The following is a 144,179-nucleotide window of genomic DNA, read 5'->3' as shown; positions in this document are numbered from 1 at the left end:
ATGTGCCCTTGGCCTCCCAACTAGTACTCTGCTCCTGAGTGTAGACCTCAGGATGGGTGCATTTATTTGTTTGTTTCGTTTTCATTCATTTAAAAATGAAACAGTTCAGGATCCACGAAAATGGCCCAGTGACTAAGGCACTCTGCCACCGAGCTTTGGGTTCCATGAGTGGAAGGAAAGAATCAACACTCCCAAGTTGTCTTCTGACCGTAACATGGGAACTCTGTGTGTGTGTGTGTGTGTGTGTGTGAACACATGCACACGCACACACACAGTGAACCACAAAACAAATTTATAAATGAAACACGATTTTCAAAGTCAAACGGCTGGAGAACATCTCCCTAGCGCCCACTTTATGTAGATGCTGTTGGATGTCTCCTAGGGTACTGTGATGTGTCCTAGCCAGATTCCATGTCAACAAAACACACATGGTCATAAAGCTGCCGCAATATGGGGGAGCTGCTGGGAGAACTTGCTTGGCAGTGCCAAGGCGGCCTGGGAAGCATCTGTGAGAAAGGGATAGTGGGGCTGACCTTGGAGAAGAGAGCAGGTGCATCAGCCATGTAGAGGAGCAAGAGGAAAAGCTTGAGGAAATGAGAGAAGCTTGTACAAAGGCCCTGTGGCGATGGAGTGTGACTTGTGAGAATGCAAAGTGGCCAGTGTGGCCAGAGCGGGTGGGACCAGAGGGTGCAGGCTAGGCCTTCGGAAGAGATCCGGTTTCCCAGTGTGCCCCGTGGTACTCAGAAACACACAGGCTGTAGAACTGCTTCCTGTCTGACTCCATTACAGGTGTCCCCCGGCAGTTGTTAGTTGGTCTCCCAGGTCTGAGCGGCTAATAGGGAGGATGCTCAGGGTTGGTGAGATTCATGCTCCAGTGGTCTGGATCCTCCTTCTCCTCAACACACAAAGAGCCTTTTGGGCTGGAAGCCGGTGCTCGCTGCCTGCAGATCTGAGTGTCTTTACCCGGAACGACCTGACAGGGAAGCCTGGTTTCAATGTTAATAGAACACGGGCCACCCAACCAGCTGGCATAATCTCTCTCCTGAAAGGTAATGCATGCCTTGTGTGTGCCAAGGCTTCAAAATATAAACACTCTTGACTCGATGTATAAAACTAATGATACAATATATCACAATAGCTTTTCATAGTCTAGGTATTCAACATTTGTCAGTTTAAAAGATCTGGAAAGGAATTCTTTTTGGTTCAAGCTTTTTCAGTGCCTAGCATGACGGCATGGAGGTCATCCTTGACAGGGCAAAACACATCATTGTATGCGAAGCAACATGCTTAGCATCCACAAAAGAGTGGGTGCCAGGGCAATGAGGACAGACACAGGTCAGGAGGTGTCACAAAGATAGCTCCATGGGTGAAGTGCTTGCTGTGAAAATATGAGAACCTGAACTCAGATCCATAGCATCCATGTAAAAACTGGGTATGGTGGTGTGAATATCCCCCATGCTGGCAGGGCAGAGGCAGGTTGATCCCAGGCCCTCACCAGCCAGACAGCCTGACGGAAATGATGAGTCCCAGGTTGAGCGAGAGACTATCTTTTACAAACACGAGATGGAGAATCATAGAGAAAGATAATTGATATTGACCTCTGGCCTCCACAAGTGCAGCCGCAGGTGAGCACACATGCGTGCAGTGCACACACGCATGCACACACGTGTGCACACACATACATACGCACAGGTACACACATACAAATACACACAAATAGGGAAGGACTCCAAATGCTGACGGCCATGTAAATGGTAACTGCCACAAAGGAAGGCCCTCAGCTTCGGTGTCACTCATGTTGTGGGTCAGGTCGCGTTGTGCTTCAGGAGATGTTTGAAACACCCCTGAGCTCTACCCTCAGGTGCTATCGCTATCCCAAGCTGCGACAACCCCAAATCTTTCCACAGCTTGTCACGTGTTTACTGGGGGAGGCAGAATTCCCCCACTGTTAGGAATTTTTCCTAACATGAGCTCTCTGCCAATGCAAAATCCCAATCAACCCAAATCAAAACAAGCCAAATTAAAAAATATCCAGGTTTAATGTGAGTCCTGCGCTCTCGGGTGGCCCCAAGGGGAAACCGGGAGGCCGCTAACGTGACCACCAGGAGGAAGGAAAAGGGACCACGTGTTCCTCTTTTGGGAGTTCATTTAAATACCCTGTGGGAGTGGCACCCTGGGATTTGGAGTCCAGACCAATACAACTCTCAGGCCTGGGTGCTGGAATTAAAGAGAGGGGCTGGGGTCTAGGCTCCCAACTTAACACCCACTTCTGAGTCACTGTTAACAGAGACTCCGTAATTAATACAAACCTGTCGTGGGAAATTTTACAAAATGAAAAATAGTTATTATCGGTAACCTGTGTACATGTGTTCACACGTTTGTGCAGATGCATGTGTGTATACAAAGTGCACAGCATGGACAGGCGTATGAGCTTGCATTTGCTTGTGGAGGCTGGAGGCTGCTCTTCTGCCTAGTTTTGGAGACATGGTCCCTTATGTTTTCATGGAGCTTGCAGATTTGGTGAGGATGGCTGGCTCTGAGCCCCAGGGAGCTGCCTGTCTCCGTTCTCCCTCAGACTACCAGCATGTACCACCACACCCTACTTTCTTTTCTTTCTTTTTTTTTTTTTTTTTTTAACATAGATTCTGGGCACCAAACTTAGGTCCTCATGCTTATGAGGCAAATGTTTACCCACCAAGCATCCTGCAGGGCTGTTTTAAATTAGATCCCCCACCCCGCCCCATGGAACATGGTCAGAAATGTTAACCTGAGATCCACCTTCCTTCTCAAACTCTTCAGACACGGAGCATGTGAATGTAGGTGGCTGCCTCCCCCTAGCCTGCTTCTCACAGATCCCTCTCTGTTTATTGAGGAAATTTGAGCTCAAGACTCCACGGGTCAGCATTTTAATTTAAACTTTGAGAAAAAAAAAGAACGAAAAAAAAAAAAAAGCCCAGAAATTGAAATTGCTTCATTCACAGAGAAACAAGAAAGGAAATGGTTGGCTGTTTTCTCTAGAGACTTTACATATTTCTCCCACCATGATTTGGTGGGAGACGGAAGGGTATTAAAAGCTGTAATGGAATCATTTGGATGCTTAACTGTGGTGTGGAGGAATTGGAAAGGCACTGTAAAATTTCCCAAGAGAGTGAGGCTCTCTGACAGGGGTCAGCTGCCCAGCATCTTCCACTCGGACAGGAATCACTGCCCAGGCGGTGCCGTGCGTGCCGATTGGAGGTGATTGGCTTTCTACCTCTTTACCATGCTGCCTGTGTGTGACCTTGAAAAATGGCAAATCTCTCCGGATCTCCACTGTCCTTTTTCTGAAAATAAAGCTAAAAGCAGTGGCTGAGTGCCTCCCCAGCATGTGTGGAGTTTAACAAGACTGTGGTTGTGAGATGTAGGCTGAGGGGCCTTGCTTTTTCACCTTGAGCCCACAGGGCCTTTCCTAGGATACTGACGACTTCTTTTGTTACGTGGCTGAAATAGGCAGGTGATTCCTTGCATATGTAAAGGTGCAGGACTGAGAAGTGTCCCACAAGCAAGGATCGCCACCATACATTTACAGTTGGTGTGCTGGGACGAGGTATAGGTGAACACATTAGATAGATGATAGACAGATAGTTGGATACACGATAGATGATATAGATAGATAGATAGATAGATAGATAGATAGATAGATAGATAGATAGATAGATGATCTAGATATGGCAGGTAGAGATAGGCAATAGGTCCATACATTGATACACATAGATGACAATTGCAGTGGTTTAAATGAAAATGCCCCCCACAGGCATACAGGGAGTGGTACTATTTGGAGATGTGTCCTTGTTGGAATAGGTGTGGTCTTGTTGGAGGAAATGTGTCATTGGGGGTGGACTTTGAGGTCTCAAATGCTCAAATTAGGCCTATTATGATTTTCTCTTCCTTCTGTGTAAGTGGAGTTTTCCTATCCTCGGCATACCCCCAAACAACCACTTGGAAACTTAATTGTAAATGCTCCACCAATAGCTTAGGCTTATTACTAGCTAATTCTTACATTTAAATTAACCCATATTTCTTATCTATGCTTTGCCATGTAGCTTATGGCTTATGACCTCATTTTCTACACATCCTGCTTTCTCTGCATTGAAATTTTTTTTTAAAAAAAGGCTGTGTGTGAGAGAAGAAAACACCATGAGACAGAGCACACATGGAGGGGTTTTTATTAGGGGAAAGGGGGTGTAAAAAGAGGGAAGGGAGTGGGGAGACTGGCCTCTGGGGACAGGAGCAACAGAAGAGAAGAGAGGGGCAGAGAGAGAGAAGGGGGAGAGACAGACAGAGAAAGAGAGAGAGATGGGAGGTGGGAAGGGCCCTTTTAAAAGGGAACATAGTAAATGTATACAGGAGGGGCTCTTAGTAGCCACAGCTGAGGATGCATACCCAAGGTCAGGCCAGTACAGATGCTTGAATACTCTCACCCTGGCTCTGCCCTTCTTTCTTCCCAGTCCTTAGTTTGGTTGTCCCATCATTACCAAACAATCAACTTTATATTAACAATGGGAGCAAAACATTTTCACGGTCTATAGGGTTATTCCACAGCACTGCTGCCTGCGATCCAGGTGTAGAATTCTCAGCTAACCTCTCTAGCACCATGTCTGCCTACCTGCATGCTTCCCTCCATGACAATAAAAGACCTCTGTATCTGTAAACTATCCCCAATTAAATGTTTTTCCTTTATAAAAATTGCTGTGGGCATGGTGCCTCTTCACCACAATAGAAACTCAAAGACAATAACAATATATAACTATTATATATATATATATATATATATCCTATGTACAATAGACAAATCTTTCAGTAGATTCACTACATGAATAATAAAGTATCACCTAAAATTATCAATCATGCCATGACTTTTGTCACTTGCAAAAGCTTTTCCATTGGATTAGAAGGTATAAGTAATATCTACTTTGATCAGCTCGGCAACTACAACTTTATACCCCAGATAGGGTGGTATAAACAGAATACCGGGAGTCCCAGGTTCAAGTGTCTGCATAGTTGGTGTCTACTGAACCCACTTTCTGGTTCCTAGAAGGCGCCTTCGCAGTATATCCTCATAGGGTGGAAGGGTGGGGAGAGCTCTTTGAGTCTCTTCCTAAGGCCAGTAACGTGGTTCCTGAGGGCTCTGCCCACAGAATCAGATCACCTCCCAACACTCTCAGCCTCGCGGCAGCACACACACACAACAGCCTCTAGGAAAACACAAAAGGTGTTAGGAAGCCTGGATGGCCCTGAATATAAGCTATAGCGCCAACAGGCAGTCAGCCAGCTCGCATATCAGTCTATCCTTAGGAGAAGAATTTATCTACATCCCCTGAAGGGGAATCTGAGAGACAATGCTTTTCTGTTGTGCTCAGTGACTCTCTGCTAGTCACATCACAGTAAGCTTAGGCAGGAAAGTGTGGGTTTACATTAGGGCTAAAAACTGATCCCTGACTAATGCTGAAATTAGCCGTCTAAAACTGGGTTTAGTACAAGAGGCAAATTTTTTTTTTTAAAGAAATCTTTTAAACTTGAGTGTGGTTCTAGAATGTTCCAGTAGCAGGGGTATGAGATACATGTCTCACGGAAGAGGGTAGAAGAGTTGTGTGCCTGAATATTAAGACTTTCATCTCGGTCCAGGAATGACACTACAAACCCCGTGAATTTGTGTCTCTCACAAAGCACCTCCTTGAAGTGATCCGCAAGGCAATCCTGAAAGTGGCTGCTGTCATTTGCAATGGATAAAGCCGGCTTAGAAGGTCAAGACGTCTGAGAGCCTTTGATTAATAATTGGTGGAGTCCGGGCTCAAATCAATCTATTCTATACACCAAGGCACTTATTGGGGGAGGGGACATGGAGAGATGGAGGAGACAAGAGAGTTTTTTTTAAAGATACCCCATACAATAAAACTTGACTGAACTGATGATTCCAAGATGGAGTTGGCTAGGGAGCAATAGTGTTTCTAGCCCGGCATGTTTGCTTCGTGTATTCCCAGCACTCCGGAAAGGAGGGTGGGAGATAGAGAGTTCGAAATGGGGTCAGGGAGTAAAAGAGGGACCCTGAGTTTAATTGTAGGAACACACATGAAAGAACCACCTGTGGGTGTGTGTGTCTGTAGTCCCAGCATGCCTATGAGAAAGAGGGAGCCAGAAAGAAGCTCATGGGCTGGCCTGGACTACACGGTGAAACAGAAATGCAAGAGAGACCCTGCCTCAAAAGCAAGCTGGGAAGCCAGGAGTGGTGCACACCCCTTTAATCCTGTTGAGAAGCCTCACTGGTCAGAAGTTGCAGTCTGTCATGGCCTGCGGAAGTGGTGGCACCCCTCTAATCCTGTTGGGAGGCCCTGAGGGTCAGAGGTTGCAGTCTATCGTGGCCTGGCAACTCTCCAACAGAAGGGATTCTCTCCCCTGTGAGACTTCCTGCTTTCTACCTGCCCTTATCTGGAGAATGTCTCTAGGCCCAGAGAACTGACCTTATTTGAAAGCTGTCTCTAAGCCTGGATGCCTGATTTATCTCTAGCGTGACTCTTGGAATAGTTCCCTGCTAAAAGCTTCCCCCTGTTGCCCTCATGGTAACTAAGACTTGTACTGGGAGCTGGGCTCTAGGACATACAAAACTTTGTGATAGGGGCTTGCGTGTGATGCAAATTAGGCGATGCCCCGGCCACTGTCCTCAGCCTTCATATTCCCTTTTCTTTCTGGTATAAACTTGAGTCGTCTCACTGACATCATATCCTGGAGTAATGCGCAAAACAATCCCATACTAGTTAGTAATTAAAGGGGCATTTATTTTGGCCTTAAAACTCACAAAGCACCAACCTTCAGGAAAGGAGCCTAGTCACCGGAGCAGGAGCAGGAACCAAGCTCCAGAATCAAGAGAGCGGCCAAGGCTTGTCACTCTTTTTTAAAGATAAATAGACCACGCCCCAGTGGGCTGGTATCTTAGCAGCTATTGGCTGAAGGAGCGGAAGATCCTCCCGCAACACTGGAGGACTATCTCTGTTGTGTCCACAGCCATCTGAACCCTGTTGCGCGCTTCTGCTCCCTCCACCTGCATGGACCAGCGGCTGACAATCCTGAGGAAGAAGGAGAACAACATAATCCCAGCACTCAGGAGGCAGAGACAAGCAAGTCCCTGAATTGGAGGCCAGCCTGGTCTACACAGTGAGTTCTAGTTCAGCCAGGACTACACAAAGAAATTCCGTCTTGAAAAACCACACAGCACAGCATTGTGGAATAAGAGAACCGAGTCTGGGAAGTTGCCCTCCGACTTCCACATGTACCCAGGGGCACATGTACATCCCTGCTCACACATGCACAAGCACACATATGAATAATGTAGTAGTCATACATTTTTATTTTTCTTTTTCTTTTTTTTTTTTTTTTTTTTTTTTTTTTTTTTATTTTTTTTTTTTATTTTTTATTCTTTTTTAATTAAAATTTCCACCTGCTCCCCGTTTCCCATTTCCCTCCCCTCCTCCCAAATATTGCCCCCTCCCCCCACTCCCCTCCCCCTATCCCCACTCCTCTTCTCCTCCCCCCACACCATTCCCCCTCCCTCTCGATACTGAAGAGCAGTCCAAATTCTCTGCCCTGCGGGAAGACGAAGGTCTTCTATCTACGTCCAGGAAGGTGAGCTTCTAAACAGGCTAAGCTCCCACAAAGCCAGTTCATGTATTAGGATTGAAACCTAGTGCCATTGTCCTTGGCTTCTCATCAGTCTTCGTTGACCGCCATGCTCAGAGAGTCCGGAATCAACCCATGCTTATTCAGTCCCAGACCAGCTGGCCTTGGTGGGCTCCTAATAAATCAGTTCCACTGTCACAGTGGGTGGGTGCATCCCTCGTGGTCCTGATTTTTTGCTCTTGTTCTCCCTCCTTCTGCTCCTCATTTGGACCTTAAGAGCTCAGACCGTTGCTCCAAATTGAGACTCTGTCTCTACCTTGATCCATCACCAGATGAAGGTTCTAAGGTGATATGCAAGATATTCATCAGTATAGGATAGGGTCATTTCAGGTTCCCTCTCCTTAGTTGCCCAAGGTACCAGCTGGGGACATATTCCTGGACACCTGCGAACCCCTCTAGAGTCAAGTCTCTTGCCAACCCTAAGATGGCTCCCTTAGATAGGATATATACTTCGCTGCTCCCGTATCCATCCTTCCTATATCCCAACCATCCCAATCCCCCGAGCTCCTCCCATCCTCCCCTTCTCATATTTCTCATCCCATTTCCCCTTTGCCCCATGCCACCTCACCCGCAAGTTCCCATTTTTTGCCCTGCAATCTTGTCTACTTCCCCCTCTCCATGCGGATGACTATATGATTTTCTTTGGGTTCACTTTCTTATTTAACTTCTATAGGATCGCACATTATATGCTTAATGTCTTTTACTTATGGCTAGAAACCGATTATGAGTGAGTACATCCCATGTTCCTCTTTTTGGGTCTGGGATACCTCACTCAGGATAGTGTTTTCTATTTCCATCCATTTGCACGCAAAATTCGAGAAGTCATTGTTTTTTACTGCTGAGTAGTACTCTAATATGTATATATTCCACACTTTCTTCATCCATTCCTCCATTGAAGGGCATCTAGGTTGTTTCCAGGTTTTGGCTATTACAAACAATGCTGCTATGAACATAGTTGAACAGATACTTTTGTCATTTGATGTGGCATCTCTTGGGTATATTCCCAATAGTGGTATTACTGGATCTTGGGGTAGGTTGATCCCTAATTTCCTGAGAAATCGCCACACTGATTTCCAAAGTGGTTGCACAAGTTTGCATTCCCACCAGCAATGAATGAGTGTGCCTCTTTCTCCACAACCTCTCCAGCAAAGGCTATCATTGGTGTTTTTGATTTTAGCCATTCTGACAGGTGTAAGATGGTATCTCAAAGTTGTTTTAATTTGCATTTCCCTTATCGCTAAGGAGGTTGAGCATGACCTTAGGTGTCTTTTGGCCATTTGAATTTCTTCTGTTGAGAATTCTCTGTTCAGATCAGTGCCCCATTTTTTTATTGGGTTCATTAGCATTTTAAAGTTTAGTTTCTTGAGTTCTTTATATATTTTGGTGATCAGACCTTTGTCTGTTGCAGGGTTGGTGAAGATCTTCTCCCAGTCAGTGGGTTGCCTTTTTGTCTTAGTGACAGTGTCCTTTGCTTTACAGAAGCTACTCAGTTTCAGGAGGTCCCATTTATTCAATGTTGCCCTTAATGTCTGTGCTGCTGGGGATAAACGTAGGAAGTGATCTCCTGTACCCATATGTTGTAGAGTACTTCCAACTTTTTCTTCTATCAGGTTCAGTGTGTTCAGACTAATATTGAGGTCTTTAATCCATTTGGACTTGAGTTTTGTGCATGGTGATAGATATGGATCTATTTTCATTCTTCTACACGTTGACAACCAGTTCTGCCAGCACCATTTGTTGAAGATGCTCTCTTTTTTCCATTGAATACTTTTAGCTCCTTTATCAAAAATTAGGTGTTCATAAGTTTGTGGGTTAAAATCAGGGTCTTCTACTCGGTTCCATTGATCGACTTCTCTGTTTTTATGCCAATACCAAGCTGTTTTCAATACTGAGGCTCTGTAATAGAGTTTGAGGTCAGGGATGGTAATGCCTCCAGACGATCCTTTATTATATAAGATTGTTTTGGCTATCCTGGGTTTTTTGTTTCTCCATATAAAGTTGATTATTGTCCTCTCAAGATCTGTGAAGAATTTTGATGGGATTTTAATGGGGATTGCATTGAATCTATAAATTGCCCTTGGTAGAATTGCCATTTTTACTATGTTGATCCTCCCTATCCAAGAGCAAGGGAGATCCTTCCATTTTCTGGTATCCTCCTCAATTTCTTTCTTCATTGACTTAAAGTTCTTGTCAAATAGATCCTTTACTTCCTTGGTTAGGGTTACCCCAAGATATTTTATGCTATTTGTGGCTATCGTGAAGGGTGATGCTTCTCTGATTTCCATCTCTGCTTCCTTATCCTTTGTGTATAGGAGGGCAACTGATTTTTTGGAATTGATCTTGTATCCTGCAACGCTACTAAAGGTGTTTATCAGCTGAAGGAGTTCTTTGCTGGAGTTTTTGGGGTCGCTTATGTACACTATCATATCGTCTGCAAATAATGAAAGTTTAACTTCTTCCTTTCCGATTTGAATCCCTTTGATCCCCTTATGTTGTCTTATTGCTATTGCTAGAATTTCAAGCACTATATTAAAGAGGTATGGAGAGAGTGGACAACCTTGTCGTGTTCCTGATTTTAGTGGAATAGCTTTGAGTTTCTCTCCATTTAATTTGATGTTAGCTGACGGCTTGCTATAAATAGCTTTTATTATATTTAGGAACGACCCTTGTATTCCTAATCTCTCTAAGACCTTTATCATAAAGGGATGTTGAATTTTGTCAAATGCTTTTTCCGCATCTAATGAAATGATCATATGGTTTTTTTCTTTCAGATTATTTATATGATGGATTACATTGATAGATTTTCGTATGTTGAACCAGCCCTGCATCTCTGGGATGAAGCCTACTTGATCATAATGGATAATTTTTCTAATGTGTTCTTGGATTCGGTTTGCCAGTATTTTATTGAGTATTTTTGCGTCGATGTTCATGAGTGAGATTGGCCTGTAGTTCTCTTTCTTGGTTGTGTCTTTGTGTGGTTTTGGTATCAGAGTAACTTCAGCTTCATAAAAGGAATTTGGCAATGACTTCTCTGTTTCAATATTGTGAAATACATTAAGGAGTATAGGTATTAGGTCTTCTTGGAAGTTCTGGTAGAATTCTGCATTAAAGCCGTCTGGACCTGGGCTTTTTTTGGTGGGAAGGTTTTTTATAACAACTTCTAATTCTTCGCGACTAACGGGTCTATTTAGATTGTTCACCTGGTCCTGGTTTAACTTTGGTATATGGTACTTATCTAAAAAAGTGTCCATTTCTTTTACATTTTCCAATTTTGTGGCATACAGGTTTTTGTAGTAAGATCTAATGATTCTCTGAATTTCGTCTGTGTCTGTGGTTATGTCTCCCTTTTCGTTTCTGATTTTGTTAATTTGCGTATTCTCTCTCCGCCGTTTGATTAGTTTGGATAGGGGTTTATCAATCTTATTGATTTTCTCCAAGAACCAGCTTTTTGTTTCATTGATTCTTTGGATTGTTTTCTGTGTTTCTATTTTGTTGATTTCAGCCCTCAATTTGATTATTTCCAGTCTTCTACTTCTCCTAGGTGAGTCTGCTTCTTTTCTTTCTAAAGCTTTAAGGTGGGCTATTAGGTCTCCAATGTGTGCTTTCTCCGTTTTCTTTATGTGGGCACTTAATGCTATGAACTTTCCTCTTAGCACTGCTTTCATAGTGTCCCATAGGTTTGAGTATGATGAGTCTTCGTTTTCATTGAATTCAAGAAAGACTTTAATTTCTTTCTTTATTTCTTCCTTGATCCAGGTGTGGTTCAGTAGTTGACTGTCCAATTTCCATGAGTTCATAGGCTTTCTGGGGATAGCATTGTTGTTGAATTCTAACTTTAATCCATGGTGATCTGATAAGACACAGGTGGTTACCGATATTTTTTTGTAACTGTGTAAGTTTGCTTTGTTACCGAGTATGTGGTCTATTTTCGAGAAGGTTCCATGAGCTGCAGAGAAGAAGGTATATTCTTTCTTATTTGAGTGGAATGTTCTATAGATGTCTGTTAAGTCCATTTGATTCATTACCTCCCTTAATCCTCTTATTTCTCTGTTAGGTTTCTGTCTGATTGACCTGTCCATTGGTGAGAGAGGAGTGTTGAAATCTCCTACTATTAGTGTGTGTGGTTTGATGACTGCCTTGAGTTTTAGTAACGTTTCTTTTACATAAGTGGGTGCTTTTATATTAGGGGCATAGATATTCAGGATTGAGACTTCATCCTGGTGAATTGTTCCTGTTATGAGTAAAAAATGTCCATCTCCATCTCTTTTGATTGATTTTAGTTTGAAGTCAACTTTCTTAGAAATTAGTATGGCCACACCTGCTTGTTTCTTAGGTCCGTTTGCTTGATAAACCTTTTCCCAGCCCTTTACTCTGAGTAGATGTCTGTCTTTGTGGTTGAGGTGTGTTTCTTGTAAGCAGCAGAATGTTGGATCCTGTTTTCGTATCCAATCTCTTAGCCTGTGCCTCTTTATAGGTGAGTTGAGTCCATTGATATTAAGTGATATTAATGACCAGTGGTTGTTAACTCCAGTCATTTTTCCTTTCTTTCCTTCTTTCCTTTGGTAGTAGAGTTTGTGTGTTTCCCTTCTTCAAGTTGTGCTGGTGAAGGGTCATTAGATGTCTGAGTTATTGTGGGCATTGTTGGACTCCTTGGTTTGTGATTTTCCTTCAATTACTTTCTGAAGGGCTGGATTTGTGGCTACGTATTGTTTAAATTTGTTTTTATCCTGGAAAATTTTGTTTTCTCCATTTATAGTGAACGAAAGCTTGGCTGGGTATAGAAGTCTGGGCTTGCATCCATGGTCTCGTAGTTTCTGCAGTATATCTATCCAGGACCTTCTGGCTTTCATGGTTTCCATAGAGAAATCAGGTGTAAGTCTGATAGGTTTACCTTTATAGGTAACTTGACCTTTTTCCTTTGCAGCTCTTAATATTCTTTCTTTATTCTGTATGTTTTGTGTTTTGATTATTATATGACGAGGAGATGTTTTTTTTTGATCCAGTCGATTTGGTGTTCTGTATGCTTCTTGGACCTTCAAAGGAATATCTTTCTTAAGGTTGGGAAAGTTTTCTTCTATAATTTTATTAAATATATTTTCTGGACCATTGAGCTGTAGATCTTCTCCTTCTTCTATCCCTATTATTCTTAGGTTTGGTCTTTTTATTGTGTCCCAGATTTCCTGAATGTTTTGTGATGAGAATTTGTTGGTTATGCTGTTTTCTTTGATGAGAGTGTTTATTTTCTCTATGGTATCTTCAGTGTCTGAGATTCTTTCTTCTATCTCTTGTAATCTGTTGGTGGTACTTGTCTCTGTAGTTCCTGTTCGTTTATTCAAATTTTCCATCTCCATCCTTCCCTCGGTTTGTGTTTTCTTTATTACTTCCACTTCATTCTTCAAGTCTTGAACCGTTTCCCTTACCTGTTTGATTACTTTTTCTTGTTTCTCTTGGTTTTCTTGGGTATCTTTGAGAGATTTATTCATTTCCTCTACCTTTTTGTTTGTAATCTCTAATTGGTTGTGGCAGTTTTTCACCTCCTGTTTAAGGTCCTCTATTATTTTCATAAAATTCACTTTTGAGTCGAATTCTTCTAATTCTTCTGGATTAGGGTGTACACTTCTCATTTCGGGATTCCTGGATCCTGGTGATGTCACGTTGCCTTTCAAGTTGTTGGGGGAATTCTTGCATTGGCGCCTGCCCATCTTTTCCTTCAAATGGAGCCAGGAGAGGCCTGATGTCTTGGACCAGTCTTTGCTGTGACTAACTCTCTAGGTGTATCTCCTCAGTGTAGGGGCAGGAACCGTTCTCTTCCAGGTGAACTCCTCAAACCAAAACATGGATGCGTGGTATTCCAATGACCCGCGTAAAGAAGGCCGAATGCAAGGGGTCGGGCGGGGTCAAGTAGAACACAGGCGACACTGCAGTACAAGCTGGAGGTGCCTGCGCTCCCTTTCGGGGGTTGCTGAGGCCTGCCCGCTAGGCAGGCACTCACTGCTCTGGTTGGGTATCCTTAGTGTAGGGGCGTTTGTGCTCTCTACCGGGACCGTCCGCCCCAGGATAGTACACACTCACCCGTCCCGATGAAACTTCTGGCACCTACACAGGAACTCCTGGATGCCCCAATGAGCCAGGGACTAAGGGAAGTAGGGCGCAGGCAGAGCAGGTCCAGGAGATCACAGCAGAGACTGCAGCCCCAGCAGCAGGGGCCCGCTTTCCCTGGCGGGGACCTTGAGGCCTGCCCTCTAGTCAGGCACTCACTGGTCTGGGCTGGTAGCCTTAGTGAAAGGGCAGGAAACTGTTCCACAGCTAAGGACCTTGCAGACAAGGCAGGCTTGGGGGTGGGGGTGGGGGCGGGTGTGTAGGAGAGAAAGCCTTGCAGCAGGAGCTGGGGGAGGGGTGTTTGTGCTCTCTACCGGGACCGTCTGCCCCAGGATAGCACACACTCACCCGTCCCGATGAAACTTCTCGGCACCTACACAGGAACTCCTGGATGCCCCAATGAGCCAGGGACAAAGGGAAGTAGGGCGCAGGCAGAGCAGGTCCAGGAGATCACAGCGGAGACTGCAGCCCCAGCAGCGGGGGCCCGCTTTCCCTGGCGGGGACCTTGAGGCCTGCCCTCTAGTCAGGCCCTCACTACTCTGGGTTGGTAGCCTCAGTGAAAGGGCAGGAAACTGTTCCACAGTAAAGGGCCTTGCAGACAAGGCAGGCTTGGGGGTGGGGGTGGGGGGCGGGTGTGTAGGAAAGAAAGCCTTGCAGCAGGAGCTGGGGGGGGGGGGGCGTTTGTGCTCCCTACCGGGACAGTGCGCCCCAGGATAGCACACACTCACCCATCCAGATGGGACTTCTCAGCTCCTATGCAGGGATTCCTGGTGGCCCCAATGAGCCAGGGACCAAGGGAAATAGGGGGCAGGGAGAGCAGGTCCAGGAGATCACAAGCAGAGACTGCAACCCCAGCAGCAGGGGCCTGCTTCCCCTGGCGGGGACCTTGAGGCCTGCCCTCTAGTCAGGCACTCACTGGTCTGGGCTGGTAGCCTTAGTGAAAGGGCAGGAAACTGTTCCACAGCTAAGGACCTTGCAGACAAGGCAGGCTTGGGGGTGGGGGTGGGGGCGGGTGTGTAGGAGAGAAAGCTTTGCAGCAGGAGCTGGGGGAGGGGCGTTTGTGCTCTCTACCGGGACCGTCTGCCCCAGGATAGCACACACTCACCCGTCCCGATGAAACTTCTCGGCACCTACACAGGAACTCCTGGATGCCCCAATGAGCCAGGGACAAAGGGAAGTAGGGCGCAGGCAGAGCAGGTCCAGGAGATCACAGCAGAGACTGCAGCCCCAGCAGCAGGGGCCCGCTTTCCCTGGCGGGGACCTTGAGGCCTGCCCTCTAGTCAGGCCCTCACTACTCTGGGTTGGTAGCCTCAGTGAAAGGGCAGGAAACTGTTCCACAGTAAAGGACCTTGCAGACAAGGCAGGCTTGGGGGTGGGGGTGGGGGCGGGTGTGTAGGAGAGAAAGCTTTGCAGCAGGAGCTGGGGGAGGGGCGTTTGTGCTCTCTACCGGGACCGTCTGCCCCAGGATAGCACACACTCACCCGCCCGATGAAACTTCTCGGCACCTACACAGGAACTCCTGGATGCCCCAATGAGCCAGGGACAAAGGGAAGTAGGGCGCAGGCAGAGCAGGTCCAGGAGATCACAGCAGAGACTGCAGCCCCAGCAGCGGGGGCCCGCTTTCCCTGGCGGGGACCTTGAGGCCTGCCCTCTAGTCAGGCCCTCACTACTCTGGGTTGGTAGCCTCAGTGAAAGGGCAGGAAACTGTTCCACAGTAAAGGACCTTGCAGACAAGGCAGGCTTGGGGGTGGGGGTGGGGGCGGGTGTGTAGGAGAGAAAGCTTTGCAGCAGGAGCTGGGGGAGGGGCGTTTGTGCTCTCTACCGGGACCGTCTGCCCCAGGATAGCACACACTCACCCGTCCCGATTAAACTTCTCGGCACCTACACAGGAACTCCTGGATGCCCCAATGAGCCAGGGACAAAGGGAAGTAGGGCGCAGGCAGAGCAGGTCCAGGAGATCACAGCAGAGACTGCAGCCCCAGCAGCGGGAGCCCGCTTTCCCTGGCGGGGACCTTGAGGCCTGCCCTCTAGTCAGGCCCTCACTACTCTGGGTTGGTAGCCTCAGTGAAAGGGCAGGAAACTGTTCCACAGTAAAGGACCTTGCAGACAAGGCAGGCTTGGGGGTGGGGGTGGGGGGCGGGTGTGTAGGAAAGAAAGCCTTGCAGCAGGAGCTGGGGGGGGGGGGGGGGCGTTTGTGCTCCCTACCGGGACAGTGCGCCCCAGGATAGCACACACTCACCCATCCAGATGGGACTTCTCAGCACCTATGCAGGGATTCCTGGTGGCCCCAATGAGCCAGGGACCAAGGGAAATAGGGGGCAGGGAGAGCAGGTCCAGGAGATCACAAGCAGAGACTGCAACCCCAGCAGCAGGGGCCTGCTTCCCCTGGCGGGGACCTTGAGGCCTGCCCTCTAGTCAGGCACTCACTGGTCTGGGCTGGTAGCCTTAGTGAAAGGGCAGGAAACTGTTCCACAGCTAAGGACCTTGCAGACAAGGCAGCGTCATACATTTTTAAAGAGTTCAGGGTCATCCTTTGCTATGTGGACTGTTCAAGGCCGGACCTTGTCTCAACAACAACAACAAAATGTTTTGTTTGTTTAAAATGTTTCACCCCTTACCGCTCTTCTTTTGTTTTAGATTTTCATTCCCCGGTGGTGGTTGTAGTAGAAGGTCATCTTTCATTCTGGAAAGAAAGGAACCCTCTCTCCCTTTTGACTGCTGCTTGCTCCCACCCTGTACTTCTGCAAGTTACTCGGCCAAACCTCAGCCGTGGGTTGTGTGGCTTGTGTCTCCCAGTGACATATACCTGGCTAAAAGCAAATCACAGCTTTGCTTACCTGGTATCCCCACAGCTGGTGTGTGCATTCCAGTTTCCTAGTTTTAAGATGCAGTGAGCAAAAGTCGGCTGCTGTACCTGACCAAAAGGATGGAGCCCATGCCGGCTGCAGCCTCCTGCTGAGCAGCCGTCCCAAGACAGACCCCTCTCTCTGATCCAGTAGGTGCCTCTGTCGCTTGTTGTTATAATTTACTAAGTTTTGTTCTCCGTTGGTTTAGAAGACACATTTATACTTTCCAGAGAAATGTTGAAGCGGCTTGTTAAAGGTATGTTGTTTGAGTTTTTAGTTTTTGGGACAGGGTAGCGCTATATATGTATATATGTAGCCAGGGATGATCTTAAGCACGAGGAAACCCTCCCACCTCAAGCTCCCACGTGCCGGGATTGTGGACGTGTACTGTGTCCTGGGTCACACCATCAACAGGGCATGGAGACTACAGTTTTAGGAACTCAGAATGTGATAAAACACAAGTGAGCGCATGCTGGTTGCTCACGGTTTGCCATTCAGCCTCAGCGGTTCTGCTTTATATAATACTGTCATTGACATTCTTGATTTAACATACTTCCTAGCTCTGATCTTGAAGGCAGCGTGTTTTCAGAATGTGTTCTGCTCTGTCTTCTTCTCACAGTGCTCACCCCCGTGATTTCTGATAGTAGCCCATTTATGCATCTGCTTACCCACTTAGCTAATGCGTCTTCTGTCATCTAGCTCTCCAAACACGACCTGCTCAAGCTGGAAGGTGCCCAAATGTATCCCCGAAGTATTCACTAGCCCCCAGAGAGTTTCCTCTGCCGTACAACCTCAGTTTGGGCACAGGGGATTTCCTACTCCAAGAGAGACTCTGACTGTCCTTCCCCAAGCCTCTTGGCCACTTACAGAATCTTTCTACTTCCTCTCCACTTCACTCAGATTTGAGAGAGTTAATTATTTAATATGTTGGCAAAGCACATTGGGTTCCCTGGAGAAAGTGTGCCACATAAATATATATAAATGAATAATTAATTAAAGTTTAAGCAGATTACTTGCTTCTTCCTTAACTGCCCCATTTTCCTAATGAGGTGTTTGAAGTTATATTCTTGTTTCGGTTCTCCTTCCTCTCCCTTCCGGCATCATCATCATCTTCCCGTCCTTTCATTCCCGTCTGTTTAACCCTTCATTCCTACTTCAGTTCCATTGGTACCCACCCTACTTTGGGCACTGTCAATCACAGGGACTCAGCCCCAGATCTACAGGCAAAAGCCTTCATTAACTTCTATGGGCACCATCAGCTCAGAAGAGCTCTAGGGTGAGATTAATAATTAGGTAATGATTCTAACACACTGTGCAAACGAGAAGCCAGGCTCAGGAAATCGGAACACATTGTGGTTATGGGTATCCAAAGAAACTCGATTTTCCCACCTCATCTCCCTGACACAAGAGACCCCATCTTGTCTAAAAGTGATTACCGACCCAGTCAAGTCTCCCCATAGCCTCAATGATCTCGTCTCTTAGGCAGAAAGCTATGGGGATGGGGGTGGAGGGGTGATTGCTATCTCAGTGAGTGTTTGAGGTCTGGTGGATTCTCCTGGAGTGCCCTGCCCTGACTTAGCTGAATTCTGAAGGAGCAGAGACGTAACTGCTCATTGAATGTTGATGTCCAGACCCTAGTTATTCCTTTAAAATGGAGAGGAATGAAGAGAACAGGTCACGTGTACCTCGCTAAACCTGACCTAGTTTATTTACACTCTAATCTTACTTCAGAGCATGAGAGGTAAAAGGAGATGCTCTTATCAATTAATAGCTGAAGAGAATTTAGATTTCAAGTTCAACTAAAGAGATGTTTATTCCAAAGCAACAGAAAAACCGAAGAGGGGCTCCCGGTAGGGTGGGGTGGGGCAGGGGCAGAAGTGCTGCAGAGAATTGTTTTTTCTTTCCCTCTTAAGATTTGGACTGACTGTGAAATCTTGGATTTTCTGGTGACCTGTGTTAAAGCCCCGGGGCAAAAGCAGACCCATAATGGATCTATTTCTGAACTGTTCAGCAATATTGGAGTTTCAAACATCAGTAGCGATACCCACATATAATGAGGCCAGTGACTCCTTCTGTATCCAGAAGGGCATCGGTCGCAGCTTTCATGGCCTTTCAAAGCACATAGGGGAGAGAGATCTTCCTTGGCCCACTTCCAGAATGCTCCAAGGAGCCAGTCTTATATTGAACTATCACAGAAGTTTCTTTAGGCCTCTAAGATAAAGGTGAGTGAAGGACCCCATCCTGGATCTCTCTTCCAAAGACCCCAGACTGGGGAGGAAATTGCTTTTGCCGGTCACGCAAAACTTAGTATTTATTTGTGTTGTGTTTACTTACTAGTAAACACACGAATAAGCAGAGAGGGATGTTCAGGCCCACTGACACCCTTCCGCTGGAAGCAGGACCCCTTTAACCTCACTTTACAGGGCTGTAAAACCAGGGCCTGGCTTTGCCGTCCAAGGTAGCTTCAAACCAGAGACTAATAAAAATCAGACATTGGTGATGGGCTGGGGTGTGTGGGTGACACCGGAGAGCCCAAGGTATACGATGGAATAAGTAGTCACAAGCTAACTTGCTTGCTTTGTATTACTTAGCCTTGGGTTTGGGTTCCAGAGTTTAGCACCAAGCCCAATATAAATATCCAATAATACTGGATTAAAAACTGGGACATTAACAGCAAACTTAGCTGTGTATTACTTTTCTAGATTTTCTGAAGTAAAGGGCCTTACGCTGGAACAATAGGAATTTGGGGCTTTGGGGGCTGGGTTGTGGCTCAGTTGGTAGAGCATCATGAGTCTTTTTTTTTTTTTTTTGAGACATTAACAGCCCTGGCTGTCCCCAAACTCACTTAGTAGACCAGGCTGACCTTGAACTCACAGATATCCAACTGCCTTGAGCCTTGGATTCAATCCCCAGCACTGCATAAACTAATAGGTATGATGGAATATGCACATAATCTCAGCACTGGAGAGTTAAAAGCAGGAAGGTCAAGAGTTCAAGGTCATTTCCAGCTACACGTAGAGTTGGAGACCAACCTTGGATACAGGAGACCTTGTCTCAAAAATAAAACCACAGAAAAATATATCCTCACAGTTCAGGGAAATGGGACTCCTACCCCAGGTCCCTAGTAAATCTGTGTGCGGGTGCACTCCCTCCCAGACCTCCACAGGGGACCCTTCTTTACCTCTGCAGGGTCTGCCATGCCTCAGAACTCTGACCTTGCTCCCACCTTCCCATGGTTGTCCCCTCCGTATCTTTTTGTCACTCTCCTGTCCACACATGGCTAACTGTCCCTCCTCTTGGGAAGCCACCGGTCACTGAATTAGGGCCCACCCTGTGACCTCATTTACCTTCACAATTCGCAGAGCCCCATTTCTAAACTCAGCCACACCACAGGTGTGATGGGGAAGTGCCACACCGTGTGTCTTTTTAAGCCCTATGATTCATCCACAGAACCCACCTCAAAGACTTGTTGAAGAATGAAACAAAACACAGATGCAACTCTCTTGAGATGGGGCAAGTGTTTATGCGAACTCAGGGCCAGGAACTCACTGGGGCTTGAGGTGAATGGGTTGAGAAAACAAGACTGAAGCAAAGACAATCCTGTTACCTTCTAAGAGTCAGGTTCTGGTTGGGTTCCAAGGGGGAAGAGTGACCGTCTGGGCATCTAAGAACAACACACACAGAGGCAAGGGTGCTCATCACCAGAGCGGCGGTGGGGAGAATCCAAACCGCACGGGTGTCAGCTGTCGTTCTCTTAAACTCCATGCTGTTAACCTCTCTGACCTCAAAGGTCACTCCATGAAGAACAACAGCTTTAAGAGGTGCCAGGAACTTCCCCAAGGATCATCACACAGGGAAGACCCAAGGACACCAGACAAGAGTTTATGTTTTTCTCCTTTCTCCTTTTTTTGGGTTAATACCAGAAAGAGGTACATTCTAATTGATTACAAAGCTCAGGTATAAATTCCAGTGTTGGGCTGAACAGTCGTTTCTCCTCGGGCTCTGAATAAATCACCCAATCTGCTTCAGTTTCCTCTAGCTTCAGCATTTCCATTTCTGTCATTAATTCTGCCTGCTTAGGACCCTGAAGTCACTGAGCCTGCTTGTGACTTAATTTGGGATGAGTCTGAAGCGGGAGGCATAAGCAATGCTGAAAACCAAGGAAGAGGGAGAAAGGCTTGAGCTGATCTGCCGGAGTCACCCAGACATGGGGACAGTTCCTTCTTTGTGAGAACGGGGATTATTTTATTTTGGTCTGCCCTAGCAGGGCAGGTTACAGAATCTGCAGGAGTGGGCTGTATGTAATTCTGGTAAACATAGCAGAGGCCATGTAATGGAAGTGGTTTTAATTTTTCATTTTGCTTTGACTACAAGGAAATGGATTGACTCTATATTCACATAGATTATAGTACTACAAGGTAACAGATACAGGAAATCCATTCTGCTGTTTTTGCTTTGCTTGATAGGAAGCTCTGAACTAAATACATTTTAGTTAACAATACTAAATATTAGCCCAGGATCCTGTTTCATTTATATTTTGCTTAGAAAAAAATGCCTCTAAAATGAGTGACTCAGAGCAAAAATTTATTTTTTTATGTTTAGTGCTTCAACAGATTGACAAGACCTTGCTAAGTAGTTTGCCTGGGGACTTGGGTATTAGAGATGGTGTGTTCATTAACCACAGAAAAATATATCCTCACAGGCACCTGAGCTGGGGTAGCCAGGCTGCCTGGACACTGGCTGTGTGTCACTCTTTCCCTCCATGTGGCTAGCTCAGGCTTTCTCACCGAGGGTGACAGTCACAGCAGCTCTCATACCGTAGCTGGCATCTCCCAGAGGACAGGCTTCCCACTGCGTTACAAAGTGCTGTAGTTCATGCATGACATCACCTTTGGAGATCAGTGGCATTTATACATCTTCGTCTATTTTCTTGGGAATCGTGCATCTTCTCTGAGCCTTTAGGAGAAGTTGGTGAGCGCACCCAAGCCATGCTTTCCTCTTGTCTAGGGCCTGTCGGTGTGCCATGTGCTATGTATCCATGGTGCTACCTCACCTGCCTTCCCAGTACCATGTAAGTGGGCACACCAGCCACATTGTTCCTGGTCTTACAGACTGGGGGTTGGGGTTCGACGATGATTAGAGCCTAAACAAGGTAACCCAGCCAGGCAGTGGTCAGTGGGGCCTTGGAAAAGTGTGACTACCATGGCAACCCATGTTCCCCAGCAGCTGATGAAGCAGTGACAGAGATCTGAGTCTGAAATCCAGGTGGGACCTCTCACCCCAAGCAGAGCCTGGCTGCCTCTTTACTAGTTCCTCACAGCATGAGTCTGACATGCCGGGGGCGGGGGGGGGGGAAGCCTTGAATAAAACGGCATTGAGTGAAACTGGGGTGCTGCTTGGTGGTGGTACGATTGCTGGGCACACGCAGCACCCAGAGCTCAACCCCCAGGACCACAGTGATGTCACTAGCTAATAAATAAGTAAGTGTCAGAATTCAAAGGAGCTCTGCCACCTTTCGGCTGTGGGCCTGGGACTTTGATGTAACTTAATTTCCTCATCTGTGAAATAAGATTGATGGTTCCGACGGTGCCTGCTTCAGGGGCTTCTCGTGGGGATGCGGTGACTGAGCATAGCAAAGGGACATTTGATAAGAACACGGAAGACTCGCCTTAGTGGGAAGAAGTAGAGAAAGCAGCCACCAAGAGGACCCGGGTCTTGTTGGCACCTTCTTCGATTTTCATGATTGGATGTGGAACTTATTAACCAGTGTCTGTCTAGCTGTTATTGTCGCTGCTTCTGTTTCTTTTCTGGCTTGATACAGAACAGTCTCAACAAATCAGAAGCCCCAAATCCATGCTAATGTCTGCTGGAGGACTGTAGGGTCAGTTACGAAACACAGCTGTGACTTATAGGCACATCCTGCGTTCCCAGGGCCTCTCGGGTACCCTTAGTCTCTTCTTGATGATTTAACTGATACTTTGTCTCCTGGGTGCAGACCACTTTCCCCTTTCACTCTGTCTCAACAGCACCTGTGTGTTCCTGCTCACTCTCTCTCCACTGAAATCCTCTTTTTTTTCAACTTACTTCCCCAAAGATGCCCCTACGCCTACAGACACAGACCCTTGGCTTCCTGTATCCTGGGTACCTTCCCCAGATGCTGGTGTTGCTGTGCTTTCTCTGAGCCTGCAGTGCCCCCATCTTATCCCAAGTTCCCATGAGGATGGCTGAAGAATTGGAAAACATGCTTACCGGGGGCAGGAAGCATGATGAGGGTATGGGCACCCGCATCTGCCTGCCTAGGGACCCTGCCTAGGCACCTTCAGTCCACAAAACTCTTTGATGCTCCAAGAAGGCCAGAGAAGGTGTCTCCCCTTAGCCCATCTGTACTCTGCCCAAAGACCTCTTGCGCAGTCCAGAAAACTGCTGTTGTGAGCTGTTGATGGCGCAGGTGCTCCTGACCCAGGAAAGGCTTGGCTAAAGGAAGCTGCCTGTTTCCCCCAGCTCAGGGCGAGGGAAGAATTGAGCTGAACGCGCACCTATGCAGAAGGGCAAAGAGCCAAAAATAACTAGGAGCAACGACATTTCATTTGACAGGCCCAGAAATAGAGCTCATTCCGGAGCACACCAGAGATCCAGCCAGAATGATTCCGAGACATTCCGCAACCCCTAGAAACAACCAGGACAGCAGCCCTTCAGTCCCTCCTCGTTGCTCTTCTCACAGAGGTGGGGAGGAAAGGGAAATGGGGGGAAAGCAAACAAAGGAGAGAAGGAGTCAGTGAATGGCCAGGCTCTGCGGCCTCGGGAAGCACCGGCTGATCATAGCACCGGGTTCAGAAGATGGTGCTGAGGATGAGGAGATAACAAGGTGATCTGATGCGGTGATCCAAGGACAGAACACGCAGGGAGTGGTAAGAAGCGTGGCATCTGAAACAAGGAATGTGGGGGACACACTCTAGGAATCAGCAGAGAGTGGAAACGTCAAATAGGAAAAGAGACCTGCAGGGGACAGCTGGACCCCAGAGGTCCGTGGCAGAGAGGAAAAGCCATGGTTTTCCTCCTGGGATGGAGCCCTGCTGATGACAAACTTCCCTTCTCTGTTGATGGGAAAGACAAATGGTGCCGTTCATCCAACACCCTTTGAATAACCGAAACTGCAGGAAAGAGAAGGGGCCCACGTGTGGAAACAGACTGGGAGATTATATGATTGCGAGAGGGGAAGAGGCAGGGAGGGAAGGAGAATGGGAGGGAGGGGGCAAGCAAACGAGAAGGACGCAGTGAACGGCCACCACATAAGACGTGTGGTAGGCAGACAGCAGTGCTCAGGAAACATGCCCTGTTTCCAACACCTTCTGTTTTATTTAGGAGAATAAGCTACCAGCCAAGCGCAGTCTTAGAGAGAAGTGACCAGTGGATATGAGAGAACTGGCCAACTGTCCTTTGAACTGAGCGGGGAGAATGTGTGCTGGCTGGTTTTATACCAACCCAACACGAGCTGGAGTCCCTGGGAAGGAGGGAGCCCCAGTGGAGAAAATGATTCCACTTTCTGAACGTCCAAGATCTGGACATAGCTGTAGAGCATTTTCTTAGTGATTGATGGGGGAGGGCACAGCCCACTTGGGGTGGGGCCACCCCTGAGCTGGTGGCCATGGGTCTATAGGAAAGTAAGCCAAATAAGCCATGTGGAACAAGCCAATAAGCAGCGTCCCTCCATGGCCTCCACATCAGCTCCTGCCTCCAGGTTCCTTGTCTGAGTTTCTGCCCTGACTTCCTTTGATAATGAAGTACAAGCCAAACAAGCCTTTCCTCCTCAAGTTACACTGGTCCTGGTGTTTCATAGCAACAATAGTAACACGAATTAGGACAGAAGGTTTCCTAGAGTCAGTAGCCTTTGCCTGGGCCCTGGGGGTTTATACAGGAGGGAATCAGGGAAAATGGACACGCTACAGTCTACAGAGTGCCTTCCCACCTCTTAAAACCCAGGGGTCATGTGCCTTTGTGGGACAGATCTCTTTATGCCAGGTATGCCCTTTGCCTGGGGCATGGTTTCCAAGGGCCCATATGGACCATGCCAGGTCAGAGGTGAGTTCCTAGAAAGTCAAGTAGTGAGTTCTTCACAAATTACATTCCATCTGAAGATGGATCTATCTATCTATCTATCTATCTATCTATCTATCTATCTATCTATCTATCTATCTATTGTCTATCTATGTGGTATATGTGTGTATATTTATGGTATGTGTATGTGTGTGTGTGTCTATCTATTTATCTGTTGTCTATCTATGTGGTATATGTGTGTGTGTTTATGGTGTGTGTGTGTGTGCAATATACATGTGTGCTCACCTATGTATGCAGGTGTGGAGGCCAGGAGTCAACACGGGACATCTTTGATTACTTCTCCATCATTCAGTGAACCTGGAACTCCCTGTTTTAGCTAGACTGGCTGGCCAGCACAGTCCAAAGACCCTCCTGTCTCTGTTCCCCAGTGGTTGGGTTACAGCCTGGCTTTCCTGTGGGTGCTATGGTTCTAAGCTCAGGTCCTCATGTTCACCCGTGGAGCTGGAGCCGTCTCCCCACTCCAGGACTCTCTATTGTGAGCTGAAATGATCTGTTATTACAGTGTTGGATGCTTCCCAATTAAAACAGATGTTTACTACATTTATCTATTTATTGGGGGAGGGCATGCGTCATAATTTGTGTGCAGAGGTCAGAGGATGGCTAGGAATTGGTTCTCTTCTTCCTCCGCGTAGGTCCTGAGGAGTGCACTCGGGTTGGCAGGCTTGGTCTTATGTTTCCTATCCTGGGCTTTAGTTCTTGATCCCCTTGCCTCAGTTTCTCAAGTGCTAACTTGACAGGTGTGCACTGCCTTCCCTCTCCACCTCCCCAGTTCTTTGATTCATATAAAAAGCCTTGTCCTTTTTTGTTTGTTTGTTTGTTTTTGTTTGTTTTTCGAGACAGGGTTTCTCTGTAGCTTTGTAGCCCGTCCTGGAACTAGCTCTTGTAGACCAGGCTGGCCTCGAACTCACAGAGATCTGCCTGCCTCTGCCTCCCGAGTGCTGGGATTAAAGGCGTGCGCCACCACCGCCCGGTTAAGCCTTGTCCTTTTGATAAAATGATGTTGACAGAATACAATGTATTTTAGATCTTTTTCTAAATATCTTTCTTCAGCATGCTTCCAGCTGGCCAATCGCATTCCCTAAGATTTTGCTGACCTGAAAGTGCCTCAGAGTTTGAGAACAACTGGATGAGGAGTAGTCCCTGCAGATCCCAGAGATGAGCAGGGTTTTTTCAAAGTGGGGCTATCTTCTTACTCCTCAGGGTTCTAGATCTTGGCTTCCTCTCCCACAAGGTCACTTAAACTCCCTTGACTGCCTTAGTCTCTGTCAGGGTTGGGTATGGATTTGCTCTTCTCTCCCTCTCTCCTTAATGGGGAGATGATAAACTATCTCACACTGAGGAAGGCACAAGGGAGGCCAGATTCAAACAGTGTCCTCCTGGGGGCCTTTGGATTTTAGTGGAGTATAAAAACTTAATCCAAACCAAAGAATTCTGATGATGGAATTTCAAGCTCTTCCGCAAGGCAATGGGGAAAATACATTTGTTCCCAAACAAAGGGCTTTCTTCTGAATGTCACACCCTTCAAATAATCTACTAGAACAGAGGCAAGGGTAATAAGAGATTGTGTCTTCTGGACCAAAAGGTCACTGTGAGACTTCCTGACCTTTCTCCGCCTCTTTCCAATATAGTAGTCATCAGGCAAACCATTCTCATTCCCCGGGCAACAAAGTCACTAAGTGATATTTTAGGTGAGCAAACTGTCCAAACTGTGTTTAGGTTAGTTCTCTGAAGCTTGTCCATTGCCCCTGATGAAAATGGAAGACCCCGCCCACCTCTGAATTCCTAAAAAGTAGGCTCCCACTCAGTGCTACAGAAGACAAAGGAACGCACAGCTGGACACTGAGGGCTACACTGAGTGCCACCTAGCTCCAGTGGGCACCCCTGTGTGGAACACACTTGGGGAAATGCAGCTGCTTAAAGTTCACAAAGCTTTGGAAAATGTGCCCCTAACTGCGAGCCACATGGGAGACTATTCAGTTCCCTAAGGATAGGAGTCTGGGCCCACGAGGAAGGACAGAAACTGGAGGAATGCCCGGGAAGACAGGTGGACACCCACAGACTCTGTCTTGCCTCTGACACCCCCTTCTCTTACACAAGCCAACATTTCCCCATGCATATATATTAGCAGTGCCATGTGGTGGTCCCTGCCTGCAGTCCCTGCCTTCAGGAGGCTGAGGCTGGAGGATCTCAAGCTCCAGGCCAGTGTGGGTACATAGAATCATGACCTTGTCTCAAAAAAGAAAAGAGAGAGAGGCAGAAAAAAAAATCTGTGGAGTATGTTTTCTTTTGATGGAAAAAATACAGATGGGATCTGGGACAAAGCCACCCCATCTTTTGTTCCCTTGGACACTAAATGGAATAAATAGTTTCCTGCATCACAGAGAATTTTAAGTGCTTTGTTTCTGTGGAAGTGGGACAGGGATCCTGGCAACATCTGTCAAAGCTCCCAAGTGCTTCATTGTGCTTGCAGCTGGCTGGGCAGGCAGAGTCCTGCCTTTAAGCCCATGGCTCAGAATGTGAGGCCTCCCTGATTGGGCACTGTCACCCACCTGGAAATTCATGCACTTGGAGCCTTCTCAACCCTATCCAGGACCCGCTTAGACAGATCTCAGGGCCACTCCACCATCTAGCTGCTTTGTCTCCAGGTGCCTTTGACCAAACTAATATCTGAGAGCCTTCCAGCTGTGATCAGGGTGTCAGGGGCCTTACACACGCCCACAAACTCATAGATGACTTAAGAAACAAAAAACGAACAAGGGAGACCCGACTATCTGCTGATATCCCCAGTCAGCGTCGCCAGGGCCAGGATAACCAACTCTGGGGCTTCTTATCCTCACCCTTACTCAACCTCACAAGCCTGGCCAACAGTAGCTACAGCTCCTCAGAGAAAGGGCAGTGTTCCGTGACTCCCAATCAATTAAATACTTCCCATCCACACAAATCCACACCAATGCCAAAGGGGCAAACTTTCCAAGATGGCCTAACTATCTCACAGCACTAGCCGTTGTCTCCCCGCGCCCAATATTTTCTCAGCAGCAAGACAGCCAAGCAGTTCCCGGAACTACAAGGTACACCATGCCCTCAGCTGTTCGCCTTGTCCCCATGACCGTCTCACCTATGACTGGCTACAGAATCCGGATCTACTAACAGTCCCACTCTGCCTCCACAAAGTCTAGGATTTGTCCTGATTTGTTTTTTTTTAAAGCTGTTTGTGCACTTCAAGGGCCTCACCCCCTTTCATACTGGACTTGAGTACAATTGGACTGGCCTAATTAATTCGTTTTCTTCTCGGTCCAAGTGGGAGCTGGAGCTCGAGGATGCAAATCAAATACAAACCCGCTCTGGGCGCCAATACTCCGGACAATTAAAACAAAGAGCTCCGTGGCAGCAGCGGCGGCACCGCGCAAAACCCTGAGGAAACATCCAGAACGTGTCGCCAATCAGGTGGCAGGGTGGGGCACAGCCTGGGCTCTAAACAGCAAGCAAGAAAGCGGCCCCAAGCCCTGCAGGTGGACAGGTGGAGGTTGGCAGGGGTCAAAATCCATCCCAAAGGTTTAGAAGCCAAGCGGTTGTGTGGCTCAACTCTAAGGAAGCACCCTCAGCCCCCGCCCTGAGGGAATGGCGCCCTGGCTACAACCCCCTCTCCACACCACACACACACCGGTCCCCCAAGCTACCAAACAAACCCCACTGCTCAGTGCCCGGGCGCGAAGTGGCAATGAGCGGCATGCAGCAGGGTGGGCACGGGCGGGAGATACCGGAGGGAGCGATGGTTAAGGAGGGGAGTTCGGGAGAAAGGACGCGAAGGAAAGGGAGAAAGTGGAGAGAAGAGGGGGTGGGTGGGGGGGATCGTGGACTGCAAGGGCGCGGAAGGGGCGGAGGAGGAAGCAAGAGAAAGGGATAGGGGCGGCCGAGAGCCCCGCGGACCCGGCGGCAAACAGCGGCGCGGGTGTGGGGGGGGGACCACGCGGTCCCCACCTGCGTGGGCGCCCACGGCCCCTAGGGGTGGACGCCGGGGGCTGGGAGGGAGCGACCGGGGAGGCTGGCTGGGCAGAGAGGCCGAAGGAGGGAGGGAACGGTACTGCGAGCGGGGAGGAGCCGCGCTCGGCTGGGGCTGCGGGGGCGGCGGCGGGAGCGGCGGTGGTGGCGGCGGTGGGTCCGGTGGCGGTGGCGGGTGGCCCCGCGCACGGCGGGCCGCCGGCCGGGGGCGGGCGGGAAGGTGGCGCCTCGGGCGGGGGCTGGTCCCTGCACCAGGTGACCTGTTCCGGCCCGGATCCGGGCGGCCTCGCCACGCAGTGGCGCGACGAGGGGCTTTGGTGGCCACGGCGGCGGCAGCAGCAGCAGCCCCCGCCGCCCGCGCTCGGTCCCCGAGCCTCAGCCATGGTCCCCCCGAGCGGCGGTGTCCCCCCGGGCCTCGGTGGCCGCCCTGCAGGCGCGCTGCTCCTTCTCTGCTACCTGGTGAGCACCAGACCCTACTCGGGTCCTTCCTTTTGCCCGGGCCCTGGGGACAGGCGGGTGGGGTGACCGCGGACCCCAACAGCAGGAGATGGGCACGACAACTCGAGTTTTCTCTCTTCCTTGTCAATGCGCCCTGGGCGCTCCCAGCAGCTGGGATAAGTACCCGGGTGCGCGGACTGGACTTGCGGGCTACTCTCATTGGAGTCCATTCCTCTTCCTCACGACCTCGCTGAAGACCAGAGCCAGGTTCCCCTTCAAGTCCTCAGTGACACTGGACCCTCCCTATCATGTATTCGTCTCCAGCCCCTCGGAGCGTAACTCCCCACCCTGTCCCCACCCATGCTTGGCTTTTCATTCACCTTCTTGAAGCTTCCTTCCTTCTTGTCCCCAACTTCTTCTCCCCTGCCACCCACCCCGTCTCTCCTTTGACTTTTTCACTGGGTCCTCCCGACCCGGACGGTTCTGTGCCACCGCACCTTGCGTTTCCAGAGGCTCTTCAACTCCTTGGTCACTCCAGCCAAGTTGCAGCTGCCAGAACAAAATCTACTTCTTTGTACCACGCTTACCGCCAGAGTGGTGACTTTAGCTGTGTCTTGAAACGTTGTCATTTCAGAGCTGCGTTTGGCTTATGCACGTCAGTTTGCAATTTGTACACTACTTGCCTTCTGTTAGACTTACGAACTAGATGGCAGTAACCTATTTTAAATACCAGAGTAGTTGAGACCCAGATATTTCCCAGCTCTTTGGATGACTCGCTTTCTCCCATTTGTTCCTGAGTTCTGAGCAGTAGTATATTTACAGAAGGCTACACCCTTGCTGCCCAGACTACCTTATGTTCCAGGATCCTGCCGAAAGCTTGGGTTATCTCACCGTATATTACTGTAAATAAATGAAAAGGAAAATGCTGAATCATGAAACTGATGTAATAGGAAATTCACAGAATGCTTAAAAAACGAGCAATGCCCTTGTCCAGAACCCCGTTACATGTGACTCCGGCAGTATTTGGAGTCTGGTCTTCTCGAAAGCTCAACTGCTTGGAGATGCTGACAGGAACTGAAATTTGGATTTGAGGAAATTTTGTCACCTAACCCCAGTTTGCTGTTCTTTTAAACACTCTTTGCTTCCTGGCGTCTCATCTTTTGAATCAAGACAGTGTAAAAATGATAATAATAGTAATTGTGCCCCTCTACCTGTTGAGCAATGTTTGCTTATCCGTGTGTTCTAGAATTTCGCCAATACCAATTTTCGTGGTTGGGCTTACTTCCTATTGTTATAAGAAGTTGCCAGGTAATGGGAATGATTTTCTTTTTTGCCCGAGGGATGTTATTATTTAATATTTATGCCATAGGGTTACAGTACACAGACTCATAAATAAAGCTGCCATGACAAATGACAGGGTTTTCATTTAAACAGATGATCCTGCATACAGGGCACTGCTGGTTCGTGTAGAAACAGAATTTATGTAGTTGAACAGTTCATGAAAGATGTCCATGCAGGTAATCTGGAAAGTTCCACGTGTGAATCTCAAGGCCTTGCCAGGGGGCGGGGATGACTTTTTTTTTTTTTTTTTGTCAGCTGATGAAATCAGAGTAACAAGTGTAAAACCCAATGGCTATCTTGGTAGGGACAGAAGGTGGATCAAGTATAGATGTTCTGCTCTCACCAAGGGGGGTTAGAGGAACAGACCCAAAGGGAGACAGGATAGGGGAGTCGTCAGTAGGAGCCACAAAGGGAAGTGGTGAGGTAGAACTGTCCCTTAGGGAGCAGAGCATGGATGAATGACTTGGTAGTTGTTGAAGGGGTGGTTATGAGGACATGATGAGGAAGAGGGCAACTGCACCATCCCTGCTTCCTTCTGGGGGACTTATAACATCCTGCTAACAGACGTGAGTGAGCAAGAGAGCTGTGCAGCACTGCCTGAGAGGGGTTTGCCCACCTGAGGAAGATGAAGCTGGGTTCCAGAGGAGGCCTTCGTGCTTCGTTAGGAGGGCCCAGCCTTATGCTGATGGTTGTGCTCTCCTGGGGTGGACTCTCCTGAGATGTTTGCCAAAGGTGGAGCCTCTAGATCTTGGAGGAGCTTGGGGTGTGATCTAGGGGAAATGTAAACATCTCTCTCTCTCTCTCTCTCTCTCTCTCTCTCACACACACACACACACACACACAGGGAGGGAGGGAGGGAGGGAGGGAGGGAGGGAGGGAGGGGGAGGGAGGAGACCCGGAAGCAATGAAGATGCGCTATCATTTGGGTTCTCCTGGAGTGCTTACTGGAGGAGCTGACTGGTTGGGAGCTAGAGGCAGGCAGGTGGAGCAGAATGTCTAGCCAGGAGCTGGTGGTGAAAGCCATTCCAGAATTGAGAAGCCCTAACAGCTTCCATTGTGCTAACTCACATGTGGTCACTGCCTAGTGTTAATCTCAGAAATACCCTTTGTGAGGCAGGAGCTGTGAGGATCGCCTCTCTGAGGACAGCAGTCTCAGAGAGGTTAGCAAGCTGCTGCAGGCCACACAGACAACCTGAGATGAAGCTCAAGCGCCTCCTCTCCAGAGCCCTCGCTTTGACCTACGCTAGCCCGTTGGCTTCTGGATGTTGCTTCTTATGGCCCATTCCCCTCTTGCATAAATGTACAGTCCATTAGCAGAGCTCCAGCAATTAGCAGCTATGGTGCAACTGTCCAGGATGTGAGGTCATGTCTCAAGTAACCTAAAATATACAGAGCAGGAAGGATAGACCACAGAATAGAAGCAGGATATTAAAGAGGAAGAAAAAAAAAGTAAACTCAGAAACTATTTGCCATTGGTAAGGGTGAGGCAAAAACGGAGGTGCAGCCTCTGAGCGTGTATCATTGTATCCCAAGCAGATGGTGACCAAGCGGTAGGCTGCACTACAGTGCCAAATCACGGATGCCTTGGGGTTCGTTCCTATTTTATAGCAGCCTGCCCACAGGCTGGGATGCAAGCAGCTTGATGAACACTCCTTTCCGGGGAGACTGTCCCCTGGAGTTGGGGTTCTGAGGAAGGCACCTCCCTTCTTCATCAGCTGGGACAAAGTCACAGGAGTGCTGTGGCTGTAGCTAGGATACTGCCAGAGCATAAATAATTGTTGAGGCCTGAAAGACAAGTCATGAGGCCATGTCAGGCAGATTTCTGAAAAAAACAATGTCTGGTTCCAGTGACTACCAGAAAATCCTGAGGTCACCGAAGGGCAAGATGCAGACAGCCTCCAGGGAGAGTGAGGGCCTTCAAAGCATAAGGATGTATTGCTTCTGCTGAAGTCACTGCTGCAGAGAAGTCCCCACACAGGGCTATGCCCCACAGAGTGACCTCTTGCTGTGTCCAGACACCATCAATGCTTCCCCTCCTCACCTTACCTTGCCCTGCCCTTGACACTGTCTCTCTGAACTCTAGTCTCAAATGAATAATTTTTTTGCCTTAAGTGAGAAAGTAAATCTCACTGTAGGCAATATTGATGTCAGCAGTATAGCTGAAGTATTCAGCGTGGACATTTGGGCTTGTCAGACAACTAGGGACAACGGAATAAAGGGACATTAGCATCACAGATAGATGGAGAGGTCGTTAGCAGACGGCGGCTATGATAGTCTTGTACCGGAACCCCTGTAAGTGCGTCCATCCCATCCATTACCCATCTGGGAATATCCATTATCCTTTCACGTTGTGCAACACAGGATATAAAAAGTTTAAGAAAACAAAAATGTCAGGGACCGTCAGCTTGGGGAACTGTGGTTATGGATATTTGAAATTCAGAGGTAACCTTCAAATATCAGATCATTGTCTTGACTCTGCCATGCTGTGGCCCCCGTCTTTTGCCCCCTGCTTTCCCTGACTGCCAACAGTGCAGGAACCATAGGAAATGTGTAAGAGAAGAAATAAAGAACCCAAGCAATTCTCTGCGATGATGGATAGACTGAGCAAACCATAAATAGCCCAGAGTGAATTCAGTTACTCTGTCTATTGGCTTGTCCTGTCCCTCAGAGGGAGGAACTGAAGGAAGAGGTTGAGGAATTGCTGACGAGCTTCTGCCTTGGCAGCTCCTGCCTCCTGTCCTACCTGGAGAATGGCTTACTCATGCTGACGTGTACACCCAGGCCCACGTGTCACTGTGTGACAGACTATCTTGTCCCCCCAAGATTGACCAGAGGGAGACTTGGTCCTTCCCACTTCTAAGATGAGATACAGAGGTCTCCAGTTCTCCTGACCTTAAGTCGAAGGGTAGAGACAGGAAGTCAAGTGAGCTGAGGGTATCATTTGGGTGTTTCTGGAAGGCAAGAGACACAAGGCTAGGAAGTGAGTGAAGAAAGAAAAGGAAAAGATTGACTGCACCTGCCACAGTAGTCAGCACACAGTAGGCCCCAGGGAAGCAAAACCAACCCTGTTTGCCCTTACAGGGTCTGAGTCAGAATGGAAGAGCAGGCTAACTAGTAATAGGGGTTTCTCTTACACAAGTAGAAATATTGATTGTTGTTGGGATGGTGCATCTCTGGACGGCTCTGTCTGGGAATGGACGACGCTTGACGGGAAATGTCTCCCCAGACAGATCTTGATGGTGAAGGCCATGTTGACATCATTGCCCGTTCTGTGTAATGGCCTGCTTTGTGGATAGCAAGAGAATTTTTTGCTTATTTAGTCAGCAGAAATTGGACAAAATGGGACTTTAAAGCCAATACAATTGCTTTTTTGACCTATGAAAGTTTGATTGAGGCAGTTTGGAAAGAAAGAGTTCTGAGCCAAGGACTTCTTAGGTGATGGATGGAATGAGCGGGCAGGAACGAGAAAAACAGACGTGATTATTGTTTGCATATCTGATCTTCTCCCACACACGGGTAAGTGTAAATGAACTTCCTGTGGTGAGAGTGAATGATTTTAGATTTCCCCATCCCTGTTCGTTCCTTCAATACCTAGTGGACCATGTAGAGAAGAAAGCCAGTTTCCCAGCTCTGTGGAACAGGGCTATTTGAACAAAGCAACTCCTTATTGATTTGCTTAAAGGAATCAAACGCACTCATCCTAAAAGAAATTTAGCCCATGTGGACACTTTTGTTTCTTTGCTCAGAGAATATATGGACTCATCTGTCCTTGATGCCCAGGCTGAATCAATGAGTTCAGGTTTCAAACCAGTTCCAACCGGTTCTGACCAGTTTAAACCGGTTCAGTCTGGTCCCCACGGGGTTCCAACTGGCTCAAACCGGTTCCGACCAGTTCAGACCGCCCCGACCGGTTTAAACCAGTTTGGGCCGGTTCAGACCGGTTTAAACAGGTTCAGACCTGGGTCTGCCAGGTTTAAACCGGTTCAGACTGGTTCCAATCGGTTCAAACTGGCTCACACCGGTTCAGATGGACTCAGACCGGTCTGGACTGATCAGACTGGCTTAAACCAGCTCAGACGGGTTCTGACTGGTTTAAACCAGTTCCGACTGGTTGAAACCGGCTCGGACCGGTTCGATCCAGCTTAAACCGGTTCAGACCAGCTCAAACCGTTTCCAGCTGGTTCATGCAAGTTCCAACCAGTTGAAATTGGCTCAGACCTGTTCAAGCTGGCCCAGACCGGTTCAAACTGGCTCAGACCGGTTCAGACCCATTCAAACCAGCTCAGACGGCTCTCGACCGGTTCAGACCAGTCCAAACTAGTTTAAACCGGCTCAAACTGGCTTGGAATGGTTGAACTGGCTCAGACCGGCTTAAACTGGTTCAGACTGGTTTGAACTGGCTCAAACTGGCTCCGACCGGTTGAAACCATTTTGGACCTGCTCCGACTGGTTGAAGCTGGCTCAGACCGGTTCAGCCCGGCTCAAACCAGTTCAGACCGGCTCCGACTGGTTTCAACCAGTTTATACTGGTTCTGGCCAGTTGAAACCGGCTCAGACTGGTTCAAACCGGTTCAGACTGGTTTGGACCCGCTCAAATTGGTTTCCGACCATTTCAACCCTGTTTGGGCTGGTTGAAACTGGCTCTGACCGGTTCAGACTGGCCCAGACCGGTTCCAACCAGTTCAAATTGGCTCAGACTGGTTGAAACTGGCTCAGGCTGGTTCAGACCAGCTTAGACGGTTGAAACCTGCTCAGACGGGTTTCGACCAGTTCAGACTGGTTTAAACCAGTTCAGGCCGGTTCAGACTGGTTCAAGCCGCTCAGACCAGTTCCGGCCAGTCCAGACCGGTTCCGACCAGTTCTGACCGGTTCAGACTGGCTCAAGCTGGTTCCGACCTGCTTGAACCAGGTTCAACTGGTTCGAAACGGTTCCAACCGGTTTGAACTGGTTCAGACAGGTTTTAGCCGGTTCAGACTGGTTCAAGCTGGTTCAGACCAGTTCAATCCAGTTCCAACCGTTGTTCCTTGCTAAGAAGAGAGGACCTCTATTCACAGAGAAGCCTGACATCTCACAGAAACCTGAAATCACCATACTTATGTAAAGTCTCTTTATGTATATTGCTCAGAAACCTAGTCTATGAGCCTATCTATAAATAATATTAAACTTATAATCATTTATGTGTGAAATAGCTTGTACACTTTGAAATCCACTGAGCATGGGGCTTAGGAAATGTTTTGACAATGCTTTGATAAAGAAATTAAATATTTTACTTAAAATTAAGTATTTTGCAATGAAATTGTTATCAAATATGTATTATCAGATTGTTGAAATTAATATTTTCTTGGTACATTATAGAGATGCTTTCTGACTAGCAGAATAACAACCTGTAAGAAATGAGTTCCTTTGGAGGGGGCACCTGAAACATGAGGGTTACTATCTCACAAATGGTATTATGCCTTTATAGAAGGGTTTCATATTGGGACTCAAAAGATGGTTCAGTGGTTAAGATCACTGGATGCTACTCTAGAGGACAACATTTCAATTCCCTGCATCCACATGGCAGTCCACAGCAGTTTGTTCCTCCAGTTCCAGGGAACCTGGTGTTTCTCTTCAGGCCTCCATGAGCACCAGGCACATGTATGTGTGTAGTGCAGACATAGATGTACAGGCTGTACACAGCCTTGACCACTTCAGTCCCAGACTTCATTTTCACAGCTCCTATCATGAACACGCATTAACTAATCTATTTCATTTTATAAAAATGTTACAGTACACAGTTACAAAGGCAAAAAGGTTTCTGTTTTCTGACTGTGCGTGGTATTCTCAAATCTGACTTTTATTGGGGCTCCCGCCTGCCGGAACCTGTTATCTGAGGACTCTGGAGTCTCTTCCCAGCCCCGAGTGTGCAGAGTGGTTCTTTAGCTTCTGGAGTGGAACATTGGTATGGTCGCTTACACAGCATGATATGAAGGGGCCAGGAGTGCCCCCTTCCCACCCTGAATGCCTTGCTTAGAGCCACAGAGCATTTGAGCTGTGTGCGGTTTTGCCTTTTGTTTTTCTCTTTTCTTTTACGGCATCATCCCACAAGGCTGGAACCCAAGTGTGGGGATATGGTTCTATTATATTATCATATTAACATGGATGAACACACCAGAGGAACCAGGATCCAGCATGAATGAGGTGGAGGGGGGGTGGGAAATTTCTTAATTCAAGAAGTAGGTTTTAAAATTTTGTGGAGGCATGGGAAAGTTCCAGGTCATAGAGTCGTTGTCTGAAAGGTCAGGAGGAGTGAGTGAGCTGTGAGAGTCTACCCCAAATGGTCCAGTTGATGGTACTTCCGTGACCTCTCAGGTTCCTGGCAATGCTGATGTCAGGAGCTCTGCAGAGGAGACCAAGGAGGCTGAGTGAGGGGTGGGCTGGCGATATCACTTATGAGAGAACATGGGACAGCGAGGAAGGACAGTTCGGATCAGATATTTTGATGTCTAGGTACCTGCCAGGGCCGTGAAGCTGTAGCAGGAGATTGACCACCAAAACACCTGGCAGGTGCTCTTTCCCACCTGCTTTTTTTTTTTTTTTTTTTTTTTTTTTTCAGGAAACACACAATTCCTACTGTATGCCAAGTTCTCTTTTAGAATCTGGAGATGTAACAAGGATATAGACTCTGGCTTAGGAGTCTCTGGACTAGGGAAAGTGCAGGCAGGTTTTTTAGTTTATGTTAATATGCCCTGGCACAGAAAAATACCTATGAAGCCTGGACACGTGTCAGGCCTGAAGCTGGGACTCTTCGAGTTAATTGCTTTATTTTCCTGGCAGGAAGCAGCTGACAACCACACACATGACTTGAGCCAGGAAATCAGCTTTGGCTTAATCAATATTTAGAGTGTGATGTGTTACTAATCGGTGTTGGTTTTGTACATAGCAGAGGTAGCCACAGCTCATGGTGGAGCAGCTGCTCTCTGGGTCTTCTCCAGCCCGGAAGAGGCCAGCTTCCTTCACTGCAAAGATGTCCCAAAGACGGAGATCCTCAGGGTTCTCAAAGGATGTGGGCCAATGTTCCGCACGTAACACATAGAGTGATTGTTGGATCCTCTCTGGGGCTAGCATACCCCTACTATTACAGACATGGCCTCATCCTAAAGTCCCTCTTACACACCAACTGCCAACGCCCTTCTCCCTCTTCTCAAACTATCTCTCTGCACAGCCTAGCGTCAGGGTCGCATCCAATTCGAATCTTTTCTGAAAGAAGTCATAGCAGGATGTCAACACCTCTCACCTGGGAGCCTTAAAAAAATGCATAGTCAAGCTTCATTGGGTCATCGTGCCAAGTTGAGTCTTTCCATCCCTTCTCTCCCACAGTAACTCCATTCAGGGCTCAGCTTCTATCACTCAGAGCTTCAGAACTCTGTCTAGGAAGAAAGCTCGGTGTTGTAGAGCAGTGGCTGACAAACCACAGGCCAACCCAGCCAGTGTGCCTGTTTGTGAACAAAAGTAGTGTGGGACAGCAATTTCCTTCGGTTATATGTCATCCTGTTGGCTCCTTTCCTGCCACAGTGATCGCATGTGAGTCAGTTTTCATATCCCATGGCTTTCAAGTCCCTGGGATTGGACCAATCAAGGGTCAAAACTGTTTGACAAACAATTGCATCTGTACTGGACATGTACAGGTATTATTGTTGTTATTTTCTGAAACAGTATAATACAGGAAATATGCACAAAGCATTTATACAGCTTAGACATAAATCACTTAGAGACCATTTGCAATATACAGCAAGGGAGTGGGGAAGATGGCTTGACCAGTAAAATGTTTGCCTCATAAGTACAAGAACCTGAGTTCTATCTCCAGAACACATGTAAAAACAAGTTGAGTATTGACCAGGCATGGGAGTACATAACTTTATTTCCAACACTCAGGAAACAAAGGCAGGCAGATCTCTCCGAGTTCAAGACTAGCCTGGTCTTAATGAGTTCAAGACTAGCCTGGTCTACATAATGAGTTCAAGACTAGCCTGATCTTAATGAGTTCAAGACTAGCCAGGGTAACATAGTTAGACTTTACCTCTAAAACCTGTAAATGATCAAACAAAGCCAAATGTATATGATGAGGTGTATTTTTATTCCCAGTCCTGGGGAAGTGGAGACAGGAGAATACCAGGGGCTTGTTAGCCAGCTGGCTGAGCTTATTTTGCAAGTTCCAAGCCAATGAGAGAGCCTGTCTGAGAAAAACAAAACAAACAAACAACAACAAACCCAACACCCCTCACCTACATAAAAAAACAAAAACAAAAACAAAAACGCAACCAACCAAACAAAACTAAGATGAATGGTGCTTGTGGAACAATAGCTAAGGTTGACCTCTGGCTATCACATCCGTATGCGTGGACACACAGCTGCATGCATGTGCCCCTGTACACACAGATGAGAATCTATTCGTCAGAGTTACCCTGTACTGTGTAAGGTCCCTGAACATCCACAGATGTTCATATTATTGGGGCCTGGGAACCAGTGCCTCTCAGAAACTGAGGATGACTGGTTTTTATCATGTGGTAATTTTTTTTTAAATAGAAAAAGCCAAATGATCTCCAATCTAGAATAACACCATCTGTAGACAATTCCAGCCACATCTATAATTTTATGTTTAGTAGTCGCCACATTGGAAAAAGTAAACAAGAACAGGTATGATTCATTTTGATATATTTTATTTAATTTGTTATATCCAAGTATTATAATTTTCACATGCAACCAGTGTAAAATCATTAATAAAACCCTTCACAGCCTTTTGTTAAATAGCAAGGCTTTGGAATTCAGGGTCTGTTTTGTTCTCCCAGCCTGTCACAGTGGCTGTCCTGCCTCCTGCCTCTCATGCTGGAGAACATATGTCTAGGATCTGCACCCTTTTTTGTTTGCTTTTGCTGACACAAGACTTAGAACCAGATGAAAATACATTCATCTGCATGCGAATATTCAGACATTTTCTTTGAAACAGAATTTGGAAGGAAAGCCCTGGAGAGGTGGAGGGTAAGGTGTGACTCCACCTCCCTCAGCCACAGTGTGACGAGTGTAGCACTCCAGGCAAACCGTGGCACGCTGCCCTTATTAATGCAGAAAAGTGTGATGAGCGCATTTTCAAGCAATCAGATGTAAAATAATGAACTGGGTTATTAGGAACCACACTTTTCAGGGAGAACCGAATGGCTTTCCTCCCGCATTTCTGTTTAAAAGAGAGTTCTCTGCTTTTAACGTTGAAAAAATGTGCTACGGAAAAAAAAAATAGCAAGAAAACAGGACCTGGTGAGTTTTTCAGAGAGGCACGGAAAGACTGAGATTGGGAGTCGTTCTTTGGAAGAGAACACGCTATGGTGTGCACTGTACCAAGGCAGGCTCCGGACACTGGGCCTTGTCTGGCTTCACAAAGTGAGCAGCTCCTTGCACGGATGTCCGTGGGGAAATATCTGGGGCACCACTTGAGCATAAGATGCGCTGTCCACCTGTCTGCTGTTCTTCTAACCTAGTTCCACAGGCACCAAGGACTGTTGGCGCAGCACGAGTTCTAATTGGTCTTAATAAATGAAAACCCAAAGTCAGATATTAGGGGGTGACAGCTGAGAGATCAGAGAAGCCGTGCAACCAGCCACTAAAGAGATCTTTTACCTCTACCAATGCTCAGATTGAAGGAGCAATCCTGTCTCTGCTATTCCTCAGACTGCATCCTCAGACTGCATTTGAGTTCCTGTCTCTTCCTGCCTTATATTTCGTTCTCTGCCCAGTCATACCCCCTTCCTATCTCCACCTCCCTAGTACTGGGATTAAAGATGTGAGTCACCGTCTCCCGGCTCTGTTTCTCTTTTATACTAGATCAGTTTTGTGTAGCCCAGGGTGGCTTTGAGCTCACAAAGATTTATTTACCTCTGCCTCCCAAGAGTTGAGATTAAAGGTGTGTGCCACCACTGCCTGGCCTCTGTGGCTGACTAGTGGCTCAGCTCTGCCCTCTGATCTTCAGGCGAGCTTTATTTGTTAGATTACAAACAAAATATCACTGCAGTTGGCTCTTGGGAAATTCTTTTGGGTGTTAAATGAATGCATTCTTCCTATGGACCAACACTGGCTCGTCTATTTGTGCAAAAGGAATAGGTTGCAGCCCAGAGTTCGCAGGCAACGGTGGATCTGTCTTTCCATGATGTGGCTTGAGGTAGGCATTGTGTTGGTGGGTGGGTGGGGGTGAAGAAAGAGCCAGATTACTGGCTGAGCCCTGCTAGTCCACTCTAGTGGGGTGATGAGAGATGCAGCAGTATGCTTGCTGTCTCATCTTCTGCACAGTGAAGGACAGGACCAGCCATCACCAAGGGCTCACAGTGAAGGACAGGACCAGCCATCACCAAGGGCTTTCCTGTTCCACTTCCAGCTACAAGATTATTTTTATGGGTGTTTTCTCCCTGTAATTTAGCCACTGTAAGTAGTGCAGGAAACAAGCCTCTCCCAGAGGGGTTGGGCAGTTTGAACTGTCCTCACTCCTTCCAGATTTCTTCCCCCAGGTTTCCCATGATGAATGCAAAGGAACAGCCAGCCCTTCCTTTCCTTTTCGGCCATTTGTGGACCCTCACTAAGAATGCAAAAGCTAATGAGATAGCAACACCTCTCTCTCTCTCTCTCTCTCTCTCTCTCTCTCTCTCTCTCTCTCTCTCTCTCTGTTTTCTGGCCACTTCGTCCTTCCATGTTCCATGGGAGAAATGGATGCTATGTGTATTCAAGTGATTCTTTTTTTTTTTTTATACCATGTATGGGTTTGTGTGCTCTGTAACCCACTTTATGAACCCACTTAAAAATGACAAGAGCAACCAGAGTTCCAAACCCAAAGTACCCTTCAGAGACAGTCCCCTCCTCTGTGTGTGAAGATCTTGAGTCTCTTCATGGCTACAGAGAGCTCCAGGGTTGGAAGTACTTCGTTTACATAAGCAATGGACATCTGCACCTTTTCTCTTCTGCTGAGATGGAGAGTGCTGACATAATCTGTACTTACACCCTTTCCCACAGAGCTAGTGTATCTGTAGGATAAATTCCTACAAGTGGGGTTGTTGGGCCAGCGGGTGACTGCACTTACCTTTTCGGTAGGTATTGCGCGATTGCCTTGTAGAAATGACTGCCACCAGCCACACACTGCTGTTCCTCCTCACCCCCCTGCAGCCAGGGGAAGACGAAATCTGACCTTGATCTTGAGGGTCTAATAGGTCAAAAATGCTACCTCTGCGTGACTTTACTTTGCTATTCTGTTCCGTGAGTGGGGCCTTACTCATCACTGAGTTAGGACTAGCTCCTCATATGTCTGCTTGACAGTCACTCTCACCCGTGTGCGTGGAGTCCAAAAGAAAACCGCACCCCTTCCACAGAAGCCTGCATGCTGAGGGAAGAGTTCTTGCCCTGGGCTGCCACTCACTGTTTCCCAGAACAAATGCTCTCTATCGTCTCAGGTTCCCATGGCTGCTTGCACCTCTGCCATTATTCTGTTCTGTGGCCAAGCCAAGCTGCTTTCTCCTGAACCCTTGGGTTCTTCGCCGCTTGCTCCGATTGTGCCATTAATGCCACTGTCAGCCTCTCCCTTGCACTGTCCCCAGAACTTCTCCTCACCCCTCAAAGCCCAAATGGAATCTTATTTCTTCCCTAAGCTGATCTAGACCCCAGTCAGTCATGCATCTGGTGCTGACTGCACTGGGCGTGTTCCTTGTTTGGTTGGCATACTGCTATGTTTTGCTTTGCTTTGTTTTCTTGTTTTGTTTTGGTTTTGACTGCTATTGACAGGTGTGTTTCCCTGGTGCAAGAATTCGGTTCTCTTCCCCCTTTGCTTCTCTATGGCTTTAAGCCAGAACAAAGAAAAGAGCCCCTTCTCTTTCTTTGTAAGACCAAAGTAGTTTTAAATTCTTAAGAATTATATTTATTATTGTGTGTGTGTGTGTGTGTGTGTGTGTGTGTGTGTGTGTGCGTGTGTACTATGGCATATGCCTGGTAGTCAGAGAGAATTCTGTGAGTCTGTTCTTTCCTTCCACCACGTAGGTTCTGGGATTGAACTCAGGTCATGAAGCCTGGCAACAAGTGCCTCTGCCTACTGAACCATCTTGCCACCCCCTTTCCCCATTTTTAAGGCAAGTTCTCATTTTGTAACCCTGGATGGCTTGGAGCTCATTAGGTATACCACACTAGTATCAAACTTGCAGGATCTTCCCACCTCTGCCCCCAGAGTGCTGGGATTAGAGACATGCATCATCACAGCTGGCAAATGAAATGGCTTTTCCTCTCAAATTGTGATACAGTATTTATAAAGCTTGCTGTTTGAAAGCGTGGAGTTCTGTGGTGTTAAGTAAGCTCACATTCTGCACAGCCACCACCTCTCTCTGCCTCCAGCACGTTCTCATCACCTTGCAATGAAACTCTAACATGAACCACCCATCCCCTGCCCCTAGACCTTGGCAGTCCCTTTTCCATTTTGCCCCCACGAGGCTGACTCCTCTACCTTCTCCTTAAGTGCCTCATACAGTACTTCTGTTTTATGTTTGGCTTATCTTACTAAACATATCTTTGAAGTTCATCCATCTTATGTAGGCTAGCGAATCCCATTCCGTTGTAGTGCACTTAGACGGCTCTTCCCATCATGGATGAACACTTGAGCTGCTTTTAGCTGTTGGGGAGAGTGTGGCTATGGGTGTCAGCATATAGCTACGTCCTCACGTTCTTGCTTTCAACTTTGTGGGTATATTTGGAAGAGGACTCATGGGATCAGATCACATAGTTCTTTTTTTCCCCTGAAAAACAGAAGTGGCTTTAGTTTTACCTTAGGATCTGCGCCATTTTATATCTCCACCTGCAGTGCCCAGGGATTCCAGTTTCTCCACACCATCACCCATGCTTGCCTTTTAGGACTTTCTTTTTTCTTGCAGTTCTAACCATCAACATGGGTGTGAAGTGGTCACAGTGACCTTGTTTGCTCTGGACACCTGAGTCACAAAATCATGTCAAGAAGGGCTCAGCTAGCCGTAGTTCATGACCTCAGTCTCGCAACTTGCCGGCATTTTGTAACCAAGCTCCTCAGATTTCTGGAAGACAATCACACAGGGAGGGGAGGACTTGGGCACTTATAAAGAAGCCACCAAGTGGGCATCCTGCTAGAATTTTTCTGTCACATCAGGTATAGTGAAACAACAGGGCTGTGGTCCAAGCTTGCCAGTGTGGAGCAGCAGAGACCACCAGCCACGCCACCAGCCTGGCAGGCTTGTCCTGGCTCCACACTTACAAGAGATACGTACACCAGGCTGGCCTTCTTTTTATGTTCCCTGGTGATGCTTTTTCAGCTTTCCTCCAGCCCTTTGATTGGCAGTGTCTGGCCCCCATTTGAAGTAGCTTGTGCATGTCTGAAGTTGGCTTGCCTCTTTCATTCTAAGGACCCTTTCGCTCTTACCTTTGCCAGGGACCAGCCTTGTCCATCAGAAAGCCAGCTCAGGACTGGCTGCCACATAGCTTTGAAAGCCAGATTTTGATCAGCAGATGTTCCTGAGCCTAGGAGAGAGGCCAGTGTGATCCGGTCTTCATTTGCATATGTGTGTTGATTTTTTTCCCAGTCTAATAGCCGTGCTTTTGACATCTCTCACTGCCCAGATTCATCGCCTTTACATAGACCTATAGTTTTTAATGTCAAGAAAATAACAATCTCTGAATGTGCTAATAGGATAATATTTTAAAGCATTCTGTATTGCTTTCTCTCTCCTTTTCAGAATTTTGTGCCATCTCTGGGCAGGCAGACTTCCCTGACGACGTCGGTGCTGCCCAGTGCTGAGCAGGGTGCAACGTACGCAGACTTTATTTATTTTACTGCCTTTGAAGGGAGCGTGCGCAATGTCTCTGAAGTCTCCGTGGAGTATTTATGCTCTCAGCCTTGTGTTGTCCATTTGGAAGCAGTCGTCTCGTCCGAGTTCAGAAGTAGCATTCCCGTGTACAAGAAGAGGTGGAGGAACGAGAAACATCTTCACACCAGCAGGACACAAATTGTGCACGTGAAGTTCCCAAGCATTATGGTGTACAGAGATGATTACTTCATCAGACACCCCATCTCTGTGTCCACGGTGATCCTACGTGCCTGGATAACTCATAGGCACAGTGGCAGGGGCTTGAATGTCCGAGGGGAGGAGAATTTGCTGCATGCAGTCGCAAAGAATTACACCCTGCTGCAGACGGTCCCACCTTTTGAACGGCCTTTCAAAGACCATCAAGTGTGCCTGGAGTGGAACGTGGACTATATTTGGAGCCTCTGGGCCAACAGGATCCCACAGTGTCCTCTGGAAAGTGGTAGGTCACTTGCCTCCTGGCAGAGCACAATTCTTGTGTTTTCAGATGGCCAGTGCCATCAAATGACAGCAGGTGTGAATTTTTTTTCATAAATTACGTGTGTGTATGAGTATATTTGTGTGTAAGAGTATGTGTGTGAGTGAGTTTGTGTGTATGTGTGTGAGTTTGTGTGTATGTGTGTGAGTGTGTATGTGAGTGTGTGTGCATGAGTGTGAGTGTGTACGTACATGAGTATGTATGTACGAGTATGTGTGAGTGTGTATGTGTAAGTGCTTCTGAGTGTGCATGTGTGAATGTGTGTGTAAGTGTGTGCGCACGTGTGTGTGAGTATGTGTGCATGAGTATGTGTGAATATGAGTGTGTATGCGTGCATGTGTGTGAATGTGTGTGCATGAGTGTGTGTATGTGTGAGTGTGTGTGTGCGTGAGCATGTGTGTGCGAGTGTGTGTGCGTGTGTGTGCCATAGACATCAGAGCACAGTTTTGCATGAGTCATTTCTTTTTCTACCATGTGGGTCTGAGGGATTGAACTCAAGTCGTTAGGCTTGGCAGCCACCACCTTTACCCACTGAGCTATCATGCCGGGTCCTGAAAGCAAATTCTTTAAGTTAGCATTAATAAGACAAGGAAAGTGAAGAGGTCCATTGTATCTGTCATTTTGAATTTGGGGACAAAAGCGAGCGAATAAAAAAAATGAAAGAGAGGAGAAAGATTAAGGGAGAATAGGGAGGAAGATGAAAGACAGAAAGGAATCAAGGGGCCATGGAAGGAGAGAAGGGAACCTTCGAGAGCTTCTGAGCTGCTTCTAAGCAATAATGTCACTGAAACAAAGACTGGCTCCCCAGCAAGCCCCACAGCTTTCATTATTTATAAGAAAAAACATTCTATCCTGGAGGAGATGAGAGAGACCCCCAAAAGTAATCCTTGTACCAGATAGGGAGGTTGTACCTCAGGGTGGCAGCTTGTGGCTGGGGCCTGCCACTTCTGAGTGTGTAGGCAGAACTTGCCTAGCCTCTGTTTCCTGACCTATAAAACAGGCTAACGGATCCTCCCCTCAGAATCAAGCGATGTCTACTGAGTCCATTGCCAGTCCTCAGCACCAAGCCGCCACACTGATGGGCGAGTCTCAGTTCTGCATTTTATCCTAAATGCCATGTGTAACAGCCCATACAGAATCCATCCAGAGGCTCCTGGGTCGTTCCTCAGCACCCCCTCCACCTCAGGAAGGGAGGCCTATGATGTTCCTCGTCTGCCTAGGACTGGGGATGGAGCAGACTCAGCATTAGAAATAGATTCTGATGCACCCACAAATTTCAATCTCTGGGCTAGGGAGTGGGACTGCACTGAGGACTTTGATCTTGTTTTGACTGTGGCCCAACCCCCCAGGCTGGCTTGGCAGGTGCACGAATTCCACAGCCCATGACAACAGACTTTCCACAGTCCATTCCTCATGCCTAGTCTTTTCCAGATCTGCTATGGGGGAAGGTGACTGAAGGACATGATTCTGTGTTCTTCCTCTAGTGACATGCTTTTTCTCACCTTTGAGATGGGACTTTTGGATGAACAGTGGCTGGGGTAGTTTCTTGGTAAGGCTCCAAAGTGACTTTATATAGAATAAAAACGTGTGTGTGTGTGTAGGTCCTCAGTTCTTGCTGAATGCATTAAAGAGCTGGCATCTTGAAAACTCTTTTTTACTCTAATTGTAGAGTCACGAGAAACTGTACAAATGGTAGAGAAAGTCCTTTGTGCCACAGCCCAGCTTCTCCCGTTGCTACTGTGTTTTTAATCACAGCACAGTATCAAAACTAGGGAACCAGTGCCATTGAATATTGTTAACTGTAGACTGAATTCAGGTTTAATCATGTTTGCATCTCTCTCTCTCTCTCTCTCTCTCTCTCTCTCTCTCTCTCTCTCTCTCTCTCTCTGTGTGTGTGTGTGTGTGTGCGTGCATTGTGGGAAGAGCTGGGTCATTAGACATCTGGAATATGGGAGCTCTGTGCCCCTTGCTAATGGGTGCCACCCTCCTCCAGGCAGAGCCCTTCGCCAGTGCCTATCTGGACTGCCTTCCACAGGGATTCCTAATTTGTCAAGCAGAAGGGAGTACAGGGCATACACAGCCCCGGTTTTGCTTTGCCTCTGCCTTCATCAGGGCTTAATGATTCCATTTCATGTTTTGCAAATGTATATATTTCTCATTGAAAAATGACCAAATTGCAAGCAGGACGTCTTGAAATGAAGTCATTTATAAACTGGCTCATTCTCAGGGCGCCCTGAAAATGGGAGCTGCCTTTTCTTCTGTTGTTCCCTGCCCTGCTTGCAAGGCCCAGCAATGGCACAGTGGCACGCATTTTCCACCCGCCTTCTTTAGAACATTACTTTTGGTGTGAGAACCAATCTAATCAAATCATAGCACAGAGGAAAACCTTTCTTAGGAGTTAAAAACCTCTGCAAATGGAGGCGGGAGTTCCTTGCCCTCTCAAACCAGCTCTGCACCTGTAGCTATGATTTGTTTACAAAAATGAGTCCATTTTACCTCTCCCCTTAAAAAAGAAGTCACCTGAGTGAAAAGCAGCCGGCTGTGGGAGTTGCTTCGACCTTTGTTCTGGAAGAGGCTGTGGGCTGGGGCGGGGCTCTGGGTGGGGCCTAGAGGCGAGGCCAGGCAGGGGTGGGGGGGCCTTGTTCTTAGCGACGTGGGGGGGGGACTTCTCACTTGCTTTACAGCCCCACAAGGGTCAATTGAAACACAAGACAGTATCAGGAGACCCCATCTGAGCTTCACCTGTTAAGTCTGGGCCTCTTTATAAACCGCAGTCCCCTTGATTCAGGGCTTGGGAAGCGGTTTCTGAGTCAGGCATCTCATGTCCTATATGGTCTTGCCTCTGAACTTTGGCACCCCTATCTGGGTTCATCTTTTTTGTTGTTTGTGAAAAGATTCGAACTCCCCTGTGCCTGGGTTTTCCAGGAGAATGGCTGAAGTCCCCGCTGCTGCCAGCTTAGCCTGTGCTAAGTCTGAGTACCCCCAGACTCTCCTTTTTGCCAGGTCCAGGCTGGGGTACTGGTTGCACTTTTGGTGGACAACTGGCAGGTTTTCATCTGGCCCTGCTGAGCAAGCCCAACCCAGATCAAAAGTTAACAGCCTTCAGGTGTGTTGTGCCAAGGCCTGGCCACGTCCTTCTACATACCTGTCCCTGCTATGTTCTGGCCATAGAGCATAGGTGGTTGGACAAGAACTTACTGTTGTCTGTTTCCTTGGGGAAAGGACTGGGTATTATCCCTTATGTCCCCTGTGTGTCTGACTCATTCCTGAACTCACTGAAACAATCAACCACCTGGCGGTGGGGTGGGGTGGAAGGTTAACATTCAGGCTAACCTGGGCCACCCTCAGAACACCTCTCTGTCACACCCTAAGGGAAGAGCCCTTCCAGGGCCGCTGGCTACAGTTTCAGCTGTATATGACCTGTGTCCAATCTCTCCTTGCCACGTATACTCTTGGCACTGTGGTCTAAGTCCCCACCCTCCTGGACTCTGGCCACAGCCTAGTGGTGGCTTTCCAACTTCACCCTTGCCCCCTCTCTCTCCAGGCCGCCTGTGCAGTACAGGCTGCCCACCTCATGCCCCCTTTAAGGCCCTCATTCTGCTGCTCGGGATCAAACCACCCTGTCATGTGGCGTTTGCTGACTTGATCTCCTGGCATGCTTTTGTCCAGCCACGTGAGCCTGCTTGCTTCTCCCTAAACAGACCATGTTCAGCCCCACTTTGGGACATTTGAGTGACAGTTGCCACCTAATATGCTCCTTCCCCAAGTCTCTTTCCAGCTTGCTTTCTTGCCTCTTTTATGCCTTTGCTCAAATGCCCACTTCCCTGACCACCTGGTCTGAGCTGGTGTTCTTGCCTGGCATTAATTCCTCAGTCTCCTCTACAGCCTACGTTCACTGGACCCTGTAATTAAATACCTATATTTTCTGGTTTCCCATAGACCACTGATGCTATATTCCAGGGAGGACCATTCTGTGGAAATACCCTGATACCCTAACCCCTGTGGAGGGCGAGGAGGTGCAGAGCTGGCCCTGAATCTTCCTTTGGCTCCCTGCAGACAGGCCCACAGGCTGCAGCTTCCCAGATGGCCTCTGAGAGCCACACTTGCTAAGGCTGCAGACTCACAGTCGTTCCTCACATGCCTCAGCTCCGCCTTAGTAGGCTGAGGCTGACATTCCCACTTTTATGTCTTCCTAATTCATTTCCTTTGACCTAGAAGAGCCTGTTTCCCTACAGCGTCCCAGCTAGCCCCGCCAACGCCGTCAGCATGCAGCCTTACCTTCGGTCACCCTGCCCACGTTTCCCTCCGGACATCCTCCCTAAACTTTGACAGCCAGTTCAAATCACCACTTCCCTTTGTCCCAACCCCAAATATCCATGTATGTTCATGAGCGTGTTTCATTCCCACAATCAGAAATTGCCTCTGTGACATCTATCTGGCTTTCCAAGCCCTCGCTTGACGAGTACCTCTCCCGTGACGTGCATTGTGTTCAGTTAAAAGAAACAAAGGCTGGACGGGGCTCTAGGGACCAGTTTCTTCCCCTAAGCTGGAAACTCTGGATGGAGACCTAGTCCCTCCCTTGAAAGTGGCTGTGTGGGAGACAAACACAGCTATGGCACAGTCACAGCCACTTTCCAAGTCCTTGTCATGTGCCAGACGCTGTGGGAAGAATCCAAGTGCTCTTCCCAACACTCTGCCTTCAGACTTGCTGATGAGGAAGTGGGCTGGAGTAAGCCCAACGACCCATCTCAGGTCGTACAGCTATTAACTATAGGGCTGCTCTAGAAGGCTGGATCCTTTGCCTCTCAAACTTCATATTTAACCCTGGGTTATACATCTGGCTGGGGTTATGAAGCTGTTTATTTATTATTTATTTATCCCATGTCAGTCACCTTGGACAAAGCCCCTGTGTGTTTATTAGGCGCTCTGCTGGGGTTTTCCACAGGGCAGGTGACATTGGACAGGGACCCGATGGACAAGCACAGCTTCCACAGTCAGAGGACTAGAGGGGAGGCCATGGGGCGGAAAAGGACAAGGGGAAGCTATAGCACTGGGTGGGGGAGGGGATTGTATGACACAGCCTCATTCCTCCATGGGGGTGGCAGGCTGGTTTCCCCCGCCTTCCTAAAGCAGAGGTCAAGAGGGCTCTGAGGCTGAGTCTGCCCCGGTGAGAAGGATCATGTCAGCTGACTGCCGGCATCTGCCCTGGGATGAAGGTGCCCACTAGCGGCTGAAGTGTGTTTGAAGTGCTTACTTGAACTTGAAGGCAGAATCTCAGGTGTGAGGGAGGTTAGGACCGGGCTCTGAAGATTTTCAAGTACCACACTAACAGCACGAAGCCTTCTGCCCTGGGTTCTCCCTTCATGGCAGTTCTTGCGGTCTCTGATAAACTCTGGGGAATGATGGAGGCTCATTCACCTTTCAATAAAAGGCCATTCTCACATTTAGTTTCAGTGGATCTGAAGTATGATATTTTGATTATATTTGTTTATTTATTTGGGGTGGGGAGGGGGCATGTACATGCCATGATGTATGTGTGTGTGGAGGTCAAAAGACAACGTGGAGGGGAGGTTGGTTCTCTCCTTCACCGTGTGGATTCCACGGTTCAAACTCAGGTCATCAGGCTTGGCAGCAAGCACCTTTACCTGCTGAGCCATCTCGCCCCTTGGTTCCTTACAACGAAATCCCATTACAACAAAATTGTTGAAATTTAAGTCCGATTGGAGCCAGACTTGGCTTGTCTTTGTGGGGAGAGAAACAAAACAAACTCCCAAACAAACTGCATATGCATCGGGATTATTCAAGCCAGTGACGTGATGATCCATTTTTAATTATAAGCTATATATTTGGACTTTTTAAAACAAAACCTATAGACTCAGTCCCCCCGTCCCCAGTTAATCACAGTAGTCTGAGTTTCCCAGTAATAACACTAATTAGTGCCTCTCCTCTGCGTTGCCCTTTACAATGTACAAAATACTTTTTTCCAGGCACTTTGTCTCATTTAATCCTTGTAACAGCCTCATGGGAAAGACGGTATTATTCTCATCCTCTTCTTAATGAAGGGGAAAAACAGAGGCTCGGAGAGATTATTTAACTGGAGTCCAAACCTCCATCCTTTCGACTTTGCTATGCCGCCTCTCTGAGATATGCTAATATAGCCCTAGCCCAGGTTCTAAATTAGAAGGAAGACTTTTTTTTTTCCAGTTGAATTTTTATCGATGTGAATCATGTTGCCTTCACCCACTGGACTTCGTCTCTTTGAAGCGATTGGGCTGAGCCGAACAGCCTCAGAGGCCCGGGTTGGGGAGGCCGGTGGAATGCAGCTGCCTTCTTCTCTCTGCCTGCATGGAAATCTTCAGGGCCTTTGTTCTCGCCTTCCTTAGCTGCAAAGGTGGTACATGTACCTGGTAAAAAATTCAAATCGTGGAAAAGGGTTTAGCGGGAAGACGTTCCGCCCACCGCAGTCTTCTTTCTGGTCCTTTTCCCAGAAGCAAACTCGGTACAAGCATTTCTTGCTTCTCCTTTCAGAATAATCCCCTGCACATAGAAGCATTAAGCTTAGCTCCTTGTCTCCACAAGCAAATGATAGCCCGGGAGCAGCGCTGCCTTACGCTCATTAGCAACACAGCAGAGATTTTTCTCCATCAGGCCCTGTTACTTGGCCCTGTTCTTTTTGACAGATCCTTAGCATTCCATTGTCTGATAGTCTATCACTTGTTTAACCTGTCTACTTGGATGGCCTTGCAGGCAAAGTGTGTGTGCCGGAGGGTGTTTTATGTGTGTTTGCGTTCACGTATGTTGGGATGCATATACCAGCGTGTGCACATAAAGAGGCCCGAGGTCATTATTAGAGGTCTATTACTCTTGTGAGCCTTTTGATTTGGCTAGATGTGCTGGCCTAGCAAGCTTCTAGCATCCTCCATATCCATCTCCCATCTCCCGGTAATGGGTGATGCCATACCTAGCTTTTCTTTCCTTTTTTTTTTTTTTCTGCATAGGCGTGGAAAGCTGAACTTGGGTTCTCATGCTTTTGGAGCAAGGGGTTTACTCACTGAGCCGCCCCAACCTCCACACGGGGCTTTTCTTTTCTTTCTATTTGTTTTTTAAAACAATCTTTTCTCATTTTGCATACCAACCCCAGTTCCCTCTCCTTCCCCTCCTTTTGCTCCCCCCACCTTCCCCCCACCCCACCCACCATCCACTTCTCAGAGAGGGTAAGGCCTCCCATAGGGAGTCAACAAAGTCTGGAACTTCCCTTACTTTGAGGCAGGACCAAGGCCCTCCCCCATATATCTAGGCTGAGCAAGGAATCTCTCCAAAGAGAATGGGCTCCAAAAAGGGCTTTTCTTTCTTTTGCTTCCCTGAGCATCCTTACAGGAATCTTCGTGTACCTGTGAGTGTGTTCAAAGGACTCAAACCTGTATTCTCCAGACTCCTAAGAGTGGATTTTCCACAGATGTCCAAAGGAACCCAGTCCGTTACCCAGATACCTTTGGGGGTCATTTATGATTTAAATCATCCATACTGATTTGATTTTCAGGCTTGACTTTAAGGGCAACAGTGCACCCAGTAACTGCTACCATTTTAGGGACCTCTGTTTAAAAAGTCCTTCTGAGGATTGAAAAACCGTACCTTTTTTTCCCCTCGGTTCTGCCAGCAGATGTTAGCCCCAGAGATTCTCTGCAGGGAGATGCCTCCCTGTGCAGGCTGGAGGTCTTTCTCAATGGGTCCTCCTGCTAGGTCTGAAGCTCATCCTGAGAAAGGCCTTGTTGCATGGAGACAGGACCTTCCCCAGAGTTAGGCTTCCATGTCAGGGTCCCAGTCCTCTGATGGGACTAGACAGTGGGTTACAAGATCCTCCTAGTTCTGACCCACCCAAGGATGAGATTAAAATATTCAACAGGGACCAGGAAGAACGATGTCAAAAAGGCATGAGGACCTACGTTTAATTCCCAGAACCCATGTAAAATGCTGGGCGCTGTGGCATTGCACATGTAACATAGTGCTAGGCAAGGAGAGACCAGAGGGTTCTTGATTTTACGGACCCACCAGTCTAGCTGAATTGGTGAACCCCAGGTTCAGTGAGAGACCCTGTCTCAAAAATGTGAGATAGAGAGAAATAAGGAAGACTCCAGATGTGGATCATTGACTCTTCCTGCACATGTCGCACAATTACATACACACAAACTCTCGTGTGCACACACGCATGCACACACACACACACACACTACAATAACCAGGGAGAGACAAGGACCCCCGTCTACCTCATGGGTGTAATATGAGCCTTTGTGATGAAGCAGGATGGTGCTGGAGGACCCCTGCCCTCACCCCGGCTATGTCGAGCCAGTCCCTAACCTGAAGGGGAAGCAGAGAAGGTGGCAGGGCCTTGAGAACTCAAGGTGGCATTGCTTAGCTAACCCAATATCAAAACATTTTAGTGTTTCAGCAGCCAGTAGGCACAGCAGATGTACATCTGTTCTCTCAGAGCACTTGTAAGATGTAGTTTGGTTAATAAAAACCTCCCCGGTGTGTATGGGGAACTCCAGTTTGAGTCAGAGCTGGGCCCCTTACTAGCTACACAATTATCACCAGGACAGTGACATTTTTCTTGTCTCTAAATGAAGGGGTTTGTACCATTTAGGAGCCAATGCCTCTTGTTGTTCTAAAATTTAAAGAAACAAAGCAAAAGCGGTTCAGGAAGTATTCCAAACATGTATTGCCTTTATGATGTGTGTGTGTGTTTGTGTGCGTGCGTGCGGGTGTATATGTTCATGCTGTCTCCTCCTCCAACCTCATCTCATACAAGAGTCAAAGAAATGGGATTTGAATGGATTGTTTGCGTTTGGTAGAGTGGTGCATATTCTAGAGTTGTAGAAAGTGTTGGAAAAGAGAGACGGGTTTGAATTCTAACTTGTCTATAGTTACATGTGTTCATTCATTCATCAAGCACTGGGCACTGTTCTAGGCTCTGAGAACAGAAGTGAATGAAGGTGGTCCCTGTTTTCATGGACCCTGCAGAGACAACTGGATAAGTCTCTAGATCTCTTTGGACCTACTTACCTATAAATGTTGTGATGGCGAATGGTATTGTCACTCCCTAACCTGCTCTGGTAATAGACATCACTAGTCAACTGCAGATGATTCTTGGCTTTTTCAACTTGTGTGTATGTGTGTGTGTGTGGTGTATATGTATATGCAAATGGACGCACCTGTGTGTGCATGCACGTGGAAGATTGGGTGTCCTTTTTTTTTTTTTTTTTGAGATTGGGCCTCTCCTTGAACCTAGAGTTTGAATTTTTGGGTTAGGCTGGTGGTCCGCAAACTCCAGTGATTACAAGTGCTGGGGTTCTAGGCATGCACAAGACCATGATTGGCTTATTACATTGTTACCTCTATGTGACTCCAGGTCCTCCTGGTGGCCTAGAGAGGACTCTTAACTACTAAGCCAGCCATTCAGACTTGATTTTTCTACTTTTGACGGTGAAAAATCATTCCTCCGCCACCACTGAGGTTTTCCCTGTTAGTAGAATTTTAGTGAGTCAAAGGAGCCAACCTTGACTGTCAGATAGGTTTTGTGTAAGATGGTTTTGTTCAACTCTAGACAAATGTGAGCTCTAAGCACATTTAAGATAGACTAGGCTGAGTGATAATGATTGGTAGCGTAGGGTATTAAGTACATTTTTTTTTTGTATTTAATTTTTGTCATTGATCTTTTGGGGGACATTGTCCCATTCTAAGTCAAAGACCATCTGATATTCCCAACAGCCTCTGTTAGCTATTGGACAACAAGCCTATGTGCTCTCTTGTCTTACATGGATTCTAAAATGTCATTCTTGCCAATAAACGTTGGCTGGTAAGGGACACATAAAATGGATACAGAGGGGAAAAAACAGCAGAGCTATTAAACCTACAAAGTTGGTAAGAAACACACATGCTTTTGATATTGTTGGGCATCAAAACTATGTATTTTTGCAAGGTTATTTTAGATGTTTGGGTTGAGAGTTGTCCCTCCACACTCCTTGGCTGCAAAGCACTTTGGCCCTAGCACGAGCCCTCTTTTGAGAAGCTTTGTTTTCCCGTGTAAGGTTGCTCTGCTGTGTGCTTCAGGCTTCCTGGCACACATGTGGCTGTCTGGCCGCTTCCCTCCAACCCATAGAAGCCACGCCAAGGGTGAGCTGAAATCTATCTTTTTGATGAACTGTCTTCGGAGTCTAAAGACCTCTGCAGTAGTTCCATTCACAGTCTCCATCACTGCACTCATAACAGCCCAGCAAGTCCTCTGTGCCCAAATGGAGCTCAAATTCATGTCATGATTTAGATGCTTTGGGGGAAATGGCTTGCTTAATCCTATTAAATATATATACAAGGGCTGGTGATTCTAAAGACTGCTTTTGGGATTTTCAGATCGTATTAAATTCAAGGTACTTCTACACTTAGTAAAGTTTGTATCTCTTTGGAAAAAGAGCTGAGCTGTCTGGCCTCCCAGGCTGAGGATCCTGAAATCTGTGCCAATACTGTGTTTTTGATGACTGTTTCAGAAAGCAGCTCTTCTCTCCGAGAGTCCTGGGAAGAGTGGGCTGTGTTTCTCTCGTTGAATTATGGATGTTTAAACCCAGGAACATTTTAAGAAAGAGAAAGGCATAGTTATTCCTAGGTCAAGGGAATATGGAAAATAGAAATGTATACTTAGCCTTCATTAAAGCAGTGGCTGTTAGCAAGAAAACCTAAGAGCCTGGTTTCCCCAGAATCTGCTGTGGGTATGCCTATACTCTAGAGCCCATGCTTGGGAAAGACAGTGGAGCCTGGCTCCCTTTTGAGGGATGTGCAGAGATAATATGTTGAGTGCAAGTGGAATCTGCACATCCAAACCAAAATGAGGTTGATCTACAGTAGTGGTCGGTGTGTCTTTAGCATGTGCAAGAGCCTGGGTTTGATCCCCAGAACTGCAAAACCCAAATAACACAAAAATCAGTGCAAACTCAAAAGCACAGATTTTAAAACCAAATCCCAACCCCACCTCTTTTTTTAAAAATCCCTCTGTAAGGCTCAGGTTCTCATGGGTCAAGCACTGTGCTAAAGGACCCAGTTGGTCACTTGTTGTAAAGTTTAGTGATATTACCTTTAAGCTGTGCTTGTCACGCTGCCTGTCACACACCAAATGTTGGTTACTATGTTGGCAAACTCTGCCTCTGTTTCCCCATCTGTACGCTGGCCATGCTAATGAGGCCTCAGTAAGGTAGTACATGTGTAATGCTTATACTGCTATAAACTGACTGTGCCACCATGAGTTCTGTCAGTGCTAACATCATTATAACTATAACGCAAATTGAAAATGCTTTCCCTAGCGTTAAAGGGCTGCATGCAATGTGGTTAAGAACAAAAAAAAAAGCCAGCTGAAGATGTAACTTAGTGGCAGAGTGCTTGCCTTCCTTGTGCAAGGCCCCTGAGTGCCATAAAGAAAACAGATGATAGATAGATACATACATAATATATACATATATATACATACATATACACATGCATACATAAATAGATGGTACATACATACATATATATGTGCATACATAATACATAAATAGATTACATAATACATACATATATAAATAGATGATAGATACATGAATAGATGATGGACACATAGATACATAGACACGCAGATAACAGATAGACAGATGATGGATAGATACACAGATAGATGCCTGAATTTAAACCTGAAATCTGTCCTTATCACTTCTGAACTTTGTATACTTAACCTTGGGCTTTCTCTCCACAGAATGGGACTAATAATAACAATTTGGAGTAGTCATGTGAACGAATGAAGACAGTGTTACTCAGTTAGCATGGTGGGTCCTGGCTTAGGTTCCGTGTCCTGCGAATTCTTGATCATATTTTTAGGCTATCCCTTTAACCGTGTGGCTGGAACTGGGAGTCGAGGGTGCCAGAAGAGGTGTGCCTTGGGAAGGGGCGCTTCTCCAGAGAGAACTGAAGGTGAATTCTGTGATGATTACAGATGCGGTTGCCCTCCTCAGTTTCCCGTATGCCTCCAGTGGAGAAAACACTGGCATCGTGAAGAAGCTCCCGAGGTTCCAGAACCGAGAGCTGGAGGCCACCCGAAGCCAGCGCGTGGACTACCCCACGTAAGGAGGGCAGGTCGTGAGCTAGTGGGATGGGCCTGTTTGTAGCTGACCATCTGGCAGCTAGCGGGGAAAACCCCTTCCAGAGACACAGCTTGGTAAGGTGCTTTGCACAAATGCTTAAAGAGAAATGGAGAACCAGGAAATGTAAGTGGAAATTATTTTTGTACCTAGGAGCTTTCCACTTTCCTCCATCTTTTTGGGCTGGTCCCAGAGATCCCATGAGCAAGCAGCAAACTGTTGAGGCTCAGGTCTTCTGAGGCTTCAAGTGCAGCCATCCAAAGCCAGCACGGATTGTAGTCGTGGCCTTGGCCGGTTCCGTCCTGGAAGACTGGATGAGCTGCTAGAACACCCTGGGCCTCTGATCTCCTCCACTGATTTTCAGCAGAACCCACATCTATTTTTCCTTCTGCCGAGCTGAAGATGCTGGAAATGGCTCCTAGCTCACCTCAGATCAGATGGATTTAGCCAAGTGATTTAATTCTTCCTGTGCTGCTGGCGGTAGGAAGATCTTGAGTCACTCACCGAGCGTATGTTCTCACTAAGCTTCCTTGTAATAACTTATCTTCACGAGCTTGCTCAGCTGGGCGGGTCAGGAGGGACGTCTGCGACACCATCTGTTTGCACATTGTGACACTGACTTCAAGGCCAGCTTACAAAGCCCAGAATATTCTGAAAGAGTTCTTTGGCTGTATTCCCCCAAAGAATTGAAAGCCACTGCTCCTGTAACCCCGGCTTCAAATTAGCTACTGGACTAGACAGAAAGAGCAGGATGCGTTTGTTTTACACTGAGTTGTGGCATACACCAAATGGGCCGATTCCCGGATGTGTGACTCTGAACTAGTGGTCTCTGGCATTGTGGAGCCTCCCAGAAGTGTTTAGCAAATATTTCCTGAGTGATGGATGTATCATATATCTTGGCTAAAACTATCCTGGTTGAGTTTGCTACTGTTATTTTAGCCTCGTTCCATAAATCACAGACATACCAATTCTCCCCTCTTATATGCGTTGCATGTGGGTGCGTATGTGTTCTGTATGTGTTCAGGCAGACATGTGTGCGTGCTTTTGGAGGCCAGAGGTCAACCTTCGGCTGTTCAAGTTGAACTGTCCAACTTGTTTTTGAGGCACCGTTTCTCACTGGCATGGAACTTGCCAGCTAGGCTAAGCTGGCCATTGGGCCCCAGGGATTTTCCTGTCTCAGCCTCCCCAGTGCTGGGATTACAAGCTAGCGCACCGCTCCTGGCCTTTTGCCTGGGTTGCTGGATATCCACCCAAGTCTTCATGTTTATAAAGCAAGCACTTTATCAACTGAGCCGTCTGCTCTGTCATAATGCCCCTGCAACTGAAATAGCCCCATGCAGGAATAGAATAAGTAGATGAGTTGTGCCATGTTAGTCGGCCAGAACCGGGCTACTGAATTCAGCACCTTAATGTGAGCGTTAAGATGGTGCATTCGTGGCCACATGTCACGTGGAGATGCCATTTACAGAGCACTACTCTCGGGGCTTTTATCTTTGAAAGAAACAAAATTGCTCAAAAAGCCCTAATTATGGGGTTTTTTTTTTTTTACCTTTTAATCACAGATATCAGAATAGCTCCTTATCACATCACCTCTTATTAAAATCCGTATTTTTATTCCACTGTCTTGCTTTATCAGCCTCAATCAAGAATTCAAATTGCTGGCACGTGAACATCTCAGAGAGCCCCGGAACAGTTTTGGTGCGAGGTAGAATGTCAGCGCGTTTTGTACAAAGGAGCTTAACTCCAATCTTTGCAGTTACTATAACTACCTCCTTTGTCTCAGAATCTCAGGCTTTGCAAGCCGATCTCCCATGATGAACACTAAGGCAAATCCACCCCCTTCGTTAGAAAGAAAGCAATTTACTTGGTCATTGTTAGCTGTAATTACCTGTGCTTGGATGATATCAATCTGCAGAATTTTCTTCCGCCTCCCTTCTTTAGGGTTACTGTTTCGCTGTGGCTTTATTTACTCCATTATTGCGAGGCCAGTCTCTGTGGAATTCTGTACTTTGTTGACTCTAATGAGATGTACGGCACACCTTCTGTGTTTCTTACGGAAGAGGGTGAGTATAAACAGGGCCTTGAAATGATCTTTTCGTTTTCTTATACTCTTTCTCCTAGCAGAAGCATCTGTCTGGGATAAGGAAGATACTGTCAGCATCGAAGCTCCATGAGGCTAAAATGTATATTATTCTACAAGCGGCCAGTGGTGATTGTATGGACATTGTAATAATGCTATTTAGATGTGGGATCCAATAAAATAGGGATGGGGAAAGAAAATCATGTCCTTTACACACACACACACACACACACACACACACTCACGAAACAAACCCAAGCTGATTATTTTGAGTAGACTTGGTCAAGTAATCTTACTAAAAATGATCATGGAATTATGACCACTGTGTAAAGCTGGGAAAATAAATTGACGAGATCTAGACGAGTGTTGGGTTCAGGTGGTTAGACAGAGGTGTCTTTGTTTTCTTTTCATTTGGAAATAGAAGTTGAAAATAGAAATGGGCTGTTGTTTATGCAGACAAGACCATAGGGAACCAACCATGAGCTTCAAATTAAGTCTTTTTCTCCCCTTAGGGACTCAAAATAAATACCTTATTTACAAAGAAATGCATGTATGAATACATTTTTGGGTGTTGCTGGTTTTGTTTTGCTTTTCTCTGCTCCCTTCTTCCCTCCCTCCTTCCCTCTCTCCCTCCCTCCCTCCCTCCTTCCCTCCCTCCCTCCCTCCCTTCCACAAAATCTCATGTGGGAAGGTGGGAATTCACTGTGTAAGGCAGACTGCCCTTAAATCCTAACTCTCCATCCTCCTGCTTCAGCCTCTGGTGCTGGATTTCAGGTGTGTACCACACTGCACCTGACTTGGCTTGGCTTTTGTTTAAAGGAGGGAAAAGGGAATTTTTATTTCCTTATTTATTCTTATAACTTCTTAGACAAATTATTGAAAAAGTGTTACCTCTTCGCATACCATAAGGGGCTCCTTGCCAATGTCATGACCTTTCATTTTTTTTTTTTTTTTGGGCAGGTGCTTTGCATATCCAAATGCATCTTGTCAAAGGAGAAGACCTGGCTGTAAAAACAAAATTCACCCTGCCTCTGAAGGAGTGGCTCCGACTGGATATCTCTTTCAACGGAGGCCAGGTACCTCTGCATTCACTCTGGAGAGCTGAGAAACATTGCTGTGAACCCAGAGAGCCACAAAGCCTGGGAGGAAATTTGGCCAGCGATGGGCCCTTTACAATTACACACTTGCTAAATCGAACTTTATAGATGGAAGTTTAAATCATAAGAGTCTCAGCCCATTTAATTAACTTTTAAAGTGCTTCTCTCCACTCTGTGGTGAAGGAGTAAATAATATAGCCAGTTCCGTAGCTACAATTATCTGAGCTCTCCAGTCCTTCCTTCTGCCCTAGGGAGATAGGCTTCGTGCAGGTAAGTGTCAAAACCACATCCGCCATGTTTACATGGCCTTATTCAATCTACAACTTTTTTTTGGTAGGGAATTTATTGGCTAGTTCAGCTAAAAAAATGATTTGACTGCTTTTGGCAATTGAAACAATTGCTTATGTTTGGCACTAAACACACTCATAATAACCAACGCATATAAGTGATGATTGTAGTGGGATGGAGGGTCTCTATCTATTTTGTACATAAAGCATTGCTCATAACTGTTTCAAGCCTCCCATAGCAGAGATTTTTATGGTTTGTGGGAAATCTGTTGTTGTAATTGAAGACGATTCCATTTCTCCATCGATGCGATGCTGGCATGCTGGCTTTTTTCTGGTTACTTTATTTTCTCATCAGCTTTTCTTATTGATTTGTGATTTTCCTGGAACAAAACTGGAGGAGACGTTTTGTTTGTCTCGTGCATTAGATAATGCATGGTCCTCTCCAGTGCTTACGGTCCCCACAGTTCTGCTTTCTGAGGAGGAAAAAAATATTAATCAGGTTAGTTTTTGCTGCTTTCCTGAGAGGACTGAGTAAGATTCTAGCTGGGAATTTTCATGTGTTACATTTTTCTTTCCTTAAAAGATATTCAGTAACAGAGCTGAGGTCCATGTCGCCCATGCCCATATATGTGAGGCACATGGCATGTCACCAAGACAGGCATCAAATCAGAGCAGATTCATAGGTCTTATCCTGCACCTGCTGTATGTATGGAAGGCACCGGCTCCAGTTACTTATAGACTATTTATGGAAGTAACATTAAGCACGTGAAGAGAAGTCATAAGGCAAGCTTAATTGCCAAATGATTCATATTGATTTCTAGGAGGAAGACAGCGTTCCATGCTGGGATGCTCGGGGAAGCATTCGTGTACAAGATTTTTATGTTTGGGCAGAATTTAAATGGAGAAGAAAGGAGGGGGATTTTCTGCACATGCTTGGGAAGTTCACAGACAAGCCAAGTTGACTAGCGTTAGTCTATTGCTACAGACTCTCTGGAGACAAAGAAGTTCATTCCTCACAGTTTTGAGAGCTGTTGCTGGCATCTAATGAGAGTCCTCGTGCTGCGTCACAACTTGGCGTGGGCAGCACTAGAGGATAGCCAGAGGGAATATTCCAACTCAGATCTTTCTCTCTCTCTCTTCTTCTTAATTTATTTACTACATCTGCATACATATATGTTTATTTTCATGTGTAGGTATGATATGTATGTGTGAGTGCCAGTGTTCACATGGCACAGTACATATATAGAGGTTGCGGGACAACTCATGGGAGTCAGTCTCTCTTTCCACTATGTGGAATCAAACTCGGGTCATCAGGCTTGGTGGATCCACCCTTAACCATTGAACTATCTTTTGTGCTCTCTTTTCCTAGTTAGCTGCTAATCCCATCAAAGGAGCCTATCCTTATGGATTCCTGTAATACGAATCCTAGAGTTTTCACCTCCAAATAGCATCAACACATACATTTAGGATCAAATTTTCAATATATAAACTTGAGGAATATAGAAAATTAATAGAAGAAAAGTTGTATCTTTGAGGCAAGACTGTGCAGAAATCTTGGATTTGGACTTCAGCTTGCAAGGCAATAGAGAATCATAGGTAGTGTTGGTTATCCTAAGGGTACAGTCTCTTAGCATGAGAGATGAGCCGCATGGTGTAACGCATATGCGGTGATGTGGTGAAGCCACGAAGGAGTAGGAAGAGCAGAAAGGTGGAAAGAAATCAGTACTGTGTGTGTGTACGCGTGTGTGTGCATGTGTGCGTGTGCTCTTTTGCCAGTGGGTTTCAGATGCTTTCAGACTTGTCCTTCTGCCTCCTCTAGACTCCTTCATGGATATTGGCCCAGACCTCTGATGGGATTGCCACACTCACTGCTTTGGCCGAGTGAATCACTCACTTAAAAATAAATGGTCGCTAAGAAAGACAACTGGTTGAGTCGTTTTCCTTCTCATATGCCCCATGACTGGTTGGGTTGACTTCTAGTGGTTTGTTTGTCTTCTGTAGACATAGAGTGACCTCTAAGTCCTGTCAGTGAGGCTCTAGCAAGGTCAGCCCACATTTGCTAAATACGTCTTGTGGAGTGCCAGAGTAAAAGTGTCCCCGTTAGTCCAGGAATTCACACAGTATCCCTGTACCTAAGAAGAACCCACTGAGACAACACATAACATCATGAGAAGAATATTGTCTTCACCAAAATGAGGGTGATGACTATTGTTACTTAGGGTAAGGGAAGAGGGACCAGCAAGCTGTGTAGAACATGCAGTCCCCGTCTGTCTCTTCTATGGCCCTGGTAAAATTAGTAAAACTTCAAAACCTACTTGTACTACCAGATGTACTTCCCCGTCTTTTTTATGAATTTAGAAGCACAGACACATCCAATCAACCTCTGGCGTGAAGTCTGGGAGCGTCCAAAATCCACTGGCAGAAATTGCATTGTAGATATTTTTAGACACACCATCAAGTCACTTGGGAAAGCTAAATTTATTAAGTCTTAAAATATACACAGGGCTAGTAAACTGTTAATTTTATTTTTGTAGAAATTAATCAGGAGAATGACAAGTCCATTTCATGAGTAATTTATACCAAGGACCGTATGTAGCTGTAGCGTGGGCTGTACGGACCTACCTGACACTTTTGTTCTCTCTCCCGACGTAGATAGTGGTCACTGCCAGCCTTGGATGGGACTTGAAAAGCTACCATAATCAGACCATGAGGTAAGTGTGGTTTTCATTCACAAGTAGACCACTCTAGGGTTACTTCATGTTGTAGTCTTCATGCTACAGCCCTCAACTGTGAGGTTATTCTACATACCTTTTCCAAGCCAGACTTTGTTGTTGTCGTCTTTAGTTTGTTCTTGTTTTTCATGTTTATCCCCTACCCCGTGTGTGTGTGTGTGCGCGCACACTTGCCTGTGTACAGGTGCTATGGCATATATGTGGAAGTCAGCCATGTTGGGCACGTTTAGGTCAGCCACCATGTGCACATGGAAGTCAAAAGATAACCTGCAGGAGTTGGTTCTCCCTTTCCATCATGTAGGTTCCTGAGATCAAACTCAGGTTGTCAGGTTTGATGGCAAGTGCCTGAACCCACGGAACCATCTCTGGGCCCAGACTAGACTTTGTACTTTTTAATTTTACCAGGCATCGGTTTTTCCTGCATATATGTATACACACACACATACACACACACACACAATTTGTACTAAGCAAGGGAAAGTAGTCGATCTTTTTCCCAAATCTCACCATAAATTCTTCCTTTATAGCACTTTGTAATTTATTTTCTTTGAAAATTATCTTTTACGAAGGATTCTAAAGAAAATAAATCTAAGTATTAATGTTGCTCATTGTGAACAGCTGGAAACTTTGGCATAGTGTAGAGCATAAAAGTAGACAGTCTTCATATTTATGTTCATAATCTCGACTTGAAATGTGTGCAGCTATTGATATCGGCACAGCTTTTCATCCCCTGTAACCATCTCCACGTGACTTGAAGAAGCTGAGAGCTGGGTCCCTTGCCTTGTGCTTTGTTGTTTCTTAATTTGTTCCTAGATCCACACATGATAGTGGGTTTTCTAATGTCAACCACAAACAGCCTTCATTAGGTATCTGGGAAACCCCATTATATCGAGATACTCAGATTCCCTCAGAAACTGGCCACTGAGGAAACCAGAGCAGAGAGAGGGTGAGATGGGACTAGAAGCTACACTCTTTTCCTCAACCATTCCTGTTCACGTGTAAATCCAACTGGTTTCTAGTAGGCTCCAGGAGTTTAGAACAATTCTTGGTTTTGTGTGTGTGTGTGGATGGATTAAAGGATTAGGGTTTTCTTCCCCCTCAACCCCCTCCCCCCACCAAAAGACCAAGGATCTATCATCACTTAGCTGAGGAAAGGTCAAGAGTAATTTGATAGCCTAGAGAATGAAGCTAAGGATAAATCAGAAGTCTTGAGGTGTGCCAGAATTGGCAGAAAGCACCTGACACAGGCAGGTTTTCTTTATGGAAGTGACTTCTGTGACTAATTCAAGGGATAGAGAAGCCCAATGGGATCTGGGGCTCCTTCAGAAAATGCACCCCCTCAACACACCCTGCCAATAGAAGAACTGGGGTAAAGCCAGGACCACAAGGTATGCAACCCTCTCCTGGGGTTCCTGTGAGCAGGTGTATAGAATCTCACCCAGAGTCCTACCTTCACAGTGATGCAAGTATTGTAAAGACATCCTCCTAGCTCTCCTCTTTGCTCTTGGAGGGTAAGCATAGTGTTGGCTATGTCTACATAGTGGGGGGAGTGTTAGAGAAACAGAAATTAAGGGTTCAGCAATACAGTGCTTGGTACAAGTAAGAGGCTCTGAATGATATTCAGTAACAGGAATGCCTTCAGGTTACATCCATCTGTCCATGCATCCATCCATGCATCCATGCATCTGTCCATCCCATACTTATTGAGCAAATTTTTCACATGCCAGACACGGGCTTGATTCAGGGGCTGGGGAGAAGGTAAACAGACGGAATGAAGTCCCTATTTCCAGGAAACTGAAAAAAAATTTCAATAAAGGAAAGTGATACCGAACAATAAATTCACAAATAGATTTAAAGTTTCAGGCTGTCAGAAAAATGCTAGGAAGAAACGAATAAAGTGTCTTTAGAGAGTCAGAACTTATATCAGGTCCTGAGAAATTGACACCAGATAAAAACTATGGTCAGAGGTGAGGTGTCCTTAAGTCTCCTCTTGAAGAAACTGCAAGTCTGGCTGTTTCCTAATTCTGAGCAGTGGCCTGTCTAACAATGTCTGTGAATCTTCTGGGCTCTGGTGCTCTCTGGTAATAAACGCGGGCCCTCTATGTCCAGATAAGGGGAAGATCGTTTGCCAGAGTGTCTGCGGTTTTCCAAAGAGACTAGTCCGAGCTCTGGAAGAGTCTAGCTCAGCTTTCGTGTCAGCGAAATTGATGACCATCAAGCCATACACAGCACAAGGGTTCTCTTGCAATCTTGTGCAAACGCTGAGCACCTCAGAGGGGGAAAATGTGGAAGCCTGATGTAGAGATGCAGATGGAGATAAGGCTGGACACAGCTCCTGATGGTTGATCATGATGACAATTTAAATATTCTTGGGCAATGACATAGAGATCAAGTAATTTGTTAGTAGGTGAAAAAATAAAACAGTTAAAGCATCTTATGTTAATTTAAAAACATACAGTAGTTCCTCTTATCCAGGGGTTCACTTTCCATGGTTTTACTTAGGCACAGGCAGCAGAGGTCCAATACTATGAAGTGGAAAATTCTGCAAGTAAATACTGTGTACATTTTAAAGTACTTATTGTTAGGAGTAGCAGCATAAAATCTCTGCTACTGTGCCTTGTCCTTTACTATGTATCCATGCGGTGGGTGCTACTGTTACTTCTCTTGGTCTTCAGTTATCACACCGGCTGTCAAGATATCAGTGTTTGTCCCATCCCCACTCTACTTATAAACTCCCCAAAGCACAAGAGTGGTGTGGCTGGGGCTTGAGAAGCCCCAGGGGAGCTGTTAGGAGCTTCTACAAAGTATCCTCTCACTCCCAGGAGAAGAAAGAGCACAGCACTGAAAGGAGACCACATTTGCATATGTTCATGATAGTATGCTGCCCGGATGGCTCTACATTATCGTTTGCTATTGTTCATCCTTTACTGTGTGGAGTTTATAATTAAAGCTTATCATAGGTGTGGCGATGCAGGGCAGGAAAAGCAGCACAGGCAGGGTTTGGAGCCATATAAAGTTTTAGCCGTCTGTTGGGGGTTCTTTGCTGCACCTCCTGGGGGGTTAGGGATTGCTGTGTAAGTCTGCATTAAACTTTCTAGACAGGGCCTGCCTTCCTTTTGTTCTGAAAATTGGATTTTGTTAAGGGTTTTTTTTTTTGTTGTTTGTTTGTTTGTTTTGCAGAAACCACACACAATTTCTTCTTTCCTTTCCAAAATAGGAAGAGAGAAGACACTTGTGAAACAGTTTGAGGCTCAAAGCCCTTCAAGATTTCTTCAGTTTATCTTGTCGGTCTTTCATAGTTATTTATCGTAATGCCATGACTAAAACTTTCCTCTGTTGAGTCTACTCAAAGTAGTAATGAGTTTGCGTCTGTGTGTGTGTGTGTGTGTGTGTGTGTGGCTTTGTTTCCAGACAGAGTCTCACTATGCTATCCAAGACAGCCTTGAACTTTTGATCCTTCTGACTCATCTCCCTGAGTAGCTGGGATGACAGACCCAGGTTAACGTGGTCTGTAATAGAAGGAGCTGTCAGTTCCCCAGTTCTGTTTTGGTAGAGTACTTATTGGAGTAAATGCCAGGATTACAACGAACACATAGTTGGCAGTATTTGTTTGAGAAATGAACACATCTTGGTGTAAGCCTGGGCCTCAGATGGTGGGAGCGGAAGTCCAGCTGCGAGATGAGCCGTGCCCACCACTGTACTAAACACATTGTGTATTAGCTGTTAAGTATCCAAAAATCTAAAACCTCGATGCTCAAAATCTGGCAGTTTCTGAGTGTCACATCAGATTTTAGAACATTTTAGATGTTCAAGACATTTCTAATTTCAGAGCATTTGGGGAGTTTTAGATTTTGAACATCTGATTCAGGATGTTCGGCCAGGTGCATCTATGCATGCCCTGGAATACCCAAGCCCTCTGAAATCTACAGTACTTTTGGTCTGAAGCATTTGGCTATTCAACCTGTATCCATTCAACCCTCACAACAACCATATAAATAAGCAATGTTATTTCCATGTTTAAAAGAAAGGGGCAGTGTTAAGGGCTCCAGAGAGCCTCTACTAGGAGCACCCAGTGTGTTGTGAGCCTTGGCCAATAGAGTCGCAGAGAATGGGACCTCTAGCAAGCTGGTTCATTAACAAAGTTTCTCGTCCATTCAGCACCAAGTACTCCAGCGAGAGTTGTTAGAGCATTCCAGTCTTCCCCGAGGTCCTGAAGAACAGAGCCTGTTCATCTCTCAGAGTTACTAACTTTGTGATATCTCCTGGAGAGAGAGGGAGAGGGAAAGAGAGGGAGGGAGGGAGGGAGGGAGGGAGGGAGGGAGGGAGGGAGAGAGAGAGAGAGAGAGAGAGAGAGAGAGAGAATCTTCCCTAGTCCATCAAGGCTGAGATTATGAAAAGACAAGTCCCCAGAGTGGAAGCCCTTTGTGACACTGGCTGCCAGCAACACAAGCCTATTCTATTCCCCACCTCCTCCCTAGCTAGGAACACCTGCTGGAGAACTAGAGACCATGGTCTTGCTGAGGGGCAGTCAGTCCGTCTCTGTCCTGGAATAACCCCCGGCTGCCTGGCTTCCCTCACCCACCTGTCATGGAGCTTGCTGGCTCCCTGGCTTCTGGCGGCCTGCCTGTCATTTTGTGCCCTCTTCCTGGCTTTCCATCTGCCCTCTCTGCCCTTGGCTCTCTCCTCTTTGCCTGGATTCTCACTTGATCCTTGCCTCGAGTACCCTGCTGTTCACATATGCTCCGGTCACACCATCACCCAGTTCTAGTTTGGGTTTTAAGTGGGTAATAAGTGCACATGGTTTAAGAAGTCAAAACTGAGGAAGAGAAAGGAGTAAAAGGAAGCTGGAGCCAAGCCTTGCATCCAGTGCCCCACGTACTCCCGCCTCTACTCCCCACCCTATGGGGAAATGCTTTCATTAATTGTCTCTTGACTATATTTCAGAGTTTGTGCAGATGCAAAAAATATCCATTTTCTCTACACAAATAGAACCCCCCACCCTCTCTCTCTTCCTCCCTTCCTTCCTCCTTCCCTCCCTTTCTGTCTGTCTCCTGTGGCTCAGACTGGTCTTGAACTTACAGTGTAGCTGAGAATGACCCTGAGTTTCCTAGCTTTGTGCCTTACAGATTCATATGTGGTGCTGGGGCTTGAACCCAGGTCTCTGTGTATGTACCAGCTAGCTCCCTTCCCCCCTCCCATCTTTATTTTTAAATTTAACAACATAATTCAGGTCTCCAGATTTTTGACCCTTTTCAGTTTACATAACAAATAAAGTCACGTCTGAGGCTTGCTGGCTGGCTGCCCCTCGCTGGTGCACACCTGGGCTTCTCCAGTCTTGACTATGAAGAACATCGCAAGATCACCTTCATGCACTTTAGACACCACCTGCTTGTCCTTGTCTCTCCCTGGTGCGTCACGCCCTTCCCGGCAGTGTGGACATTCAGCACATCCCCTGTCGTTGGGCTCTTGTCTCTGGTCATGACCTTTGACCTTGCTATGGATGCCTCCTCATCACTGAATTTTACTTCTCATCTTTGTCAAGTCATCTGCATTTTAAGTTTCTCCTTAATCTACTCTCTGTTCGCTCAGTAAGAAATTTGCCTTTTAGAACAAAAGCATTGAAGAACAGTTCTCAGTATTTCCACTGAGTCTCTTTCTAAATAACCGGGTCCCGGCCCCAAGACTGTCTCTATCCTTTCTGCTCCTCTTTAGCTTCCATGAAGATTTCTATTATAACGACACGGCTGGATACTTCATTATTGGCGGGAGCAGGTACGTGGCAGGCATCGAAGGGTTCTTTGGACCCGTGAAATACTATCGCCTCCGCAGCCTACACCCTGCACAGGTGAGCCTGTGGGATCAAGCAGTTTGCCGGGAGCGTGTGGGACAGTGGGCCATGGGAGGCAGGAAACACTGTAAACAAAAGAGTCACCCAAGCGGACTGAACCATGCCTGGGCTCAGACACCAAACATAATTAATATGGAGGCTTCCCCTGAGCCGGTCCAATAATAGATTTTTGTTACCGTGCGGCTCATTTAGTACTCATAAAATGGAAACCATTTACTTCCTCTGTTTTAATAACTACTAGCTTAATTATAGAGTAGATTTTTATCAGGCTGTTGCCTATCCAGTGATTAAGCTAATGAAAGGAGAGAATCTTAGTTATTTGGTAAAGCGTCTTTTCTACGCTATTATTTAAAGTATCGGAGGAGGCGATACTCCAGCAAATTAAAGTCCGCCAGTCTTTCTCCTTCTCGGCAGAAGCCCCGCTTCAGCTCGTGCTGGGGTAGGCAGACCACAGCAGACCTGGCTGAAGAGGACTTTGGGTCCCAAGCTGAATTGGCTATACCTTTATCACACATCCCAACACTCCCACAGAGGGTTACCCCAGCCTTCTCCAATCCTTCCAGAGGATACAGGACTCCCTACCGTGTAGCTTCCTAACAGTGTCTTCTCAGCCCTCCTGGGGAGATTGGAAACCCCACCAGATGTCTGAGAGGGGACTGCGCCCTCATTCCCTTGACCCTGTGGGGTCCAGGCAGAGACGCAACAAGAGAAAATAGAACTCCTGGTTCCCTATCTTTGAGATGTCAAGGAAAGGAAAAGTCATGTGTTCACTTGTTCAGTAAACACTTCAGAGTGGCTGCTTAGTGCCAGACCCTTGGCAAGCATCTGGCTTAGGATGAGTTTCACACACTTTGCTGTTGTGGCATGTGGTGGTGAGTGCCTGTAATACCAGGAGTCATCAGGTGGAGGGGAAAAAAGTCAAGAGCTAAAGATCAAGTTTGATGCCAGCCTGGGATGCAGGAGACCCTGTCTCACAAAAACAAAATAAAAATATTTTTTGATCCCAGGGATCAAACATTGGGCTTTATAATTTCTAGATAAACACTTGACCACTGAGCTTTCTCTCCAGATTTAGACTCTTTCCTTTCTTAAAAATATTTTTTTAAAAATTCTTTTTGAGACAAGTTTTCAGTAGGTGGTCCAGGTTAGCCTTGAATTCACCCTGGAGTTCAGACAGGCTTTGAACTTTTGATCCTCTTGCCTCAGTTTGTTGATTACAGATGTGATTACAGATGTGTGTCAACAGGCCCAGCTTTTAAAAAGTGTTTGAAGAGAGCCTGTTTAATATCACGAACAACACACACACATAATCAATGTATTCATACATGAAACTGAAATAAAAGTGTTACTAAGAATACCTCCTCCTGCTGGTTGAGATGGCACACACACATAGGATTTGCTGAAGGAGGCAGAGGCAAGGAAGACCACGAGTTCTAGAACAGCCAGGGCTACAGAAAAACTCTGTCTCAAAAAACCAAAAAGAAAAAAGAAAAAAAACCCTCCTTCTCTGCTGTGTTCTAACGTTTTGAATCCTTCTATGTAAAAGCAAAAGAAACCACCGCTGCTCACAACCTGTGAGCCTGTTTCATGATGACATGCATGCGAAAATGCAGAGTTAAGATGAAGTACCCTGGTGCTGAGGGGCTTGGCTCTTTGGGATTTTGACCTGTTTGTCATAAAATAGTCACATGACTTAATTGCCCCGTGTTTGGGCTCACTGAGATGCACATGTGTATCTGGCCACCCTTAGGACTGTAGGGAGCTGTGTTTTGGAGCAGTGGCCCTGCACTGGCTCTCGCAGACTGAGGATGCTGCCACAGAAGGAAGTGGGCAGAGGACCTCAGGTAGCAGGCACAGCTTGGGGAAAATTAGCATCCTTGGGGAAGATCGGGAAAGGACCAGGCCTTCAGGTCACACTGATGTGCAAGCTTTGCCGATGAGATGGGACACCAGACACGGGGAGCTGGCATGGCCTTGAATTGATCCTAGTGGCATTGATATGCAAATCCAACTGAGATGATTGCTGGTGACGTCCACGAGAGACCTCAGTCCACTGAACACACCTGACTCAGTAGTAGCTATGGGCATTTGATGACTTGTAGTTCATGCCATCTCTTGCCTTCCTGCAGATTCTTAATCCCTTCGTTGAGAAGGAACTGGGGGAACAAATCAAGTTATATTATGAGCGGTGCGCTGAGGTGCAGGAAATAATATCCAGGTACGCGGCCACCGTCCAGGTCGGGCGTGAGAGACGGGACACATGTAAGTACAGGGCATCCTAAGCTCTGAGTTTGCATGGATATCTTGGCTGTGCTCTGGGAGGACTGAAACAGAAACATACACTGTGTACCACTTGGCCCAGATACCAGCAGGATCAGATGCACCTCCAGCCTTCCACAGATGGATGGGAACCAGAGCATGCCCTCCACCTCCATCCCCTATCATCCCCCGAAAAGCACCGGCAGCATCCAAGAACTGAACCTGGTCAGGGTTCCCACCATACCTGATCTTATTTAAGAAAACAGATGAATGAGCGTGTTTCAAACCTTGCCTAGAGGTCTCCCTACCTAGAAGGCAGATCTAAAAAAACAAAATGCATTGGAAATTTTAAATTAATCACTAGAAATCATTGTACACATCGGTGTACTTTTGTTTTAGACCATTAATATCTGAACAATGACTTTGCTATCTGGGGCTCTGTTTTATTCTCGGATTCTTAAAATCAGCCCAGGAAAGCACTGGGGAACTCGGCAGAAGGAACAGCTCTCAAACAGACTGCTTTTCCGGGTGCTCATTTTGCCCAGTACCTCCTTTCCCACTCAGAGCTTGGTCCTGTCTCATTCCCAAGGTCCCAGCTTAGATTTAGCACTTGTAAATGTTTGTGTGCTTTAGATCTTCACTTTTGATGTAGTGACACTGCGGTTAGCCATGCATGTTCCTGCGGGGCACTTGTCCTTAGCCAGAGCAAGTTCAGTATCTCAGTCTCGCTTGCATGGTCTAGGTCCCCCAGAAGGGAACTTCCAGTTCCAGGCCGGCAAAGGAGGGGTACATAGATGTACCCCAAGTCACGCCCCAGCCTGGTAGGGTCACACAGCTGTCGGGGAGGGTGGCGGGTGATCGGCACCCCTGCAGTTCTAGTCAAGAGTGGACTCTCAGGCTGGTGGTATAGCCCAGAGGGTAGAGCCACCAACAACCTAAATACAAGCCTTACAATGTAAAGTCAGTCTCTGGGATCCACATGATGGAAGAGGAGGACCAGCAGCTCCAAGTGGTCCTCTGATCTTCACTTGAGCTCTATGTACATCCCCCACCCTCCACATACATACACACATTAAGATACATAAACAAAATCTAATAATAATAAAAAAAGACTCGATTATCTTGGGCTAAGGAGATGACTCGGTAAATTATTTGCAAGCATGCGGACCTGAGTTCCCTGTCCAGAGTCCACATAAAAATTCGAATATGGTGTCACTCGCTTGTAATCCCAGCACTGGGGAGGTGGAGCCTGGGGCTTGCTGGCCAGCCAGGCTAGCTCCTAGGTGAGCTCCCAGGACAGGGAGAGACCACATCCTAAAGGATAAATGATATCTCTGAGAGTGACACTGGAGATCGTCCCCTGCCTCGGTGTGTATGCTCACATGTATGTGCGTACCCACACATGTGCACCCCCTCCCACACACATGGGAGCATACAAAATGTGAAAGAATAGACAGACCGTCCTAATCAGCCACTGCGCTTCCCACCGAATCATGCAGAAGCAACGATGCTGCCAGGAGAGGAATAGTAATGCCCCAAAGAGGAAACGCTTTTGGGTAATTTACACAGCACCAGGTGTGAGACCTTGAGGCGAAAAGCCAGTCCTCTATGCTGACCAGTTTGGTGACATCAGGGAGATGATTCTAGTCTTGAACTGTTTCAGTTCCTTGGGGGCTCTTGGGGCTTGCTCTTCAACACACAAAATGGTCTCGATCTTGGCCTCTTGGGGACAAGCCAGAGGCCAGCTGCTCACTCTGCAGAATTAGTCAACAACCACCAACATCCTGGGCTTGTTCTCTTGGATTTGACCCCCAGGCAGGGTTGTCATGGCTAATTTCAAATCCCTGAAGGATCCAAGTCAAATCCAGGAATGTTAGTTTGACTCCTATTCCAAGCACCCCTCAGGGAGGACCATTTTTAGAAGGAGAACAGCTGTGCTACTCCTGAAGAGGTGATGTCTTGTACTCTTGCGTAGGTGACGTCTATAACTCCTACCTGGACCTCAAGCGCAGGTATGGGAGACCGGAGGTGTGTCGGGCATTGCCCTGGGAGAAGGAGCTGAGAGACAGGCACCCCAGCTTGTTCCAGACACTGCTGCAGATGGACCTGCTCACTGGTAACCGAGCCCCTGCCTAGGTTTGGGGTGCTAACTGGAAAGGCGCCCTGCTTTTCTGTCTCACTCACTCACTCACTCACTCACTCACTCACTCACTCACTCACTCACTCACTCACTCGGTGATTTATGCCTTGATGTTATTTTTAACTCTAGTGTTCTAGTTTAATTTTCAGATTTAAATTCTGCCCTTGTGTGTCCACAGCGCTGAATATATCTATGCACATTTCCAAAAACTTAAATTTAGGGATCACTCAAGCGATTCTTTATCTAAAGCCAGGACTGCACGCGGACAGGCCGCCGCCAGAATTGACCTCCAAATGGAGTTAGTTTGCAAAATATCTTTTTGTGTATTTGAAAAGAATTTCATTATCAGTATCTAAAAACTTTCAGAAAAATGCAAATTTCTAGCTTTACTTGAAAAAAATCTTCAAAGAGGAGGCTTCCCTGGGCCTCTGTTCCTGCGGTCAGGGATCCTGGAGGGAAGGCCCAGGTGTGGGCATGCTGTCTCCGCACAGCCTCTCCCCTCTGATTTTCACTCCTGCCCTTTACTGTCATAGATCTCGCCTGCTGGGCCCTGAGGTATTTGAACTTGAGACTCCTGGTTTGAAGTTCATTTCAGTGTAGTCTCAGATTTACAGGTCCCTCTGGATGCTGGCGGTTTCTTCTTAGGCCCACTGCTATGTGAATTTGCTTAGTTAAGTACACTCTGTAGAGCCACAGCAGATCTGGAAACCATGACTGTTAGAAAGAGATGGTCACGTGGGAAGCACACCAAGCAGGTACATGTATATATCCTGGTGATAAAGACCCGTTGTGTTCCTGGTTACCGAAGCAGGCCTTTGAGTCGAGGACATGAGAGCGTGACCTCCTATGAATGGCAGTGTCCGGGGGCACAGGCTTTCTTTATATACAGGATATTTGTTCTTGTATTCTTTAATATTGACTGAAGAACTGCTCAGTCACTTAGCTTGATTGAAGAGATGACGGAAGGTGCCTCCTCTTGAGTGATGGGCCTCCACACAAAGACAAATTGTAAGTCATTTTAGGAAAAGCAATGGAGGCAAAGGCATAAAGAGAGGCATGGCTGCTTCTGGGCCCAGGTGTCCCAGAGGGCTTCCTCGAGGAGCTCCCGTCGTGACTGCTTCTTGAGGCATTTTTCCAGACGAGAGAGGCAGGAAGGAGTAGGTGCTGAGGCAGAGAGGAGGGAGCAGCACAGTGTGCTGAGTGACTCCTATGGGATGGGAAGCCAGAGATGACCAAGGAGATGACTCAGGCAAAACTTAGTCACCAGCTGGAATCGGCATGTGCCTGTAACTTGTCGGAGGGCTTCGGGCTGTAGGTAGAGAGTAATCGGAGGGCTTTTCTGATGTTGCTCTGGCAGTGGCCGGGGCAGGAAGGTGAGCTAGGAGAGTATGGAGCAGGAAGGGATTGCATAGTCTTAGGAAGAAATGGTGGAGGCCTGAGTAGGACAGTGATAGCAACGGAGGCTAAGGACTTGACAAGGGTGGTTTTGTAGCACACGTGTCTGCTGGGTGATGTGACAGCACACATCATGTTCCATGACGCCAGCGCCTCTGGAGCCGGATGACCAGGCTCCAGTTAATTTAACATTGACTCACTGTGTGCTTTTAGGCAAGTATTTGTTTTCGCTAAGCCCTGGGCTCCTCATCTACATACCGGGGTGGTGGTGGTAGAGGTGGTGGTTGTGGTGGTGGTTGTGGTGGTGGTGGTGATGGTTGTGGTAGAGGTGGTGGTGGTAGAGGTGGTGGTGGATGTTGGGTGGTGGCGGGGGTAGTGGTGGGGGGGGTAAAGGGGGTGATGGGAGCTCCTGTAGTAATCCTTCCCTCCTGGTTCAGTGAGCTGACATGCATATGAAACACTGAGGGTTGGAATGGGAATGTAGCTAAGTGGTAGAGCACTTACTTGCCTAGATTGTGCAAAACTCTGACCCTAGCACTGATAGATAATAGATAGATGATAGGTAGATAGATGATAGATAGATAGATAGATAGATAGATAGATAGATAGATAGTAGGTAGATAGATGATAGATAGATAGATAGATGATAGATAGATGGATAGATAGATGATAGATAGATAGATAGATAGATAGATAGATAGATAGATAGATAGATAGATAGATAGATAGATAGAAATATCACTCCAGACTTAGCAGCATCCCTCATTTTCAGCATTGTACTCATTTGGGCTGGAATGGTCTTTGTTTCGGGGTCCCCCTGTGCATTGTAGACACTGAACAGTGCTAGTGCCCCCAAGAATCCCAGTCTCCCCAACTGCTATAATGACTGAGAAGAGGTACCCCATGTTTTCCCTGAGCCTCTGAAAGGCGGTGGAGATGCCTCACACCTAATAGAGGGAGCGCATGCTGGATGTTGAGGAGTTCAAACCAAGCTTCCGACCACAGCCACCAAAACCGGTGCCTGTGATTTCTGATTGTAGTTAAATATAGCGTCACTGGTGGGAAGAGAATCGAGTCATTTTCACAATGTATTCTTTTTAAAGAAAATACTCTCAATACAAATGCTTTCCTGTTATTTTTACAGCTCATAGTTTTGTTTATTTGTATTTAGGACTATTTTATTCTCCGTGGAGGCCTGGAAATAGAATCAAATGAAAAACTCAAATCATGAGCTCGTAGGACAGCAAGAGCTAGCAAGTCCCACCGGCAGAGGCCAAGCTGCTGTGGCCCTCAGGAGAAGAAGGGCCCCCACCCAGAGCCAGATACTCCACCCTAGGATCTACCATTAGACTTGTCAGTCAAATGCAGACAGAGTTCAGGCCAAAGGAGATCACCAGGAAGCAATGCCCCCAGGCTCTGTGCCTCTCCTGAAACCATAGCCGTGGCCTCCTTGGGGCACACAGCCACTACTTGCCTCCTCTGCCTTTCCCTGGGGACCTCAGAGGAGGGGTGCAGGAATGGAAGAGAAGGTGCATTTCTGGAGCCAACACCCCTTTCTGCCAGAGACATCTGCTTCCTTGGTTGGGTTGGAAAGGCCCCGGAGCCTCCTGCAGGGGCAGGGTACACACACCATCAAATTCATCTCTGCCTGGCATGATGCCCTTGCTTGAGGCTGTAATAGCATCATCTGGCTAACCCAAGAGAGAGCAATTGGTGTCATATCTCAAACCCAGCTTCCTAACAAGGTTGAGAAAAATGCAGAAAACTTGATTTTAAAAATTGAAGGTAGAAAATCAGTTTACATGTTTAGTGGACCTTCGCTATGGTCTCTTACCAAAAGAAAGGTAGTAAAGCTGCCAGGCCTGTGTCCTTGGTCTCTTGAGTAACCTTTCTGACAAGGTCACCCTTCCGTTAGCATCTGGCTAGCCTCAGCATGCTCCTCGCAACTCATCTGTAGAAAGTGTGTCTGCGTTCTCTCTTGTACCGTCGCCCTGGCATGTCTTGCCTCATTGATTGGTAGACTGGCATAGACTTCCCTTCACTATGGTTTGCTTGTGGCTTCTTCCACATGGGTTCAGGTGATAGAGGCTTGGTCACTAGTGTGGCATTGTGGGACGAAAGGGACATTTCAAGAGATTAGCATCAGGGGCTGGAGGAGTGGCTTAGTCAGTTAAGGAGTGGCTGTCCAAGCAAGAAGACCTGAGTTTGGGTCCCTAACACCCAGATGAGGTAGCACATGCCTGTAATTCAAGTAGGGGGAAGGCAGAGACCAGAGGATCCATGGAGCTAGCTGGCCACTTAGTCTTGCTGAATAGGTGAGGCCCAGGTTTGGGTAAGTGGCAAGGTCTCAAAACTTAAGTTGGGGAGAGTGAAGAACTTTGGCTTCCACACATGTACGTACAAGTGCATGGGTATACTTGAATGCAAACATATGTATGAGACACACACATGAAGTCTTGGATACTCCAGGCACTGCCCTCAGAAGGGATTCTGGTTGTTCTCATGGGATCTCTAAACTTTAAAGAGACTGAATTATCATGAGACTAAGTGCAGACATGGACTCTCTCCAGAGACTCAGGTTTGGCCATGTGGCATCTCTCACTTGCACTAGCTCCCACCGTAAGATGGTCTCTAGGGTCAAGCTGAGGCCAGCAACATCTCCTTTAACTTCCAGAGCTGTGCCTTAAACCAAACCTCTTGTCCTTAAAGGAAAACACCATGTCCTGAGCATTCCACTTATAGTAATCAAGGCAGGCAGGTGTGTGCATGCTATTTTCCACATCTGAGATAGGCTTGGAAACAGACTTGAGTGGCAGATGTTTGATCTTAGAACTCTTGCTGCAGGGCTGGGATAGGTACAGAAGATAAGGCTCTTGTTGAGTAGGTTCTTAACTCATTCTCAACGGTTCACGCCTTAATTCACTGAACAGGTATTGGCTGAATGTCCGCCGTGAGTTAGAATAGAACAAAGAATAAGGAAAAGACTTTTTAAATATATTTTTTCGGTGTGTGGGTGCATGATAGCTATTTGTGGATGTTCACAATACAGTGTGAATGTGGAAGTCAGAAAAGCATTTTGTGGAATGAGTTCTTCCTTCCACCTTTATGTGGACTCTGGGGATCAAACTCAGGCAAACACCTTACCCCCTGAGCTGTCTTGCCTGCCCAAGTTATGTTTAGACAAGATGTTTTTATTTTCTTACACTGGGGATTGATCCTGGGGCCTTGTATGTGCTGGGCAAGCATATCAGCATGAATTCACAGCCTCAGCAAGGCCGTGATTTAAACAAGAATTAGTTGGACCAAAAGAAAAGGTAAAAAACAGCTTTCTTCATTTCCTCAGAGAAATTAATTTGTGGAATTAATCTTCCTGGTTTGTGTGTGTGTGTGTGTGTGTGTGCGCGCGTGTGCGTGCGCGCTCGCGTGTTACATATATGTGCATCACGCACATGTCTGGTGCCCAGAGAGGTCAGAAGAGGGCATTGGATCCCCTGGAACTGAAGTTACAGCCATCTATAAGCCACCATGTGGGTGCTGGGGAATCCAACCCAGGTCCACTGGGAGAGTAGTCACTGTTGTTAACTGTTGAGGCCTCTCTCCAGCCTGATATTTTCTTTTTTTAAACAGAGAAGATGAGACAAGATGGTGGAGATTCTGATTTCTTATGAGAAATCCTTTTTCTTTGGAAGCATCTCCTTATGTATCCGGCCAACATTCTGCTTCCGGGCCTCTGCATATGCCCGTTTCAGACTTAAGAGTAATTCCCCCTTCCTCTGCCCGCCCCCCACACGCTGTGTGGTTTCACGTGGTGCATCTGCTCCACTCCATTGGCAAATGACATGCGCAGAGCAATCTGCATGTCCCCACCTCATAAGGTCAGCTGCTGTTCACACCGTTTGAGGGCTGTGCTAATATGCTTCATATAAAAACTGCCGTTTTGACTGTTTTTCTTTGTACAGTTCAGTACTGTCAGGAGTACTTACACACTATGCTTCAGATCACCAACACTCGCTGTCTTGAAAAAAACTGAAATTTACACATTTGTTTTTAAAAATTTCCATCTACCTGATCCCAAGACCCTGAAAACTACCGTTCGACTCTCTGTTCCTGTGAGTATCACTACTTCCAATGCTCCCTGGAAGTGGCACCCTCTGGCTTTTGTCATTTGGTGGCTGGCTTATTGCACTTAACATAATGTCTTCACTCATGGTATAGCGCGTCAAAATCTTCTTTTCTTCAAGATGAGCAGTCTTCCATTGTGTGTCCTGGCTGCGTTCGATTTATCCATTCATCCATTGGTGGACACTTGGGCCCTTTCCACCTCTTGTCTGTTGTGATAATGCTGCTTTGAACATGGGAATGCAAATGTCTCTGTTCAGCCATGTTTGCTCCCAGTGCTTTGGGTATGCACTCAGCAGTATATGTGGATCATGTGACAGTTCAGTTTGGTTTTTTGAGGAACCTCTACAGTTTTCACAATGGTTGCTATCTTCTGTTCCTACGAACAGTATAGAAGGAATTAAATTTCTCCAATCCTGACCAGCCCTTATTTTCCACTTATTTTGATAGTAGCCACTATTATAAATATGCAGGGTGATACATTCTATGGGCATTTTACATATTGCGGAAAGTCTGGTCTTATCAGAATCTAGAATGTGATGCTGTTATAACATGACACAGTGTCTAGGAAGGAAGTTCGTGGACAGAAAATGACCACGTGGGTGTGAGGGACAGTCTTGTCTGAATGGGCTCTGCCTTGATGTAGGGCTGTTGGATCTTCTGTGTACCCTTTTGATCTCAGGGGCTGGCGTGGGCAGTATGGACCAGAACATGCAAGTGATCAGTTTATACGTTAGGTTCTCCACAGTGCCAGCAGAGCTTCTGGGGACATGCTAGCTCCTCAGTACAAATGCTTCCTTCGTACGATCCTGCCCAGCACTTTTGTGCCCATGCATTCAAAGACTGTGGTTCACTCGTTTCCTTCCTTCCTAATATAAGCAGCCTTCATGTCTCAACTTGGCCCACCTCCTCATGCCTTTATCCACCTCGGTAGGCCCACAGCCCTCCTCTCATGCACGCTTGCACAATTACCGCCTTGCTATAGTACAGTGCTCGCTTGTCTGCTTCCACCATATGGCTTCTTTGTTTGTTTGAGACAGGGTTTCTATGTAGCTTCGGAGCCTGTCGTGGAACTTGCTCTGTAGACCAGTCTGGCCTTGAACTAACAGAGATCGGCCTCTCTCTTCTGAGTGCAGGGATTAAAGGTGTGTGTCACTACTGCCAGGCTCCACCATATGGCCTTGAGTCCTCCAACACAGAGGCAGTAACCCAACTTTCTCTGTGTGTGTGTATGTGTGTATGTATGTGTGTGTGTGTATCTATGTATGGGGTATGAATGCACACGTGTATAAATGTATGTGAGACCAGAGGTCACTCTCAGGCACTATCTACACTGTTTGATTTAACAAGGTCTCCATCTGGCCTGGATGCTCACCGAGTAGGCTGGTGATTGGCCAGTAAGTCCCAAGGATCTTCCAGTCTCTGTCTCCCCAGCGCTGGGATTAGAAGTGTGCATTACCTTGCCTGGCTTTTTCATATGGGCCTGGGAATCAAACCAGGTGCTCATGGTTGCACAGCAAGCACTTTGCCCACTGAGCTATCTTCTCAGTTGCTGCTTGTTTGTTTTGGAAACAGGGCTTTGACATGAAGTTCAGGTTATCCCCAAACTCACAGAAAGCCTCCTGCCTCAGCCTCCCATGTGCTGGAAATTCCAGGTGTCCAATACTACAAGAAGCTTAGTCTTGAGAAGCCATGAGCCTCCCAGTGCCCAGGTGAAAAATTTCTGTTTTCGATAATGAGTTTCTCCACCAATGCAAGAAATCAGATCAGGCTGAGTTAAAAGTCCAGGTTTAATGAGCAAAGCCCTCCTGGGTGATTCTCAGAGGAAGAAAACAGGAGGGAAATCATGTGGCAGGTTTATGGACCGGGTCTTTGTCCTGTAGCATCTGGCGGGGGAGGGGGGAGAGTTGCAGCTTGACATGCTTTCTCAGGGGCGGGGTCTGGAGAGAGGGAGGTGGGGCCAAAGCAGAGCTTTCACCCAAACACTCATGATCTTAGCATTCTTGTCATCCCCAAACCTTTGGCAGCAGCATCGCATTAGGAGCCCCAAGGTGGATCTGCACTGTGCTTCCTCTTCTACTTTCTTCGTTCTTCCCATTTCTCTCCCATCATGAACCTGGTCCTTCTTGAGAGCTACCGTCTTGCCTCCGTATACACCGCTCTGGTCCCCGGACCTATGGACCTCTTTAGAGTTCCTGAAAGGAGCCTGGAATCTTCTCAGTCCTGCACAGGTAGTATGCACTACCAAAGGATTTCGGAAGCGTGCCTCTCATCCTCTGATCTCTGGTGGCGAGGTGTACAGGTGGTCAGATGGGAAGGAGTCTCCCAGGCTCAATGCAAAGCCAGTTTGGGACCCATAGGTGGAGCACCTCCTGGCTCTGTGCTAGGCCCTGGGGCAACCACACTGAGAGTGAGACCGGCCCCCACACAGCTCTAGGCCAAGTGCCCGGGGGTGCTGTGAGGGAAGTTTGCTAGATGCTGACAGCTGATGTGCTGACATGCTGTAAGACTCAGCTGTTCTCGCTGGTGTCCTCGCTCTCGTGTATAACAGGGCTTGTTCTCCACCTCACAGAGTCTGTGAACCTTTGAATTAAAGATGGCAGCACTCCTGGGGTACCCAGCTGCAGTGCATATAGATGCTCCCAAGACCCTTCCTCCCCTACCCTGGCATTCCAGAGATGGGCTCTACATCCGGATTGTCTTACTTGGTCTGTAAAATCGGCCATGCCTGCTGTCACTAAGTTCCCACTGTGCACGGTGCCAGGGTCGCATCCAACACAAGATCCTTTGACCAGGATTTCAGCAGATTGGTCAGCCTTAAAACTGTCTCCTGAGCCTTGACTTCTCTAGGAAAATGGCAGTTGCTGGGGCATGGAAATGGTCCTGTTAGCATTTGGGTTTCTTTTCTTTTTTTTTTTTTTTTCTGATGCAGCAACGGTAGAATTTAGGCTACGTGGTTTTCATTATTTAAGAGTTGTTCTGGCCATTTCATTCTTTTCTCCTCCTGTCACACCAACCTTGTCAAAGCGGAGTAGTTTGAAATCAGAAGCCCGTTAAAGAGTGCTGTGGTATCAGGGCCAGCGAAGCGCTGGGCAGAGTGACACTGGGGGCTCGACTCCGGGCTCAAGGGCCGGGGACAGGGAAGAAGACCAGAGACTCACATTCAGGTAGGCAGGGGTCTGTGGGGGAGAACCAGGTGCCATAAAGGGAGGAGGGATGTGCGAGTGAAGCTGCCATGATGTCCGTGTGCCCCTGGGGACATCTGCCCCAGGCCGGAACTGCGCACCGTCTCCTTGCCCTCCTTTCTGCGGGGGCACCACTAAGCCCACATTGCTGGTGCCAGTGCCTGGAGGAAGTCTGGGAGCTGCCAGTAAACGGAGCTCTGGGACGAGGCCAGGTCCAGGCCTGGGCTCCTCTCCCAGGGCTGACACCATCTGCCTGGTTTCAACAGGGCCTCTTGCCCCCCTCCCTACCCCCCACCCCCACCCCACCACCCCTGGCTTTGGAGCACAGTGTAGAGAGACAGCGGCTCTGTACAGTCTGCCGAGGGTAACACTGCTTCGTGAGAATGCCACTTTGATCTTAATTTGGCCCACAGTTCTACTGTTCTCTTGAGGAAATGTGGAGCGTGGGCATGATGGACATGCGGTTATGTGACCCAGTAACACCAGGGCACCCCTTCCCTTAAGAGCTACGCTTGACTGTTGGAGAGCCATCGCCTGTATCGTTAGGATCTGAAAGCATGTGTTGTTGGGTTTTCAAATACGTTCATAGGGAGGTGATGAGGAAGAAAACAAAGAAATGGGTTACAGTTTTCCCACCTGCAAAATAACAATACTGAAAGGAGAAGGGGAGGAGAGTGGGGTTGAGGAAGATGGGAAGGGAAGGAAGGAAGGAAGGAAGGAAGGAAGGAAGGAAGGAAGGAAGGAAGGAAGAAGGGAGGGAGGGAGTGAGGGGGGAGGGAGGGGGGAGGGAGGGAGGGAGGGGGGGAGGGAGGGAGGGGGAGGGAGGGGGGGGGGAGGGAGGGAGGGAGGGAGGGAGGGAGGGAGGGAGGGAGGGAGGGAGGAAGGAAGGAAGTCCAAGTTTCTGAACCTTACATAAATATTCAGAAAAGCAGGCTGGAAAGCGTTCTGCAGTAGGTGTCTAGTAGATATGAGGCCCTTGGACCCACCTTCGGCGCTACCCAAAAGCAGAAATAATGAGGAAAAAAGTCGCATCTATAGTGAACATGTACAGACATTTCTTCTTATTATTTGCATCTACATGGTGCAGAGCAATGCCTCTTCCTGAGCATTCCCACTGTATTAGAAGGAAGGGGAAAGAGGGACAACTTGGATAGGACTGGGTTCCCAGCGTCAAAAGACACGTGTGCTGTGCTAAGGCACTATTGCAGCCGGCTCTTGGTGCTTCTTGGAGCCCATCGGGACCTCAGATCAGAATGCAGATGAGAAACTGTGTGTTTTTGAAGTCAGTAAACTTGACGAAGAGGGCTCCTTACAACAGCAAGTGATATTTCCTCCGTATACTTTTCTCCTCTTTCAAACTTCTACTTTGGATGCTCTTTGCCACTTGGAAGGCTGACATTAAAAATGACTTTCCTATTGATGTCTCTGTCCCTCTCACAGGGAGCAAGGGTGCCTCCCTCCTCCTGAATTCTCAATCAGAAGCCGGCTCCAGCTTAGGCTATTGTCTCAGATTGTGCTGTTTGGCTTTTCTAACAACCAGCACACACCTTCTGATATGAATGAGGAGTAAAATAAGTCGCACCGTGCTGCCTGGAAAATAGGGACTCAAGTGATGGCGGCTATGCCTTTTGTTCCTTAGCGTCTGGTACAAAAAGAAAGAAAATGGAGAAATGGTGGCTTTTCCCATTCTGTTTGTTTATTTCTTCATTATACCATTAATCTCCACAAACAAGACATGTTTTCAGTTACAGACTAGCTAGGAAAAAAATGCATATGCTAAACCAGATGGGTGAAATTAACAGTTTCATTAAACTGAGTCTAATATCGACAAAGACACCATGGCTTTGATTTTTAGACAATAGTTGTAATCCGAACTTTACCAAATGTGTGAAATGAGTAATTTTACCTTAGAATCATTGCTTTTATTAAATCCAGTAGTGCAGAAAATTGTTTAGATTCTTGGGCAGAGAAAATATCAATTGGTGATATTTTTGAGGGAGGGAGTTAAGAATTTTAATATAAAAAATATGAAATGAGCAAGCCCTTTCTGTCTGCAAAACTTTTGGGGCCCAGGATAGACTGAAGGATTCAGGGTATGTTCCCAGCTACCTGGGCAATCCTGACGTTTATTTCTGGGGTTCCATGCCAGGGGTCACTGGGGTAGGTGTTTCATTTAGAGTTTCGTTTCTTTTGGAGCCCTCCCTCCTCAGCACATGAAGCTGACAACCCTGTGTACTTAGCAAAACCCATCATCTTGGACTTTGGCAGGGAGGTAAGGCCAGGATGAATCGTTAACAATAATGTGGATGCCACTTTGCAGGAATGTGCCCACAGGAGCATCTGAAATGAGCACATGTTTAAAACTAAATCTATGAATAAGTTGCAATAGGATCTGTGTGTTTGGATCTCTGTACTATTCTCATTGAAGCCATGGAGAAGGTTCTTAGCAAGGGAATGGTCCAGTAGCGAGGAGTGCTCCTCTCAGCAGGGCAAGGGGAAAACCCAACAAAAGAGACTCCCAGAGTCGTGGTGGAAAAGGATGCTGTCCTGCAGGCGTAGGCCAGCAGGAGAACAGAGAGAAGTGTCCATCGCTGTGGTGTTTGTTATAGCAAAATCACAAGGAGCAGCCCAAGAGTCTAAAATTAGAAAACTTGGTGCAGCCATAAGATGCAGGATGGTTGGCCCTCTGTTCCTGTGGGCTCTACATCTCTACACACCCAGGAGGAATCAAAGATATTTAGAGCAGTAGGCTGAGGGTACACCTAGGGTCTCCAATGCTTGGTGTGTGTGTGAGGGTCCTCAGGTCAGTCCCCAGCACTGAGAACACACACAATCTGCAGTCAACATGTATGAACATATTTTTCTTATTACTAATCCTCACAATTCACTGTAACAACCATTTTTGTAGCGTTTCCAATGTATTGAACACAAGGAATCTCGAGATGGTTTGGAGTTGAGGTCATGAGCCGCTGTTTCACAGTAACAGGAGACGGGTGGTGTCATCTACAAAATTCATGCTCTAGATCTACACAGTTGAGTTGGAAAAAAAAAAACACAATTGTCTCAGACTGTTAGCCAGTACATTTAGGTTTGTGTTAGGCTGAGTTCCTAGCTGTTTTGGGCCACATGTGACCACAAGCTGCAGAGAGGACCCTCCTGGTAGAGTTTTCAGGTGGATGTCCACAGAAAGATGTACACTGGTCACATGCAAATACTCTGCTATGGGCAACTGGGGAGGATGCTGGAAGTGGTACCCCAATTTCTATCATATCTATCATCTATCTCTATCTATCTATCTATCTATCTATCTATCTATCTATCTATCTATCTATCTATCTATCTCCTGTCTGTCTGTCTATCTATCTATCATCTATCTCCTATCTGTCTGCCTGTCTGTCTGTCTATCTGGAGGATGTGGGCATGTGCATGCATGTGTGTGTGAAGGTATGAGGTCAGCACTGGTGTCCTTCCTCCCTCACTATCCACCTTTATTTCTTGAGACAGGCCTCTCACTGAACCTGAAGCTAATGGGTAGGGTTGTGCTTGCTGGCCAATGAGCTCCAGGGATCTTCCTGTCTTCCTTGCCCTAAGACTGGATTACAGACCTGTGCCACAATGTGTAGCCTTCCATGTGCATGTTTGGGGATCTGAATCCAGGTCCTCATGCTTGCACAGTGTGCACTTCATCAACAAAGCTACCGTCCTCCTCTTCCTCTGCAGTATCAGCGCATCAAACAGAATGAACTTCTGACGACCACAGGGAGCTATTAATAATCCATAGTTAATTTACAAGAAAAAGTCAGGCTGGTGAGATGCCTTCGTGGGTGAAGGGCTTATCACCAAGCCTGAAGACCTGAGTTTGATCCCTAGGATCCAGATAATGGAACAAATGCACTGACCCCTGCAAGGTGTCCTTTGAGCACCACATTCATGCTGTGGCATGTATGCACCTCCACACATCGGCACAAAAATAAAGAAGTAAAATTTAATAGAAACTTAAAGCATAAAAAATGAAGTCAGAATCTATAGTGGCATAATATGCCACTTGGGGAAAAGAAAAAAATATATGTAAATAAATGCACACATGAATTGCTGTGCATGCAGAGGAAAAGTCTCCAAGCATAGGTACCAAGCGTTTTAACAGCTTTTATCTTCACCCAAGACAGAGTGGGGGAGTGCAGGCTTCTGTTTTATTTAAAACCATTTGCATTGTTTGATTTGTCTTACCAAAACAAATAGTTATGTTTCTTACATAGCAAATAGTTATGTCTTTCGCAAGTAAAGCAGGCAAGCAAATAAACAAAGAGAATACGGAATAGGCGCCCTGCTGTTCCTACACACTAGGATGGCTTTTTCAGCTACTGTGCTTTTGTGTGTTTGGGATCTGTAGGGCCTAAACAGATGCAGATGGAGCTGGAGGATGTCCACCTTGGATGCAGACCTGCAGACAGCATCTGCCTTGGCCGGGGGTGGGGGGCACACAAGGACCCCCGGCAACTTGTTTGTTTGTTTGCATACCAACCACAGTTTCTCTTCCCTCCTCTCCTCCCGTTCCCTCCCCCACCTTGCTTCTACCCCCCCCCACTTCACTCCTCCACCTCCATTCAGAAGGGGTAAGACAACAAAGCATGGCATGTCCAGTTGAGGCAGGACCAAGCTCCTCCCTGTCGCAACAAGATTGGGCAAGGCATCCCACCATAGGGAAAAGGTTTCAAAGAGTCAGCTCATGCGTCAGGGACAGGTCCTGGTCCCACTGCTAGAGGCCCCCCAAAAGACCAAGCTACACAACTGTCTCTCAGATGCAGAGGGCCTAGGTCAGTCCCGTGCCAGCTCCCTAGCTTTTGGTCCAGAGTCCATGAGCTCCCACAAGCTCAGGTCAGCTGTCTCTGTGGGCTTCCCCATCATGATCTGGACTCCCAGAGCTTGGCCCAGTGTTTGGCTGTGGATCTCTGCATCTGCTCCCATCAGTTACTGGATGAAGGCTCTCTGATACAATTACAGTAGTCACCAATTATTAGAGGGGAAGGCCAGCTTAGGCATCCTCTCCAATATTGCTAGGAGTCTTAGCTGGGGTCATCCTTGGTGGAATTCTGGGAGATTCCCTAGCACCAGGTTTTTCCCTAACCCCACAATGTCCTCCTCTATCAAGATACCTCTTTCATTACTCTCCTCTTCTGTGCTGCCCCCAACTCAGCCATCCTGATCCCTCATGTTGTCATCCCCCATTCCCTCCCCCTCTAAAACCCTCATTCCTAGTTTCCCCAGAAAATCTCATCCATTTCCTCTTCCCAGGGAGATCCTTGCATCCCTCTTCGGGTCTTCCTTGTTACCTAGCTTCTCTGGGACTGTGGATAGTAGCCTGGCTATCCTTTGCTTTACATCTAATATCCACTTATGAGTGAGTACCTGCCATGTTTGTCTTATTGGGTCTGGGTTACCTCACTCAGGATGACTTACTTTTTTTTTTCTAGTTCCATCCATTAGCAGCTTGTAAACAAATATGTTGACTTTCATAATGCCAGCTCTGGATCTTTGTGTGTGTGTGTCTGTCTGTCTGTCTATCTGCACACACACACTTATGCATCTCTATGTGAAGATGCACGTGAGTTGTGTCCATACCTGTGTGTGGAGACCAGTGGGCACCCCAGATATTGTTGCTCGGACATCATGCCCCGTGTTTGCTGAGACTGTCTCTGTAGTTTTTTTTTTTTATAACTTTTTTTTGGGGGGGGCGGCTATATCCAGCTCCCAAATAAATATATGGAGACTTATTCTTTCTTATGAATTCCCAGTCTTAGCTTGGCTTATTTCTAGCCAGATTTTCTTAACTTAAATTATCCCATCTACCTTTTGCCCCCAGGCTTTTCCCCTTTCTCTATTTCTGTATATCTTTTCTTTTGTTTTTATTCTGTCTCTGGGTGCGTGGCTAGGTGGCTGACCCCCGGATCTTCCTCTTTCTCCTTTTCTCCTCCCCTCTCTTTTCTTTTTCTCCCTTTATTTATTCTCTTTGTCTGGCAGCCCTGCCTCTCCTTACTCCTGCCTAGCTGTTAGCCATTCAGAACTTTATTAGACCAATCTAGTGTTTTAGACAGATAAAGTAACACAGCTTCACAGAGTTAAACCAATGCAGCATAAAAGAATGCAACACACCTTTGCATCATTAAACAAATATTCCACAGCATAAACAAATATAACACATTTTCAACTAATATTTCATAGCATGTCTCACATTGGCCTGAGGCTCACCAATTCCCCTTGGCTAGCTGACCAGCAAGCCCTGACATTTCCTGGCCCTTTCTATCCAGGACTGGATTTATAAGTAAATGCCTCTCTACCTTGCTTTTTATGTAGTTGCTTGGGATCAAACTCAGGTATTCATGTTTTGTGGCAAGTACTTTACCAACTAAGCCATCTCCCCAGCCCTCCTGACCTGTGTTTTCAAAATGAACCACTGCAAGGGAATTACTCTTCAGTAAACTTATTCCAAACCTCTCCTTCCGAACAAAAATTTCTCTGCTCGTTCCTTTCCGGTGTGCTAAGAAGAGTGATTTATCCGTTGTCTCCTGAATGCTTTTTAGGATGACTTTTTAAAAACAGGATGAAGAAAATAAAAACGTTGGAAGTACCAGCTTTTTGGCAGGTGAAACTTGAAACTTCAGTCAAGGTTGACATTTAATTTCACATTCAAGCTGACACTGTTTATGTATAACTTAGGTCCTATGTTTCCTGTAAATAACATCTTTCCATCCTGTATGATCTTCTGTAGAATGGCACCAACACTAGTGGCTGGCCTCTCCTAGAAGTATTCCCTTGGTTGCATTGATGAATAAGCGAGGTAGATAACAAAGACAGACTCGAAAAGATTCTAACAGGCACATCATGGAGCCATCACACTTGCTCGCTTGGCTTGGACACCGATCAGCATAGAGATTGATGAGAGGTTTCGTGAAAGAAAGCACCAAGCATATTAAGGCAGACCAGACAACTCCCCATCCATGCTGGGAGGGCCCTGGTGAATATATCTGCTTGCCTGTCCACAAGGGGGTGAGTGAACTCTGGCTTGTGGCGTGGCCTGTCTAGCCGGGTTCAAAGGTTGGCCCAGCCCTTTGCCAGGCTTTGTAACTGTAGACAAGTTATTTTGCTTCTTCAGGCCTTCATCCCCTGCTGTGAAGGAGGAGGAGGCTAAAAATAGTACCAGCCACCTAAGCTTGTGCAGATCCAATGGCCTCCTTTGCATAGGATGCTTGACCCTGTGTTAGGTGGCTGCAAGCCTTCCTAAGAATTGACTCATTCTTTTCATTATATCGAGAGACCCACAGGCAAAACTGGAATCGAAAGATGATGAGGAAGCATCTTAAAAATAAAATGCTCTTGCTCAGATTTTGGGAGCGGTACCAAGGAACTATTTCTGGGATAAGACACATTCTTCTTCCACGTCCATTTCAGAAGAGTCTCTCTGGAAGTTTCGGCAGCCCTGATTGGGCGGTGAATTACACTGAGTGAATGACTCTCTTGAGGCACTCTCTCGGCTCTGCAAGGCACAGTCTTTCCCCCAGGATACCAGGCTGTCATTTAGTGCTAGAGGAAAAGCTTTTTACCGAGTGACACCATAGCTTCCCCCAGAGGGTTTAATTTACTTCCCCAGAGGGTGGTATATTTCAAGGTACTGCAGAACCCACCTTGTCAATAACAGAGGTATTTAATTGACTGTCCTTCCTTCTCCAGCCACATCAGCCCTGTGGTAATTAATTCTGTGTGCTGCGAATTGTGTTATTTACAGTGCCATGGAACCAAAATGACTCCGTGTTAGAAATCGGTGGGAGGATATTTGAGAAGGCTGTAAAGAGACTCTCCGGCGTTGATGGCCTCCACCAAATTAGCTCTGTCATCCCCTTTCTGATGGATTCCAGCTGCTGTGGCTACCATAAAGCATCCTACTACCTCACTGTCTTCTATGAAACGGGATTAAATGGACCTCAGGATCAGCTGCAGGTGACGTATTTCATGGGTTCAGGAGCATCTGTCACCTGGGTTATGTGTGCAGAGAGATGGCCCTGGATGTGTTGCGGCTCCTTGGAGTCCCCTAAAAACCTTTACACCCAGGAAAAAAATGTCCTTGGCTTATGGAACTCCACGACAACCCATTTTTAGAGGGAAAGAGCTACTTCTCAATTTCTGCACATGGCTCTCATGTTTGGTAAACCAGCCCAGGGACAGTTTGAGCAGGGCCATCTGGGACTCTGTCCTTCAGAATCAGGGATCTCTTCCCTGATAAATGAGATGGTCCTCACACCGTGGACCGCATGTTGAGGTTGTCACGTTGACGCGGTCACCCCATATTACTCCTTGGCTCAGAAAAGCCTTCAGATATCTCAGCCAAGCGTCGCCACCTCCACCCTTTCTACTATCAAAATAAATGCCGCAGTAGACTGTTTTACTTTGGGCCTTGAATCCAAATTGATTATGCAACGTGCCTAACATTTAAAGTCACATTTTCCTAAGCGTATTAGTCAGGGTTCTCTAGAAAAACAGAACCAATGGGATTTGATATATATAGGAAGAGATTTATTCTGAAGAATCAGCTCATGCAATTATGGTGCCTAAGAAGTTCCCTGCTCTGCCATCTGCAAGTGAGAAGCCAGGAAGCTGCTGCTTCTGGGTTTCTAGTTGAGGTCAGAAGGGCCCAATAGCCAGGGGAGTGGTAGTGGAAAGCCCAGCCCTTGGACGGGGCCCTACCTCAAGCAGGCAGGCAGGAAGCCAAAAGGGATGAAGTCCTCCTTCCTCTGCCTTTGGTTTTCTTAGGCTCTCAATGGATAGGATGCTGCTCCCCCACCCTGGGGAGGACCATCTGCTTTACTCAGCCCCCAATTCCAGGCCTCATTGGAAACAGCCTACCAGACTCCCTGAGAAAGGATGCTGGGCCCCTGCCAGCCGTCGTCACGTTGACAGATAACACTATCACAAGAAAACACTACATGTTCTCTGGTGACTTTTAATTCCTGATCTCCGTGTACAATTGCTTGTCTTTGTATGTGTGGCTTTTGTTTTATTTTTTTATTTTTTTTTAAGGTACATTAACTTGTCTAGGATGGCTGAGATTATAGAGAGGGAGCAGGTCAAATGACCTTTCAGTTTCAGGGGATTTTATTACCTTATCTACAGCCTTGTGAACACTTTTATCAATTTCTTCCTAACAGGGCATGCTATACAGTCTGGTTGGAGGCCAGGGCAGTGAGAGACTGTCGTCACTGAATCTTGGGTACAAACACTACCAGGGTGTCGACAGCTATCCGCTGGACTGGGAACTGTCATACGCATACTACAGCAACATTGCCACAAAGACACCCCTTGACCAGCACACACTGCAGGGAGACCAGGTAGGAAAGAGATGGCTGGGGAGGCTTACGGCCTGGTTACACAGTCCTGGGCAGCGTGCTGGAGGCTGCACCTGCATCTGGTTCAATCTGCTGGCTCTCCCAGGACGAGCACTGTCGGAGGGAGAGCAGAGCTCTATTGTCCTGTCTCCGGTTCCCATTTCCTGCTGGTGTGCAGGTTCACGTTCTGACCTCAGGCATGAGCCCACATCTGCAAACTGCCCATGAGTGGGCAGACTTGTGGGTGAAGGAGAGATTGGTTCCAGGGGCAGATTTTGGTCTTGAAAAAAAGGAAGTATTGCAGAAACAGAAGCATTTTGTCCATGTGTGACGGTGAGGTCTGGATGTTAGGAAGGAAGGAATCAAATTGAGAGGAGGCTTTAATTTCCCAGCACCACTCTCTATCCATGCTAAACAAGCAGGGTCTACCGCACATAGCACGTAGCAGCCAGCTCTATCTCCAGCCAGGTGCCCAGTGCGGGATGCTTAAGAAAGGTCTTCTTCCCGTGGACCTACCTTCTCATTGCTGCCAGGTGGCTGACGCTGAAAGACAAGGGGATTTAGCACCGGTCCCTGCTTCCCGGCTCTGCTGACTCACTGGACAAAGAAATCAGTGGCTCACATCTGCCAAAAAAGCATAATGCATTAGATTAGACTCACTGATGGCTTGCTTCCGGGCTTCTTTGGAGGGTGAGGATAAAAGGCTGCCAGTGAAGGTGTCTGTGTAAGACCCTCAGTAGAGGCTCCTCGACAGCACAGCCCCACAGACGGACGTGAGAGGAGACAGTGGGCTCCTCGGTTTTCGGGTCACAGAGGTGCGTGAGATGATTCACGCTGATAAATGCAACTGGTTTGCTGTGGGGGTTGAGGGTTTGTTTGTTTGTTTTCTATAAAGGGCCAGCTGGTGACTATTTCACGCTTTGACTGTATGGTATTTTTGCACCTGCTGATCTCTGCCAGGGAAATGTGGAACCAAACGGGGCATCTGGGTCTGTGTAGCCACAGACAATATGAAGCTCCATGGCAGGATCTATGCCGTGAGCTTCTCTCTTCCTTCCTGCTGGGCAGGCCTGTCTAAGAGACAAGCCTGGCTAGGTCAGAATTGTTGAATCTCAGGCTTGGTGACTGACTGGGAACTAAACTGCCCTTGGATTGAGTCAGAAGCCCACTGGGCAGAAAAGTGGCATTTGATACTTGGAAATAGATACTCGAAAATGGTTTCTGGAAAAAAGAAAAATCTACCGTGGCCACTCTACTGCAGTGAAACGGTTGACTCAAAGAGATGAGGCTTCAGCGAGTGTTAAACGTGGCAGAGCGGGCCAAGGATGTAGCTCACTTGGTAGGCCACTTGGCTAGTACGCACAAGGTTCGGTCTCCAGCACTCTATGAAACCAGGTGTAGTGGCATGTGCCAGCAATCTCAGCACCAAAGAGAAGGATGCAGGAGGATCAGGAATTCAAACCATCCTTGGATACATAAGAAGCTCAAGACCAGGCTGGGATTTGTGACACCCTGTCCCAAGAAGAAAGAGAGAGAAGAAGAGAAAGAGGGGAGAATGAGAGAGGAGGGGGGAGGAAGAGGAAGAGGAAGAGAGGGGAGGGGAAGGAGAAGGAAAAGGACAGAAGTCATAAAAAACCAAAAGTCTGTCTCTATAGAGACATTCTAATTCCTTTGACAATGTTGGTTCTCTTCAGATAAACCTGCACAACACTTGTCACTGATATCTGACTACTCTTTCTCTGTGGATGATTTGCAAAATTTGACCTCAGCTTGACAGCAATTAATTAATCAACCTTTTTGTTAAAAAAAAAAATATTTCCCGGCGAGAAACATTTTTCTGAAGTCAAGTTGCCAAATAAGGCTGCCTTTACCTTTCCACCAAGCCCAAACATGCCCCTAACATCCTGCACGTATAGATCACACATCTAAGAATCCGAATTCAGCATCAATTAGCAGCGGGAAGTGGTACGTTGCTGACAAGCTCCTTCTCTTTTGAAGACTTGGCATGTGAAATGTTATGATTAGGAATGAAAATGTTTAATTGGTCAGAACCGGAGGAGATGAGCAGAAGAGATGTGTCTCGCAGCTGAAAGGCCGTATGATTAGGCGTCGTGGATAGGAATTAAACACTTAGAGGAGTTGTGTCAGCGCTCATTTTCCTAAGAATTCATAATTAATGGCTTCTCGAGGACTGAAGCAGGTGTCATGCGTTCACTGAAATGTCCTTTTGTTGAGGTATCTATTAATTCACCAGCATAATGTAGCAAACGAGGAGCTCTCGAAAGCCAGACCGCTAATTAAGAAGCGAAGGCTCTGTCAATGGCGCCTTTCTTCATTCTCTTTGCATCTTTGCTTCTGGGATTCGCATCGCTTCATCTTCCCCATCAGGATTCTCACTCCGCTCCCACTTGTGCCTGAGTGGGCATGTGCTGCAGGTAGAACCGGAAGGGACAGCTAGCTTTCCCTCTGTCTGGACTGTAACTTACGTTGCAAACGAGTTCCATTCCTTCAGCCCAGTTCTTAGAAGTTTCTTCCCTCCTTTCCCCACGTTCTCTCAGCTTGGTCACAGCTTTCCTTTTGCTCTGTGGCTTCTGGGAGCATGGCAGACTTCAGCCACAGTCCCCAGCAACAGCCGCCTTTGCATGTTGCTAGTACTCAGTCTTTATCTCCACCTCCTATCTTTCTTACTTCTCACAAAAGAAGCTGGCCATTCACATCTCCCTTCCTCTAGTGCTAACCCCTCCCCAGACGACACCCATAGCTACACTAAGAAATGGGGCTGACCCTTGACCCCTCATCCTATCTAAGAACCACCCCAGTGTTTCTCTCTTCCCCATCACCATCGCTGACACCGCTGCCTTCTGTGGTCCTTGATTGTCTATCCCGAACTGTTACAACAACTTCTCTTAGGGGTGCAAAATTGTGTCTCCCCTGATTCAAATGTTGATGCCCCAAACCCCAGTACCCCGGAGTAAGATCAGACGTAGACAGAAGGTAATATGTGTGTGTATATTGCTTTTTACTCTCTGCCTAAGAGGCCACACTCTCAGATGCAACCAAGTAGAGACTGAAAATATTCCAAAAAAGCAAGGTGTTTCTCCCAGTGTGTATTGACTTCTCTCTTCAGTATTCCTAAGAAACACAGCACGATAGCTATCTGTATGTTATTTATATTGTATTAAGTATTGTAAGTAATCTAGCCGTGATTTAGAGCATGGGGCTGGGACTGGGGCACAGTGGTTGGGTGCATTTGAAGCATACTTGAGGCTCTAGGTTCCCAATTACCACATAATAGATAAGAGACAAGAATCAGGGATTTCATTGTTTGTGGGGGGGGTCTTGCAACCAATCCTCCTGGGATACTGAGGTGTGTGTGTGCATGCATACATGTGTGTGCTTTTATTTATTTGGGTATGCATGGGTGTGTTCATTTATGCACAATGCACATATGTGTATGTGTTGTGGTATGTGTGTATTTATATGAATGCACACATATACATGAATGAATGTATATGAGTGTATATGTGTGTGTGCACGCATGTGTACATTAGAAGCGCTTCTCATTTTTATAATATGTAGACAGGGTTAAGAACTGACCCCACGACATCCAGTACTATTACAGGTATACAAGAGCATTTCTTCTCTGCACTCCTTCCCTCTACCCATCCTTACCTTGGCCACTCTGCCAATTTGGGCACTGCCCTATCTTGGACACAGCAGACTGTTCACAGTCCTGGCCCTGTTCGTCTCTTTGCTCTCTCCTCCCCCACAATAGCCGTGGGACCCTTCCTACTGTACCATGTGCTCATCAGCAACCTCCTCTGGGGCCTGGCTGGAGCTCCCACATAGCACCCAGGCACAACTCTGTCATTGCCCACTCAGGGTCGGAGAGCTGACTCCTTCAACAGACTGAGCTTTCAGGGCAAGGACCCTGGGAGGATCCAGCTGTCAGCATCTGCGGAACTTGCTTTCCTTTCTCTCTACTGCAGTAGTCAATACTTTCCCACCATTGCTTTAAAACAGAACATTAACTTTCAGCTAAGAACCACCCTCTCAAACTGGGAGCCAGCAGTACAACTGGCTGGAACTAAGCAGCGGTTAGCAGGTGTAAGCGTTGGCTACAACGCTGGTCCAGCCTCTCGCCAGCTTCTCCTTGGCTCTCTGGGGCTGCCTGGGTGGCAGCCCACAAGTCCTCAGGAGGCTGCATTTCTAGACAGTGTCCAACTGCAGCCCAGCCAGCTGTCCTATCCTGTCTCCTGTCTTCCCCCTTCCTTCCTCCTCTTGTTTTCTCTCTCCCTTCCTTTCTCTGCTCCCTCTCTTGTTCTGTTCTCCCTTCCTTTCTCTCATCCACTCCCCCATCTCCTTCCTTTCTTTCCATCTCTTCCCCCATCTCTGCCTCATTTCCTCTACTCCCTTCCCTCTTTCTTTCTTTCTTTCTTTCTTTCTTTCTTTCTTTCTTTCTTTCTCTTTTTCTTTCTGTCTGTCTGTCTTTCTGCTTTTCTGTCTGTCTGTCTCTGTTCTCCCCTCTCTGACCTTTCCTGAAACCAGTGACAGCATCTTTTAACAGGGTTGCAAGTGCCCCTGGCAGCCTGCAGGCTGGGTAGAGGGAAAGAAGGTGAAGCTTTTCCTAGACAATGTGGCGCCTTTCTCTGGCACTCAGTCCAGGGATCTGAGAGTGACGGTTTCCAGACACTGGTCCTCCAGGAACTTGGCAGCATGCTCTAACCCTGTGATATAGGATGTGAACTTTTGGGCTATTCATTCTGATGACACTGATTTATGAAAAAGCAGCCACGGGACCTTCCGGGAACCTTGGGATTTCTCAGAACAACCAGCATGGTACCCCTGGCTCTGCATACCTGCCTCACCCCACCATGGCTACTCTCTGTATCCTACCCCTACTCTGGCCACAACATGCTATTTGAATGAATGAGCACCTTTGAGCCGCCCCTCCTAAGGCCATTCTGTCTTTAGGTGTTTTGTAGACCATCTCCTTCCACAGAAAGCCCAGGCATAGGCATCTGACGTGCTGACAACTGCTTCTTTGGGGACCCCAGGATCATGGAGAGGCATCCCTTCCTTGCCTGGGTGCAGCACACAGTGTGGTTGATCAGATCTGATTGGCTCACTCCCAGTCTGTCTGCACTAGCGGAGAAGCCTTGCCCCCATTTCTCACTCCTGCCTGGACACCATGACTGTCGGCCTCTCACACGGTTGTTACAACACACATCAGTTCATCCACATGCTGGACAGAGCTTGGCACAGGGTATGAGCTCTCAAGAAATTGCCTGACATTTGGACATTCCCTCCAGATTGTACTCCTTTTGTTTTCGTTTCTCATGTGACCCAGGCTAGCATGAAACTCACTCTGCAGGATGACCTTGAACTTCTGATCCTTCTGCCTCTATTCCCCAGTGCTGCAATTATGGATATAAATAAATTGTATATAGATTATAGATATGTGTAGGTCACATATAGGCTTGCAATCCTGTGGGGTCAGTATATTATTACCATCTTCTGAAAGTGGTCAATTAAAGTTACTAAAGTTATCCAGCAATGAGCAGCACCAGAGTCTAGATTTCAGCTTAGATCTTCCTCTTTGTACTGTGAAACGTAATGGCTCCCCTCTTGAGTGCTCGGGAGGTGGGAGGTTCTATACTCCGCCACTTTTTCCGGTTGCAGAAAAGCAGTACCATCTAAATAAAGTGGCCCAAGGCTCACATTTAGTTGGTGGTGGGTCGGAACCGAAATCCCCTTGGTCAGAGAGGAAAGGGTGTGGTCCTGATACTTATAGCTTGTTGCCAAGCCCAATGGCAGCACCCACAGGTTCTGGTAAGAGCCATGGAGCCAGAAGCAGATGTGTTCTTTTCTCACAGCCGTGAATGGCTGCTCAGTTCCTTCTCCCAACCAGACACATACTGAGAAATGTGGTCTCAGCCAAGACCCCTCTGACAGTGCCCACAGAGAGACATTGTGCATGGGAGGGCAGGGAATTTTGAGACAGTCCAGCGTGTGCTCCTTCCCAGATGAACCAGTCCTTCGAGGGAGACTGGCTGCCAGGTACGGGTGTGAGCCAGCCTGGAACTGACTCCTAGCATTGAAACACTGATGGTGTGATCTTGGGCAGTTTAGTTAACGTCCGTGGGCTTCAGCATTCAGGTGTGTGTGAAATGGGGGTGTGGATCATAACCAAGCACGGTTGTCCGTTGGAGTAAGGCGCAGGACAGTGCCTGGCACATTCCTCGTGAGGGTCACTGGTATGTCATCAGTGCCAAAGTCACAGAGATGCAAGAGCATGAAGCTCTGAGGCTGAACTGTCTCTGTGTGCCTAGTCTTTCTCTTTCAAGTCTCATGACAAGGAGAAAGAGAAAACCAAGATTCAAAACACCATAATTCTCCAGGTGAACATAAAACCGAGAATTCTTCATCTGCCCAGCCCCAGCCTCCTCAAAGAAAACAAGTGTCCCTGAAGTGCCAGCTGGGGCCTCACCAACCCTGTGAGCTGTGGACACATGGAGTCGGTCCCTTGACCACACCGACTCTATCCCAGTTGAGACTGCAGGGTCTTCCCACCAGAGGGTGACATCAGAAGGGATCTCTGTGCTAGCCTGGCTGTCAGGGGGGAGCAGCGGGAGCTGGAATTCCTGTTTCACTTTAGGAGCCTCCATTTGTTACTTTGTCTGTAAATCAGGGCTGGGGGCGGTGGTTTGAGTGAAGACGAGTTAGACACCCTGCCCCTGTCGATTTCAATAAAAGGAAGAGGCCATCTATTGTTTCTACACTGAGCATGGCAGGAATGGATTGAGCTGGGTCCTGAGCCTTGCAGAACTCAGTCCCCTAGTGCTCCTGAAAGGGACCCTGGGCCCCACACAGACCCAGCAGAGGAAGCAGCTGAAAGACAGTCTAAGCAATGGAGCTACAGACAAGAAACAAAGACAGTCAGAAGGGAAATCAGGCCTGGCTCCTCATTCTCTGAGGTTTTGCTACCAATTTCTCACACCTGCCCGTGGCTTGGCAGAGTATGGGTCGCTCGCTCCAGAGCCCCCTCATGGCGTGCTGTGCAGACTCTGGCATATATGAGAACAGTCCACAGAACAATGGGCGCTGGTTTCTAATACACGGCCAGAATGTATACACTGTATACTCTTCTCTGAAGAGGTCAGATATCTGACGGGCTGTATGCAAATTCAAACTACCCTGTGAACTTTCCCTCTGGGTTCATCTTTAGAGCATATGGAACATCCCACCTCATCGTCTTTGAGTTTAGTACGCTTGCTTCTTTGCAGGGTAGATTTCTAACTTTGGAGCTATAGCAGACGATTACTGAAACCGTGAAATAAACATGTTTAGTTATGTCAGATAAGGATGCTTCAGTAAAAATTAAGGTCATACTTAGAAAATAACATTTTTTTGGTGCTGTTGGAAATGGGAGCTGGTTCTGAGAACCGTGACATCAGGCAGATGTTCGAACAAGCTTGAATAGTGAAGTGGGGGCGGGGAAAAAATGCTGGCTTCCACAAATACTTCGATAGGAACAAATAACAATGCAGGCATGCAGGATGTGGTATACTCGATTAAAAATAATTCGCTCCCGTGACCATGTAGTCATGCCTAAGATTTAAATTATTCGTGTGGCTTTCGCTTGACCAGTTGCTGGTTTGACAGCATTATGTCTGTGTGGGCTCATGGTCTTTGGGCGTTTACCTCCTCTCTCCCCCTCCTCCCTTTTTCCTTTACTTCTTTTCCTTTTAGGCGTATGTTGAAACTATTAGACTCAAAGATGATGAAATACTCAAGGTCCAAACCAAAGAGGATGGAGATGTCTTTATGTGGCTGAAGCATGAAGCCACCCGCGGCAACGCAGCAGCACAGGTAAGCACAGGCCCGCCTTAGCGAGTCTGTCGGCCATCTCAGATGAGGGTTTGCTTCAGTAACAAAACCGTCCCATCCCTAGTGGCTTGAAGCAATGCTGCTGTGTCTTCTGCTTGCAACCGTGTCCCATGGAACTCTTTCTTGCAGTCTTAGAACCCAGGTGGATGAATGGGACTTCTCCACATACTTCCAACATCATCGTCAGGGCCACAGCCATGGCGCGTCTGAGCCAAGCGGGCAACACTTCTGTTCATAAGGGGCCCAAGTTCCAGAGCATATCACATGGTCATTCTCGAGTTCAAGAGGCTGGGGTGTAGTCCTCCCACCCAACCAGGAAGACAAGATACCGGGGTATCTGTGCCCTTAAAGATTTTTGTTGGTGCATATATCAGATAGCAAACAAGGAACAGCCTGAGTGGGAGAAATTAGATGGCCGTGTGTTCGGCCCGGAGAACAATCAATGTTTACAGAGTGTCAAGCCAGAGAGACTGACCTTGTCTCTCGAGCATCTCACTTCTCTGAGCAGAGTTTTAGGAGTCTGATTTGCAGCCGATGGTAAGCCCTCAGCTGAAGTTTGCTGAGGCTGACTTCACCAGAAGCCTTTTTCCCAAAGGAGGGCTTTAGCAGTGGATGAGTGCTCCTCGGGAGCACTTCAGGTTGGGGAGGAGGCTCCAGCACTGCTGAGTGGCAGGGACTTCCAGATCTAGGGAAGGGACAAGAGTCAAAGGCACTAACAGTCTCCTGATACTCCCTAGAGATCTCCGTCTCCTAGGGCTCCCTAGAGATCTTCCTGGCACTTTAGTTGATTACTGTCTTTGCTGGACATTGAAGGTATTGGTGTGGGGGCAGAAATAAGGTCAGACAATAAGGGGCCCACATGGGGCCAAATGATTAACAAAGGGGACCCCTGCCCCCATTCTTGGGTTTATAACCCTGGCCTCCTGTCCTTCCAATAGGGAGTAGTGTAGTTATAGAAATACCTTTTCTTGGGGGCTCCAGAGCTCACAGTGATCTTTTACCAGTGGACACTTACTTAATCCCTTCGGCAAATCTATATATGTACAAGCTTCTGGGAATTTTTGAGAGTGCTACGTAAAGCCTGTGGGATGTGTATGAGTGTATTGGACCAGAACCAGAACTGGCTGGAACATGCCTAGTGACCCCAGAACCAGACTCCTGTAGGAGGTACTGCCTTTTCCGTTTTGTCAGCGACCAGCAAGGAGGTTTGTCTTGGGACCTTTCCCAGTGGCTGATCTCTGTGGCTGGATCCATCATGAGAGGAAGGCTAGGAGCTGTCAGGAGGCAAGAACATACATGTGTGTTGTAGCTTGTATTTATGCAAATATGCCTTCAGGCTCCTCCCCCGTCTGAAAATAGTGTGTTTAAGTCTTTATTCTCCACCTAAAATGTGTTATATGCTATTATTAGCACATATTAATTATGTAATATGGGTTTCATTATGATACATATGCATAATGTATTTCAATTTTATTCACTCCTCCATCCTCCCACTCATTTAGAAGCAAGGAAAAGGAGAGGAAAGGAGGGATAGGGAGGGGAAACCCCTGAGTTTCATGAGGGTTGTTTACAGGAGCATGGGTACCACTGGAGACAATATCTCTCCATCCCTCATCAGCTGTTAACATAGGGAAGGGTGAGGACCCACGAACCCCTCGCCCTTCTGTGATGGAGTGTTTAGAGGCCTGTTCTTATCGAGGCCATATGCAGGTAATAACAACAGCTGTGACGTCAGGAGTGACAGGTGTCATGGGGGCTGGAGCAACAGCTCAGCAGTTAAGAGCACTTACTGCTTTAACAGAGACCCCAGGTTCAGTTCCCAGTATTCTCGTGGTGGCTCCCAACTGCCTGTAATTCCAGTTCCAGAGGATCTGATGCCCTCTTCTGGTCACCAGCAGCTCCTGCATGCCTGTGGTGTTCCCAGACTTTCTTGGGTACCCACACATGCCCTTAAAAAGAATAAATAAACCTTAAAAAATGAAGGGGCCTAGAGAGATGGCTCAGTTGATACCCAGCTTATCTGAATTTGTTCTCTGGGACCTACATGGTGGAAAGAAAGAGCCATCTCCTGCAAGTTGTCCCAGACCTATGATAGCGGCCCGTGCGCACACACACACACCTATCCCCACTGCTTCCTCTGGCCCTTGCGTTCTTTCTGCCTCTTCTTCGAAGACATTCCTTGAGCCTTCGAGGGGTGATACAGATGTCCCTTTGGGGCTGGCCGTTCAACCTAGAACATTTTACATTAGGTTGGCCCGCCCACTCCCTCAAGTGTATGTGAAACATTACCTGGGAAACTCACTGTGCTAAATCACTCTTGTCTTTAAGCAACGATTGGCCCAGATGCTGTTCTGGGGGCAGCAAGGGGTGGCCAAGAACCCAGAGGCTGCCATCGAGTGGTACGCTAAGGGGGCCCTGGAGACCGAAGATCCGGCATTGATCTATGACTACGCCATCGTGCTATTCAAGGTAAGAGTCACTTAATCCGGTCTAAAATTGTTCGATTCTGATAATAGACATCCCGAGACGTTTCCTGTGGGCGTGCAGGCAAACAGGGAGTCTTAGAACAAGCTGCTGTCACCTGTGATGGAGAGGAACACCGCTGAAAAGGAAGAATCAGAAGCACTTCCCTGGGCTCAATTTTAATTGACAATCTTACACTTGTCTCCTGGCTTCTCTATACCTCTGTGACATTCTGAAGGAGACACCCATATTTGCTGGCTTTGGTGCATGGCCACCAGCCCCATAGGGGCTGCACATTTGTCTCTGGTTCAATAGTGTGTGTGCTTGGGCCAGATCCCAGTGATGGGGCGGGGGGTGGGGGAGTGAACCTGGTTGCTGTCTAAGGAGGAAGGGCAGAGAAGAGTCCGGGAGACAGAGGGCAGGTGTTAGAGTTCTGCCCCTGCCCCCGTTGTGGGTATCACTGAAGAAATTTATATCCTGGGATGATGCTTGTGGCCATGGACAGAATGAAACAATACGACCAGCGGGGTTTAAAATCTGGACCACACGTGTGCCCTTTACAAGAAAATCATTATTTCCACCAATGAGTGAGGCATTTGCTCCCTGCCTCACATAAACTAGCACACTGAATCCTCATGGCCAAGGAGTGCTATAGGTCATTTTAGTGTCGTATTCTCATATAGAGCAGCAGAGACACAGAGAGGTTTTGTAACTGACCCAGGGTCACCCAACCGATGCGTTTCGCCCTTGGGGCAGAGTTCCAGGCATACTGGCTTTATGGCAGTGATCTGCATGCCCAAACTCAGATGTAGAAAACCACTAATCTCAGGGAAGTCTCCCATCCAAGTACAAATCAAACTTGGCCCCACTTAGCTTCCGAAATCAGACTCGAGCAGGTGCACTCAGGGTGGAATGGCCGCAGACCTGAGCTTGGAAATGGAGACACTTTGGCTTTGAGAAGGAAATCCTCGGACCTTATGCCTATGCCCGCAGATGAAGGTCATCAAATAACCATGTGTCACCTGTGTGCCTGGCCAGACCTGTTTCCAGATCCGCGGCTGTGGCCGCTCACTCACCGACGGCCATGATGTCGCGACAACTCAATCCTCTAAACCCTACTGAAGCTTGAAAATCTAATGGTTGTTACGGTTTCCAAATTGAGGCCTAGACCTTCTCTTTCCAGGCACCAAATTGACAGAAATTATCTGAATCTTCTCCATATGCCAGTGCATTTGTCTAATACACATCCATTCTGTGCTGGCCACATGCCAACCTCGGCGCTCAGTGGAGGGACATATGGAGACATCAGTCACATCCCTGGCCTCAGGGGGCTCACACGCTGGAGGAAAAGACAGAGGACAGAAACGGGGTAGCAGAGAGACACTTGTCCACCAGAGTTGGGGCTGGACACTGTGAAAAGTCCAGAGAAGAAGGAGGCATAGTCAGGCACTATTTCTGCCCACCAGGATCTGATGGTGTAGAATGGGATGCACAAACAGGCATCTGTGACTGTGGGTGACATGTTTCCTCGGGTCCCATTTCCCAGATCTCAAAGCTGTTTTTGTTTTGCCAGTGCTATTGAATTCTGTCTAAGTTATCTCTGGGTACAGTGCAGGAAGCCTTTATCCACATCTCGGGGAAGAGCATTGCTTCTGGCAAGGAGCTCTTTTTAATTATAGCCTACATAGAAGGGTCTCCCGTGGAAATGGGAATTCATAGGCATCCTTGGTGTCAAGACAATGGTGTGCATTGGCTGTGTAGGGCACCCAACATACCACATGCAAAGATGACATACCAACATACCACATGCAAAGATGACATACCAACGACACACCAACATACCACATGCAAAGATGACATACCAACATACCACATGCAAAGATGACATACCAACGAGTGGGGTGTGGCTTATCCAAGGCGGTCAAGAGCATCACATCTTACATTCACCTGATCATGGAACTTTGGCTTAGACTCGGTGTTGTCCTCTGTCATGGCATTCACAGGCTGTTCACCGAGCACACACTCTGCCCGTGTAAGGCATTGGGCTCATTTAAGAACTTCTAGTACTGCTCAGATTAGCGTATGGTGCAGGCTTTGTTCGAGAAGTTACGTGATGAAGCTGACAAGAATACTAGATTAAACAGCAAGGAGTGCTGGAAACAATGCCCTGGATCTGGGTTTAGGGATCTGCTGTGTTTCTGTGAACCTTTGTCCTGCTTCATTCCTACAAAACAGAGAACTGAGGAAGATGAACGTTGCGTTCTACCAGGGTTAGATGTCCCGTTATTCTGCTGCCTCTGATGCGTCTCAGGCAGTCCAAGTGTTCTCTTGTTCCCCAACTCTTCCAAGTGTACAGATGTGTCCTCAGCCTCTGCCTGATTAAATGACATAATGGCATTGTCGTGGTTAAGGCTCCTATTGCTTTGATGAAACACCATGACCAAAAGCAAGTTGGGGAGGAAAGGGTTTGTTGTTCATTATCAGAAGAAGTCAGGACAGGAACTCAAACAGGGCAGGAACCTGGAGGCAGGAGGGGATGCAGAAGCCATGGAGGGGTGCTGCTTACTTACTTGCTCCCCATGGCTTGCTCAGCCTGCTTTCTTCTAGAACCCGGGTTCTTCTAGAACCAGCCCAGGGACAGCACCACCCACAATGGACTGTCCCCCCCATCATCACTAATTAAGAAAATGCCCTATAAACTTGCCTAAAACCCAATCTTATGGAAGCATTTCCCTCTTCTCAGATGACGTTAGCTTGTATCAAGTTCACATAAAACTAGACAGCGCAGGGATACTTCTGGAAAAAAAAACATTTTCATTCTACCCTTCACTTTGGTTTTACTAAATAGTTAAGTAGAAACATGGGCAGAATTTAACCTTCAGTTTGATTCTTATTTCTATTGGTGGTCCTTAAAAATATAGAGCTAAGCAAACCCCTGTCTTTTCCATACTATGCAGGGAGTTAGGAGCCATTTTACTTACACAGTAGACAGTGTAGTATGGTGGTCAGAGACTTAGCCTGCTTGCATGTGTTCAAATCCTGCCTCCCGCTCTCACATATTATGTAATTCTGGGAAGTCTGAGGTAGATGGAAATGTCAGTGACTCTCCTCTACAGTGGCTGTGATGGTTGGTTGGATGTGGTGATAGGGGTGCTGGCCCATGATCATCTGGTGTGTTAATCACCAGCTCCAGTTCTTCTAGAGCCAACCAGCCAGAGTGAAGAAAGCCCTCCCGTGGTCATATCGTGTGACCCTATGAGTCTTATCCGGGTTAAGGAAAATCCACTAAAGCATTGGAAGAGTGGAAGTGACTCACGATTATGAATAAATTTGGAGCGACAGAGACCTTCAGCTGACTTCCCTCCTGCCATCAGACTTGGGTCAAAATCTCAGGGACATCTTTCCTGCCCACTCTTGGACCCACCATTTCCGCACATAGTCCTTTAGACCCCTTAAAAAGTTCCTTTGACAACAGGAACTGCAAAGCCCATCTCTGTATACAGAGGACAAGCCACCGCAACAAAGAATCTTGTTAGCGTCCATCACTTGCCTTGGAGGCAGGTGACTGCTTTCTCAGGGTCCTTTCTCCCTTACAACACACTCTCACTCCGATTAGGAAGCCACAGACAGTGTCACACCCTGGGGACCTGCGCCAGTAACTCTAGATTGTTCAACACAGATAACATGCTTTTATCTGGGCATCAAATTAGATAATTCCAGAGGAAAACCCCCGGGATGACCAAATCCATCCAACCTGCCTTACAGCTTCTCCCCCAGACCTGTGGAATGATGGGAACACAGTTCACACTGTGATTAATGTTGTAGGGAAATTCTTATTGCTGATGATCTGGGAGGTTGGGGCTTGTTCCTCTCCCGCAAACATGAACAAGATGATGATGGTGGCGGGAACAACAGCAACAATGATATTTTACAATACTGCGGTGCTAGAAAGGCTTAAGATTGTGTGTGGGTTTTTTTTTTTTTTAATTCTAAAGGTTCAGGGTTTGTTTGCAAGCGTTTTCTATTGAATGCGGGTGTCTCTGTGTGGTGTTTGTGGGGATTCGGGATTCATTTTCCTCGTAACCATTGCTGTTTGTCAATGTTTAGGGTCAAGGAGTTAAAAAGAACAGACGGCTCGCCTTAGAGCTCATGAAGAAAGCCGCTTCCAAGGTAACCCGTGCATATTGTTGGGAGGGAACAGCGCCTCACACCCATGCTCTCAGAAAGCTGCGCAAGCAAAGGGCCAGCTTTCTTCCACAAAGCAGAGGTGGAAGTGAGGTGGGGAGGGGTCCCCCCGTGCAGCAACTAGTCATTTTTAAGTTATAACACACACATAATCTTTCCACAATGGAAACAGCACTGTTCAGAGGCTGAATGTACCTTACCGCCAATAGAATCTGGGCTGATTTTGTTTGAAGGCTAAAATTACAATCACGAGCTTCCCTGATAACAAGCAGTGGGGCTCCTCGAAACTGAATGAGGAGAAAGGCCATTGAATTAGGAAAACCAAAGCTGAATTTCCTGGAAAGTTAACCCTGTTCTGTCCAATTCCCATTTGCTTCCTATGCTTTGGTAATGGGCTGTTAATAGAGATCCTCACCAAGGTCAGAGCTTTATGAATCCTTTTGCCCCTGCCACTGCTTATATTCCAATAGTACCTTCAGTCAGCTGGTTTCAAGAGAACCCTGCACACTGGCAGCCAGAACATCCCTTGAAAGAAGACACGCAGGTGCACACATGCACACATATGCGTGCATGCAGGCCCAAATGCATGAACACTAGTCCTCCCATGCTCCCACATGCACCTGCGTCCTGATGTGCATGTGAATAGATTCTAAGAAGCCAGTCTGATTCTCCACCTCGCCAGGGTCCTCTATCGCTCTTACAGCCCCTGGTGGTTCATTGTTCTCAAGGCTTCTAAAAGTAACCATGCTAATTTTTCTTCCCAATTCTTTTTCTTGAGGGGAGCTCAGAACATCCTGCCCCATAAAGGAGGAATTTGAGTTAGGGAGTCAGAAATTCAGAAGGCTTATCTATCTATGTGTTAGCAGTGCACATGACCCTGTTTTTTTTTAACTTAATTTTTTTTTTTACATTTTACATACCAAGCCCAGCTCCCCCTCTCTTCCCTTCTCCTGTTTCCCCCACTCTTCTCCCTCCCTGCCCCCCATCCACTCCTCTATTGGGAAGTCAACAAAGTCTGGCATACTGAGTTGATGCAGGACCAAGCCCTCCCCCCCTGTATCAAGGCTGAGCAAGGTATCCCACCATAAGGCATGGTCTCCAAAAAGCCAGTTTATGCTCCCAGGATAAGTTCTGGTCCCACTGCCAGTGCCTCCCCCCAACAGATCAAGCTATATAACTGTCACCCACATTCAGAAGGCCTAGATTGAACCCATGCACGTTCCCCAGCTGTCAGTCCAGAGTCCCCGAATTCCCATGAGCTCCAGGAAGCTGTCTCTGTGGATTTCCCCAATCATGATCTTGATCCCTCTTGCTCATCATGACCTCTCCTCCCTCTCTTCAGCTGAACTCCAGGAGCTCATCCCAGTGCTTGGCTGTGATGACCCTGCTTATTATGTGCATACATGCTATTGACCTAACCCAAGTGATGCACAGAAAGAGAAGCAGCTCAATAATGGTCATTGATGGTACTGAGTCCAGAGCATCCTCAAGTGTGTGGGCTGTCCGCATCTCCTTAGCGCCCCTAGTGGTGAATTCACATTCAGCCTGGTTTATTTCAGATTACAAAACATTTTGGAGTCTCTGCGCCTTAAGCGCTGTGTGATTCTCACTCTCATTGGCAAGGACTCACTGGGGGCCTCGTGTTTGACAGGGACTGTGGGGGAAAGATGCCTACAACTCGAATTTTGGAATTTGGAGACACACAGAGGCAGATCTGTTGATCTAGTTAAACAGAGGTCCAGAACAAGGGCTAAGTAATATGACAGGATTTCTTGGTGGATCCTGAACTGAAATGAACACAGAATAATTCCCAGAGAAGCGCTAACTTTTGGCTTGTGGTGGGGCATCGGCATCAGGCTGTGTGCTCTCCAGCTGAGCAATGGAAAGCCATTTGGATGTTATTGTGGGCATGGCCCCCAAATTTTGTGCCAGTTTATAGGATGCCTTGGTCTACTACTTCTTTAGACAGAGTTATAGTACTTGCAGGGAATTTAGGTTGCTCCAGGCGTGTAAGATGCTCTGTGAAGGTTGTGTGCAGACTCCGGTCAGATGGCTCTGTTGGTCTGGGTGTCTTGATGGCCTGCAGAAATGGCCTCCACCTTAAGGGTAGAGGGTTTTGTTTTGCACCTGAATTCAGAGTGCAGATTTCACCCATCTGGCACTTGTTCGAAAGTGGTTACTGTGCTGGAGATAAAAACCAAGATGTCAGTTCCTCCTACATCTACAATTGCCTACATCCACAATGAGACTGTCCTTACAAGTCCGCAGACGCAAGGACACTCTTGGTCCCTCCCATCTTTTTTTTCCCTCTGGTCTTTAGGTCAGGCAAGAACTGAGAAATAAGAACTCAGTGTGCATGCAGGTGTGTTATGGCAGGGTGGGAGGCTCTCTTGGGATTATTCTTGCCCTGCAAGACAGTCGATTTTCATCATCTGTGCATCTGTGAGAACAGGAAAGGGTCCCCGATGAAATATACTCAGGAAGAACAAGGACGCTGGAGAACAGATTGACACAAACAGCTCCCTCCCTGGAGCCGAGATTACCAGCTCCATGTTGAAACCTTCCCTCACCATCCTTGTCTGCGGCTCCAGTCCCTGTCAGAGCCTGAATCCCATCAGAACTGGAGATGCCAGCTCATCTCAGAGCCCCGAAGCTGTGCAAGAGTGGATTGTCACAGCTGCTGCCCTCAGAGGCTTGTTGGTGTTTAGGGTAGAGGACTCAACAGATGGGCAGGCGGGTCGCCTAGAAACTATCTCAGCCAGGGCGGGTTTCAATCTTAGACATCCTGCTGCAGCCTGGTTCTCATGAATTTGAAGGGCATGCAGGATCCTGCTGGGTGAGGAGCAGCATTTGCAGGGGTGTTGCGTAAGAGCCCATAGGCATTGAGAGATGATTTGGGGACCAGCGTCACAATTGAGGCTGCAAGGCAGAAAACCCAGCAGCAGCCGGGCATAATCCACCTGGGAAGTCTCTCAGGCAGGCTCGTGCTGTCTAGCCGTTAGCTTTTCTCCAGTGCCATCTGCCCCTCGAAAAAGAGAAAGGAAAGCCTCGGAAGAATGCCGCCACAGCAACTGCTTCCAGATGGCTTTAGATTTCGTTAAAATAATAATAATAATAATAATATAATAATAATAATAATTTTCCTTTTGTTCTAAAATTCAGGGGTTACATCAGGCCGTCAATGGCCTGGGATGGTATTACCACAAATTCAGGAAAAATTATGCCAAAGCAGCAAAATACTGGTTAAAAGCAGAAGAAATGGGGAACCCAGATGCATCATACAACCTTGGGGTCCTGTATTTGGATGGCATTTTCCCGGGAGTTTCTGGAAGGAATCTGGTGAGTAAACCTGAGAGGCCTCCAAGCCTGGCCAGTGGCTGGTTGGGAATGCTTGGGGAAGGTTTGCAAGGGCTCAGCCTAAAGGAGGCGTGGTGGCATGGGAGGTGTGTAAGAACATGACCTGACGCATGGGCGTGCCCTCAAGAAGCTCAGTGACGCCCTTGAGGAAAAGATGCGTTTAGCAACTGGGAGCTCATCCTAGTACTTCCAGGGAGCAGAACCAAGGACGGCCAGAGCATCCATGAAGTCTTTGTGGCAGAGGAAGGCTTGAGTAGAGGATGATAAGGGGAATTATCCACCATGGGAGAGCTAGAGATGGTTCAGGGAAACTGGCCTTCTAAGACGCAGAAAGGGCCGAAGGCTGGTAGAGTTGCCAGAGGTGAGACCAAAGTTACAAACCAAAGAACAGAGGCCACGTTTGGTGCTTCCTGGGCACTTCCTCAATGCCAAGCACGTCAGAAGTTAGGAAGATGGCAGGTTCGTGTGAACCAGCCTCTGATACATCAGCTATGTCTCTGCCCATCTTCTAGAATGGGCCACCAGATCTCTGAGTCATTAGAGTTGTATACTTAGTTTAAGTCAGGACCTAGGCCCTGATGTGATGTGCGAACCCTCTCTTCGTGGTCACACTGCTGATGGGAATCATAACTCAGAACTGTGACATATAGCCCCCTCTGGCAGGCACACAGCAGTGGGCATACCAGTCCCTGTCCTAATGAGAGGGACAAAGAGGCTGGAACTAGAGGAGATTGGGGAATGCTGTTTTAGAAGGGGGGCCATGAACGTCTCCTCTGATGACATTGTAACTTATTATGTAGCCAAGGCAAGCCTTGAATTTCTGATCCTCCTTCCTTCACCCCTCAAAGACTAGGATTACAAGTGTGTGCCACCGTGTCTGGTTTCAGAAGCCACATTTACTGTGGAAAACAACAACAACAAACCAAAACCAAACAACAAAAGAAGTTTGGAAAGAATAAGACCACATGGCTGGACAGACAGCTAGCTGAGATTCATCCCCAAGTCCCTCTTGCTTATAAAGGCCATGCTTTTTAAAAAACAGTAGTTTGCTACCTTCTGAGAAATATTGGTGATTAGTGGAAGTTGGCACAAGCACGCGCGCGCGCACACACACACACACATGCACTAGATGTTTGTTTTCTTTCTTCCCTCCACCTCTCCCCAGCTGCACTAAAGCTGATATCCCTGTGCATTGCAAATGTCTGGTAGCCCTCCCACACATCTGCGATCGTGGATCCATTCCCTGTCACTTTCTAATTCTCACTTCCACACTAGAAGTGCATGAGCGTAAAGAAAGGTATTAAGTGAGGTTAGGGAAGCAAATGCTGGAGTTCTCACCCCGTGTGACTCCTGTCACACGCCTCCATCGAGCCTGCAGAGGTTTTGTGAGGACCCAGTGAGGTGACAGCATGCTCCTGGATGCAAGGTGTCGTCTTTATTGGGTAAACTTAATCAACAGAATAGTTCTCAGCGAGGCTGTATATCCCAGGCCTCTGGGGCGAGCTGCTTGTTTGGAGCTCTCTTGACCTGGTTTGCTCTGAAGTGTCAGAAGACATAAGCCTGTGATCGTGTGGGGCTTCAAGTACCTGTGACCTCGGCTGTGCTGAAGGCGCTGCCGCCAGGAGGGCTCTGCACTGATGAGGGGGTCTCCTGTTCATCTCGTTACAGACGCTAGCTGGCGAATACTTCCACAAGGCCGCACAAGGAGGGCACATCGAAGGGACGCTGTGGTGTTCCCTTTACTATATCACTGGCAACCTGGAGACCTTCCCCAGAGATCCTGAGAAAGCCGTTGTGTAAGAATCTGCCAAATGTCTCCTCCCATTGAAAAGCCGCGTCCTCTACTCACCTTGCCTGACAAAAGGGATATCTCTCTTCCCTCCCTCCTCCCTCTCTCCTGCTCCTTTCTCGTTCCCCGCCCCTCACGGATTATTTCTTTATCTCTCGCTGAACTTTTTAAAAGTCAGTTTTTACATTTATCATTTATACATGCCTGTAGATTTAAAAGGGGGGAACCCAAATAATTGGGGCTGCAGCGAGGGCTCAGAGGTTAAGAGCACTTGCTGCCCATGCAGAAGACTTAGGTTTGAGTCTAAACACCGCATAGCTGCTCATAACCATTTATAGTCCCAGTTCCGGGGGATCCAATGCCCTCTTTGAACCTCGACGAAACGTGTTACACAGATATACATGTAAGTAAACATCCACAAAATTAAAACACATAAAATTAAAATAAGAAAGAAAACCAAATACTTGACAAGCAGCGTATTTTAATTTTTTTTTAATTAAAGAAAATCAGCAAGACAAAACAAGCAATCCCAGTCCCCACCCTCCACTCCAGTTCCTGGTCCCTAGAGCAGGGCACAGTCTGACTGTTATTTCTTCTTTCTCCATCTCTAAGCAGCCTGCTCTCCCCACTGGTCTCAGTATGCTCACCACAGGCCTTGTGTGGTGGTGCTCCCCGAGAGAATGAAGGCATTTCTCTGCTGCCTCCCGGGACCCAGCACCCCAAGGCTTCCTGTCTGCTACCATCTTCCCCGGGAGTGTTTTGTCTTGGTGAGAATAGTGTCAGGGTTGAGTTAATATGACTAAGCCATGAATCATACTAATCATACTATCCTAGTTTTTTTTTCTTATCTAAGTTTCTATTGAGGAATTATTATTTTTCTTCTCTCTATGTATCATTTTCATATTTTAAAAAAATAAACCTTTATTTAGTTTCAATTTTTATAATTTCATATGGATGGGTGTTTTGCCTGCACATCTGTCTGCACACCACATGTGTGCCTGGTGCCCAAAGAGACTGGTGGAGCTTGTCAGATACCCTGGAACTGGAGTTATGGGTGGTTGTGAGCAATAATGTGGGTGCTGGGAACCAAACCCGGGTCCTCTGGAAGAGCAGTCAGTGCTCTTAACTGCTGAGCCATCTCTCCAGTCCTATCGTATTTCTGTAATTTCTGTATTCTTGATGCATTTCTCCTGTCATTTAAACCCCCTCTCAGTGTGCCCAGACACATTAGGTCTGTTCCCTCGGGTTTATTCTACTAAGTTAATCTTCTCGTGGCGTTTCTCCTGGAGCCTTTGTGGGGGCTCCGTTTTGGGTTGTGATCCTGAGATTGACTTTGCCCCACATTGGAGCTTCTCCTTCCTTCTGTTTGTGGCAGTGTTCTGACACTCCAGGCTGGCCCTTGTCTTTCTCAGTCCTTCCCAGAGTTCTGTTGGAACATATTCTTCAATAACTTCCTGAAGATTGGCGAGGCGGCCTGTTTTAAAAAAAAAGATTCATTTATTTTTACTTCATGTGTATTTTGCCTGCGTGTAAATCTGTGTACCATGTGACTGCAGTGCCCACAGTGGTCGAGAGAGGGCATCAGATCCCCTGGACAAGAGTTGTAAACAGTGTCAAGCCTCATATGGGCACAGAACCCAGGTCCTCTGCAAGATCATCAAATGCTCTCACCCACTGAGCCCTCTCTCCAGCCACCCAGCAGGCACCTTTTTCAAGTCTTGCCTACCCAAAATGCTTTTCAGAGTCTGGCCTTCTGCGGCTCTCGGATGAGATGCCGTCTTGTGCCTGCCTTGCAGGGCTTTAGAAGCTTTCTGCATTTTTAACAGGTTACAAAGCAAACAAAGAAAAACCATTTATGACCTACGAAGTTTATATCTCACCCTTTATAGAAGAGAGAAAACATGTCTGACCCTGCCTTTGGCTCCAGCTCACCTGTAGCCTGACTCCCTTAAAGGATGTTTTCCTAAGACAGTTGGGATCAAATCCATCTGACCTCACCTTAGTGATAAAACGCAGGCTAATTTGACGCCTTTTCTCATTGTTATGTAGGGTATTGGGGTGAACATTCACTCTGTGTAGATTTTCTCATTACTCTTTTGTCTGTGTGATGATCAGAGAGTGTATTTGCAATGACCTCATGTAAAGCACTCCCATGTCTGCTCTATGGTCTACGCGCTAAGTGCGTGAGCCGGGAACCAGGCTAGAGATTTAAAAACGCACACACACAGACAGAGACACAGGTCACAGGTATTCCTTGAGACAAAAATGCCAACTTTATTGTGCTCAGGGGCAGCTTATATAGGGCTCTGGCCACGCCCCAGCTCTCGGGATCTTTCAGCTGCAGACCCATCAGAAATCACTCCCTTGCTATCGGGGTCTTGTACTCAGAGCAGCTTCAGGCTGCTCAGAGCAGAGAAAGATAAGTTGTTTACAGGAAATTCAGGGTCTGGTGGTCTGCAGTCCCCAACAACCTCAGTCCTTGGGAACTTGCTGGAGCATGCTCAGTGAACAGCGTGCGGACAATTTGGTCGATGCTTTCTGCTCTCTTTAAAACAGGTTCTTCTAAACTCGTTGGGTATGAGTATGCATGGGTATGAGCATGGATACATACATACATACATACATACAGTTATGTCTGCATACATCGCTACACTAAGTTTGTTGATTGCATTGTTTAGACCTTCTGTCTTCCTTCTGGCTTTTCTTATTGTGCTTGTTAAGCCATTTACTGAAAGAAATATGTTCGAACTCTCTGTATATATAGACTTAACTTGTTTCCTTAGAGTTTTATCATTTTTGTGCTGTATAACGTGAGTTTATGTAATTGGATCACATAGATTTATTTTGCTTTTCTATGACTCTTTCATAATTTTACAGTGTTCTTGTTGTCTCTGTTAACGGGCACTGCTAACTTAGTCTCCATTTACTTTAATTGGTTCTCTGTATCACTTCTTTCTTTTGTATAGCTCTTATAAGCAGCATAGAGTTGAGTTTTATATACAAATTATTCCATCTGACAGTTTTAGTTTTTAATTGGCATATTTAGCTCATTTACATTTAGTGCAATTGTAGATACACTTGGTTTTAAAATCTGATACTTTAGGACTAGAGAGATGGCTTAGTGGTTAAGAGTACTTATTGCTCTTCCAGAGGACACTCCTGAGGACTCACAGACAGCTACAACTCCAGTTCTAGGGAATCCAGTGCCTTCGGACCACTAGAGAGCACCAGGCATGCATGTGGTGTGCATATAGATGTGTAGGCAAACACTTATACACACCAAATAAAATAAATAAACCTTTAAATATATTATTTTATTATTTCCTATTTACTTTATCTGGTTCATTTCCCATCTTTGTTTTCCTCTTTTCTTATTCCTCTTTTGTATTAATCAACAATTGTTTTATAAGTTATTCTATCCCCCCATTAACTTGTAGCTATTTATTTTTATGCTTTTTATTTCTTTGGTTTTGGTTTTTGACATAAGTTTCTCTATGTAGTTTTGCCTGTCCTGGAGCTCACTATGTAGACTGAGCTGGTATCAAACTTACAGAAATTCTCTTGCTTCTGCCTCCCAAGTGCTGGGATTAAAGTTGTGTACCACACCACACCTGGCAAAGTTATATACTTTTTTAAAAGTGGTTTAAGTCTACAGATCACAATACAGTAATTTATTGTTAATAAACCCCTCTCAGATACATTAGGGAGCAGACTTAAAAACAAAGAAACCTTATCATGTATCTTAGTTGGTTTTCTATTGTTGCGATATGACACCATGAACAAGGCACATTATAGAAGAAAGAGTTTTGGGGGTGTCACAGTTTCAGAGGTGTAAGTCTCATTACCACTATGGTGGGGAGCATGGCAGGCAGGCAGGCATGGTGCTAGACCAGTAGCTGAGAGCTCACAGTTTGATTCACAAGAACAATGCAGAGAGAGAGAGAGAGAGAGAGAGAGAGAGAGAGAGAGAGAGAGAGAGAGAGAGAGAAGGGAGGTGAGGGACATTAGAAAAATTGCTGGAGGCTTTTGAAATCTCAAAGTCTAACCCATTGGGACACACCTTTTACAACAAAGCCACACCTCCTAATCCTTCCTAAGCAGTTTCAGCAAGTGAGGACCAAATAGTCAGACATCTGAGCCTATGGGGGTCATTCTCATTAGTATAGCAACAAATGTATTTATTTGTTTATTTTCCTGGTACCAGGGATTGAATCCAAAGCCCTGCATGTCCTAAGCCACTGTTGTACCTCTGAGCTGTCCGATAGCTCTAGTGAACCTATTTTAATAAGAGCAGCTATGGCACCCTGGGCGGAGATGTCTTTCTATAGCAGTAGAATTATACATTATATGCATTATGGGTCTTTGTTTCCATAGCAAGCTGCTACTCAGCATTTGTAAACAAGGACATTGAACAAGAGCTCTCCAAATGCATTCTCTTTACCCTCTTAACATTCTGTTCTGCTTTGTTGCTTTATAAAAATTCAAACAGGAAAATATTCCCCAAGTGGGATTTACGGCGATCATATGAGGAAAGGTGATTATTTAATCTGCTGCAGCCCGCATGTTTTCCCTTCTCTTGCCTTTCTTTTTCAGATGGGCAAAGCACGTGGCTGAGAAAAACGGACACTTGGGTCATGTCATTCGCAGAGGCCTCAACGCCTACCTGGAGGGACTGTGGTAAGCCCAGGACCCACGACTGAGTGAACTTCCTCAGCCCTCCACGTTCAACCTGTCAGCATAGTCTTAGGAGGGGGGGATCTTAAAATACAACCCCAAAAAGGCAATTTGCAGGGAAATCACAGCCTCCCAGTAATGCTATTCAGAGCCACACAGGCTGATTGGCTGTTGATTGGAAAACATTGCATTTCCATGTTTAATTGTACACAAAAATTAGTTCTCTGGGGGGGAGTGTCCACATTCATCAAGTTGAGAGACACACACGTACATTGATTTCTCTTTCCTTCAAACCTGTTCTGCTTGGCTGTAGAGTTAGGAACGACACAGGCAGTCCTGGGGAAGACCCGTCTTCATCCCACCAGGCCTCTCAAAACCTACTATGTCCACCTGGTTGGCGGGAAAAGAGGCCAGTGTAGAAGGTCAAGGCTCTGCCCTTTTCCTACACAGATAGTCGCCTACACCTCAGAACCCCAGATTGTTGGATGTCACTAACTGACTGATGCCCCCTTTCCTGACCTTGGCATGGGTAACCCACCCTGTCCTGAAGAGATGAGATACTCTCCATCTCTGTGACTGTTTGGTGATCGTAAATCGCCGGTCGGATTTCAAACACCACCTGCCTTCTTTCCCCGTTTTGTTTCCTTCTGTGGACTCTGGCACACTCCATCTTTGCTCCCTCAGGCCGCATTTTCTTGGCTGGTTTATTGCCTAAATGATCTGGGTATTTCCATAATAACAAAAATGGATATGCAAATCATCAGAAATCCCCTCGGTCCACTGCCTCAAAGACATTAGACCAGACCTAGAATAGATCACACTCTGATATGAACCTTAATTAAAAATAAAAGCGTAGGCCCAAAAGGATGCCATTTTCCCTTTCGGTCCATAGCTGAGCCAACACATCAGTGAGCAAGGATCTTAAATCAAAGCAGGCTGGGAAATGAGACCCTTGAAAAAGCACCAAATACAAATGTTTGTTTTGTCATCCTGGAACTGCTCATTATCTATAGCTTCCCCATGCATGATCATGAAGAAGTTTCTTTAAATGAAATAACCGTCCCCAGCTGTGAACACGCAGCACCCTTTCTGCCCTGTGTTATCTTGATTCCCAAGTGAACTTGAGTTCATAAGAACCTCAAACCCAGGTAGCACCTACCTTTAGTCCCAGCGCTCCGGGAGACCAAGGCAGGAAGATCATAGCGAGTTCAAGGTCAGCTGGGTCTCCACAGAGCAAAACCCTGTCTCAAAAACAAGCAAACAAACAAAAAAAAACCACCTCTCTCAAATCCATCCTTAACCTCCCTCTCTTCTTCTCATAAGCTTCTTAGGGTGAACTAAACACCCAATTATCAAAGCGTTCCTTTGTGGCGGGTTCCTCAGAGGAATGCGCCTGTAAACACTCAGGCCTGCAGACACGCCTCGGATGTCTGCCGCCCTGACTTTCCATACAGAGGGTTTGTTTTCTTGCCTGCTTTTGAATTAAACTTCACAAAGCACTTGAGCTCACACATTTTAGAACTTGCCACAAGGATTAGTTGAATAGCTTGGGCCTGGTGTGTTTTCTTTCTTCAATTCCAGCCCTAGAAGGAGTTCCCCCTACACTCTGTGGGTGGCAGGGGAAGAGACTGTGAGTGTACGCTGCCCTGCATGTCGATTCTAATTCTGCTAAGATTCACTGTAGTAGGCTGGAGGGATGGCTAAGTGGTTAAGAGCATGTCCTGCTCTTCCAGAGGACCTGAGTTCGCCTCCCAGCACCCACATCAGCACCAACTCACCACCAACTCCAGGGGATATCATGCCCCTGGCCTCTGTGGGCACCTGCAGTCATGTGCACATTTCCACATAGTTATAATTAAAAATAATAAAAATTAAAAATAAAGAACCCAACAGTATGGAACTTTCAAAAAATACAAAGAATTATTTTAAAAAAGATCTAGTGTAATGCCTAAATGCAGGGCACCCTGCCATTGGCCACGAGGATGGCAGAAGTCACACTTCAGACTGCTCGCTGCCTCTCCTCTTCCACGTCTTTTTTCCTAAGGCCAAAGTTCAGTCTGACTCCAAGCCTCTGCGCTTACCGTTGCTTCTACCCAGGAATCCTGCCCAGTCCTTCCCTGTTTTGTCCATCATGGGGCATGCCTGTTCCTAGCATGTCAGCTGAACAGCCGGCATCACAGCACCCTGCACGGGGAGCCCCTGAGAAGCACCCAGAAACTCTAAATTAGTTAACTGAGGTGGCTGTATGAAGAACCATGGCATGGGCTTTGGAAATTTGGATAAGGAAAGATGCCACCTGGCTTGGGGGGCTTGGGACAGCCTTGAGGACAGAATTAGGGAGACTGCAGCTTTGAAGGATGGGCAGTGTCCGCTTAGCCTGCAAGGGGCAGAGTTTCTAGCAGAGAATATTGCAGCAGCAGAAGTAAAGAAACAGACAAAACAACAACAAAACAACAAAAACCCAATCTAGTGCAATTGGAAATTTTTAAGTCATTCTATTTGCAACGAGAGCAACTTTTGAATAAAATCTAGTCAAGCCAGAGAAGCGTGGTTTGATGGGATTGATTATGAGTGACGAGATATCTCCTTCTTACTAATTGGTGACATGGATGGAAAAGGGGCTAGTTCCTAATCCAAGCCAAAGGAGCCTCACATTTGAATCAATGGACTGATTCCCCTTTGTTTATATAATAGAGACCCACATGAAATAGTGTGTGACGTGGGCGTGAGTGCAGACACTAACAGTAAAGTGCCCCAGGGTCTCCCTTATCTAAGGAAGTGAACGTGAACCAAAGATGATGGTGCAGGCCTAGATCTGTCTCAGCCTGGGGAGGCTGAGGCAAAGGACTCTGAAGTTCAAGGCCAGTCAGGCTGTGTGGGCAGTTCAAGGCCAGCCTGGGCAACCTAGTGAACTCTTTCTTCAAGGAGGGAGAGACGGCTGAATGTGGTGATAATAGCAGCGCTTTGGAGGCAGAGGCAGGCGGATCTCTGTGAGTTCGAGGCCAGCCAGGGCTACACAGGGAAGGAGGCTGGCGTGAGAGGAGAGAGGAAAGGAAGAAAGGGCTGGGGGAGGCGGGAGGGAGGAAGAATTGCTCTGGTCCTTGATGGAGGAAGGTCATTGGTTAAATAATAAAGAAACTTCCTAGGTCCATTTATAGGCCAGCCCTTAGGTGGGTGGAGTAAACAGAGAGAATGCTGGGAGAAAGAAGCTGAGTCAGGAGTCGCCATGATTCGCCCACCAGACACAGACGCAGGTTAAGATCTTTCCTGGTAAGCCAGCTCATGGTACTACACAGAATATTAAAAATGGGTTAGATCAATATGTAAGAGCTAGTCAATAAGAGGCTGGAACTAATGGGCCAGGCAGTGATTAAAAGAATACAGTTTCCGTGTAATTATTTCGGGGCATAAGCTAGCCATGTGGGCGGCTGGGTGCCGGGGACGCAGCCCCGCCGCTCTTATTACAACAGAGTGGCGCCCAGCGTGGTGGAGTCTTTGATGGAGTTAAAAAATGGATAGATAGTTATAGTTTTCCTTAGTTATGATAAAATAGATATAAATATTATAACTGTAATTCTTGCTTGATAACTGTTTTGCTATATGTAATTTTACTGTGTTAAAGTGAAAGCCTTTCTTTTTTTGTTTAAACAGAAAAAGGGGAAATGATGGAGGAAGGTCATTGGTTAAATAATAAAGAAACTGCCTAGGTCCATTTATAGGCCAGCCCTTAGGTGGGTGGAGTAAACAGAGAGAATGCTGGGAGAAAGAAGCTGAGTCAGGAGTCGCCATGATTCGCCCACCAGACACAGACGCAGGTTAAGATCTTTCCTGGTAAGCCAGCTCATGGTACTACACAGAATATTAAAAATGGGTTAGATCAATATGTAAGAGCTAGTCAATAAGAGGCTGGAACTAATGGGCCAGGCAGTGATTAAAAGAATACAGTTTCCGTGTAATTATTTCGGGGCATAAGCTAGCCATGCGGGCGGCTGGGTGCCGGGGATGCAGCCCCGCCGCTCGTATTACAACAGGTCCTATGTTGACGAAACCTGCCTGTCCCTTCCAATCTGAATTCCACTACCACCCCAGTACCTCTTGTTTGCTTTTAGATTCTTCTATGGATATGGATATAAGGATATATTTGCATGCAAATGTTTGGTTTGGCTTGCTTCTGACCTTCATATTGTTAAAAGCAGTGTATATGTAATCACTCAACTGCTTTTCAAGTTAGCCTGTTTCTATAGTTCGATTCCCGCCACTGAGTAGCATTGCGGTGCACCCTCGGTGGTCACACGCCAAGGTTCTCATGTTAATGCATGTCTGTGTTTTCTCTTTGTTGTCTCGAAGCCCCATGTGGCTTGAAGTTTGGGCTGGAGGACCTGCCAACAATTAAGCTTGCCAGTGGGGTCCCTGGGTCTCTGTGTAGGCACCTGTTGCCTGCGCAGCCTTATGCAGTGTTGCTAGTTGTTCTCTGAAATGGCTTCCCATTGCTGTCCTGCCCATCATCCACACATCTCTGCCCCTTGCTGTCCTTGCCAGTCTTCATCCTGATGCTAAGTACAGCTGACGCAATCAGTTTGGATTTGAAGCTTTAGTCTGACAGGAAAAAAATCGTCTATATCCATCACAGTGGGAAGATTTTGTCAAAATATATTTGGAGCAAAGTGCTTCTAAGTTATCCTGTCCTCCCAGCCTCCCAACCCTCCCCAGGGGCAAGCAGGGAAGAGACATGCGCTTCTCCCAGCCTCCAACTCTGAGGTATCTTCTATTTTGCTGTAATAGAACTAAGGTATCCATCAATGTCCCCAGCCTCTGGACGTTATTTCCAAATTACATGTGTCAGTTTGATGTGCTTGTGGCTTTTTCTGTTGTTCCAAGATTTATGTGGAATTGTTTAAGAGAAGACCATGATGGGGAAAGGGGCTTCGGCTGCACTGACATATCTTGGAAGATTATGTCGTCATGCCCAAGGCGGTCCTCGGACCCTAGAAGGCGTTAGCAAAGAAGGGCCAGCTCTCATGTTTCATTTCAGGCTGCTTTATTTGTGTGTATTTTATCTTCGAGCTGTGAGTTTGACTGCCCTTTGTCTTCAGCACAGCCCAAGTACTTACCCCTCCATGTCAGCCTTGCTGCGGGACAAGGAGGCACATGGACCTGGGGATGAAAGAGTCACCTTTTTGTAATGCAGCAATGAATTCCACGGGGAGACCCTAAATGTTAGTTTTTTGATTTTTTTGTTTCATTTTTCCCTCATCTTTCTTGTTTGAGCTGCTTTAGGCATTAGCACAAAAAGCCGCAGAAGCAATAGTTTAATTGTCTGAGAACCCACTCAGACATACCTGAGTGCTCAAACTCACCGTTCACAGCAGGTGGCCACACAAGCTCTTACGAAGATGTGTCACCAGGAAAGTGCCAGGAGCATTTAATGCCAGGCCTGAGACGAGAAGGGAGAAAAGGTTTCTCAGCCCACTCTCCCCAAGTCCCTTCTTGTGTGTGCCCTTTCGACCCTTCTGCCACAGCAACTGTCATGGAAGAGTTGTGTCTCAGTGCTTGGGAATACTGTTGGCCCTTTTCCACCTTGAGGATATTCGTGGAAGAACAAGAAAGCTTTGAACTCTGTCTTTGGGCTTCTGGGGACGAGCCGATGATTGTTCCAGAATGCAAGAGTAGATATATCTGCAATGAACGCTTTTACATGATTTCCGTGGAGATAGTCAAGTGAATGCTGGGAGATTACATGTGGGAAGGTCTATGACTCAAAGGTGTGTGTGTGTGTGTGTGTGTGTGATGTATGGGCATGCACACACTTGGAAGCAAGAGGTGGATGTGGGGTTTCTTCCTCTATTGTTGACAGGGTGCTGTTGAACCCGGAGCTCACCTTTTCAGCTAAGCTGACTGTCCAGCAAGTCCCTGAGATCTGCCTGTATCCAGCCCCTCCCAGTCCCCACTGGGTTCTCGCGCATACATACACAGCAAGCCCTTTATCCTCAATCCCCCAACGGTTTTAATAAGCAGGGAAGGTTACTCTGTAGTGTCGCATCCCTAGAGATGGCCACTGTAGGAAATGTGATGACATCAGGCACACAGGCGTTGAGTGATTGGTTCTGCCAGATGGAAGATGAGGCGGATTTCTGTTGAGACTGATATTGACAAAGATATGTTTAGACATCTCATTTTGATGGATCTCAGTTCTTCCTTGATGGCAGTGCTCCAGAATGCTGCTAACTTTCCTCCGGGTTTATGTAATATTTGGGCATCAGAAGTCTGTCCCCCCCCCCCATCACCAAGGTGACTTGAGAGAGGAGGTACTGTCCTAGTAAATGTTCTTAAGAGGAAGGAGATCAATCTCACACTCACCTCTCAGTCCTCAGTTCTCGCAGCCGGCTGATGTTTTTCTTGCTCAAGAGAAGCTCCTCGCATTATGTTTTAATAATGTGAGCCCATTCTGTCTCTTCATGGCCCAGATCTTGACCTTGGGTTGTAAATCAATATCATGTCCTTCCCTTGTGCTTTTTCTGTTTCTGGGACGGGGTCTCTTATGTCATCCTGGCTATGCTGGAGCACCCCATGTAGACTAGGCTGGCCTCAAACTCACAGAGATCCTCCTGAGTGCTGGGACAAAAGGCATGTGCCACCTCACCTGTTTTGAAACCAAGGCATAAATATAACCCAACTATCTCTGAAACAACTTGAGCTTTTGAGACCTTAGGTCTAAGGATGTAACTCAGTTAGTAGAATACTTGCCTAGCATACATAAAACCCTGGGTTCAATCCCTGGCACCAGTCATGGTGGTATGCTCCTGCAATGTCACTACTAAGGAAGTGAAAATAGTCAGTCAGAGTCAGTCTCAGTTACATAGCAAGTTTAGACCAGCCTGGAGCACAGATACATGAAGCCCTATCTCAAAAAGAAGTTGGGGGGTGGGCCACGGGATAGGGAGAATATGTAAGAGCAGAACCTTGTTGCAGAAGGATGTAGCTTTTTGCTCAGTCCCACTGACATGCTTTCTGGGGACTCTGCTCTGAAGAGTCTGGTACCCAAACATGGTTGTGGCAGGCTGTGTGACATTTACGGTACGGTTTTGGGCTCGGGAATTGTCTTTGCAGGGAACACTGCTCAGATGGTTGACTCTCCTTAGCAGGCATCAGCTAACAGGTCTACTGTTTGGGGGTCTCTCGTAGGCTGGGAATTGGCTCCCTTTTCAGCCACGCGGCCCATGGCCTACGTTTCCGCTGAAGGTCTGACTGCCCCAGTTTTCTCTCTAGCCACCTCTCTGTTTCATGGTCTGCCCAGAGCTGCTAGCTCACAGCTGTTTAGAAGCAATGACTTCAGACTGTTTCCCTGGTTTAGTCTCATCCACGCCCTCCCCACCCTTCTCCCCGGTCCACTTTCTAAGCAATAATGAAGAAAGCATCACCAATATCATCTGCTCCAAGTGAAAAAAATAAACCTTGGAAACAACTACTTATGATTCATTTTTAATCATAAACTGGGCCATATACATAATTGAGGAAGCAGGTAATTAAAAAGAAGGAACTAAATATTACATGCACTCTGACCAAATGAGTTAAGGCCTCAGAGCCTCAGAGGCTTGTCATCTGTGTGTGCCTTCATGTGCTTGGTTTTACTTTTCCTTTGCAACCCAGAGCTTTGTGTGTACGGTAGGCAAGGTCTCATACAGCCCAGACTCGTCTCCAATATACTAACTAGTTAGCTAAGAATGCCCTTGAGCTCTAACCTCCCCCCCCCCCCCCCGCTCCTGCCTGGAAGGTGCTGGGTTTACAGGCATACACCACCGCACCATCTTGTGACATTGTTCTGAACGACCACCTCTGAAAGAAGCTACCCACCACGGAGTCCTTCCACCACTCGGTAGTTGTCAGACGTATGTTTGCTGTTTTCTTTCTTATTGTTCCCACGATCAGCCCTCCCACGAACACCTTGACAATAGAGTCTCTGTACATAGCTCTGATTTTTTCCCTTTTGAACAGACCCCGCAGGTGAGATGTGTGGGGCCATGTCGTACACATATTATTGATGCTTCTTGCGTTGGCATGACTACCTCATCCTCCAGAGCAATTGTGCTCATGGCCCTCCCTCTATTAATGGATGCAGGGCCATATCCACAGCCCCAGGCCCTTGTCACAGCTCTGTGCAGAAATCCTAGGCAATTACTCGCTGCATTCAATGGTTATTTTCTTGTCTGTTTTGACCTCTCCTCTCAAGCCCTTCTAAACCATGTTGCTTTTGCCCTGCTTCTAATGCCCAACAAAAGCCCCCACTTAATTAAGCTTCTTCAGACCCCTAAGACCTCAGAAAGCCTTCATGAAACAGAGAGCTGTAAAGCTCAGGGATTTTTCTTAATACCGCTCATCATAAACCCTGAAGGTAAGAACCTAGGACCTGCAGACAGTTCCCAGGCAGCGTGGCCACATGCCGTTCAACCAGTAGAGGTAGCTGTTGCATCGAGGAGCTCCCGGCCTTATCTGTCCTTTCCGCTTTTAAGAGAAAATAAATCAGTGCAGGCAGTATTTTTAACAACAGTATTTATTTAAAGGGGGGGGGAAAAAACTCATGATTTTGTGGTTTTAAAAAACTGCTTATTTTGTGCCCTCTTCTGTTTGAATATAAGGCTCTCTGAGTATTAGTAAGAGCCACTATATGAAATTCATTATTAATCATCTATTTTTAGGCATGAAGCTTTGCTGTATTATGTTTTAGCAGCAGAAACTGGAATTGAAGTGTCACAGACAAATTTAGCCCACATCTGTGAGGAGCGGCCAGTAAGTAATGTATTCTATTCTTCTCTCAGCAGAAGCTCTGAGGTTAAAGATAATGAATTGAGTTTTACAGGGGCAAAATTAGTCACTGGGCCAAAATATTAGTGAATTAAATTTCTCTCCCCTTTTCCTTCTAGGACCTGGCTGGGAGATTCTTGGGCATTAATTGTGTTTGGCGATACTATAATTTCTCTGTTTTTCAAATCGATGCCCCTTCATTTGGTATGTATAGAAAAACCGGTGCTAAACTGGAGTGTTGGGGAGGTTTTAATCTATAGTAACAGGGACCATCTAACAGTTTGGTATGGAGTGTGGTATTTCTAAACAATTAGGGAAGAAAGTGAAAAACGTCTGCTATTAAGGTCACGGCTAAACTGCTGTCAGCCGCCCGCTGTGTACCTTCCTGCAAACCAACAGCTTCTTCCAAACCAAGACATCTCTAAAGAGAGTGCTGTTATGATGTGGTTCCCTGGGCGGGTCCTCTGTCTTTGTGCCCGTGGGTGGGCTCCTGGACCCTCCACTCTGGTCCCTGCGTAGAGGTCAGCCTCCAGGAAACAGTCCCCAGACTCCTGCGCCCAGGGCATTCAGGTGAACTTCTGCCGACTGGATGCTGTTGGAAGATTGTATCATGAAAGAAGGGGAAAGGCCCAGGAGTCCCTCCATCTTTCTCTTTGCACCCAGCTCCTGGCAGCGGCCCTTGAGTGTTCTAGCTCCCATCAGCCAACTCTGTTCCTTTTGGTCTCAGCTCTCATGGGACCAGGAAGTCCTGGAGTGTCGCGTCTATCCCCTGATACCACCATCTTGCACGCTAAGGATGGCACTTGCTTCTTAAATCCTGACTACTAAATCGCCTCTGATTTCCCATTTACCCCTCATGCCCTTCCAACACCAGCACCCAATTCACATGGTGGATGTCCTCTGGGCAGCTACCGGAGACAGAGTCTGCTTTCCTCTGTTGGCCCTGAGTTCTAGCTATACCCCTAAGAAAGTGAAATGCATGGCTGAAACAACGTCAAAACAATGCAGGACATGCGAAGGCCAGGCCACAGCGCTGCAGCTGTGACACAGAGTCAGAGACGGCCTAACTGATGGGTTGTGAGCCTGCTGGTGGAGATTCTCCCGAGCAGATCTGTTCAGGGCGCCAACATGGAAACCCAATATGTCAGTAGATAGAAGTGCTCAGGACATAAGATTTCCATCAAGGAAAACGTGAAGATGTTTGTTCCATTTTCCTTTCTGTTGCTGCGATAGAAACACCCCAGGAAAAAGTGACCTGGAGCGAGAAGGGTTCATTTGACATACGCTTCCAGGTCACATTCCATCGATGAGGGGAGTCAGGGCAGAAGCTCCAGACAGGACCCTGGAGACAGAAACCAGGGAGAAATGCTGCTTGCTGGTTTGTTCTCCGGCGCTCTCATTTACAGGACCACCCGCCTAGGAATGGAGTCACCCACAGTGGACTAGGCCCTCCCACATCAAGTGTCAATCAAGACAGTGCCTCACGGGGCTGGAGAGATGGCTCAGCGATTAAGAACACTGGCCGCTCTTCCAGAGGACCTGGGTTCAATTCCCAGCACCCACACAGCAGCCCACAACCGTCTGTAACTCTGGTTTCAGGATAGTTCCTCACAGCCGTGCCCACAGGCCAGTCTGACCTAGGCACTTCCCCAGCTGAGTTTCCTCTCAGATGACTCAAATCAATTTTACAATTAGAGGTTGACAGTTAAAGTTACGATAGTGTTTTATAAGCATGTGTAAACATTGTAATAGGAAGTATCAGCAGTTTAACATGTTGATCTAAAACTGGGTATCCACGTGTGGCCCCAAGATAGTACAGAATACAAGAAAAATCAGAATCATACATTTTCTTAAAACATGACCTTTTTTGTTTTGTTTATTTATTTTTATTATGTATACAGTATTCTCAGTATTCTGTCTGCATGTGTGCCTGCAGGCCAGAAGAGGGCACCAGATCTCATAGATGGTTGTGAGCCACCATGTTGTTGCTGGGAATTGAACTCGGGACCTCTGGAAAAGCAGCCAGTGCTCTTAACCTCTGAGCCATCTCTCCAGCCCCCATTATGACTTTTTTCACATTTATTTATTTAATAACTTAATTGTGTGGTTCTAGATCATGAAATTTCAGATGACAATGTCCTGTCACAATGTCAACAAAATAAGCATATATGCTCTCCCAGCCTATGGGCAATGGATTAGATACCCTGGAAATAAAACTACCTGATAAGTAACTGCATGGTTTGTGTTCTGCAGCATATTTGAAAATGGGAGACCTTTACTACTATGGTCACCAAAACCAGTCCCAAGATCTGGAGCTATCGGTGCAGATGTATGCCCAAGCCGCTCTGGATGGAGACTCCCAGGTAAGCAGCAGTACTGTCTCTCGAGGACCAGGGCCTATCAGCCCATTCTGTGGCTTCAGCAGCATGACTTGATGACATCGCTCCTCACTGCCACATACCCTTGCCCTCGGTTCTACGAGGTGCATCTTGACAGAACACTGACAACATTCCTCATGCGGGCCTGGAAGGCCCACACCATTGTCTACCCAAAGAGACATCAAGGGAATGAATTGCTCAAGGCCAAACAACTGGTTGCAAACAGAGTAACCAAAACTCCGTCTCTGGTGGAAGTGTCCAGCATTTCTACACATTCCATAGTACTAACTAACTCATGGGGTAGACACTCAAGGCCCTCAAGGGGCACCCTTAGGAAGAAGTGGTTTGCACATTACATGAGTGAGTGATGGGCCTTGATCCCCCGAGATCTTTTTGGAACCTTATTTTTTTGATAATTTCAGACTTTTTTTTTAAGTTATAGAAAGAACCCAGAGAGTTAGGGGCACCATCCACCCATCTCCCCCATGTTCCCCTCTAGCAGCCACATGCCCCTGCTGAATGACAATGTTGACAACGTGGCGGTGACATTGTCTACTCCAGTCTTGGTGCCTTTCACAGCTTTCCCACACCATCCCTTTCTGCTCTAGGGTCCCATGCAGGCGTTTCCTTTCCTTCCAATCTGTGACAGCTCCTCAGTCCTTCCTTGTCTCCGTGACCTTGAACTTCTGAAAGAATCCTGGTTAGATAGTTTATAGAACAGCCCTCTTTTGGAGTCTGTCTTTCAAGGCTGTCTCTTGTTTTCTTACAAATACCGTAGGCTATATATATGGGGCACGAATATACAGAAACACAGTATGTTTATTTACAGCACCTGGGAGATGATATGCCCACAAGCATCCTACCAGGAATGCATGCAGTCAGAAAGCCTCAACAATGGCAAGCTTATTTTAGCTACCTGGTGTGATCAAATATCCTGACCGAGAGCAACTTAAGGGAGAGGGCTTGTTTTGGCTTTCAGTTCTGTGGCAACAAGGAGGGAGTCTTGTTAAGGGGAGCTGGAGTCTGGTTTGTCACACTCAGGAAACAAAGAGTGAACAGGAAGTGAGGCTAGACTGTAAAGAATGAAGACCAACTCCCAGTGGACCACTTACTTCAACTCTTAAAGATTCTACAACCTTCCCAAACGGTGCTGCCTGCTGGGGACCAAGGGTTCAAGCACATGACCCTGTGGGGGATTTTCACACTGAACTCACAACTGGTGATTTCTGTAAAGTTACTATGCTTGCATTTCTAGTTCATGAAGATCTTGAGGGAAGTGTTGCAAAGCTATCCAAGCATCTTGCTTGTCTTCCAAAGTTTGCCCGGGGATTTTAGGAGATCTTGCCTGCAACAATCACTAGCTTGTGTCTTTACAGTAGTTCTCTTCTTCATCCCCTTTCAGCTCCCTAATTAGAATTAGATGGTGATCTCAGGCTCTTTTCCACAGTGGAGAATGGGAAGGTTGCTTCCTGCTTATGTAGGTGGCTGGGAGGTGTGTGGTCACAGAGCAAAGTTGGAAGCTCCTTCCTGCCTCGGCCTTTTAGTTCAGAGGCATTATATCAGTACAGTTGTGTGCCTGGGTTAAAAATCCCACATCTTTCCCACTCGGTTGCTTGTACATGACTTGTCTCTAATCCCTAAGGTCTCCATTTCCACATCTGTCAGCTGAGGTCATTATAGCCTCGCTCCTGTGGGATATGAGTATTGAACGTGATGTTTGTTATAAAGCTCTGATTCTATGCCAAGTATGCTTGATGAACATGATCTGTCTTATTATTATATCGCCTAGCTCTGCTAAAGAAACAATCTCCCCAGTTATTAGCTGTCTTTTAAAATTAGGCCTAATAATTTGATTTTCAATTTTGTTATTTTTTTTTTTTTAGAAAAACAACGTTACAGTAAAATTGAATCTTAAACGGCAAAAAACTAAAATCAATAAATGTGTCTGTAGTTCCATGGCAAGGTCTTTTGTTTCTTCCTTTTTTTCTTTTTTTACATTTATTTATTCATTTTCGTGCGTTGGAGGGAAGGGTGAGCATGCCACAGCATTTATGCCATTGCTAAAGGACAAGTTTTAGGGAGATGGTCGTCTCCTTCCCCGCTGTGGATCCTGGGGATTGAACCCAGGTCATCAGGGTTGGTGGCAAGCACCTTTACCCACTGATCCATTCCTCTAGCCTGGGCTTCTCACTTCTTCATGATATCTTCATATCCCTTCCGGTCCCTGCTAACAGCTGTGTCTGCTACATCGTCTCCCGTTGAAGACCAGCTTCAACAAAACTCCTACGTTCCAGGGTAGGAGCATGAGGATTAGAATTATTAAGCGAAAGGAACAGAGATATGAGAGAAATAAGAGATAGAAACACAGCACAGCATCAGGAGGGACATTCAGTGAATACTGAATCCATCCGCATTTATTTTCCAAAAGGAAGGAGGGATGCAACAGGCTTCATTAGCGTGATATAAGGCATAGACTTGAATTTTCCGACCTTCGGTCCAGGTGGAGCAGATCTACCTCTATACCCAAAATACTAATTTACCACACCCTAGGTCAGAATCTCTCATTTGTAGCCGCACCTGTTGTTAACAACTTTCAGAGAGCAAAACTAAGCTCAAACTCACTGACCTCCAGTCAAGGTGCAACAGGTTCACAACTGTGGGTTCCCACAGTCTCCAGTGTGCCTACAACCTTGGGAATAATCTTATCACTCAACTGATAGACTGTACATTTTATTACACAGTCTCTTTCATTCATACCCATGGGTGAATGGTTCTTCTTTTGTTTGACAACCTATTTGTTGATTCTATATGTATTTATCCAGTCCTACTGTGCTACAAAGTTCAGTGGTCACTATTCTTTCTTCCTTGGAATTGACAGTCTCTCAAGGAGGAGCTAGGGAGCGCCCCCTCTTTGGCTGTAGTGAACACTTTGGGATCTCCACCTTCCCCCCTTACTTGAATACCTCAGTTATACGCTGAGAAAGACCGTCACCATCCCAGTGGTTTTATGACTACACAGTAGTACACTACTGGTTTATATTTATGTGTTCCAGTCATTATCTCAGTGAGCAGTAAGTAGCTAAGCCGAAGAGGGTGGCAGAAACCTTGTCGGCGTGGATGGTTTAATTCTGTTAACTGAGTGACTGCAGCTGACACTTGGTTCTCACTTCAAATTGCTTTTACATAATTTTACATAAGGTAGGCGATTTCATCCACACTTGTTGTTGATGAACTAATCACCCTAGCTTCTTTATGTGAATTCTCCATTCTCGTTCTTTGCCTGGTTATCTATTGGTCCTTTGATACATTTTAAAACTCAAGTCATAATTAGTTCTTTATATATTTCCCTACTTGATAATGAACCACGGAGCTGCGTTCAAACACACAAACGCTTGTTCTCCCGGCCTAGCTGCCACTTACTTTGATCTTATTTTCCCATTGATCAGAATCCTTGCAATTTTATAGCCACGTTCTCTCTTTTCTTCTAACACTTCAAGTTTTAAGAGCCCCTTCCTTTCAAAGAGAGGAGAACGCTGTGCATTCTGCTGATGTGTGTGTGCGTCTTAAAGACACTTCGGACTCTTTCTACAGACCGGCAGCAGTGAGTGGAGTCTCTGGACCCTGTCTTCCTGCGTCTAAATCCCAGTTCTGCCATTTTCTAGCTGGGTGACCTCGAGCACAACCCTTAACTTCTCTATGCCTCAGATTCTCAATCTGTACGATAAAGGGTGATAATACCAGTAATGACTCATTGTCATGAGACCAAGTGAGTGTTTGTAAAGCAGAATGCTGCCCCCCACACACACAGCCAGCACTCGCAAGTTAGCTGCTGTTGTGTTGACAGTGATTGCCGCATGGGTTGGTGGGGAGTCCTGGTATATACAACATGGTGGATGTTGATGGCCCGCAAATTATTATCAGTGGTCACTGAAATACAAGGCCAAAGGGAAACCATGAAAACACGACCCATCATCTTTTGAAGGGCAGTAACACTTCTCTGTGGATCTCTAGTAGTTTATTGGAGGACATGCTGGTCTGGCCACATACTCTCATGCTGGAGGGGCTGTTTCTTTCTGGTAGTTTAAGAGTACCCACAGTTTAGACACTTCTCAACCATCCGACTCGCAAATGACATTCTTTTATTGGCGCTACATAGTCCAAAGGATAGGTCCCACTCTGAGTGTCTGAAGCAAAGTGTAGAGGAAAGAGTCGAAAAATAACCCAGAGCTGAGATTTATGCCACCAGGAATCATGTGATATTTTCCACACTCACTTAGAATATCCCAGATATATGTTCATATGCTATTGTTTATTTGATTAGGTGTCCAGTAGAAAGATGGTGATCAAGGTCCTTTAGCAGTGACCTAACTAGCGTTCTGGCTTTGTTGATACCAGGACTCGTTTCCAAGGTCCTGGGTAGGAACTAGAGTCAGGAAGGTTTGCCCGGCATTTGAGCAGATGGACTCTAGCGTTCTTTGAAAACCTCCCACTCTCCTGCAAACATATTTCTCAGACACATATATTTAGGGAAACGACTCATCAATGAACACGACCAAACCATCTGGCTCTTGGGACTGTGGGAAAAGGAAAGTAGAGGTTGTAAAGTTTACCATTGTGTCTGGGTTTTATCCAGGAGTCGCTGACTCAGGTTTTGCTCACTTTTTAGGGATTTTTCAACCTAGCTCTACTGATTGAGGAAGGTGCTGTCGTCCCACACCACATTCTGGAGTTCCTGGAAATTGACCCCTCACTCCATCCCAGTAACTCCTCCATCCTCCGGGAGCTGTATGAAAGGTGAGCTCTGAGCTGCTCTGATTCCATGGAGAGGTGGGGACCGGCGTGGGTTACACTCTTGCCTTGATTCAAGCTAGCATCACCCTGATTTTGTGATGTCAGCTGTTAGAAAATGTCACCAGAATTGCTTCTGTCAGCCTTCAGCTCAGCTGAAGTTGTTCCTTTTCTATTGAGCTTCCGGTCTGCCATGGAATGTTCTAGATCTGAAGTTTAAGTGCTGACCAAGATTTTCCATCAGATTGGGGGTGGGGGAATCACACAACTGATTAGCTGGCTTTTCTAGAAGATAAGGAGGCCATCCTACACCTGGACTTTGGATAGACACTCACAAGTACTGTTTGGGTAGATCCGGTGCTCAGGGCCTTCCTTAGGCCTTCCTTTCCAGAGGTTTCTGCTAGAATCTCCAAATACCAGGTTGGGCCCAAAGCACTTCGAATTAATTAACTTCATTCTCCATCGCCATCTTGAGGGAGTTCTTGTATGCAAAAACAAACTCATGTGGGTATGAGGGACCAACCATGGCTGGTGCCACCAAAGCCAGTGATATCACAGGTACCCTGGTCTTGGTTCACAGGTGCTGGAGCCTCAGTAATGAGGAGTCCCTTAGCCCCTGCTCCCTGGCCTGGCTTTACCTTCACTTGCGGCTTCTCTGGGGTGCCATCCTGCACTCTGCCCTGGTGAGTATACTCCCCGAGCCCTGCCTGAGGCACTGCCCTTCCTCAGTCATCTGACACGTGCTCCGAATGCCCGCAGATCTACTTCCTGGGAACCTTCCTGCTGTCTGTAGGGATCGCCTGGATGGTGCTTCATTTCCAGTGTGTCTCAGGTAAAGCTTTCTGGAAAGCCAGGGCAGGAGGGAAGCGGGGTCTTTTTCTCTCCTAACAACTGGCACACGCTCTCCTTATAATCCTGGACACGCTTCATTTCTTCAGCATGGTCCTGCATGGGATGAAGGCGTCCTTACAGTGTGCAGTGTCTCACAGTCCCTGACTGTCAGGAAGCCTCAGTCTGTTACAGTTTTCAAAGGAAAGGGCTTGGGATTTTGGTTGTTTATCTTTTGAGCTCAAAAGGCAAAAAACAGAAAACAAAAACAAAAATTGAACTAAAATGTTTTCTTCTTCCCTATATATTCTTGAAATCCTCATTTCAAACCCAGCTGCTGTATGAAGTATTGACACTCATGTAGCAGGATTTCTTTGACCCCCAGCCCCCAAATCCTGCTTAGGCTCGTCCCACTAGCTCTTACAACTTACTTTAACCCGTTTCTCTTCATTTATGTTTCGCCTCAGGACTTTTTACCTTTCTTTGATTCTGTGTGTTCAACTTTCCTGCTTCCTCCATGGCTGGCCGGTCCCTATTGGCCACTCAGCTTTGTTGTTGTTTTTTCAGTCCATGCAGCTTTTTAATCAGACCAGTCAGGTGCTTACGCAGGCAAGGTAAAACAGCAGCACCTCTTTATGCAGTTAAACAAATGCAGCACAAACAAAAGCAACCCATCTTTACATAGTTAAACAATTATTCTGCAACACAAACAAATGTAACACATCTTTACTTCATTACACAAATGTTACAGCACACACATCCCAGTCGTATTGTGTAAGTGTATACCTAGCTAGCCAGGTAGACACAGAGAGGCCACTTTGGTTCTTTCCAGACATGGTCATTTTTTCACGCTAGCATAAGGAGTAGCTAATGCAATAAGATTTTCATTACTTCTGTTTGGCCTTCGACTGACTCCAGACTTGGAATCTGTGTGACTTGGTGTGAGTTACTCAACCTTTCTGATCTCCCAGTTTCTCATCAATGGAAAGAGAGCCTATCATAGCTTTCAAGGGCTGTAAGATGAGGGGAACAGTTTAAAATGCATGCAGGATGCGTATCCTAATGGCAACTGTAGTTAACTGAGAGCCAGTAAACCTGAGTGGTGTATAAAACCCTCTCAGTGAACATTAGCTATTTTATTTGTCGTCCCAGGGTAAAGGATGGCCCAAGTCCTACCGTTCATGTTGCTATCTCATACTTAATAGAGGCTCAAACCTGCAAGTGTCTCTTGGTGGAAAGCGACAGATTTCCACCATCTTAAATGGCAACCAGAGGAGGGAATAACTCATGAAGACTAACAGAGACACTTACAATGGGTAAATTAGGGACAGGCTGGCATCTGAGGGTTTGCATGCCCGTTATTTGTGCAGCAGATGATGAACAGTGAAAGGAGTGGGTGGGCTTCCCTCTCGCAGGCAAATGCAGGGCCGTCTTCCTCTAATTTACCAAAGGAGGTGTGAGCTGCCCTTCACAGCCCTGCAGGCTGGAGGCCCGGTCCTCTGCCCCTGCATAAATCTCCCTAGGGCACTGTCTGTCTCATCCCGGAATTTGTTGCCAGGTATAGCACATTTATTTTGCATCTTGTCAATGTTTTCCATTTCAAATTATCTTTGTCATTTTTACTCTATGGAAACACTGTTACGACTGCTCTGAACGCGCTTCTGTTAGGGTTGCTGGAAATTGACTTGATGGCTTTATGCCCGCCGGTAGCCATGAAAATTCATGGGTGGGTGGGAACACCTTTCTTAGACACTGGCTGCTTCTTGTCTTCCTGCCTTCATTATCAGTCCTTCTGCATTCTTCTCTCCCGTCCCTATTGCCCTTTCGTAGATCACATGTATTTCCCCTTCCTGTCCCTCCTTGGGTCATTCTGTTACCTGTTTCCCCTCACTTTTCAAAAATGGTTTCACTCGCTTTTTCTAATGTGTCTCCCCTTTCTTCTGGACAACCACAGAAGACTGTGTTGGGATAAGATCTAAAAAAGAACTCAATTCTACATGTGGCATGTTACAGATGAGGAAATGGAGGCCAGAGAGGTGAAGTAGCCTGTTCAACTAAGGAAACGAGACCAAGAGGGATGTAGGATGCAGAATTCCAGACTAGCTTTCAAAACCTCAGTACTTTAAAATGTTACAGACTATCTTAAACTAATTGCCCCTTCACAGTAGGAATATTTCCTAATAGGTTTAAGTATCTTAAAATAAAATTCGTAATTAACCTGCCCACATGTATATTTGCTTTAAAAGCACTATAAAGGATAATTAAAAGAAAACAACTTGTTACAAAATAATGTTTCCATATGTAAATTCGAGCCCAGTGCTTAGTGTTACTGGGCATATGAATCATGCAAGCTTCATAGGCCTTAAAGATTCTGAGAAAGTGAGTCTAGACAGACATTTGTAGCAGGCCTCTGGGTCATGCCCACACTGCCATTCTGTAAAACATGCCTGGACCGGAAATGGTGGAAATGGAAAGGAAGGGCTCGTGCTGCCAGAATGTGCCTGCCTGCTGTGGTGCCACCGGCCACGTGAGAACTCATGCTGAGAACTGATGCACCTCTCCCATTCCTTGACTGGTATCCATGGTCCTTGTACAAGATGAAAACATGCCAGTCGTTTTGAAATAAGATTGTCCAACCCAAGTGACTGAAGAGGTGATAGGCAGATGACAGGAGCACAGGTGCATGGGCTTCCTAGAAGTCAATGCTTCTGCCACTGGCCTTGATGAGCTGCTGGTGCCCACATGTCCCTTGCACCACAGGAAATGGAGCTATGAATGACTGACCTTTGCAGCTGATGAGGGTGTGAAATAAGCATAGTAATTCACCCCGGGTGCTGGTCAATAGTCAATAGAGAAGGCTTGGGTTTGAACACTGCTGGCCTCCAAAACAGCCTGGGGTGAGGATTACCACTATAAATTAGAGTTCTTATTTATTTCAGAGTTTTTGATTCTTTTTTAAAATCAATTGTTTTTCAATTTTAATCATCTGTCAGCAAGCTGATCATATCGGTTATACTTTCAACTCCAGCTACCCCCATTTTTCTCCCAAGTTTATATGATGTTCTGTGATATATAGTCAACATGCCCAGCCTTTGCCATGTGAAATGTTCCCATGTTCAGTGGTACACGACAGGAGTTAGTCCCACCAGCAGTGGGGAAATCACCTGGGTTGGGCAATCTTATTTCAAAATGACTGGCATGTTTTCATCTTGTACAAGGACCATGGATACCAGTCAAGGAATGGGAGAGGTGCATCAGCTCTTAGCATGAGTTAGCAAGGGAGAGGCTTGCCTTTGCCTCCATTTGCTCTTCTGTAAAATGGAAGAAATAATACTTTGCCTGCTCCTTTATGTAGCTGAGAGAACCAAATGAGATGACATGGTGTATTTAAGCTGTTAGTTGTCAGTCATGTCCTATTGGGACATTTTTGCCTGCAATTAAGGAATTCTGCCACAAGGAGGCGATCACACTTAACTAGCCTGTTTTGCCTCTGTAATAGTTAACGGAAGCCTAGCATGCTTTTGCTATGCTGTGGGGCTTTCACTTCAAAAGCATTTAAGCAAAGGTGTTTACAAATCTGTCACAAGTGACAAAATGGGAGACAAATACTGCCATTAAGGAAACCTGTTTACGGTTCCTGGCTTGCCTTCCTCCAGGCAGCTACTTCTTTCAAGAGATCAGTGCTTCTTGGGGTAATAAGGCCCCTGGAGTTACTTGGCTGCCACAGGTCTGAGAGCAGAACTCCTAATAAATGCTCCAGGTGCTCGGTTAGGCAGCTTCTGGGTCACCTTGCTTGGGCATCTTTCCCTAAACCCAGAACCATTAGCATTTTTCCTGGAGCCTCCCAATTTCAGGTTGCTCCCGGGAAAGGAGGGGGTGCTTTGCTAGAACAATCCACAGAAAGATCAGCCTCGCTCTCAGACCCCAAAAAGAGTTTATTTCACTGCTTGAGTGTGTCTCAGAAGCACCTCCTCCCACTCCTGCCAAGGGAACAAGCATAATTAGTGTAATGGAGCGGCTGTTTAGAAGCCCAAAATATCCCAGAGTAAAGTGAGTCCCGAGCCACACTTACCTGGACCTGCTGCAGATGCCCCTCAAGCAGAGGGGCCTGGAGCCTGGCTGGCCGCCTGAGGGAGGTAAAAAAAAAAGATGGAAAGAAAAAAACAGAAGCACCATGTCAAAGAAAGAGTCCCCCTTTGAAAACTGAAATTTGAATTTTGAAAACACAGAATCCGTAAGACTCTAAAGCCTAAATTCTTAAACCCTGAAACTTGAGTACCAGCATGAAGCCACAGAGGGTCCACACCTAACCACTAAATATGTAAAATTAGCTTGCAGTCTATGCATATAAGGTGTATATATGAAACGATGAGGTTTTTTTTCTATTTGTGTCCACAAGATACATCATTATACATGGTCAAACCTAAGCCCCAGCTCTGAACTCCGAAACTCATCTGGTCTGGTTCATTTCAGAGAAAAAAAAAAAATCCCCGTCTGCAGCGTGACTCTAAACTTGACGTCTAAAGAGCACACAACATAAAAGAGATCTGTAGAGCTTTCCGCTCCCAGGGATGGCAGGGTGGGCTGAGTCCCTGCCAGTCTGTCCCTACCCTGCCCATGTATGCTGACTCATTCTTTTAGACAGTGGTTATTCTAGGTTTTTTTTTCTTCTTTCTTTCTATTTTCTAACAGAATGTAAGATGATCCAAGTGAGATTAATTAAACTTTTGTCTGCTCTGCCTCTGTCCCCTACGCTTCCAGCTAATGAGGTTTCTGCTAAAAGCACAGTGAAATGCCACGCAGAGCGCTGGTGAAGACAGCAGATAGTCTTGAAGTCAGGGAAGTCACAGCAAGGTGTCTTCCCTGTCTCCCCTAGTCTCCCTCTCTTGGCGTCCACCAGTACCCGTGTTGACGACAGGAATCTTGTTCCTGTCCTGGGCCCTGCAGGCTCCCGAGGACTGAGTTATACATAGTGTGAGATTTACAAGCTGCCTCCTTCCCCTCTTTCTCTCCAGGCACCTGCTATTTCAATGCACATTCCCATACTCTTTGCTGAAGCCCACGTTTGATTAACTGGCAGTCAAATATATGCGATGGTTATAACACGGGTCAGCATACTTTTCTGTTTTGTTTTCTGTGCAGAGTCTCCCATAGCCCCTGCTAGCCCCAAGTTAGTAGAGGATGGCTTTGAACTTCTGCTCCTCCTGACTCTCCTCCCAAATGCTAGGATTATAGGCCAACATCTCTACTTTTACTTTATGTGTCTAAGGCTGGAACCAAGAGCTTCACGCATACTAGGCTAGCGCTCTACCAATTGAGCTATACCCCAGCACCCCACTTTTCTGTAAGGAGTTAGATAATAATTGCTTTGCCTTTTCCTCTCTGTCTCTGGAGATCAGAAGCAGACATCATAGTTGGGCTTCTAATAAAACTGTGTGTAGACCCATTTGAATTTCAAATATTTTCACTTATCACAAAGTCTTAGGCTTGTTTTGATTTTTGTCTTCCCATTTGAGAGTGTAAAAGCCATTCTTAGATCATAAAGCCATACAAAACCAGGCAGTGACTGTCATTGGCCGCGGGTCCTGTGTGTGCCAGCTCCCGATTATTCCCACTAATATACAGAAATGATTCCCCAGCCAGCGAGTAATCCACAAATCACTTCCCCTTGGCTCTGGAACATACTCTGTTATTTTTTAAGCAGCACGATGATATTCCTGCTTACCTTGGTTCTAGCCCAGTAATAAAATCAGCACACTTTCCTGGTGAGCAGAGACAGAGGGCCCGCTCTAAAATTAAGATGTGCAGCAGCGGGGCTAACACAGTGATTGCAGCCCCCACAGAAAGGAGGGGGCCCTCACAAAGATAATAACAAACTTGTCGTGGAAACAGCCAGCATTCATTATTGTCCCCATCCGGGGGATTAGGTGGTGGCGGCTCTAATTAGGCATTCCTTCTACATTTACACATTGGCACTTTTTGTTTTAATCAGAAAACCAATTGCTGATTTATCTCGTTACCATGGTGACTTAGACGATCCCTAAGCTTAAAAGTCCCTGCCTTAGTGTTGTATTAACTTCCACTGGGGTCACAGAAAAGGGTGAGCCTATGGCAGATGGAGGTCCAGACACCAGCTGTTGCAAACCCTTTCTGTTCCCAGGGGAGGAAACAGAGGAACCAGGGATTCCAGCGTCTTAGAATGGAAACATCCACACGCCCATATCTAGCTCAGGGAGTAGCCAACTTAAAGAAGATGCCCAGGGTTGGCTTCCGACTGTGGCACGGTGGTCTCTGAACCTCGTCTCTTGATCACCCGTCTCCAAGTCTTTCATAGCCCTAGTAATGTTCTGCCATTCCACGACACCGTGGCCTCTCCCCTAGTCTCTGTTTCCACATTTCCTGTGAGTTTTGGGAGAAAAATCCTGTCCGTAGACAGAAACGCCAACCTGCTAGGATGCTCATGCCCCAACTTTCAGCAGCGGCCCTTGGGGTGACCCTGTTCAGACATGGAGCTGTTGAAGAGTTGGGTTGTCAGTGCAGGGTGGCATCTTTGTGTGGTACATACAGTTCAGAATGACCTTTAAAAATGGCTTCGTCAGGCCGTCAAGGTGGCTCAGCAGCTAAAGGTGCTTGCTCTCCGTGCTGGAAACTTTCATTCAGCCCCTGGACCCACATGATGGAAGAAAAGCACGGGCTCCTGCAACCTGTCCCCTGACCTCCACATGTGTGCCTGGCGCATGCACATGCTTACATATATGCGCTATACATAAGTACAAAAATAATAAATAAAATGAAAAATGACCCCACTTTCTGCAGAGACTGAAGTATTGCCGAGTTTAGTTGAGATCACTGCTTACAAGTAGACCAGCTCGAGTTTGCACAGACTTTGGTCACTGAGCAGCTAACCGTTCATCACCCAGCTGCGGGTGTCACTAGCCCCATTTCACAGCTGAAGAAACTAAGACTCAGAGCAGTTCAGAGCTGGCTCGAGGTTGCCCAGCTGGTAAACATCCCCGCTATTCAACACGCGGCCTTTCTGGCTTTGAAGTTTTTGCTGTTTTTGTGTTGGAACCTCAAAGGAGACCGCAAGCAACCAGAAAACAAATGCTTCAACTCTTTCATCGGTCCCCTAAGCCAGGTACCTGGAACGAACAAATCTCAACACATTCCCCACATACTTAGGCATTCCAAACACTGTTCTAAGCTTTTCAAGAGCATTTTCTCAGTTAACCCTTGGAATGATTCAGTGAGGCAGCTACGATCCTTTTCTCCATTTCCTGGAGTTAGGAACGTGTGGATAAGTTACCCGAAGCCACTTACACAGCTGTTAAGGGTCAGAGCAGGTGGCCTCAGGAGCCCACAGTCTTTCCTGAGGCATGTCTAGGTTTTAATACATAAAGCAGGCTTTGCCAGCTCCAACGTAGATGACATTTAGAGCTAATCACTCATTGCTGCGAGGCTGTCGTGTATCCTACAGGAGGCTTAACATGATACTTGGTTTCTACTCATAAGATGCCGTCATTCCATACCTTGGGAAGGTATGGCAAGTGGAAATGTCTCCAGACAGTGCCACAGCCCTCAGGGGAGGCAAAAATTACTCATATCAGAAAGCTACTGACATGAGGTCTGAAAAGATGGCTCAGATTTTAAGATCACTGGTTGTTCTTGCAGAGGACCTGGGTTCAATTCCCAGCCCCCACATGCCAGTTCACAACCATCAGTTACAGTTTCAGAGAATCCAGCGCCCTCTTCTGGCCACTGTGCGTACCAGGCACTCAAGTTGGACAAGACATAAATGCAGACAAAGCACTCGTACACATAAAATACAAGTTAAAGAGAAAAGAAAACTACCCACATAAACTTGATATAACTTCCTCTAAAATCAGGGTAATTATGTTCTCTACTAAAGATATATTGAAAAATACTGAAACCTAATAATTTCAATGAAAAATGCAGCAATTGTATTTTCCAACCATTGCATGCAATTATTTAAATAAAATAACTTGGGCTGAATATGACACACCATCCAAATGGCATAAGAATGCAAATAAAACCAGCCCTCCTCTGACTGTTTGATATTATTTATGGTTTGTATTATATTGACATCATGGGGGAGATGGAGGAGGGGAGTTGGGGAGTGGGGACAGGGCCACAGCTCATGAAACTGACTACAAAAACATTTTGCCTGGAAATTCCTTCAGACACTCAGGGACTTAGAACCCCAGGCCGTAAGAGCCACTAGAGATCTTTACATATCCATTCCAACCTGGTATTTTATACAAGGGGACACCAAAGTTCAAAGAGCCTAGATAATGGGCCCAAGGTTGCTTGTCTACCGAGAGTTGGGGCCACAGCCAAGGAGTATCTCTCTTGCTTGCTGGGTCATGGCTGGGGCTGGGCATCCTGCGTGTGCCTCTCTCAATCTTCAACTCCCTTTGCATTGTGTCTCCGCAGCCAGTGGCTCCTCTCCAGCACCAGCCTGGGTCGTGGCAGACCCCACCTCATCTACCCCAAGTCCAGCTGTGCCTCCAGCTGCAGATGCCTCCGACCACGACCCACCCACAATGGCTAACAACCCCGAGCCTTGTGGGTGAACTGTGCACTCCAAGTCTCTCCAGCTGAGAGACAGTCCTTTCAACATCTGGCTGGGGAAGGCCGAGGCCAGGGCATTGTACTGATAAATACCTTAAATGTCTCGTGAACTGGATGCCAGCTTTGCACTTGGTGTCTTTTTGTTCATTTCTAAACAAGGACATACCCAGAGCAGGATATAGGTATCAAACAAATTCAAGGATCGCCTTGAAAACAGGGGCATGCAGGGAGGTGAGCCGAGGCATTGGACCTTCATTCCTGGTCATCGTTCTGGGAACCACAGCCTGCCTTGTAGAACATCCATATTCCCATTCATGGAGATGCGTTTTAAAAAGTCTTAGTCTTTGTTCATCCCCTCTGATCAGAGGGCAGGAACTTCCCTCCGAGGCTGATGATGCTTCAGCGTCTGTGTTTGCCACATCCTGCTCCCCAAAGCCCGGCTGACAGATTGCTCTCTGAGTCCCAAGCCCAGCAGTTAGAAGGCACCTTGAAGCAAACAAAACAGCATAGACAGGGAAAGCAATAGCATTGTACATTGGTTTACATTTTTTTCCCCCTGTGGGTTTTTCTAGAGTTGTAGTGCTTCCAAATCATTTGATGACATTATTGGATATCGTTTCTGTTTCCATCACAACCCACGCAATAACATCTAGGAACTCTTTAGTATTTAAGTGTAGTCTTCTTCATGAATCGCCGTTAGACTAGACTGGCAGCAAAGGGATCTGCAGAAAAACAGCTGTTAGCTCATAGCTTCATCTCCACCCCTTCTGCCTGCCGGTGTCTGTGTAGGGATGTGTGTGTGTGTGTGGGTGCGTGTGTGAGTGTGTGCATGAGTGTCTGTGTACTGTATGCTGCTACTGTAGAAAATACATCAGTAAGGCATTACTGTGGGTTCAGACTACTCTTTGCACTACTTTATTTACAGTAGTAAATAAAATTATTTTTCTACAGTTGACTACCAGGAAGTTGGCTTCTTTTCTTTTTCGTTGTCACTGTGGTCATTCTACCAAGTGCTGACGTCCACGTGTTCTCCTCAGGACCCTCCCCATCCTCAATGCACAAAACAACCCCCTACACAAGAGGGGTTGTCCTGGAAGCCACTGACAGCTGTGGATATGAAGGTGGCAAGAAGCTCCCTTAACGAATCCTAAGCCTACACCTGCCAGGATGATATTTGCCGAGCCTCACACTCCATGCTGGGGCGCCTGCTCCGATAAGTCCTTCCTTGGATTCTAGGCTAAGCCTCCAGCTCGCCCTCTTTCTCCTGTGTGCATTTGCTCTCAACTGAGCAGAAATTACCTGAGCCGTTGGCAAAAGAGTTAGACTTCGGAGTCTAATAGTCCTGGTCCTGTAACTTACTCAGTAATCTTAGGATTAACCCTCCTTGGGCTTCACATTCTTGTGCGAGATAATGAGGATGGAAAACCCACCTCTTGGGCATCTCACAAGTCGTAAGTGAGATTGTGTGCACAGAGCCCACAGGAAAGTGCACCGTTGGTTATTAGTGTGTAGGGAGGTTATATGGGAGGAACCACGCAGGCGCTCAGCTCTGCTCAGGGCCTCTGCTGAGGGCAAACACACCCATTCCCTATCTGCTGGGTCCTTAGACTGCGGACAGTCACAGCTACACCACTCGGTGGGTCACACTCCTGCCATGAGTTATAAGAGCAGTCTTTCAGTTTTGTCTTCATTACTTTTCTGTGGCTGCTGTCATAGAGCACCATGACCACAAGCAACTTACAGAAGAAGGGGTTTATTTTGGCTTATGGTTCCAGAGGGATAAGGATCCGACATGAAAGAAAGGTAAGGCCATAAGTGATAGGTGTGGAGACCAGGAGATTACATCTCCAATAGAAACGGTGAACTGGAAGTGCGATGAGTCCTTGAATTCTCAAGGCTCACCCCCAGTGATTTAACCTCCTCCAGCAATGCCACACCACCTCACCAGACAGCGCCACCTACTGGAGACCAAGCGTTCCAATACCAGAGTCTATGTTGCTATGGATATTTGGGAAGGATGGTTCTTTGTTGTGTGGGGTTCCAGAGTAAGAACCCACAACAGCAGGGTGGGCATGGTCCAAGTAGCATGAGCAGGAAGCTGAGAGGTCACCTTTCATCCATGCACGGGAAGCACAGAGAACAAATTGGAAGTGGGCCAAGGCTATAAACTCTCCAAGTCTACCCCATGTACCATACTAACTCTAGTAAGCCACCAGCTTCCCAAACAGCATCACCAACTGGGGACCATGTCTTTACATACATGAGCCTGTGGAATCCATTTCTCATTCAGACTACCATGTGTGTCTTCTCTGAGATGCCCCGGCCTCTGCACAGTTTGAATGTGTCCAGGCATCTGCTTATGCCCCGGGAGAGATGGAGGGCAAGATGCAGATGCTGGCTTCCTGCACTGCCGCAGCAGCTGTGTCCACAGGAATCTGTAAACACCAGTGAAGCTGGAAGCAGGACCAATTGGTGAGCTGAAGCAAAGGCCAGAGCAAGATGATGCTGCATTGCCTGATAGTAGATGCCGGCATCTCCCACAGTCCCCAGCGTTATGCCTACTTCCTCGAGGAAGGGCAGGCAAGGTAGCACATTCTGTGGCATTTGACCTTAAGAGACTAAGCATTTCCCAAAGGAGCCTATTGGTTTATTCCATTGAACTAAATAGTGTTTCCAACCTCTGCAGCCACCTGCCATGATTGATGCCCAGGGAGTGCACTCTCAGAAGGAAAGCTTGATGGTAGATAAAATATATTCCAATATGCATCTGAGCATCACATGAATACATTTCTACTTCACTACCATGACAATACAACAGATGTTGCGAGGTATTCAGCAATGAGTGTGGCTAT

The 144,179-nt window shown here is 46.8% G+C and overlaps 1 protein-coding gene across 1 annotated transcript; it reads left to right on the top strand.

Moving 5' to 3' along the window:
* Positions 1 to 28,972: 28,972 nt before the first annotated feature.
* Positions 28,973 to 142,282, top strand: Sel1l3 (SEL1L family member 3). Its single transcript, XM_057771714.1, has 24 exons — positions 28,973 to 29,228; positions 44,307 to 44,877; positions 56,924 to 57,050; positions 59,010 to 59,131; positions 60,109 to 60,224; positions 63,185 to 63,243; positions 68,977 to 69,109; positions 71,242 to 71,374; positions 73,347 to 73,487; positions 89,991 to 90,202; positions 91,408 to 91,587; positions 99,337 to 99,456; positions 101,803 to 101,943; positions 106,045 to 106,107; positions 109,285 to 109,461; positions 111,148 to 111,275; positions 115,862 to 115,945; positions 124,636 to 124,726; positions 124,861 to 124,945; positions 126,995 to 127,104; positions 131,786 to 131,913; positions 132,488 to 132,590; positions 132,667 to 132,739; positions 141,190 to 142,282. The coding sequence occupies exons 1-24, from the start codon at positions 29,151 to 29,153 to the stop codon at positions 141,327 to 141,329; spliced, it is 3,315 nt and encodes a 1,104-aa protein (XP_057627697.1). The 5' UTR covers positions 28,973 to 29,150; the 3' UTR covers positions 141,330 to 142,282.
* Positions 142,283 to 144,179: the final 1,897 nt, after the last annotated feature.

Source organism: Chionomys nivalis, chromosome 6, assembly GCF_950005125.1.
Source record: "Chionomys nivalis chromosome 6, mChiNiv1.1, whole genome shotgun sequence".
In the NCBI taxonomy this organism is placed as follows: Eukaryota; Metazoa; Chordata; class Mammalia; order Rodentia; family Cricetidae; genus Chionomys; species Chionomys nivalis.
The sequence above is the reverse complement of the archived record's forward strand: the minus strand, read 5'-3'. Positions and strand labels throughout refer to the sequence as shown.

Coding starts and splice junctions, on each gene's coding strand:
- Sel1l3 (XM_057771714.1), top strand. CDS start 29,151: ATGGTCCCCCCGAGCGGCGGTGTCCCCCCGGGCCTCGGTGGCCGCCCT. Junction 44,878..56,923: donor ACAGTGTCCTCTGGAAAGTG/GTAGGTCACTTG, acceptor TGATGATTACAG/ATGCGGTTGCCCTCCTCAGT. Junction 69,110..71,241: donor GCAGCCTACACCCTGCACAG/GTGAGCCTGTGG, acceptor GCCTTCCTGCAG/ATTCTTAATCCCTTCGTTGA.